General features: G+C 36.7%; 8 protein-coding genes across 11 annotated transcripts; 4 read left to right on the top strand and 4 right to left on the bottom strand.

Moving 5' to 3' along the window:
* The first annotated feature begins 2,161 nt into the window (after window positions 1-2,161).
* Window positions 2,162-19,727, top strand: LOC589494 (palmitoyltransferase ZDHHC16). 2 transcript variants are annotated; one of them, XM_030986184.1, is made up of 10 exons: window positions 2,162-2,271; window positions 3,102-3,352; window positions 4,612-4,803; window positions 6,306-6,423; window positions 7,038-7,171; window positions 8,061-8,129; window positions 8,744-8,900; window positions 14,633-14,736; window positions 15,280-15,353; window positions 16,209-19,727. In XM_030986184.1, exons 2-10 carry the CDS (start codon window positions 3,128-3,130, stop codon window positions 16,315-16,317), a joined length of 1,182 nt encoding a protein of 393 aa, XP_030842044.1. In that variant the 5' UTR covers window positions 2,162-2,271; window positions 3,102-3,127; the 3' UTR covers window positions 16,318-19,727. The 2 variants fall into 2 exon arrangements, with proteins under 2 accessions (XP_030842044.1, XP_030842045.1); XM_030986185.1 differs by lacking the exon at window positions 4,612-4,803.
* A 4,171-nt stretch (window positions 19,728-23,898) lies between these two features.
* SLBP (stem-loop binding protein) lies at window positions 23,899-31,248 on the bottom strand (the record flags this gene model as incomplete). The annotated part of the gene is given in 7 exon segments (NM_214666.1): window positions 23,899-24,954; window positions 25,402-25,554; window positions 26,250-26,369; window positions 27,015-27,212; window positions 28,679-28,795; window positions 29,267-29,407; window positions 30,888-31,248. Coding segments are annotated over 7 exon segments (1,581 nt in total). The 3' UTR covers window positions 23,899-24,356.
* A 13,808-nt stretch (window positions 31,249-45,056) lies between these two features.
* On the top strand, window positions 45,057-49,620 carry LOC115924184. The gene is made up of 5 exons (XM_030986058.1): window positions 45,057-45,066; window positions 46,910-47,146; window positions 47,459-47,644; window positions 47,939-48,285; window positions 49,363-49,620. The coding sequence occupies exons 1-5, from the start codon at window positions 45,057-45,059 to the stop codon at window positions 49,618-49,620; spliced, it is 1,038 nt and encodes a 345-aa protein (XP_030841918.1).
* Window positions 49,621-60,185: 10,565 nt separating this feature from the next.
* On the bottom strand, window positions 60,186-65,786 carry LOC763478 (ADP-ribosylation factor-like protein 3). Its single transcript, XM_030986183.1, has 5 exons — window positions 65,727-65,786; window positions 64,441-64,648; window positions 63,977-64,083; window positions 63,169-63,354; window positions 60,186-62,389 (listed from the first exon to the last, which is right to left on the bottom strand). The coding sequence occupies exons 1-5, from the start codon at window positions 65,727-65,729 to the stop codon at window positions 62,351-62,353; spliced, it is 543 nt and encodes a 180-aa protein (XP_030842043.1). The 5' UTR covers window positions 65,730-65,786; the 3' UTR covers window positions 60,186-62,350.
* Window positions 65,787-65,793: 7 nt separating this feature from the next.
* Window positions 65,794-87,791, top strand: LOC100891296 (nucleolar complex protein 3 homolog). The gene is made up of 18 exons (XM_030986057.1): window positions 65,794-65,837; window positions 66,889-67,118; window positions 67,792-67,962; window positions 68,694-68,947; window positions 69,405-69,535; window positions 70,063-70,230; window positions 71,610-71,703; window positions 73,206-73,420; window positions 74,505-74,633; window positions 74,822-74,950; window positions 75,754-75,834; window positions 76,322-76,495; window positions 76,934-77,069; window positions 77,965-78,146; window positions 78,917-79,045; window positions 80,883-80,980; window positions 82,232-82,337; window positions 85,452-87,791. Exons 1-18 carry the CDS (start codon window positions 65,823-65,825, stop codon window positions 85,782-85,784), a joined length of 2,775 nt encoding a protein of 924 aa, XP_030841917.1. The 5' UTR covers window positions 65,794-65,822; the 3' UTR covers window positions 85,785-87,791.
* A 3,803-nt stretch (window positions 87,792-91,594) lies between these two features.
* On the bottom strand, window positions 91,595-93,817 carry LOC586768 (39S ribosomal protein L43, mitochondrial). Its single transcript, XM_786535.5, has 3 exons — window positions 93,568-93,817; window positions 92,791-92,900; window positions 91,595-92,315 (listed from the first exon to the last, which is right to left on the bottom strand). Exons 1-3 carry the CDS (start codon window positions 93,696-93,698, stop codon window positions 92,002-92,004), a joined length of 555 nt encoding a protein of 184 aa, XP_791628.1. The 5' UTR covers window positions 93,699-93,817; the 3' UTR covers window positions 91,595-92,001.
* A 1,959-nt stretch (window positions 93,818-95,776) lies between these two features.
* On the bottom strand, window positions 95,777-114,453 carry LOC589417 (V-type proton ATPase subunit B). Its single transcript, XM_030986181.1, has 14 exons — window positions 114,274-114,453; window positions 107,218-107,273; window positions 106,611-106,709; window positions 105,891-105,984; window positions 105,185-105,262; window positions 104,653-104,792; window positions 103,679-103,783; window positions 103,238-103,335; window positions 102,706-102,829; window positions 101,877-102,027; window positions 101,328-101,410; window positions 100,433-100,537; window positions 99,651-99,780; window positions 95,777-98,588 (listed from the first exon to the last, which is right to left on the bottom strand). The coding sequence occupies exons 1-14, from the start codon at window positions 114,362-114,364 to the stop codon at window positions 98,452-98,454; spliced, it is 1,491 nt and encodes a 496-aa protein (XP_030842041.1). The 5' UTR covers window positions 114,365-114,453; the 3' UTR covers window positions 95,777-98,451.
* A 3,721-nt stretch (window positions 114,454-118,174) lies between these two features.
* Window positions 118,175-141,404, top strand: LOC580770 (protein regulator of cytokinesis 1). 3 transcript variants are annotated; one of them, XM_030986178.1, is made up of 14 exons: window positions 118,175-118,306; window positions 120,890-121,145; window positions 121,845-122,078; window positions 124,553-124,723; window positions 126,030-126,179; window positions 126,874-127,021; window positions 127,496-127,632; window positions 130,341-130,436; window positions 130,808-130,954; window positions 132,142-132,261; window positions 133,058-133,174; window positions 135,102-135,284; window positions 139,893-139,974; window positions 140,546-141,404. In XM_030986178.1, the coding sequence occupies exons 1-13, from the start codon at window positions 118,248-118,250 to the stop codon at window positions 139,953-139,955; spliced, it is 1,881 nt and encodes a 626-aa protein (XP_030842038.1). In that variant the 5' UTR covers window positions 118,175-118,247; the 3' UTR covers window positions 139,956-139,974; window positions 140,546-141,404. The 3 variants fall into 3 exon arrangements, with proteins under 3 accessions (XP_030842038.1, XP_030842039.1, XP_030842040.1); XM_030986179.1 differs by lacking the exon at window positions 140,546-141,404 and adding an exon at window positions 136,784-136,813; XM_030986180.1 differs by lacking the exons at window positions 135,102-135,284; window positions 139,893-139,974; window positions 140,546-141,404 and adding an exon at window positions 134,199-134,391.
* Window positions 141,405-144,179: the final 2,775 nt, after the last annotated feature.

Raw genomic sequence — 144,179 nt, 5'->3', positions numbered from 1 at the left:
TGAACTAATTCTAAATCGGCAGGTATTTGTTCGTAGTCCACGGTTTTTAACGGTTAATAAATATTTCTCTGATTGTATACTCTGCTTGAATAGATTATGTGTTCTCAATTTATTTTGTTCATTGCCATTTACACAATCACTACATAAATCCATCAAGAACTGGCGATGGTAAGAGTCTTCCATTTTGGTTTCTATTTCTTCTCCAACTACTCTATCACTATCGGTAATTTGTAATTATTTGCTTTTTATGCGCTTTGTATTTTATGAAAAGGCTCTTTATAAATGAAGTTGACAATTCTAATAACTCTTACACTGTATTTTATTATTATGGTACTATTTTGTAATATCATTTTGTGTATTACCGGTAACCATGAAAGATAAATTAAGTTCGTTTTCTGTAATCAAATTATACTGGTAAACTGGACGCTAATTATGATTTCGATTTTCATTGTGATCTTATTTGTGTATTTGTCAATATTCATACCAAAAGCACAACATATACGATAAAGTAGGAAAATATTAAAAATGGTAAAAAAATAGAGGCGAGAAAGGGACAGAGAGAGGGGGTGATAGATAGAGAGAGAGAGAGAGAGAGAGAGAGAGATGTAAAGTTGTAATGAGGGAGAAGGGGGAAGATGAAAACAGCTACAAATAGATAGATAGGTCGCTATTTTTTCCCAATGTATTATATATGTAATGTAATATACGATACTGAAAGAAGCGAAGTGGACAGAGAAGAGGAGAATGAGAGAAAAAAAGAGAAGGTGAGATAAGGAAGAAGGAAGAGGTAAGGAGAAGAGAGGGGAAAGGGAAAAGAATGAGAAAAACAAGGGAAGGTGAGATAAGAAAGAGAGAGAAAGAAGAGAGGGGATTAAGAAAGATAGAAAGTAGAGGGGAGTGACAGAAAGAGAGAGGGAAACATAGAGGTCCGATAGAGACTGAAAAGAGGGAATTAATCTTTAAAGTCAGATTTTCGTTAGCATAAACAAAAAATAGAATAGTAATTTAGAATCAATAGGAAGTAGCCCCAACAGAAAACACACATATAGCCTACATTTATAAAAAGGCATAAACTCTTGCAACAAAATAATTGCGTCAATCCTGCCTTCATTTATACACAACACGCAGAATCAAATAACGGAAACTAGCGTAGACAGAAATTGGGGCTCTGTCATGTTCGTTATTAGAAACAGACTAGCGCCATCTATCAGAAATCAGTAACAATCGCCGTGATTTTTTTTTTAAATGGTGTATAGCGCCATCTCTTTAGGTTTGTGACTAAATAGATAAAGAGTAAAATCCAGATTAAAGTTACTATGTCCCTTGTGCAGGCCAAACAAATGAAAAGGTTAAATTCCAATGGCCTTTAAAAGATAATACTAATCTAGAACTCCCTTTAAAAAAAAGGGGGCTTGAAAATGTCTTTAAGTGGGAAAATAACGACTAATAGTTGTAAAATCGACTTAAAAGCTATAGAGCCAATAAGTAGTAGTCTTGATTTTCATACCATTGTACCGCATGGTCGTACGTTTTATGCTGTGCAAATATTCAATCAGTTTAGTTTTCGCCATTACAAGAAGTGGGCTATTGATGTAGACAAATCCTTTACAGCTCATTTTATGTATGTTATTACCAAAGAAGAGGGAAAGCCAGTCAGTCACTCAATACTGACAATAGTGTCTGACAGTGAAGTCTTGAAAGTAAACGGGTTTCCTTGCATAATTTGAGTATTAGAACACTGCAAACTTTTAAATTTCACAGATAGGACATACCTGACATATTCATAATTCCAGTAAAGTTCTGCAGAATTTGAGGTTGGCTGCAAAAAGGACACTTTAAGTTAAGAATTTAGACAATCTTAATTTAATCAGATTTAAAGGTACTATGTCCCATTTGAAAAATAATACTAATTTAGAACTTCCCTAAAAAAATGGGGCTTGAAAATGTCAAGTGGGAAAATAACGACTATTAGTTGTCGAATCGACTTAAGAGCTATAGTGCTAGCTAGTAATGGCCTGATTTTCAGACCAATTAAGGTAGATCTTCATGTATATTTGTATTTAAATATAATTTTTGAGTCATTCTGGGCCACGCGCCCGGGGGCCACGTACCTGGTTAAATTATTCTTCACGCGTTCATATTTTATTTTTACCTTGAAGATACCATAATTGTTACCAAGTTTTTAAAAAAATCTGTCGTCTACATTTAGAGTTTCTAGGATCAGGAACTGCTCTGAGGCTGAAAAGGGGTCAAATCTTCGGAAAAGTATAGGTAATTAACATCGTTTTTTCATTGCATAATAATCTTAATTCTAAGGTTTTGAAATTTAGCTCTAAATTATTTCATGTGATGCTTATATTCAGTTGCTAGCCAGTTTTTCTCGATCGTCTCCAAAAGAGGATTTGAACATGTAGTCCCATGTGTTGTGTAATTTGTATGGGAAATGATGACAAATAATAGTCTTTGTGCATGTGTGAGACATAGACGCATATGCGGTTAGCTCTGATCTGTAGTGTATATATAATATTGCAAGACATGCAATGTCTCTTTTGTTAAACTGCTGAGGTGGAAATTGACCGGACATCTAGCAACAGACGGCTACGCTGACTCGAGCTGCTGCAAATCTTTGCTGATGAAAATTTATATTGCCATGGAATGGTAACTAATTCTTCTCTTGAAACCGTAACAAAATGTATCTCCAGGGTCCAGGCCACGATTTCAATTTAAAAAAAATTAAAAACTGTGGATAAATGAGGCCAAAAGTTGGATTTAAAAAAAAAATAAATAACCTCCCTTACTTTCTCAAGTCAAGAGTGATGCAATGACATGTTTGGGACGAAAATCCCATTTCTTATGAATAACATGTATTTTTATAAAGTGGTCAGGGGGATTTCGCACCATAACATTTGCGTTTTTCCACTAGGGGGGGTTTTAGCGGATCCCCCATATGCTTTTCGAATTCATCTTGTGAGAAATGAAAATTAATTTTGCCATGGCAAGATTAAATTCTTTTCAGGAATTTCTCTTTTTATTTTAAACAGTTACTAAATGTACTTCCATATCTTCATATCGTCTTGATTCTCTCTTTCTCTCCCCATCAGGAAAGCTAGGGTTAAGAACACAGCTCATGACTTCTACCTATGACTTAAGCAGTGCTGAGCCTGAGATGATGAAGGAGAACACTTCAAGAAGGATGGGTATAGGTGGCCGTCTCCGGGAGTATTGGCTAGCCTTCAAGCTAGTCTTTAGGTCACTCACCTATAACTCCTTTACGTCTAGCAGTATGGCGATTGACATTGCCATGGAGCCTGTTATCTGGACTGTGGAACACATCACTAAGTACATGGGACCTGTAAGTAGTAGTTTGGTGTTTTTTTAAATTTTATTTTCTTTGCCTCATCAGAGGATTTATTAGGTATACATGGTTTACATTCAAAGATACAATGATACAAATCAAACTTAAACAATCAGAAAAGCATCATAATTGGTATAAACAAAGAATTGAAATTAATTTTTGTTTTGCAAAGCATTTGAACCATCATTAATATAAGAATTATACTGATAGTTTTGTTTCCCCCTTTTTATTTATTTTTTTATTTTTTAAATAACATGTAACAACTCTTTTGGTAAAAACATGTGCTCTCTGGTCATAATTATATTTAGTAGTATGGTGTTGATACCTACATCATTGTAATTAGTAAATCATTACTTACATGTAGTTCTTCTCTTGTAAGAGGCAGCAGAATATTAAAATGAAACTGTTATGAACATAAAGAATTTACTATATGTCTCTTGTGGTCATGGTGACCCTCCCCCCCCCCCCCCCTCCAAAAAATAACCCTGACTGGGTGTGTCATTCACCCGTAATTTAAGGGCCATGACCCAGTGGGTTCGTTATTCACAGATCACCATCTCCCAGCAAGGTACTAACCTACACTCAATGCCATAACCTAAACCACCAGAGAAAAGAAATTCTAATCTACACTATTTCAGCTAATTTTGCTAGTCGGGTCTAAATGAGGAGGATACTTGAGAAAAGAAAAAGTGGAGGGAGGGAGTGTCACCGTGACGCAAAAGTCAGTAACCCCTCATGAGAGGGAAAATGCTGACTACAATAAATGATGATGATGATGATGATGATGCACTGCACTGTTGTATAAAATGAGACTTTGGGTTTAATATCAAAACTCAAAATCATCTCTTGAGAGAGAGGTGAGTCAAGAATACTGTACATGTAAGTTTTAACAAATCCCATCATGCAAAAAACTTTTTTATCCGTTCACATTGTTGAACAATTGAATAAAAAGTCAGGACAAATTATCTCATGCTACTTTTCAGAAATCTGACCAAGGTTGACCCAATGTTTGCCGTGGGCTTTAATTCATCAAAGGTAAAGGGTAAGGGTTTGCGTAGCAATTGGGTTTTAGATTTGGTTTAGGTTTAGAGTTAGGTATAGTGTTGGGTCCAGAGCTGAATTTAAGAATTCGGTTAGTGTCAGATATTGATGGGGAACAATTGTCACAGGAACAAGTATTACATTACAACCCAGATGAAGTGCCACTGCACTATTAATCTCCCCCACCAAATGAAACATTTTTATCATATTTGCAGATGATGGTTGGCATGGTGATACTACTTACTACCTTTGTAGTTGTGATCATGTATCTTATAGTTCTGCCCGAGTCCATGGTACGCTCATCCTATGAGCTGTGGATCCATCTCATCTTTGGCCAATGGGTGATGGTCAACATTTTATTCCATTACTACAAGAGTGTGACCACTAAACCTGGACACCCACCACCTGTAAGGATATAAACAAGTTTATTAACTCTTATCCTGCCATAATGAATACAGCCCAGTGCCACAGGGCTAATCTCCATTGTGCCAAGTTTATTTTGAGATAATCTAATAATCTCATGGTGCGATCAATACCGCGTGCAAAGCACTCAGCACAGTACAATGAGCATGAACAATAACTGCTATTACGAATGCGAGCATGCATGCATAAAGTAGCTAAGCTGTGGCTCGCTCGCGTGTACAAAGCACTATAACGGTAGCGTACATGCGGCCTTATGGCAGGATATGAGTTAACAATATTTTTTTTTCTATATGGAACTCCATTTAACAAAAATTAATAGTAATGAAAGCGAAAGTCAGCATAGATGTTATCCTGAAATGTCTATGATGTACATTCGTTAATTCTATATTTCATGTAATTTTTCTGACAAACGCCTGCATGTGTGCTGACAAGTTCTGAAGTTAAAAGAGAAAATCATACCACTCATGAGAAACATACTTTGAGAAAAATAGACAAGGCAAGATTAAAATTGAAAAAGGAAAGGAAAAGGAGTATTTTTATCACTTATGTACATTGAATGATGAAATTGACTTTGATTTTATGTGTACTTCATTAGTGAGCAAGAATTTGCTATCATTTACAAAATTACTGGATGGTTAATTCTTGCAAAACAAGGTCATGTTTTAGACAATTCTTTTATTAGGAGATAGTTAGGTATTTTGTTTTTTAATCTAAAATTAAGGAAGTTACATGTCTAGCACTGCTGTCCCCTGAATACTAAATTTTCCTTTCTCTGGCCTCCATGTATCAGGGTTGGCATATTTCCCGGTTCGGAGGCTTATTTCCCTGACGCCGGGAAATAAGCGGTATTTACCGGTATTTACCGGTAATTACCATATTTTTTCCACTCACTTGTTCATAGGGATTGTCCAATTTTGAACATAATAACAATGGTGGTGAGTATGGTTGCTCTGGTGTGTACTATTTGCGTGGGTGTGTGTGTGTGTGTGTGTTTGTTCGTGTGTTTGTCTATGTCTGTTATTATGAAATGCTAGAAAAAAATGCAGGAAAAAGATCCCAAATATACACCTAATCTAGATATGATGTTCTTCATTAAGTCAGTTGCTAATTACCATATTCATGAATACCTATTAATTAGCATATGAACAAAATGCCATGTGTTTGGGTGTGTACATGTATGCAGTGTGGATTTTATAAATCTGTTTGTGTGTTTCTACTATGAGTGTTGTGCTGCTAATTATTTCAGAACAATATTTTTCAATTGTTGAGGCTAAAAACAAGTTAAATTATTAATAAATAGAGAATTAAAATCATATTTCCTGTTTTTTTACATATTTACCGGACGCCCATCTTATTTACCGGACAATATTTACCGCCCAACCCTGTCCATGTTAGTGGTATGTATCATTGTCATGTCAATACCTGCTTTGAATAATTCGAAAGATAAGTACTTAACATTTTATTGGCCTACTTTCTTTTGTTCTAGGTTGTGTCTGAGACTGGAGCAGGGGGTATATGTAAGAAGTGTATTGGGCCGAAGCCACTGCGTACTCACCATTGCAGTGTGTGCAGAACTTGCATACTCAAAATGGACCATCACTGCCGTATCCTTTATTTCAATCGTCATGATTGCATAACACTGCGATGGACTCTTAGGTCCTTGAACAATGCATATCTCTCCTAAGTGTGAAATGGGTACATGTTAGAACGTGAATGACAGTGTAATTGGATTAGCAGTACTGTTCATAAAATGGCTGCCGGCTGCGATGCTCCCCAAAGGAGCGGAGAGTGTGCACTGACAATGGCAAAGTTGGGATTGAATCCAGTTTTGGGGGTTACAGGGGCTGAGAGCTTTGGTTAACCCCTTTTTACTGGTAAAGTGCTCATTAAAAGTAATTCATATTTAGAAGTAACAATTGTATGAAATGTTCTAGGAACAATAATTGTTGAATGGTCAATTTGTAACATTAATTTATTCAAAAGTCCAGATTTCGAGCCTAGACGCAACCAACACCTTACCTACACGATGACGATTGTGAATAGGTGAATGCCCCTCTGTGTTGTATTTACAATATATGTGTGGACAACCTACTCTCATGATATTAAGAAAGCTTTAGGGTTTCTTATATTTTCATACTTACAATCTCACAATTCATAGAGATTGTTTCTCTTTGTGTGTCCAACAAGAATGTTTCTTTGACTTTCCGATAACCACCAGCCTGGATCAACAACTGTGTGGGTCATTTCAACCATCGTTATTTTATGCTATTCTGCATCTACATGTCCATCGGTTGTATCTATGTCACTATCTCCGTCTGGCCCCAGTTCCGAGATGAGTTCTTTGATGCTAGGGTGAGTACCTTTATTCCTTGTCTAGGATGGAAGTCCATATCGAGGGGTTAGTGACACAAAGATATAACTCCATATTTTGCCATAATGAGTATTTGATATCAAAATGTTCAAAAAGGTGTGGACTTTCCAGGAAACACAAAGATTTAACTCCACTCAACACCACATTGAAGTCAATGGCTGGTGAAACATAGACTTAACTTTTTAAGGCCCAAGTGCTCAGTGACACATAAACCACTTTTTCTCGAAATGGCCAAAATGGAGTTACGTCTTTTTGTCACTGACGCCTGGATATGGTCCTAGAATACTTGTAGCCCACATAACAAATGTGAAAAGTTCCTTCACTCTATAGTTCCTACCTAAAGATGTTACCACCTTGTTCTTAGATGACTTTGCTGGGAGCGATTATCCTGTTAAGGCACTGCCGGGGACTGCCAGTGCCTTAAAAGACGTCACATTGCCTTTAAAGGATGTCACATGTAGCAGTCCACGTTCTTGTTGTGCAAATCTAAAAGTCCCTACTGCTAGGACAACTGCCCCGCGGATTACTACTCAAGAACAACTGCTTGCAAACAATTATCCTCTAGGCAAATTATGATTAAGACAGTTTGCTCCAAAGGCAGGTACCCCTAACCACTACCCTCTTAAAAGGTAATAGTCTATTAGAGCGATTATCAGGATGATTGTTATCCTTGCCTAATGTCTCAGCCTGGCCTCAATTTTAAAATGTGTTCTTTGATGATCAGGTAAATACCTTTACTTCTCAGACTTTTACTGTCTCAGATTTAGGTTTTTGAGGGGGAAAAACAGGATCTATTATTTTTAAATCAATCAACATATATGTATATAAACATATGAAAATTTGTGTTTTTTCTTTCTTTTGGTGCATTAGAAAACCTTTGAGAGCCTGTTTGGAGATTCTATATTTGCCAGGTCAATGGAGATCTACAATCAAGCCAAGGTAAGGGTCTGTATGTGCATGGTAGGCACTAATTCACATAGGATGATATCGGAATCTATTGAAGAAACTCTTTTTCTGAGAGGTTTTAAAAAAAATATACTCGTCCAATTTTGAAAAAAGGGTACTCAATTGTGTAAGAATTTAAAGTGTACTAATCACCAAAACATTATTTTTTTTTCTTGATGTAAGGGGTTCCATGTGGCTATACTGTATTCAAAATATGAGCTTCAAGTATTACTTCTACAATGTCAGTGAAGAGTAAAACGTCTTACTGAGTAGAATAAGGCTCACACAAAACCCAAGTCCAACTTGGGTTCCATGCAAGACCTACATGCAGGGTTTTATGTTATCCTTATTTTCTTCATACTCCTTATAAACCGTTTACGTATAGAATGTCAGGTAGATTTTTTTAAAGGTTGATACATAATAGCTATACACAAATTATTATGGTACACCGTCAGTTAGAGTTCATTGGTAGAAGTCGAGATATATCCATGTTTCTGACTTGTTTTCTAATATTATAGAGATTATGATTATTTGTTCATTACATACTTTTTAATCTAGATGTATTTGTATCTTCACTGCTTTCATAATTTATCAAACATTTGTTGCAGGCTGCAGATACAATCAGAAATATGAATGAGACGGAACTTGTGAAAAATGGAGCACCACTCATCCCGCCAAAGTACACTCTGTCGTTTTCAGAGAGCATGCATCATAAAGCAGTTGTTTATGAATTCTTTGTCTGCTCTGGGGTTACCATAGCATTAGGTATGAACATTATTATTTTTTTTATTCTACATCTTTCATCTATGCATTTTGAACAGTTCCTGAGCCTGGGCAAAAGATTTCTAAAATATGAAATATACTAATAGTTAATGTGGAAGCAAAGACTATTAACATAACGTCAACCAGGAATCACTGAACTTTAATGTAGGTTTTGCCTTCTGTAAGCTCAAACTTTAAGTTATTTCTATGAAGAAGTTTGAACAGTAAACTTGTGTTGTTGTTGACAGGCATTTTCTTGACATGGATATATGTTGACAGAATTTTTTATTTTTTTTGTCTGTTTTTTGGTTGTTGTTATATTAGTCCGGCAGCCAAATGCAGATTATTGGCCTAACCTTGTTTTAGGGTCTATAGTTTTTTTTTCAATGGATTTTGATTGCCTAGACCTTCTATTTCAAGAATCCGATTGCTGACACTCTGTCAGCCTTGAGCAATTTAAGATATATGACGTCATACAAAATGGCCGCCAAAGTACATGATTTTCCTTTAAAAATGAATAATAAATATATAATAAGGATTTTTTCTACAATTTTTGGCAGCCAAATGTCTGTATCTCTCTAGGACCATCACTAACAAAATGTTTTGTGATGTTGCATGGCCATAGATGACCAGCTTATTTGCATATTTTGAATTAGCGCCCTCTATAAACATATTAATTTGAATAAAATATATGTGCCAGCCAAATGCCAATTTCTTAAATCTATGTCACGTTGAAATCATATTAAATGCTTTTGGGGGGCAACAATTGCAGTTGTGCTGCATAATCTTTCATCGTGTTTGGTACAAATTTAGATAGGGTAGGTGTGGGGAATGGAAGACCCTTAAGCACATTTGCATAATTTACATAAACATGAACAATGTTACACATACAGACATTTTTGTATTCCCTTTAGTATTTTTTCTCTTTATTTTGTAACGAAATTGTGGTCATGATGTAACTGATTAATAAGATAACAATGATTAATGACGTCATCACCAAAGGTCTCTCATTACCTACATGTGTAGGTAATTAAGGGACAGTTACAAATCAAGACATTTTAAATACAATTTGAATGAAAATGGGATTGTTATAGTTAGTTCAAACATTTTTTTAAAGAGATATATGGAGCCAATGAACTTACTGAAATTTTGAAACGATTTTAAAACAATGTGGCCCAAAATATTTCTGTAGTTTTTGTGTACAGTAATAAAGGTGTTCTCAATTATGTTAAAATACTTTCAGAATAATGTTCTGGCAATATGACTTTTACATTGATCAAACTCACAGCATAGAAACAACTTCTTAAAATTGAATGCATTCAAATTAGAATGGTGACACGTACGACCAAATATGTTTCATGATAGTGCCTTTCAACATGAAATGGACAACTGGGGAGAAGTAGGCCCCCATCTTGGACCTGGTGTCCCCAATTACCTACACACATTTCTGATCAGACACCATTCATAATGTGAATTGCAACACCCATTCACAACAAACAATGGCCATAAGCTTTCTGTGATGGTTGGCACATTTCATAAACTTCGTTTTAAAACTAATTTTTAAGAGCCACCCCTAAATATCTGCATACACCACAACATTCAGTGAAAATTGTGTTTTTATATCAGAGCAAATTTTTACGATCAAAATTGCTAATATCTTGGTCAATTTTGCCAATTTTCTCGGAGAGAGAACGCATTGTAGTCTTCGAAATGAATTGGATATATGCAGAAGTGTTGTTTAAGGCCACATATGTCGCTATATCAATATTGGAGCCAACACGGACAGACAGTGATGGGTTCAAGCTTGGTGGTCTCCAATTCCCCACACCTACCCTACATATGTCAAGAAAAAAAATGGCTATGAAAGAATTCATTTTTCATCAAATCGGTGAGAAGTGGTTTTACGGCACACATTATTATTCAATTGATAGGCTTTATTTAGACCAGCATTGCTCCAACGTCAGTGAATGTGGATAAAGCAGTTGACATCTATACTAGACAGATGCATGAATTTCAAAAGATATTACCTGGTGGATTCTATGACACAATTTCCAAGAAAGTTCAAACCATGGCTGCCATGAAGAAGTCAATGTTGAGATACGAAAATCTATGAAAAGTTGATCTACTCCAGAGTAATAGGACTGCAGACAAGTTCAAGAGAGGTCAATATCAAGGACATTTTGTCATAAGAGCTTTCACCAGTCCCAACAGCACTTTTTGATGATTCTGGAAACGAGCACTCCCATGTCAAAGACGGACTTATAGAATTTGACAAACGTTGAGATGTCAGCCAGGCATGAGACACTGGAACAACCTTGTACAGTCATTGATGGTTGTGCTCTGCTGTGGATGAAAATCTGATGATTTTTGCTTGGTGTTTGACAGATCCGAGAGTATCTAGAGGTCATAACGGGTCGAGAGTCTTCCAACTGAGTCCCGCGTCACTGCTGCCCTCCAAGAAACTATCTCTTACTATTCGTCGTCGTCGTCGTTGTCATATAGATCATGGCTCACCATTGTGACCCGTTTGATGAGACCTTTTGATCGGCATCTGTCTCCTGCAATCCGGTAGAGTGTCTTTAGTATTTAGAGGGTGGCTAGTGATTTCCCGAAGGTCGTCAGTCCATCTGAGCTTGAGTCTTCCTTTGTTACGTGTTCCTTCAAAGGTACCTTGAATGATAATTTGTCAAGGTTGTCTCCTGATCTTCTGCTAACGTGACCAAACTATTGTAGCTTGTACCGTCAATCCTGGTAGCAAGTGGCGGTTGATCTCCGATGATGGACATTAATTGTGTCCATTGGTGTTGTAATCTCTTCATGATATCCCAAGTAGCTTCCTCCAACACCACATTTCAAAGGCAGATATTGCCGAGCTTCCACCCTCCTTGACAATCATTGACCCAAGAACATTATATAAACTTGTCCACTTGATCAACTTCTTCTCCATCAACCACCATGCTCTGTTGCATGTAGTTAATTTCCACCAATCATGATCTAGGTCTTTTTCCCATTGAGGTAGGGTCCAAATTATTCACTTGCATCCTTCACTCTTTTTTAAAGAGTTCTAGTAGTTCTTCTGATGTTCTTGTTATAAGTGTTGTCAGTGGCATACTGAGCAAAAACACTTAGAGGGGCAGAAAAACAATCTGCATCACCACCACTCATACATGTTACATGCAGGCCCCGCAGAACTTTTTTAAAATCGGGGTGGGGGGGGGGGGAGTGAAGTATTTACGATCAGGAAGAGAGGAGCGCAAATTGGCGTGGTGTTTAAGGGGCACAGCCCCTGGAAGCTCAAGGGTTTCAGGCATTTATTAACTGTAAGATGAACATATTTTAATACCTCATTTCACCTCGGGTCACTTTCTTTCTTTCTTTCTAGTTCTCTTCAACATACTTTATACAAAAAGTGAGGGGACTCGAGTCCCCTGAGCCCCGCTGTTCTGCGGACCCTGACATGTAGGCTTTTAAATAAGCATATTTTTTGCTTGACTGTGAATTTAGGATTTGTCATTTTCCAACATACGCTTAACAAATAATAATTTACTAAAAAGTGAGAAAAAACCGAGGAAAATCATGTCATTTCAGCAACATTTGTAAATCACTGGTATCGAATATATAGAAAAAACAGTTTGAATTTTGTTTGGGGGTTTAACTGTCCCCAACCCCCCCCCCCCCCCAACCCTTCCCCATCAATACGCCAGAGAGTGTTGTATTGTCGGCGTATCTTAGGTTGGTGATCGTTCGTCCACCAACAGAAACTTGACCATAAAATGCCTTTCTCATAATGAATACAGCATAGATGGTGATAGGATGCAGCCTTGACGGACAACTTGACCAATAGTGAACCTTTCGGTGTAGCCATTCTCTGTTCTTACTGTTGCTTCTAGGTATTGGTAGAGCGACTGGATGAGTTGAATTATGTATGCTGGAAAGCCCATCCAGCTCATAATCTTCCATAGGCGTTTATGTTGTACGCAGTCAAAAGCTTTGGAAAGATCAATAAAGCTAGGGAGAGAAGTTGTTGAAACGTGTCTCTAATGTTGCTAACTTCACTATCTTTTCATGACAACAAACTACAGTTGATCGACATCGTAATTATATGCGCGAGTCTGCAGGATGATTGGGTGCTCAGAAATAGGCAAAAGCACAAGCAGGCCTTTACCGTCAAGATGAGGTTCCTGTTGCAGTGATTCCAGGCAGTGATGTCATGGCAAGGAAAGGTCTGTCCACAACATAGTTACGATGAAGCAGGCAACATCGAAGTACAGCAAGCGATTTGAATTGATGCTAATGAGAAGATGTATGTTAGGGTCCTAGTGGATGACACAGACGTCTACGTACTACTTTTGCATCGATCATTATCTACATGACGGACTTATAAAACGCCAATGACCATGGAGACGCCCCTTCACAAATTGAACTGTTATTGATGTTCCTGCTAATGTAGACAATTAAGTTAGGAGATATCATTCCATCGATGTTGGCAGGACATGCGTTGACGGGATGCGACACTCTTGGGGCATACTTTGGCATTGGATAGGGTACAATGCTGAAAGTGATGAAGCAGAAGATTCGACTCCCTAGGACTTAGTTGGCAATGTTGATGCAGCATGGTCATATGTCATCACTCAACCTACTCAATGCTTTGCTTCATGTTATGGACAGTCAACAACCAACTGAATGTCAGAGGCTCGTATCGATCAACGTGTGGCTATCAAGGGTCCGAAGACTAGGAGCTCCAAATACCCCCAAACCTTGCCTCATTACCTCAAACTACCTCAAGCGTTTGTAGAAAATGTTATTAAAAGAGAGCTCATTTGCAAACATGCGTGTGGAAGCACGCATTACAGTCACGACCTCACTTTGCAGAATTAAGTGTTAAATGACACCCTCTTCCGCATGGAATATTTTAGGGCTCCCAACACTTTAGAGGGCTTTTAAACAAATTTCAAGATTTTGAAGCAAACTTATAAACGGATATAGTCCTGTATCGTATCGGTAGTTCGTAATTTGTAGGTTAATTTAAAAGAATCTAGTACCTTAGAATACAAATCTAGTTTCTTAACGCTGTCACTGAAAATGGGCATTTATCACCATATGCCACCTCATATCTATGGGACAGAGAGCATAAAATTCAACCATGTTTTCTTCGAGTATAAAATTACAAAATAAAAATAAATGTGCAGCACAATTTTTACTCACTGTATCCAGTGCATCTGACTCATGACATATGATAATCTCATGTTAGAAATTGGTATTTGGCCATCATTTTGAACTTTTCAAGTTAATGTGTCTATAGAGGGCGCCATTCCGAATTATGCAAATTTGCATATCATTTGTGATCATACAGCATCGCAATTTTTATTTAGTGATGATTCTAGAAAAAAATTAAGATATTTGACTGCCATTTAATGTAGTAAAATGCTGTTAAAACTTTTTATATCATTAATTTTGGTTAAAAAGGGGATTTTGGCGGCCATTTTGTATGACGTCACATATCTCAAATTGCTCAATGCTGACAGAGTGTCAGCAATCGAATTCTTCAAATTGATGGTCTAAGGAACTATAATCCGAAGAAAAAAACACTATAGACCCTAAAACAAGGTATATCGAGATGGCTGCCGGACTATATATATATATATATTTTCTCCTGTTGCTATTGGTTGCATGTAGGTGCCCTCTGTTTTTAGGAGTTACCGAATTCTAAGCAATATCTGATTTTTTTTCTTCAGGTGGACTGTCTATATGGCATGCTAGACTGGTCAGTAGAGGGGAGACTAGTATAGAGAAACACATCAATGATGAAGAGAGAAAGAGACTCAGTAAACTCAAGATAGTAAGTATTAGAGTTTTAATATGATTTTCCCAAGTGCATGGTTTGATTTATTTTCACTGAAAGTTTAAGAAGTCGGCAAATTTTACCTTCGTAATTTTCTTTATTTGTCTGTGATACGATATGGGCCTACAAATTGTATTTCTTAAAAAGTCAATACTTCTCTATATTTTATTGATTCCATTTATATATTAAAAAGATACATTAGCTACGGTACTTCTAGATCAAGTATCAAACTGTTAAATATTGTAACTACATGTGGAAAAGTCAAATAAGCTTTCCTTGTTTTAAATATACTAGTTACAAGAACAACATACAAATATTTTCTGCAAGGCTATTTATAAGATGCAAAACAAATTATTGCAGTATTTGAGTATTAAATTTAGCCATATTTCCTTGTAATAATATGTAAGTTTTAAAATAATATGTTTTAAAAGGTTTTTTGTGGTCATTTGATATGTATCTATGATCGGTATTAGTCACAAATCATGTTTAGTTGTAAAATCTAAATTTATATCATCTTTTATTTCTGTTTCTTTGTTCCAGGTCTACAAGAATCCATATGACTTTGGAGTAAGGAAAAACTGGGAAATCTTGTTAGGAATCAATGTTAGACATAGGTAAGTCCTCCTTTTAGAAACAGGTTTATTCTCAGAATACTAGAACTTGGTTCACAATTATCAAAACAGTAAAGTAAAACTGTGTTGATAAAGTATTTGTTGTATTGAATGTAAAAAACCCACATGAAAGGAAATTACATCTGGTTGGACTACCTTATAGTGTAAAAAGATGAATTTGTAAAAGCTTGAATTTATAAAAAATCAGCTTAAAACTATTTTACCTGGCATCCTATGGCTAACTGATAAGGAGTATAAGGAAGATAAAGAACAACATGACTCCTGCACACAGAATTTTGGTTCTGTGCCGACTCTATTCTATGCGAGTGCATACAGATGCATCAACAAGTCTACTCATAAGTCATTCTTATTTAGTTCATTGAGAGTGTTCCGTGCAGTATCTCTGTACAGACTAATATTTGAAGCTCAGACTTTGAATATAGTATAGCGTTGCGGAACCCTAACATAGAAAATATATAACCTGGTGATTGGTACACTTTAAGATGAGATTGCTCTCATTGTGTTATTGGCTCCTTCAGTGTATTATCTTACCATGATTTTATTTCTTCTCCTTCTTCTTCTCTCTTCTTCTTCTCTCTTCTTATTCTCTCTTCTCTTCTTCTTCTCTCTTTCTCCTTCTCCCTTTTCTCCTTTCTTCTTCTTTCTTCTTCTTCTTCTTCTTCTTCTTCATCTTCTTCTTCTCCTTCTCCTTCTCCTTCTCTTCTCTTCTCTTTCTCCTTCTCCCTCTCCTTCTCTTTCCCTTCTTCTCCTCCTCCTCCTTCTCTTCCTCCTCCTCCTTCTCTCTTTCTCCTTCTCCTCCTTCTCCTTCTCCTTATCCTTCATTTTGCATTCACGCAGGTCTTTCATCAGGCATGTACTCTTTCCTTCATCTCACTTACCAGAGAGAGATGGTGTACACTGGATCAACCAGCTGACCCCAGGTTACGTTGCAAAGAGTGTGCCTTGACCTTTGACCTTTGACCCGTGCTCTCAATCATGTACTAGAAAAATCATGTCCTTATTTATGTTGAGACCCTTTTTTTTATATGTAGGAATATAAATATAAGTATAAATATGTTTTTTCAGAAAGAATGATAATGATAATCATGTTCTTGTATAGTACCCTGCAATTAGCACCCTGTCACATTATGATACATGTATAAAGGCTCGATGCGATTCCAAAGTAATTAAGAATGTATTACCCAGATCCTATCTCTGTCAAACCATTAACAGAGCACAGTGCATCCCAAGGTATAATTCCTACCATGTAGCCATTAACTACACCTGGGTCAAGAGTGGCAGTTATAGATTAATGTCTTGCCAACAGACATGAGTGTGTGGCGACAAAATGGAGTGAGTTGAGCTCATCGATTTGTGTTGGGTGGTTTGCTGAAGCTTGTGCAATCTTTCAGCACAAACTCACTTTATGAAAGATCATGAAATTGAAAAATATAAAGTGATAGCGATGTAGGCAGGCCTAAATCTACTTTAATCTATAGGTATGATGATAACAAGTCTTTCAGGTAAGATCATCTATGGGCTTTCCACAACATGTTGTGTGGACAAGACTAGCTTTTAGAGTTTACCAATAGGACAAGGAAAGTTCTTTTGCAGTAAATAAGGTAGGCGTGGGATCAGAGAAAGACACTCTGTTCCTCGGACAGAACGTTAACTGGAGGCCCTGTGTGTAGGGGAGTCGCACCCAATGCTCGTTAATACGCTTCACTTCTTGCAAAGAGTAGAGTGTAAACTTCATGTTAAGTGTACATGCATACACAACTGGTAGTCTAACGTACATACAGATCTTTGGGGTAGGCTGCACAGCCCTATGAAGATTAGAAGCAGAAGAAAAAGAAATTCCCCTCTATCTTAAAGAGAACATCTTGTGATATGGGGTTGACAGAGAACTATGTACTATGCATAAAATCTATGATAAAATATTAGTTGTTGTTTTATTGGCGTGTATCATTAATTTATGAACTTTTTACGCTGAATTCAAATGGCATTAAACAAAACTAAATGGAAGCAAAAGAAAGAAGGACAAAAATGTCTTATAAGGGGTGAAGTCTTGTGTAGTGCCCAAGAATTTTTTAAATGTTATTATTGTGTCTGCATGTCTGGCGATTTTTGTCTCCCTCTATCTATGCCCACTTGCCCATCTTTTAGTAAAAAAGGAAATTGAAAGTAGCCCTCCCCCCCTCCCCCACCCCTCACCATGCCCTTATGGATGAATAAATGCTGCATGTGACTTATGATGAGATAAATGAAAGGAGAAATGCATGAGCTGCATCATATGTTTGGTTAATTGCATTTTTAAAAACCAAAGACAAGTTGCATGATCACACCAAATCACTACAAAGCTATTAGAATTGGTCTATTTGTGTATAGTGAATCCTCAGTACTGTCTTTCATGTGTTTTATTTTCTTTTGACTGACCAGAGATAACCAACTGGTCATATCATTATCTACATGATTGACGGCATAGAAAATCCCACAAAGATTATGCATTGTTGAAAATACTGTAATTTGAATTATGTAAGGATGCTACAATGTTATTTCAATTGACTGTATATGATTGTTTGATTGTTCAAAAGCATATATTTATCAAATTCATTTTACCAAAAAGACATGCCACATATGATAGAATGTATCACCTAGCACATCTATAGCTACACGTATCTGCCTTCAACAGATCTTGTTGTGATAAACATTATACGTATTTCAAATATTATGTGAAAAGTATGAAAATACTAGGGTAAAGAATCCATAGCATAAAATTAATAATGGTAAAGCAAAAACCAGCAGAATTCAGCAAATTAATGGCTCTGCATAATGTTGTATATCAGATGTCAGCTTTTTTGGATTTTGTATATCAATAAACTTAAAGCTAGCTTGGTAGAAATATAAAATTTCTCAGCTGTTGATCATGAATGTCACTTTAATATGCAGAGATCATAGTGGTTAGCAATAGATCATGTTTGAAATATAATCGTTAATTATATTAATTAATTCAAAATCTTAATCAGGTTATCATATTTTAATAATAAATGATATTGTGTGATCCATAAACTCTTCCTTTCATTTCTGTGGCAATAATTTTGAAGGTGGTCATATTTGATTTCTTTTGTCTTTATTGAAATTCATCTCTGATAGCATTACTATTCCACCTTGAATTTAATTTGCTAACTATATGAAACAGACATTGCTAGTGAGTTTATCATGCAAATATTCATATTTGTATTTTGTTCTTATTTACAAATCATAGTATGTCTATTACAGAACAGACCCCAAGTGTTAGTGTATTGTTTGTCTGTTGGTTTTTTTTTTTTTTTTTTAAATTTTAATATTGATGAATACATTCTTTACAAAGTATTGTAAAAAGAAAGCCCAGAAAAACACATTATTTTTCTCTTGTGTGCTGCTTTTGTATCAATCTTATGCCTATGCACTCTAAAGTACATGTTTAAAAAGGGTTGTATGGTATACTTTGATGAACAAGTTCTACTCATTGGTAAATCACAGACGTGTTTAACTATGGTTTTATAATATGGTGATGGTCTTTCTATATTAAACAGAACAATAACATATCCATATGCCATTACACGCTCGCCTATCAAAAAGAAATAGAATTCAATAAATCATGATTATAATTTGTCTCAAAATCGTAGCACATTATGATGAGAGTGCATGAGCATACCTGTATTTGGAATAGACAAAATGCATATTTCATTTCTCTTCATCACTTGTTTTTTTCTTCAGTTACCTTATATTAGTCACATGACCAGTGCACATTCCAATCGGATACCACTTTCATTTTTATACTATTTATCTATGATTTGATACTAAGTTGATGTATATAAATGATACCTATTAGCAATACATTATACAGTGAAATATGATGCTAATTTGTGTAGGTCTAAGCTCTGATCTGTCTGAAAGTGAAATGGAGAATTTCATGGATGAATATGAATTTTAAAAATGTGTCATGTATTCTGATAATGTAAACAAAGGAGGCATGTTGAATATTGATATGAAATGTAATGTATATTTGTGCGATTATCATAATGTATAAACGTATACATGTATTTACATTGTTTTTGATACTGTGTTATTCCTTTTGACAGTACTGATGTTATTTTTGTTTTTTTACACTACTATTTTAATTACTTCCTTTGATTTTTGCAGTGCATTATCATTTTTTGTTTTGATAATATCTTGTATTATTTTCATGAAACTGTTTCAAAATGGCCTGGAAAGTTATAAATGTTGTGATATTATGTGGTATGGGATAATATAAATAGGACATGAAGGCATGTGACAATGAATCATATCTCTTGATTATTAACGTGACACAAATAAACACCATAAAACAAGGAATTATTTGTACAGATAACTTTGTTCTTTTTATAGTTTTGAATTTTGAAACGCATAAAAATATTAAGAACGTACGATGTAACCAAACATGTTATACAATGAAAACTAGTACATGTATTTACAAGCATCATAATGAGCAGGTCCAAATCTTCTTTAAAAATTTAAAACCAACATGAAATATAAATATTTGAGTAAAATCTATCGTACTATATTGGTCGAGGTTTCACCATTATCATGTCCAACTCCCATATTTACACTTCTGGGGGGTGTTTCACAAAGATTCAAAGTCAAACTTAACTCTAAGTTGATCTTAAATATTATGGAGAGCCATTTGTAGCCTTACTTTGAAATATATTCAAAAGGCAAAATTCAAGTATTTTTGGCTTTTCATAAATTCCACATCAAGAACATGAAATATCTCATGATAATAGAAAATATGAATGATTTGAATCAACTTTTTTTGCCTTTTAAAATTACTTTTACAAAATATTTTCAAGGATGCTAATGGCTCTCCATAATTGTTAAGTCCAACTTAGAGATAAGTTCAACTTAGGATCTTTGTGAAACACCCCCCTGGTTTATATACATGTACAGATGTGTGTGTAATGTATGTATGCAGGAGAGACAGTGGAAGTTGGAAGTGGGAAAACGATAGTGAAAGGGCAATCAAACCTTTGTGAAAGCTGTGTGAAAGCAGAAAAGTAAGATTCCGATTAGTGAAAGTTTGAAATAAAATCAGACGAGCAATCAGACGAGCGATAAGAAAGTCATAAACATTTGAAATTGGTCACTAAATACACGTATATACGAATTTCAAATTGGTCACTAGATTGTGATGTATTCAAGAAAAGGTCATCCCTTGTTTTATACTATAATACTAATGTCTGTTTTTTTTTCTCATAACGGCCTTTGACCCTGGGGCACTACTAAAATATTGTGTACATATATATTTTAAAAATAGATCCTCCAGTGTTATATATTTTTGAGAGGAAAAAAAAAGTTATTTTGTATGATGGAGAAAGGGGGATTGTTGCCTGACCTTGCATCATAGCGACATTTTACTTTTTCAGCCAATGTTGGATTCCCTTATGTGAAGTAATAAACATTCAAAAATTAATAACTTTCTTATTGTTGGTCCTAATTGTTCTTACTGTCTAAACTTTCACAATCTGCTACCCTGATTTTTCTGCTTTTGTTTAGAGCAATTTGCTCTAAAGGCTGGATTTCCCTAAGTTTAATGAGTAGATGGAAGGATCAGAACGAGCTGGAATGGTGGGAAAAGCAGGACTAACAAAATGGGTGAACCTCGCAAGCAACCTATACTGGTATAGAAATACAATGTATGATCAAGGAGTACAGTTGATGTACATGTATTCTAAAAAAATATATAAAAAAAGCTCTCAATACTAGTACCTACTCGAGATCAGCATGTGTATTGCATTACCATGAATCAAACTATACCCATCAACATTTCCACCAACTAAATCCATCCTAGGCTAAATTAGGAATATACTGTATTTGTATGGTAATACTTTGAAGGCCTTATAATAGGAATGGTTGGTAGATGAGCTTATTCTAGTATTCAGTTTACTCCGTAAAATAAGAGACAATACATTTACAAAAGTTTATGTATCTACAAACAGTTGTGGCTTCCTCAAAAGATATTTGATGCATGTATCTACCAAATGCGACATTTGCTTACGGTACGGCAGAAAAAGCTTCTTTTTTTTTTTCTTCTTTTTTTTGCCTTGAAAAACAATAACACTGATCGATGCCATAATAATGATGAAATAATACTGCACGCGCTTTGGTCAGTTAATGGTAATACCCTTTGTAAGGAACCAGTATTATTATTAGTATTATTTTGATGACATTATTGAAACTAAGAGGGTATAAAACTACAATAGAGCTGCTGTAAAGAAGTTTACTTCAAGTCTTGCTTTTAGATCAAGTGTGGTCAATAGCCATGCATCCCCAGCCAGACCAATGCCTTCTTCTTTCTTGTAATGACATCCAAATAACATTAATATTAAACATACCAGCACGATATAAGCGTATAACTCACCTGTAAAACATTTAACCGCATAACGCAAATACAAAATAAAGGTTTCAGTGCAAGTACAATTGACTCTGAAATGTATACCACTTTTCCCAATTATTAACCAGTTGTACATCATCATATAAAAATATGCTTTAAATGAGCCCTCCCCCAAAACAAATAATTCAAAAATAAAATATGTAAATAAATTAATTAATTAAAAACCACATGTATCCTATAGAACAGAGAGAAGGAAAAAGACCAAACATGTGAAGGCTTTTGGGCCAACGATATTGGACCCATGATATAAACAGTGTCGCAACTTTCTTCTGCTTTCACACAATATGTGTTCTTGCATATTATTACCCGTCAGGCGCGGATCCAGGATTTCTTAGGGGAGGGGGCCCAACTTTTTTTTTTTTTGCTCCTGAAAATTTGAAAATCGCGCCGGCCAAAAAGTCGCTCAGTGGGGGGGGGGGGGGGGGGGGGGGGGGGGGGGGGGTACAGAGCACAATTTTTTTTTTTTTTTTGCTCCCGAAAATTTGAAAAACGCGCCGGCCAAAAATTCGCTCAGTGGGGGGGGGGAGGGGGGGGGGGGGTTAGTGAGCACATTTTTTTTTTTTTTGATCCTCAAAAAAATTTCAATTTGCACCCCTCCTTTGAGCGCCAGGGGGGCCCAACCCCCAAAAAAGGTAAAAATCACGTGATTTTACATGATTTTTTTCTCAAGGGGGGGGGGGGGGGGGCCCCCCCCTGGATCCGCCACTGATACCCGTATCAGACATCTGAGCAGTGGTTTTACAAAATCATATTACACTCGTTTGTAATCCTAAAAGGGCTAATCGGGGAATATGAGACCATATTTACCTTTCATGAAAAAGCCTATGGACTTTAAGTGTTAAAAAAGCATGAAATGTAAGACCAAAATCGTATTTTGTCATTTTCATTGCGCATCTATTATGCGTACGAGAACCTGCGCACACTCTATTGTGACGTAATAATCACACCAAATTGGGTACACTGTTTGCAGTGTATCGAAAAATTTGTTAAGCAGCTGGATGCACAGTGCTGGTTTGACAAAGTTTGTTCAGTTCTATGAGATTGTCATGTATTATTTGCTCTAGATGTCTGATTTAGATAATAATAACAATATTGACTGGCTTAACTTTCGGGAGATACCACATATATTTCCCTCACAAGACCCATATTGCCCTCGTCTTTGACTTGGGGCAATATGAGTCTAGTTTGGGAAATATTATGTGGTATCTCCCTCAAGGCCAGTCCATATTATATAAGTATTCAATCAAAAGTATTTCGCACATCTTGGGTTTCAAAAGCAATATAAAAATATAAAGATTACAAACAAAATATCACAAAACCTCATTCACTTTACCTTGATCTATCAGGTATACATGTCTGATAACCACACATAATGAACTTCCACATGCAAGAAACCAACCATTTAACTTTTTTCCTTCATTAAGTTTATAGCATTGGTAATTGATAATTAATCATTTCATGAACGTTCTGAGCATCAAGTCCAGGCATAGTACATTTTGACCTGGATGCATTGCCTCAATATTGTTACACTTATCCATCTACAGAATGCTAGTTTAGTACATGTATGTTTCTAGCTTTTAAAAAATAATGATTTAAAAGTGAGATGTTTTCTCATTGTGAACAGATAAAAATGTTTTTTCATACCATTTCTACCACAGACCAAATATACATGTAGATCTCTATTTGAGATAGGGTATTATACCACGCTTCATATTTCATACCGATATCCTCCCAAAAATAAAAAATAGATATGTCTGTCAAGGCGAAAGTATAAAATTTAGAAAGTATAGAAGTTAGAAAATCTATACATTGGTGATTCTCTGCAAATGTGTCCAGCCCCATACATCTTTTCTGCACATCTTTCCTTTAAAAAAAAAAGAACTTTATCTTGATAAGACCATTGGATAATGGTATTACTGCCATCAGTCATAGTCATACAAAGACATTTTATTCAATTATAGATGAAATATTTTGTATATGGAATTATCGATGTCATATGTTGTGCACAGGGATACATTTCACAGAATCCGCCAATGTATCATCATCATCACGACGTACAGGTGATTTCATCATTTTGTCTCTATCCTTGGACTGAACATTAATAGGGTAAAGAAAATAATCCTTTTTAATTTGTTCACTGGTTTCTTTACTCCCAAGCAAAATCGATTACTCTCGAGAGGTCCACTAGATGCACCACATGTTTGTTTGGTAATAAAATTATATATAGTCTTCAAAGTAATGTCCTCTCAATGCTGTCATGTGTTGCATTTCAACCAGATTAGTATCCATGCTTGGAAAATGGAAAACTTTAAAGTAATAGCTTGAACTCATCATTCTTTAACCCACAAACTCTTTCAGAATGATCAAGTTGACATGCTTCATTTGTATTGTTTCTGTTTGTCCATCTTGTTTTATGAAGCACCCACACGTACTTGCATAAATATTACATGTAATTTATACAAAATAGTAGATCTTCCACAAATAAGAATCCACATAGATCTCAAGACTGGAATGAGACTGACTGTTCAAGCCACTTATAAGATGAGTTCCTCATCCTTGAGGAAACACTGATCCAGATTGAACTCGTCAAAAATGTTTGGCTTGTGCAGTTGCTCCTGAGGAGAAGAGATAGACGGCTGAGGGCGCGAGCAGGTGGTGCTTCCGACAACCTGGAACATATTGTTGTTTGGCATGTTGGACGACACGCAGAGAGGGTTTGTGGTGGTGTGATTATTCGGGAAGTACGACTGCTGGGTCACTGCGACCCTCTGCAGTGCCGTTACAAGGTCATTGGTGTTGAGAGGGGGAGAGGAGGGGTAGTTGTTGGGTTCAACGGGAGTGGCAGTCGGGGTAGGAATCTTCACCATGGAGGAAGACATCTCTGGGAAGCCTGTCAAGGTGTTGTCTTCGTCACCCTCAAACTCTCGATAACTCTCACTATTTGCTGTGCTGGCTCTGGTCTCCATAGCTTCTAGCTCTGTGGTGGGTGTGCAACGTCGGCTGCTCTCGTTGCTGGCGAGATAGCAGTCACTGATTCCGGAGCTGATGGATGTATTCATCAACTCATTCTCCATCTTTACTTCACATTCTGAGGATGCTTGGGAAGAGCTGTCATCGTAAATCATAGCTTGCCTGAAAGAGAGAGCACAAGAATATATTAAATCCAGCCCTAGAATTATGAAGTCAAAATTTGGGGTTTATTTCATATGAAAAATGGCTTGAAAAGTAAGTGATCGATAGGTAATAAATATATGAAGGGTGAATTTATGATTTAAAATTTTCTTATGGGAAAATATAAATTTTAGAAGGTTTTTAGTTCGGGGCAAAAGGAAGGGGACCTTGCAAAATGCGTCACAAATAAAGTTGCCAATTTGTCTTGGATTGATCTCACCTTCAAAAATTTATAACTTTCTAAATTTAAACTGGTTTTTGCTCAAACTTCACTGACCTACCTGTTCCTCTCACTTTTTCTGCTTCTATTAAAACCAACTTAACATCAGGGTTGACTTCCCCTTTAATCATAAAGGCGTAAACAATTCTGAAATGGACTCAAGGGAAAAACAACAAAAAGTTGCTTACTTTGCCTTTGCAGTCTTGATGTTCATGAGTTCAGGGGGGTCATGCTCGTGAAGCTTGATCCTCCACAGTCGGATCTGTTTGTCCCATGAACGACGGCTAGTCACCTGAAACTTGTTGGGTGTGTAAGGGTGCTTGCCCTTCAGTCTGTTCCTTCTGCCAATGCAAGAACACAGTCAATATTATTAAATATGCATACTAGATATTTTACTACAAGAGGTTGACTGGCAGTAACCACCATAATTCAACTTTGAGGTATATTTCTTTGTTCTTTGCAAGATGAAAAAATAGGCCGACTGTAAAACCTTTTAAAAATACTAGGTATTTTTTTACTACAAGAGGTCAACTGGCAGTAACCACCATAATTCAACTTTGAGGTATATTTCTTTGTTCTTTGCAAGATTAAAAAACAGGTTGACTTTAAAACCTTTTAATATTTAATACGGTATGCTTACTAGGTTTTTGACTACAAGAGGTCGACTGGCAGTAACCACCATAATTCAACTTTGAGGTATATTTCTTTGTTCTTTGCAAGATTAAAAAACAACCTGACTTTAAAACCTTTTAATATGTGATGTCACTTGAACAATACTCCAGCATTTGTCAAAGAACTTCAATTTACAACTAAAACATATTTCTGAAAACATTATATCCCTTTAAATTAGAACTAGAAATTAAACAACCTAAAACCCAAGCTTTTTTCATGATTTTTGTTGAGATAATTCTGATTAAACATGTCAGCTTAACTCTTAAATGCACTGGTTTTATTTTAATCTTTATCCCAACATATGAACTTATTTTGATAAATTTACATCAGAAATAATGAGAATATATCAACAATTGATCTGTACCTCTTGACTTTATGGAGGTAGTTATCATAAGCTGCTGTGTTCTTGCCAAAGTCGATCTGCTTCTGTCTACGAATGAGAACATCTCGATCCTCCTCCATCGGAGTCTCTTTCTTTGAAGTTCTGAAATGGACAACAAAAAAACAGTATTTGAGAATTTAGTCAAAGTGCAATTCATACCAAACCAATTCACTTGGTATGGAGACAAAAATAGCATGTTCAGAGAAATGACGGGAGTGTATCAAATTACCTTTTAATTCACAGAACTCCTTTGATATTTAATTGAATTTTTTATATATTTGTTTTCTTCTTTTTTTTTACTTCACAGAAATGTGTACAAATTTTACTGTTATTTTACCAGAGCTCTCGAAAGGTTTCTAGTGTTCTCTCTGATGTTTCCATAGCTACTTGTAAATCGCTTCTAGCCCCATTGAATTTCTATCCACCAATTTTTTCTTTTATTATTAGAGTATACCATTCCACTATCATAAAATGGTGCAATTTCAAGGGTATCGCAGGCCAATCAGCACATTCTGGTTGGGCAAATTTAAGATCATCATAGAATGAATAAATAATTGTACACCAATTTGAGTTAATCAGCTACCTGATTTTGTGATATATTTAATCAATTTATCATATTTGTAGTTAGGCAGGGGGGGGGGGGGGATTGTATAATTCTTCAACCGCAACCTAACAAAAGAACACCCAACCGGGCTGCAGTCACCCCCGTCTACTTCACAAAAGTCCATCCAGGGTTCCAAATCTTACTTCTTGTTCTCCTGCTGTTCTTCGCTGCTGCAGGATCCAGATCCGGACCAGAGGTCCAGCTTCCTCCTGTACTGATGAAGATCCCTCTTGGCACGGGCCTCCTCCTCCTCGAACTCCTCCACCTGGACGGCCCAGTCTGTACTCGATTCAGACACCTTCCGGTATTTCTCTGGGTGTCGTGTAGGGGTGCAGTTGCTACTGTAACGAGAACAAATGAAGATGTTGGAAGAAAAAAGTTCTATGGTTAAGTACTGGATTCAGACACCTTCCGGTATTTTTCTGGGTTTCATGTAGGGGTGCAGTTGCTACTGTAAGGAGAATCAAATGAAGATGTTGGCGAAAAGATTCTATGGCTTAGTACATACTGTACTGTACATTGTTACAATTAGTAACATCAGGTTTGTGAAGTCAAATGCATTACTTAAGTTATATAAGCCTATAAAGAGACTTTGACAGACCCTGGTTTAAAACCCAGTCACTTCTTTTTGATGGTGACAAAAAAAAGGTAGTGCTGTAAGTCAGACGCTATGTTCGTGTTCGGTTCGGTTCGGCAGAGTTCAGCAATTTTTCACCCGAACTTGGTTCGGTTCGGGGTTCGGTAATATAATAGCAAGCAGCGTAATAGCCACGGCGGTTGGCACTGGGCGGGCCGGCCGGCCTGCCGGGCTCGAACAGCACGGAGGACTTCTGCACACTGCTTCCGACCAGTACGAATTTCACATTATGAAACTGCTCTAAACGTAATTATTTGTGAAGAAAAATACTACTTACATTCGTATTTCCGTCTCGAATCGTGTTTTATTTTCAATTTTAAAAGAATCATGTTTTTAATTTGTCAATAAATGATATTTTTTAAAGATTTTCCGAGATGGTTGTTGTCTAATGTTAGAGTCATGAACGCTGCCATCTTGAATAGAGACTCAAGCAGGCTCGTCAATAACTGTTTTTTATAAGTTTTTGTTTTAATAAATAAATACCATACTATAATATATATTTATTTCATTATTTATATTGTAAAATTTGTCCGATATTGTTACAATTAAAATATTATATTTTTATTGAATGGGTTTACTTTCAGCTGAACTTGTTTTGATCACGCACATGTATTCTTGTTTATGGCTTGCGATCGCGACGTAGCGTGGTCAGGATTTGGGATTTAAATGGCGCCAGTGAAGTCGGGCCCACCACTGGATAGGCATAAATCACAAAGGCGAAAAATGGGAAAAAAAGTAAGTATAAAATGAGCCATCATGACATGAAAATTAGGTACAAAATGACAAGTTTATTTGCTTGCAAAAACGTTTACATTTTTCTACCGAACATCCGAACCAGGCCTTTGTGTTCGGTTCGGTTCGGTTCGGTTTGGAAGTGCCATGTTCGGCGAACTTCCGTTCGGTTCGGCGGTTCGGCTACAGCACTAATAAAAGGTCAGTCCCGAAATGAAAATCATAATTTCTGATTTATTAGAAAAACTTTGGAGACTTTTCTTTTCTTGAATTATATAGTGGTGTTGTATTTTTCAATATGTTCCAATGTTCCACCTTATTTTAAAGTAAGGTGCATAGAGAATCTGTCGGTGATTAAACACTATCATTATAAGCAGCAGCAATAGCAGCACAGTACTACTTCTGTATATACACACATTGCTGATAAACGCTCCATACCTTTGATCATCACTGCTGAGAGAGGGATACTCCTTATTATCCAGGGTGAAGGATCCTTTCTTGATGACGTCTTTGTCCCATCCTCTGACTCTGTCACTAGACCAACGGTGAGACCTCCTGCAAATCATCCAATTACATTTATATTTTTGTACGAAAGAATCAGAATTTATTCTTTTCCATGTGCAACACTGACAAAATAGTGCTACGTACCAGAGGTGGGCGGTAAATACCGCTTCTTTTCCAGGGTCCGGGAAATAAGCCTCCGAAGCGGGAAATGTGCCAACCGCGCTATGTACACTATCACAGAATAATGGTTATAAACTGACTATTTTGCCTAAATTTAACAACAACAAGATATATAAAATATGAATGCACATAATTGTTTTCATCACAAAAGTAAGAGACGGACAGTCAAACAGAACGACTAGTAGTAATAGTAGCAGACAGGTAAGGTAGTAGGGTGGACCTAATATGACTGGTTGAGAGCAGATCTAGACCTCCAAGTACTATGTAGATGACTACATCTAAAATCACAATCTAGATTCTAGATTTAATGTGAATAAAATGTGTTAAACCCCAAATTTGTACCTGTCATTCTGATCTGATTTTTGAGATTGAGAGTACTTCACGTCCTTGTCATCATGCCAGTTCTTCCTTTCTGATCTCCGGTGGTTACCATGGCGACTATCCCTCCTATCGTGTCGCTCATTTCTAGCATCCTCAGTCGACCTGGAATGATAGACAAAGTAGAAGAGATTTAAATAAAGTCTGAACCATGTGATTTTGAAGATACCATTGCTACTGCTAATAGACTTTTATAGCGAATAAAAAACTGAATGACATTTAGGGTCTAAGGCTTTTAAAAACTAAAGTAACAACCACTCAATATTTTGACAAGATGGCTCTTAAATTTGTTGTGAATGTAAGCAGTGAGAACGGCCTGCTTTCATCCTGCTGTTAGGGGTCTAACTTTGTTAACTTTGTTAGGCATAACAAGTAACGTTAACCTGTAAGTGCTTTAGTTCTTTTAGACTATGGCAGGGCCTACCACTCTAGGACTCGGAAGCAACAGTGACACATGCTACAGTACACTAGACCGTCCCTAGTTTCTACAGGCTCCTCATTTATGGTAGATTACTTCACACAGGCGTGCGCCCGCCCGCCATCACTATCAGTATACACTTGTATTGTGCAGCGGTTTGCCATGAAACATGCGAGAAAGTGTCAGGGTCTACTAATATCAACGTTTTTCTGAAAATTACTCCCCCCAAAATAAGAAAATTGACACGAAACAGGTAAGAAAGTAAAGAAACAAAACAATTTTTGGCGCTTGTTCAGAAGTCTAGCCAAAATTTGACCCGTATCTCCGGCGTGGAGATACCCTACTAAAACATAGATCTACCCAAAATGAAGTAAATATTCATCAAATGTCCAAATAAAGGTCATGATTTAATAAAAGTCACTAGATATGTTTGTTACTTGTTTTGTGTCAATTTTCTTATCTTTTTCAGAGTATTTTTCCTAAAAACAAAGACTGAGACCTATAATTCTATGCACTTTCTCACAGGATTCATGGCAAACTGCAGCACAATAGGCCTAGATCTAGATCTAGACTCTAGTACACATGGTACAATTGCATACCGTACTGGCGATGGGGTGCGGCACGTGCGTGTGTTCATGCACAACTGTACTACTAGATTGCAGTCGCTAACTGAACACACACGCGTGCGCCCGCACCCCACCGTCGGTACTGTGCTGCAGTTTGCTTTGCATCCCGTGAGAAAGTGCATTTTTAAGTCTAGAGCCTAGAGGATCTATGTTTTTAGGAAAAATACCCTGAAAAAGATAAGAATTTTGACACGAAACAGGTAAAAAACGTATTGACTTTTAAATCATGACCTTTATTTTTATTTGGACATTGATGAATATTTACTTCATTTCTGAACTAGAATCTAGCGCCATTTTTTGTTCAAATCATGAGACTGAGTGATGAGACATAGAATGAAGTTATGAACTTGTGAGTTTTTGGCTTTTTGTGCCATTTTTTGTGGAGCCAACATAATATTAGGCTAGACCTAGTCTATTTAAAGTTAAACAAAAGAAGAATCACCCAAAAAAGATCATGAATTGCCATGCCATGGCCTATGCTATGGCTATGCCCATAGCCCATAGCAAGTCTTTTAACTTCGTGCCATCTTAGCTAACTAACCTTCTTTTATTCGAAGATGAAGCATGATGGTGGGAACGGCGTGCCCTTTCTGATGACGCCCTGTCACCGGATCCCGCGCTGTACCTTCCTCCAGACGACCCAAGCGGACGGGTGGTGGTGGACCCTTCTAGCTCTTCGTAGCGGTCTCTGACTCTGTCTCTCTCACTGACGCGATTCTTACTCTTCAAATCTTGACGATCTGAAGTGGAGATATTGTCTATATTAATGCACTCTTTCGAGTTCAAGCGCGACATTATTGCTGACTAATATGGTAGTCACCTCTATAAACAGTTTTTTAAGACGGTTTCTGTTTTAAGGTTGAAATTCGACGTCTATTGCAATTACTTGTACGGTGCACTTCAAAGCTTCATTTCCCGCGATGACCACAAACAACAAAACGAACTCGATTGAAATTTCGCGCGAAATATTGTTTCCGCCCAGCTGAAATGCTAATGAATATTCATTACCCATGCCGCAAACTAAACTCTAGAGGGCTTTAAAACCACAAGGGAACAAATCAAAGAGGAGGCATATATACGGATAGAGAAATACATTATTTTTTAAAGGATACCTTGTCTAATCAGCGACGACACAGATAAAAGAAACAGACATACCCGAGACATACACACATTATAATGTAGGCGCTAATTCAGGGGAGGGGAGGGGGGCATGGGGATGCGCGGCTACCATACTTATTGGTGGTGGAAAGTGAGGAGGAAAAAGAAACTAAAATGGAAAGGGAAAGAAAGGAAATGAGGAAAGAAACAAGGTTAGGAAAAGAAGTTAACATGAAAAGAGAGAGAGAGAGAGAAATACAAGAAAAGAAAGAAAAAGCGAGGGGTAAGAATTTTTTTGAAAAGTGGAATAAAGACGGACGATTTAATAATTTGACAATTCTTTTTTTAAACTTCTTTAACGGCCCCTTCTTTGGCACAGGAGAATACAGATGCAAGAGGAGGATGTTCTTAAAACAATAAACAAAACGTGAAAGGATCAAACATACTCATTAGCAGAAAACATCAAACAAGTGAAAGCAAGAATAACAATGCCATATCAAATGATATAAAGAACTATCTGTACTATTTAGGCGAGGCTACACTTTAAATTTAGAATTAATGGACCATTATATTATTTTATTGTGCGCTGGAGAAAAGAGAACAGAATTATCCCAATTTAGACAATAAATACAGAAAGATTCTTTAGCTGTTCCTGATTAGCGTTGAATAAAATTTTAGATCTGCTGTAATTTCCTTAACATTAAGTGCTTATATACGGACATGAATTTTAAAAAATAGGACACACCAAAACAATAATCACTCTGCACCTGAATCAATGAACACAATTTCTCGAGGTTGCTCTGATGAATAGTATTATTACCACGGTACCGGCAGTTTTATGATGACCACATTCGAGACATCTGTCAAATCAGATTCGTGTTTAAAGATCTTGTATATAGTTGAAGCCAGGGGCGTAGACAACGGGGGGGGGGGGATGAGGGGGATGGCATGTACACTGTTGCTCATAACGGTGGAATATTTTTTTTTATCCCAATTTATGGAATTATTTTAAAAATAATTTAAAAATACTAGATCTAGATAATAGTATACAGTCTCAGATTTTATTGAATAATAATTTGCCAATATGTGTTTTGCGTGACTGCTAAAGCATGTATATTATGCTACTATGTTTATCAACTAGGGGACCTATGCCCTTAAGTCATAAATGACAGTAATGAGGATAAATGCCTCACAAAAGGGCTCTGATATAGCACATCGACACGGTGTTGATCCTGGGGCCTCACAGTTACGAGGCCATTGCTTTGTCACTGAACCATGACTGTACGCAGCGGGGGCTAGGGTAGGGGGCAGTTTCCATAAATTTAAAAAAAAACAGAAAATGCAATAAATATTCAATAATTTATTGCATTCTACCCCGGTCCCCAACATAAACAAATCCTCTGGACGGCCATGCATTATGGCTCAAGGCATGGGCACACAGAAGATTTTTTTTATGTTGGGGACCGGGGTAGAATGCAATAAATTATTGACAATTTATTGCATTTTCTGTTTTATTTTTAATTTATGGAAACTGCCCCCTACCATAGCCCCCGCTGCGTACAGTCATGGTTCAGTGACAAAGCAATGGCCTCGTAACTGTGAGGCCCCAGGATCAACACCGTGTCGATGTGCTATATTAGTGCCCTTTTGTGAGGCATTAATCCTCATTACTGTCATTTATGACTTAAGGGCATAGGTCCCCTAGTTAATAAACATAGTAGCATAATATACATGCTTTAGCAGTCACGCAAAACACATATTGGCAAATTATTATTCAATAAAATCTGAGACTGTATACTATTATCTAGATCTAGTGTTTTTAAATTATTTTTAAAATAATTCCATAAATTGGGATAAAAAAAAATATTCCACCGTTATGAGCAACAGTGTACAATCATCCCCCCCCCCAGGTTTTGGGGAATGATATTTGCTTACTTAATAAGTCATAATGATGATAATAATAGTAATAATAATAATGATAACAATTATAATATTAATAATAATAATAATTATGATGATGATAATAATAATCCTCATCATTATTGTAATTGTGTTTATTGTTATTAGCCGCATTCACACGGTGAAAGCCAATTCAGACGGTAAAAAAAAGAAAATCTTACAAGTATTTTGTGGTTATCTTGTGGTTTGGAAACCACAAGATAACCACAAGATTAAACAGGCGCGGATCTACGGGGGGGGGGGGGTTTAGGGGGTTTAAACCCCCCCCCCTTGGGCGGCCCAAAAAACAAACAAAACAAAAAAGGAAAAAAAAGGGGGGAAAAAAGAAAAAAAGAAAGAAAAAAGAACGCACGCTGGAGAGAAACCCTTTCAAGTGCAAATATTGTGAGAAGATATTCAACTCATCTGGTAACTTAACCAAACACATGATAACTCTGGATATAACTGTGTATTTAACTGTTACTTGATTTAAAAAGACGTTATCATGCACTGCTTTTTATGGTCTCCATTGTGTTAATAGATGCCAGGAAAACATCACTTACGGGGTTCAAATAAACACCCCAAAAAAAATCGGCTCGCCGCTTCGCGGCTCGTGGACGATGCTCCGCATCGTCATTATTTTGGTCAACCCCCCCCCTTAGCAAAAAGCTAGATCCGCCCCTGAGTCATCCCCCCCAGGTGTACGAACCTGTCTACGCCACTGGTTGAAGCATATGATTTGTATTGACTTCATCATTCCTATTTAAATATATAAGGTCCTAAGCCCCAGTCCCATATAAAGCCGGACCAGCACGGACGAGCACGGACCACTCCGGACCATCCCGGACCATGGTCTGGGGTGATCCGGGATGGTCCGGGATGTTTTGTTCAAAAAAAGTGTGATGCTTTTAAGCTACAGTCCCATATATGTCCCGGACCGTCCCGGACCATCCCGGACCCCATCCGGGGTGATCCGGGATTCGGTCCGTGTTGACACCGTGTTGGCACCGGGGTGGTCCTGGATGGTCCTGGGTGGTCCTGGATGGTCCTGGATGGTCCTGGGCGGTCAATAACTCACTCCCGGACTGCCACGGATCAACACGGACCGCCCCGGCGCCACTACGGATGACCCCGGACCCAGCACGGTGGCTACACGGATCACCCCGGATCAAACTATTGTCCCGGACCGTCCCGGACCACCCCGGCAGTTTTTGACCGTCAAAAACATCCGGGGTCGACTCCCGGACCGCCCAGGACCATCCAGGACCATCCAGGACCATCCAGGACCACCCCGGTGCCAACACGGTGTCAACACGGACCGAATCCCGGATCACCCCGGATGGGGTCCGGGATGGTCCGGGACGGTCCGGGACGTATATGGGACTGTAGCTTAAGACTTATAATACCCAACCTAGATTTAAACGAACGGCGTTCCGGCCGATAGGAGGAAAATATGGGACGTTTGTTTGTTTTGTTTTGTTTTATAAATATTTCACGGTGAGACTGGAAGAAAAAAAAACCCTGCTTTCAGCCGCAAGGCTGTTTTTTAGCAAGTTCGTATACAAAAGAAGATAAAATAAATATTGAAAACACGAAAATTATTTACAAAGTGTAAATACAGATTTAAAAATAAACTTCAAGTAACATACACTCTAAAAACTGAAATGTTAAATCACCTTTTGAAAGGGCCCGAGTGACCACTCTTTCAAAATGGTAGAATAACACTTTGAACATGCTGGATCCAACACTATAAAGGTTGAATCTAGCAGGTGAAAAGATACAACCTGATATTCTGAAAGAGTGGTCACTCCTCTGCCCTTTTAAACTGAGATTTAACATTTTAGTTTTTAGAGTGTACACACACACAAATAGATAGAAGAGGAGATAGAAGAAGGACCCCTACCCCTGGATATCCACCCCCGGATAACCACCCCCAGTCAACTACCCCTTAGGCCCCTTAGGACAATTTCCCCCTAGGGCAACCAACCCCTGGGACAGCTACCCCCAAGGACAAGTAACCCCCCCCCCTCGGACAACTACCCCCCAGAGAACTACCCCTAGGACAACTTCCCCCTTGGCAACTACCCCCGGACAACTGCCCCCGGCAAACTACTCACAGACAACTACCCCTAGGGAAGTTGTCCGGGGGGGGGTAGTTATCCCAGAGGATAGTTGTCGTAGGGGTTAGTTGTCCGGGGGTAGTGTCCGGGGGTAGTTGTCCTAGGGGTAGTTGTCCGGGGGTAATTGTCCTAGGGGTAAGTTGTCCTGGGGGTAGTTGTCCTGGGGGTAGTTGTCCTGAGGGTAGCTGACCGGGGGAGGTTATCCAAAGGGGTGGATGTCCAGGGGGTAGGGGTCCGGAAACGGATTTTTCTATTTCCTCTATCTATTTTTATTTGTATGTTACTTAAAGTTTTTTTTAAATCTGTATTTATACTTTGTAAATAATTTGTATCTATTCCTTGTAAATAATTTGTATTTATTCTTTGTAAATATTTTTTTGGGGTGGTAATTATGTTATCATAAGGGACAAAATACGAAACTATTATGCACGTGTGAAGTAGGGTACTTACGTTTACCAGTACCATTGGTCAAAATATTGCCCAATAGAGGGTTGGGTTGACTATTGGCATAACGTTGGGCAAAGTGTTGAAAAAATATTGCCCAACCTTTTAACAGTGTATAAGCCATTGCATGACAGCATCCTAACAGTTCCGGACAAATTTTTCCCTTGAAGCCCCGGACAAAATTTTGAAAAGAACAGTTTTTTAGGGGGGGGGGAGAAAAAAAATCTGCACCCCCCCCACTCTTACATGGTACATGCAGGCCCCGCGGAACGTTTTTCAAAGCGGGGGGGGGGGGAGGGCTTAAGTATTTTCGATCAGGTAGAGCAATGCGAGCGAAGCAAGTGGAGTGTAAATTGGGGTGGGGTCCAGGGGCGTAGACCCATGAAGCTCAGGGGGTTTTAGGCATTTAAAAACGGTCATAATTATGAGCATCTATAGGGGCCCGCTTTGGGGCTCCTGGTTGATTTTCAGGGGCGTAGCCCCCGGAAGCTCAGGGGTTTCAGACATTTAATAACGGTCAGATGAGTATCCAGGGGCCCGCCTTAGGGCCCTTGGTGGGGTACAGGGGGCAAGGCCCCTGGAAGCTCAGGGAAAAACCATGCCATTTCAGCAACATTTTGTAAATCACTGGTATCGAATTAGAAATAAACCACGTTTGAATTTTATTAGGGGGGAAACTGCCACCAAGCCCACCCCCCCCCCCCGTCATTACACCAGTGCGAGGGAGCATAGTGAACGAGAGGGATGAAGGTGACGGAAGTGACTACCCCCTTACAGCTTTTTGAAGTTTTGTTGTATTAACAAATTACATTCCTTAGCAAAACAATAGTATAAAAACAAGCAATATACCTTTTTTACACTTCACTTTTCTACAATATTTAATTGTTCAGTTTAAAGTATATTATGCGAGGGAGCGTAGCACCCGAGCGAGAAGATTTTTGCACTTTTATTCGTCTAAACGCTGCACTCTAACTTGGGCCGTCCAGAGCCTTAAAGTTTGTTGCAGTCTTTAGTCAGTATTTGCTATACACTTTTGGGGGGTACTTTTCCCAATTTTGAGGGGGGACGACCCCCCCCCCCTCTAAAAAAAATGAGGGGGGACGTGTCCCCCGTCCCCCAGGGATCGCCGCCCTGTTTACGGCTGTACATCACAAAAATAGAAGAATAAAAAATCTTAATTCCATGTGGAGTGGGTGTCAAACTGCCATACGAAAATCACCAGAGTACTTTTTGTTCAAACTTTGCTTTCTATAATAAGAATACTCCGATTGTAGATCTTCTAACTTCAATATTTTTTTTAATTCAATTCAATTTTATTTCACATCTCTTTAAAAAACACATCAGAAGATATACAAACAAATCAGTATAAATTAAACAATATTAAAATAAAAACATTCATTGACATGGTACTATGAAAGAAGGATGAAGGGTGGTGGATGCGAAGGATCAACAAAGGTCATTGGCCTGTCAAGGCTGATCCCCTATATAACCACCCTTCAAGAGAAATACATTATTTAATTTTTTTTTTTTTTTAAATCAAACAATCAAACAAACATAGCTATAACATAGCATAATCACATAAAACACAACATTACTATTTCCATAAATCACATAAAAGGCAATTAGATGAAATAAAGGTACTCACTATTAAAAATATACGATTTATATTTTTTCCTGAATGCGAGATCAGTTGATATTTCTTTTAAAACATCTGGCAACCCATTCCAAAGCTGTGGGCCTTTAAAACTTACCGTGGTTCTTGCAAAGTTAAAATTATAAAAAGGTACATACATTTTGTTGGAATTTCTTGTTTTATACTTATTGATGTTGCTATTATATTCAAAGTAGTCATGAAATTGATTGGGTAATAATTGTTTAGAATAAGAAAACATAAACGATGCTAGTTGTAATTTATTTATATCAAACATATTCAATATTTTTAACTTTTAAAATAATACTGTTGAGTATGTGCTAAATAGTTTGATTTGGTAATTGCTCATATAGCACGTTTCTGTAGTAAAAACAATTTTTTGTGATGAATAAAATAAGCAACCGCCCATACAATATTAGAATACATAAGATGTGATAAATTCATACAGTTATACAAATTTGTTAAAAATCTTCAGTGGTAAAATGTGCTTCAAAATATTTAACACTCCAATGGATTTAGATATTTTTAATGCAATGTAATTTACATGTTCCTTCCAATTCATAAGTGATGTATACTTATTCAGTTCGAGTTTAAAAATGGTAATTTTTAGTATTACGAGTGTCAAAACAATTCTCACATTTAATAACTTATTTCATTATTAAAGTTAAAGTTACAGTGAAAATTAATGGGTTTCTCAAAAATACAGCCCGAATAACGACTCTTGACTATTAATATGTACCTTCACCTGTTTGGTAAGACACAATACACATTAAAGGAGCTTGCTATAGTTATCATGCCATTTGACTTCCTTGCAGAACTTACTATCTATGTTATCAACACCATAAATAATGATGGTCACCCCCCCCCCCCCCCCCAATCACCTTACACGCACATCCCCAGTGACCTTCGTTGTCATGGTTACACAGCCATCGCTCTCACCGATTCGCGTTAGATTATTGGATAGCCCTGACTATTTTGATGAAATTCATTACAACATCACTTTCACGATAAGTTCAGTTTATTTTCTGTGAAATATGACACGACTTGTGCATCCCGTATGTTCATTTTAGATGTTCAAAATGTTCAATTAAGAATGAAATCTATGGGTTGTGTATCCGTCGAGCCCCAGAAAAGGACAATGATGAGCTAGTCAGTAAGTCAGCTATATGGTTGTCGTTCCTCCCGCCATGTCAAACGTAAGCTGAGAAAGTGTCATTTTGGTCTAGATTCCAACTGTGCTGGAGGAATATTGATAATTACTTTTTGCCTAATAACTGGCGACGGACAGATAAACCATACATTTCCAGAGATGAAAATATGATATATTTTTCTCTGTTCATTAATGCGCTTTACAGAAATGGTGAGTCCTTTATTTCTATTTTATTCTGGCATGCTTAAATTCTATTATTTGCTCTTGAAAATGTTGATAAGATTATAGATTTACTATCCAATTGAATTGTTACTCGTCATTTTTTTCTTCATCTTTGGCATTTTGTGCGATAGTGACAGAGTATTCGATTCATATTGGGACTGGCCTTCATCATGGGAAACACGAGAGGCTCTAATTCCTTTTATCGGTTTTGTTATCCTTGAAGAGTTGTTCTTTTCATGCATATATATATTTTCTTTTTAATAGTCTCTGTCATCAACTATTTTTATCGCTTACATGACTTTTGTAATGATTTATATTATCTAATCAAGAGTTTGATTTATTTGAAAGTTTACGAAGATTATTTTTCTTTTAGAGGTTTTTATTTTGTTGCTGTTTTGTTTGTTTGTTTGTTGAATTACTTCATTGTATGTCTTATTGTTTGAAGAGAGTTAGTAGTGAAGAGGGAGCACAAGAGGTGATGATTGGATACTATATGTCAACAACAAAATTATTACAAATCATTTGGTACGAAGCAAAGGACCAATCTTTAGCAAAGAGAATCGATTTTCCACCACTAAAAGAACACAGTTTTACGTCCTAAAACAAGGGAAGCACACTGAGTGAGCTTTATGAATAATACTTTGCAGTTTGTATACCAAACCTTAAAACGCAGACAATTTTCATCCAATCTATTTCCTATTTACAGCCTAAATTTTTACATTATCCTTGTAATAAAATACATACTTTCACCAGCGAGCATTTCCTATATTATCATTAGAAGGAGATTGGGAGAATCGGCACTGTCATTTTATCAGAAAGGAGACCATGTTCATAAATAACCCTTTGAGAGCGAGCCCGCGCACAGCGATTGTTTCCCCTGTGACGGAGCGATTTCGGTTACATCGCCAGTAATAAAAAAAATTGGCGGTGCTTTATACTTTCATTGCTCATTGATCTTTCATTGATTTTCAGTAAATGTAAAAATGAAAGATCGGACTTTTTCCTTTCTAAAAATGTAAGTTTTGTTTATCATTACGAAAAAAAAGTCTGTTATTTTTAAGGGGAATTGCCGTCTTATTTTGCTGAAGCTTCACGTCTTTCCTTTCTTAATACACTCACAATACAAATTGCGTAAGCACCGCCGCACGCGCAGATCGGTCGATTCCTCCATTCATTTCCCCATTGTCAATGATTGTCGTCTGCTAAAGCTCGGCCGATTATCAACCGAGCCATAAATAATAGGCCTATAAGCCTTCGTTTTACATGGGTTTTAGAATAACTATATTCTGACCAACATTATGCCATGATCTACACTAAAATGTCCCCTTTTTTTAATGTGCAAATCAAATATAGGACTATTTGGGAAATGAATTTGAAATGAACATTGTTTAATTCTCGAAAACGAAAATAATATTTACATTGAATGCTTTCGACTTCGTTTCTCATAATTTGAAATATTCATTTTGTTTTAGTTTTTGCCTCCCGCTTAATTTTGTTTATTTTTTCTCTATCTATACATCTCTTAGAACCCTATTATGATATGATGTTGCTAGATCAATTATTGAATTTTTGTACGCATATTTGATTTTTTTTTTTTTTTGTAATGGAAAGAGCTAAATCGATGACAGAGATTACAACAAAATCATAATTCATCACAATCATCTCTCTCTCTATCTCTCTCTCTATTTATTTATCTATCTTTCTCTGACTGTCTATGTCTGTCTGTCTCCCTCCTCCCCTCCCTCTCTGAATACGTCAGGAATTTCGTGAAATTGGAATTGTGCTTCAGTGTGTTTTATTTCCGCATCGCGTTGTTGTTGCGTTTTTTTGTTGTTGAAATTGGGTGTGGCTAATAAGGAGTTAATAGCCATAGTCTTGGTAGTCTTTTATTTATTCGAAAATAAATGATATTGAAAATATAGTAAGTCATTATATGTTATGAAACAATAAAGAAAGAAGTGCAAACAACGTGATAATTCAATTTATTTGTCTTCGTATCCATCTGTGTTCTCGTTCAACATATCATGTCAATAAAACGTTGATAATCCTCGTTTCATGATTAGTTCTGCAGATGGCATGTAAATATAAACCGGTACATGAAATGATGATGATGATGCTTACAATATTGTAATAAAATAGTAATGATAATAAAAAATATTTTCTTCATCTTGCACTCGCTTTTCTTCATTACCAGAAAACTTTTTTTTTTATGTTGCCTTGCATTTTGTTTCTTCAACAATGGTAGTATCTTTGACAAGGAAAAGTCTCATATTCGCGGCTATACCGCCTGAGTTGCTCAAGAGAAGAGTGATATTCCGTGGGGAGAGAGAGGAAGAATAAGGGGTCGTTTTTCAGAACATAACATTTGAACATTTCAAATGCCCCCTCAAACCAAGACCGGCTTTAGGTTGATCAAGATATTTTACTCAAACATGTGTGCTACTATGCTAATTAACTAGGGGACCTATGTCCTTAAATCATAACTGACAGTAACTAGGATTAATGCCTTAAAAAAGGCCACTAATATAGCTGATCGACACGGTTTTTATTCCTCTGTAGGGCCATGCATTATGGTTCAAGGCATGCCCACATAGAGGGTTTTTTTTATGTTAGGGGTCGGGGCAAAATGCAATAAATTATTGATGGTCTATATAAAAAAAACTCTCAAATAATTATATTTGTATGTGTGAGAGTATTTGATAGGAAAACTTCATTCACATGCATAGTACATTAATAATTTGTTTTACAAAACAGGTGAAAATAACAATTATGACAAATCACGTGTGAAGGGTACATGGAAACTACACCTATTAAAAGAAAAGTTTGAAAACTCAAAATCGATTATTTGTCTCTTTTCATGGCATAATCATCGTTATATTGAGTATCATTAAAAATTTGATTTTTGATTGATTGATTGATTTTTTTCTTTTTCTCCTTTTTTCCTTTTTTAAAATGATACCCATTTTTAATGAATTTTCACTCAAGGAATGTGCAGTAGATAAAAATAAGGGGCAAGTTCAAAAGTTATAAGTTGCAAAAAGCACTTCACTTTTTTCGAACGTGTATTCAAAATTGCCATATTGCCCGGGCCTTGTTAATCTAGGCATGATGCTTCAGAAAGTTGATGACCAAATAGTAGCCAATCTTGTGCATGAATTCATAAATTCAGATTCGTTAGAATTTGGCATTGATGGATGACCAGTTGGGAACGATAGCCCCACTGTCAATTCCAAGAATCACACTCCCTTAATATGTCAACGAGAGAAGAATACTCCGCATAACAATATTAGTGATTACCAGTTCATTTGGCAACTTTTGAACCTGCTCCTTTTTCTGATGTACTGCTCATTCCATGGCAGCAAAATCCATTAATATGGTATCATTTTTAAAGAGGAATAAACACATTTTATAATGATAATAATCAAAGCAATGATTATGCCATTATAAGAGAGCTATATACTTGATCCAACTTGAGTTTCCAAGCTTGTTTTGGGAAGGTTCAATCATTGACTGAGTGTATAAAACGCTAATTTTTACAGTAGAAGTAGTGGGACAATTATTGGTAGGTGATATCACCCCCCCCCCCCCACCACACACACACACACACACACACACACACACACACACACTTTTTTTTTTTAACAATTTTGTTTTATTTCTCCAAATGTGTAATACAAACCATGACATACAATTGAATAAAATAAACGTGTTCAATATTGATGCTTTTACATAAACATAATTAAACACAAACTTATTTGCAGTATAATATAACTTAGCAAAAAAGTAAACGTATAAGTACCTGAACATAATATGTCAATTGTAAATGTTATTCACTTATATATTACAACAAAAAAAAACTTAAACAAATCTGGAGGTAATTTTACTGAAACAATCCTGCTCCCTCCCTGCCCCCTCCCTGCCCCCTCCATCACACAAACATACTCACCCTCTATCACACAAACATACTCACCCACCCACACACATACTCACCCACCCACACACATACTCACTCACTCACCCCCCCCCCCCACACACTACTCACTCAGTGGATGTCTGCCAACATTCCCAACTCAAGAAAAATATACTAAATAAGTTATCCAGGCCGCAAAATAGATTTACGCTTTTAACAGGCTCACGGTGGAGAAGAAAACAAATCTTGATTAATCTTAAGCTGCTCCCACTTTAAGAAATGTGATCCCAGCTTTCCCATTTTAATTGCTATTTTCTTTTCCTCATCCCTATACTTAAAAATGCTTTTTTTTCATCTTTTCTAAAGTTAGTACTCGCCCCCCCCCCCGATCTTGACATAAATGTAACATACTTCACCATGAAAATGATAGTATTACACATTTTTATTCTATATGAACTACCTACCAACCCAACAAATATATCTTGCCATTCTAAATCTTTAATTTCATCTAACTCAAAAAGTTGTATTAAAGCCTGCCATATCCTTTGAACGCTCCCACAAGATAAAAATAAATGTTTGTATGTTTCTATTTCCTGCTTACAAAACAAACATAAATTATCACCAACAAAACCAAATGTATGAAGATGCTCATTAGTGTATATGGCTCCATGTAATAATTTAAATTGAAATTCACGTTGTTTTCTAATGAGTATAGTAATTCTTGGTCTAACAAATATTTCTTTTAATTGTTTATCTATAAAATCATAATCATTTTGCCCATCCCTTACCTGCAAATCATACGTTTGTTGCAGTGCTTTGATAAAATAATCATAGATTGTTCTTGAACCCACATCCACAAACTGTATTTTTTTTACTAGAAATATGGAAATAAGTATTAAAGCTTATCAAATCAACCTCGAGGAATTCTATTAACCCTGAATCATCCTTCCATAACCTGGGTATCGCATCATAAATATCAATAATCATAAGCAAATTATTACCTTTCATACCGAGGTTAATAAAATATTTAACAGACTTAACATGACCTTTCTCAACCAAGTGATTCAGTTGAACAATCCCTCTTTCAAACAAGTATCTATCAAATATACTTTTTCCATTTATACATATATTCTGATTATTAAAAATAATTGGATTAATATAACCCTCCAAATATCTTAAATTACTTGTCTCTTGCCATGCTTGCAACATTTCCATATAGTATGGTGGAATATCTAAAACGAGTTTAATCTTTTTAAAATCATAATCACATACAAAAATAAATCTACCACCCACAAACTGTAAGCAATGATCAAAAAACAATTTCCATCCCAAACTTTTCTCTCTATATAAAAGACGTTTTATCCACATTATGCGCTGTATTTTAACGGACATTTCAAAATTAATCATTCTTAATCCTCCATAGTCATAATCCTGATACATTATTGCCCGTTTAATTCTATCTTTCCCCCTCCATATAAATTCAAATGAAATTTTTGCAACTTCTTTGTATACCCAATGAGGGACAATAACGAGAGATGAAATATAATTTAATTTTGAAAGCGCATAAGTTTTTAGCAAATGTATTTTACCCATAATAGTTAAATCTCTTTGTTTCCACCATACAAGCAATTTTTTTTAATTTTACGTAGAATTTCTTTATAATTCAAATCATCTTTTAATCTTCGATCTAATGAATAACTAACCCCTAAAATATGTATTTCCTTAACCAAATTTCCAAATAAAGGCCCATCAGGTTTGTTCTCATCCTCACCCATCCACATAAAATGTGTCTTTGTTTTATTCACACACACACACACAACGCACACCCACACACACCCGCCCTCAAACAAAACTGGTCAAGTGATATTCATTAGATTCAACGGAATAATATTTACTTGAGTAAGCTTTGATTGATGAGACCCGCATGAGCCCACTGGACTTTGTCCTTCAAGTAAGCACGAACGGCGCGGGAAGGAGTAGTTATTTTTGTTTTCTTGGCTTCTTGTTATTAGATTCAAATATTCCAGGAGATATTGGATAATACTTAATGTTTTATGTGCATGATATATTACTGTAAGATTAAGTTGCCTCAGAAGAAATAATCAGCTTTACCGTAATCGTATTCGTGTATCTCTCCATAAACTATAAAACTAGGAATACTATTACTTCAATTCTAAATGACCATCCGTAAGTATAACCCGCCACAGAACAAAGCACAACAAAATTAATTGCCCGGTCCATTAAGATGAATTGGACTTGGTTATACTTAATCTCATTTTCATTGTGCACAAATACGATCCCAAGTAATTAGTTTTCAAATATTCAATATTACAGAGAGCTGCGTGTCACGAGTATTCAAATGGCATTAACATTCTATCAATCATACTTGACTGGAAAACAATTGCTTGAATTCTAAATAACCTATTTTTGCTATGGTTACCCGCAAAACGAACCAGAATGATGAATCACGTTGTCATTATTAGACCACCCCTAAGAATATAGTACGCTAAAAAGTAATTAGCTTTCAAAATAATTTTCAATATACAGAGAGCTGAAACGTGTCGCGAGGGTTCGCGTGGCATTTACCATCTATCATGCTCGACTGGAAAAGTGATTATGGTGATACTATTGATTACAGGTGAGTTTATGCCTGCGAGTATGACGATACAGTCTGAGCTTAGAGACCTTTCTTCTTTTCTTTTCTTTTTATCCTAGAGGGAAATTTAGTGGGACATATAATATGCTGGAAACAATATTTGGAGCTGGAAATAAAGAGCTAAGTTTGTAAAGATATGGGGAAAAAACGGTGCAAATCCTGTCTTCATATTTAGTTCATCTTATTTTAAATTGAATGTTTTGTAGTATAAAGTCTTTGCCTGATGTAATTTATATGTACAAACGCACACACATACACACACACTCACACACAATTTCTCTGAAACATATTTTAACATTTGGCAAACACCAGGATGATAAAAACAATTGTTCACATATTACATGACTTGTGTATCAAGCATCATGCATTTATTTTTGTCAAAAATCTACTTCGGTAGGATCAAAAGTATTGGAAAGGCTCATTAATTTTGTTGTTGCTTAATTGGGCCTATATGGAGTACGAACCATGTTTTTCACTACATAGTTACTTTCTTTTCCAAAACCGACTCATTTTCCTATTATATTTTCTTTGATCTGGTTGTTTTATTCGTTCCTCCTCCTCTCTCTGTCTCTCTCTGTCTCTTTCTCATTTTTCTTCCTGTTCCCTAATTATTTTCTCATTTTCTCTAAAACATCCCCACTCCATCTACACACACTCACACCCACCCACACCTTCTAACAATCCACCCTCCCTCCATGTCTCTCTTCATCCCTCACGTTGTTACTCTGTCACCATCCCTATACTAACACACACGCTCGCGCACGCACTCACGCACATACACAAACACACACACACACACACCGATTGTCAAACTCCGTCCCTCCCTCCATGTCACTCTTAAACTATGCGTTGTCACTCCGTCACCTGCCTCATACTACACACACACACGCTCGCGCACACGCACGCACGCACCACAACACACACACACACCCACTGATTCGCTTACTCTATCCCTCCCTACGTGACTCTCTTCACCCCCATGTTGTTACTCCATCACCATCCCCATACTATACGCGCACGCTCACGCACACGCACACTCACACACACGCACACCCACACACCCATCCACGGATTTTTAAACTCCATCCAATCGTCCGTGTCTCTCTGACTTCATCTCTCACGATTTTACTCTGTCACCGTCCACATACTACACACACTCACACCCACCCACCCACACCTTGTCACACTCCATCCATGTCTCTCTTCATCTTTCTTGTCGTTTATAATTTCCTCTGCTATGCAAACATACACACCCATCATTCTCTTTATCTCTCTCTATCTATCTATCTATCTCTCGTTCTTTCTCTTTCTCTCTCTCTCTCTCTCTCTCTCTCAATTGTACTTGCCGTCTCTTCTTCTCTGACAAAGCAACAGGACAAGCTTCGTCTCAGCCATGTCCTGAAAGCAAAGAGCAGAGCTGCTGCAGCGATGGTTATGGTCTTAACTACACTCTACCATTGTTTGGCCAATGCCTTACGACTAGGCAAGAAGATGGGTCCATGGTGCAGACGATCCCAAAGCTCATCCCAGCATTTTCTCTCGGTGATACCCAATGCAGGAGGAAGAACAAACATGGTATCCCTCCAGGGACAAGAGTTTGTCGCGTTCCAGGTATTATATTTATATGGAAGCGACACAATCCCATTAAACTGCTAAAACCGCTGCATGACGTTTCAGAAGGTCAAATTTAGTAATAAACATCTTAAGGCTCAAATAATTGAATATTGTTGACCCTACATCGTGTACCAATATTCGAGAAACTGCTTAGGCCTACTAATCGACTGCACATTTCTTGTATTCGAAAAATTCTTTGCTACAACATTATAATAACACGAGGACTGCGATAGAATTTAGCCATATGTTTCTTGAAATCGTTTTCTCCGATTCCTTTTGAAATAATTCTCTATGAAATGTTTTGTGTAGATTGCATGAAAGAACCCTGTTCCAGTGGTTGGTGTGAGGAGACTATGACTGGCTTCCACTGTCACGTCTTGGAGAGTAATGTAACACCACGTAACACCACGACTTTGTCATCGGACATTACCACTTCTACCGGACCCTCATCTTCACCAGAGTCGGACAGTTCAACCACGACCTTAGAGCCTGTCGGTGAGAACAATACTCCTTTACTCATGATTGTGTTTCATGTGTCAGCAAATGTGTGCATGTGCGTGTGCAAGAGTGCGCGTGTGTTTTGGTCTAACCCATTTTATAATTCGACAACCCTGGACAAAAAAGTGTTCTTCAGATTTGATCTAGTTTTCCTAAATAGGCCCTAACAGAATGATGTACACCTATCGTCGCAAAATTATATTCACAACCCGCATAATATTATTTTTATGAGTTTCAAACTGGTGTAATCATCAAATCACAATCTGATTTATTTTTATATCACCGCTACAGCAAGATGTCCAGATGACTGGGTGGAAGGACGTATCAGCAACAAATGCTACCTTCTCGATCCTGAGGGATCCTGGGTCTCATGGTATCAAGCAAGAAACATTTGTGCAGACATCAATGTAACAAACCCGAAGGGTCGCGTCATCCACGCACAGCTTCTTGTCTTGGAGAGCAACGACGAGATGTTAGAATTGAGGCAGAACTTAATAGATTCCTTTGAGCTTTGGTATGATCGGTTGAGGAATTCAGACCGAGTATGGCTCAATTGCAACGATATGGAGAAGGAAGGGACATATTACTGTGATACGAACGGCGAAAGCATCCCAATGCAATACTTTAGTAAGTGTTCTGTATTCCTGTTGTCCTTGTAATTTAATGTGCGACCAGCAAGAAGCGCCATTGTATTTTTCAAGATTATTGATACCCTACCAGCAATTTACAATTATTTTTTATTTGTAATGTTTGTATTGAAAATATTTGTCAAATATCAACTTCTATTTCTATTCTCTTTTACGGGAATAGTATTACTAATGCTTGAGCAAGTTTTGTTCACCGAAATTATCTCTTCGTTGTATCGACCGTGAATGCTCAAAATACGGTATAGGTACGTGCATGCCTTACATTTCAGGGATATTGCTGTTATGTGATTATGATCGACACTTGGTGTCATTCGTACTGATAACAGCCACAGACCCTCGTTATGCAAGAATGCCTGCGACACGTATTAAACTGCCCTCATTTTAATTGTGTGTGGATACGCCATACGCAATATTTATAATCACTATTATCACTCCCTCTCTTCATCCTCTATTATATATGTTCCCCTGTTCCACTTCTCCCACATTCCCATTTTGTATTACATAATTGAAGGAACTTTGGGATACATATTTTGAACGTTAAAGACAGGTCTCAAAATCTCCCCAAACAGATTTTAGGGCCTAGGGACAGAACTATTGACCCAAAATGCCCTTTTCTCTTGTGAGCAGTGGCGTACGCAGGTTTTTTTCAAGGGGGGGGGGGGGTAAACATTTTGAAAATCGGGCCAAAAATTTCGCAACGACTCAGCCCGCCGCTGACCTTTTTTAGGTCAGCCATTGGCATAATTTTTTTTATATCTTTTTTTTTAATTAAAAAAAAAAAAAAAAATCACAAAAGGGGGGGGGGGGTTGCTAATAAATACACACTCAATACACACATGCAAAAAAAAAAAGGAGTAAACCCCCCCCCCCCCCCCCCCCCCCCTGCGCGTACACACCTGCTTGTGAGGCATAATGTATCGATAGCAATAACAAAAAATGTTTTAAAAAATCGATGATTGAGAGCCCTTTGAAAGCAAAATGTCCTTGTTTTGCAGATTTCCACTCACCTTTTTTAATTTACAGAGATCTATTTTTCTTATCCAATATTAATGTTTCCTCTCATTTAAGACTGGAATGCCGGGCAACCAAGCGATGATGGCACTGGTGACAATCCAAAGGACTGTGTTTCGACGTGGAACTATTGGCCGTTTCGGTGGACTTTACAGGATTACTCCTGTGAAAGCTATTCCAAAACTGTTTGTGAAATTACCAGATTCGGGGAAAATTCCACTAAGTCAACCCAGTCAGCGGCTGAATCTTCAAAAAGTACTTTTCCTTCAGTTGCTACCTCTCCCCCTCAATCCTCGACGCCCCAAGAAGGTATAAGATTCACCTTTTTCTATACAGTGCGTCCCAGAAAAAAACGAAATCGAGAATTATCGATGTTTAATCATAACTTAAATCATAATTATAATGAATAATTGACACATACTTGTAAAGCTTAGATCCTCCTTTTATATTTGATGCAATTCATATGATGCGTAGCTTACGCATGAGTGATTAAAAACAATTTGAAGAGAGGGTACCAAAAAGTCATTTGGCAGGCGGTTTCTGAATTTCATGGAAAAAAAACATATTTCTAGAAAGTTCATATGACACCTCAATCAGGAAAAATGAGCCAGGAACAACAGTTCTGTTTGTTTAAAGTAATGCTTGCATTTCCATAATTTTATTAAACGAATTCGCTTTCACTGGCTGCCTGCCGTAGCAACAAACAGAGTTGACAAAAGGCTTAACTCCGTTTCGTTTACGACAGTTTAATGTTTAGAGACAGCTATGTACTGTTCATTATGTTCATTTATGCTGGAAAATATCTGTATAGACACAGCCACCGATTTATTATGTGCGTTTTTTTAGAGATCATGAAATATCATTGATCTTCATGGATGAAGAAAAAAAAATTGGTGTTGGATACTCTTTCTTCTGCTCCGTTAGTATTGAAAAAGTAGCATGTTTTATTTCATTAATTAATTCTGTTCTTTTTGTTGCTCTTGCTGGTGTTGTTGTCGTTGTTGTTTATTTTTTTCATTACAATTAAACCTTTTCAGCAAGTTGTCCAGATCAGTGGGTGGAAGGAGCAAACAAGTGCTATTACTATACTGGCGGCATTTACTGGTACTATGGACAGTCAGGGAAGACATGGAGTGGGGCAAGAAACGTTTGTGCAGACATCAATGTAACAAACCCAAATGGTCGTGTCATCCACGCACAGCTTCTTGTTTTGGAGAGCAACGACGAGATGCTAGAATTGAGGCAGATTTTGATAGATTTATATGAGAATTGGTATTGGTTGTGGTCGTGGTATAGTAACCGGCTCCGGATATGGCTTAACTGCAACGACATCGAGGAGGAAGGGACATTTTACTGTGATACGAACGGCGAAAGTATCCCTATGCAATATACAAGTGAGTATTTCACGTTCATTTTTGTAAACATCAGCAACCATCCCTTCTAAACCCCCCCCCCCCCCAACCCCTAATGTCCATTTCACAACATTTACTCTTCCCTTTAACCTCTCTTAACCTTGCTGTCGCTTTCTTAACCTTAATTTGCATCACGTTAATCTTCTAATGAAACATTTTAACCACATATCCCTACGTCTCCATTGTCATTATTTTGGAGGGACTTTTTTGTTGTTTTTTATGTTTCTTTGTGGAATGGGAAGAGAGCCGTATCGAGGGGAAAACTACGCCCCGGGTAAACACTGAAATTATGGTTCTGTTTAATAATATCTCAAATAAATATATGAAAATAAGTCATATTACTTGATACAAGTCATGTATCCTTTTAATTTAAGAACAAAATTGAACAAAACCTATATCAGCATGCAAGAAAAACAAAAACGACCGATTGTTCGCAATTTCTTTCGCAGTTTTGCTTTGCTTCGTTTTGTTTGTTTTGTTTTGTCTTGGGTTATTTACGTTCAAAAATAATGTTTTATACGAGATTGTGTCCTGGATGACATTCGGGGAGTGTCACTCTCAAGCACAAGTGCTATCCACCCGTGTCCATCAACCTCTGAAATGGACCCTAATGGCGCATCGTACCTTTTCAGAAATTACCTTAATGGCGTTTGTATTCCACATTTTCCGAAATGGACCCTAATGGCGTATGTAAGAAAACATCGAAACCTCAGTGTAAACCTGAAAAGGAACCCATTTTTTAAGAAAACGTCGAAACCTGTGAACCTGAAAACAAAGGATGTTCATCCACATTACACAAAACATACTAATGATTTATGTATTCAATTGTAAAAATACCATACTTCACGTAGATCAGTAATATATTCTGGAGTGATTAATTGAAATGCAATATCTACCGATATGAAAATGTGCCCATCTCTTGCCTCATTAAAACGAAAATATAAACGTCATCTAATGAAGGAATTTCAATCTTAATTATGTTTAACTAATCTGGACACACTTGTTTGTGTACTACCCACTTTTTCTTTTCTCTTTACTTTGTATAATTATCTGCGGACATTGGAGCCCAGCTTCTGAAAGGCCAATAGGCTCTGCTGACTCCTTCATATTCTTTTTATTGTTTTTATATTTTCTTACAAGTATAATGTATTGTTGAATGCATTTTTACGAGAATTGGAAATAAAATGAATGAATGAAAAGGTATCCTGTTTTGTGTGCGATCAGCGCTTGCAAAAGGAAAACATCGACGACGCCGTATATAGCTGAAAAAGACACCTTTTCGACGTGTTTTCTGGACGCGGGTGGGTAGCCAATCATGTTGGGAGTGACCCCCTCCCCCCCCCCCCCCCGATGACATGTGCCGCTGAAAAGAAGACAGACTTTTGATTAGGACAAAACAAGATGTAAAACCGTAATTGGTCTACTTCAACGAATTACTATTAAATATGTTCCAATATAATGTCTTTACAAAATCAGTATTCACCGTATATTATTTTGTTCAGTCTATCTTCTTTTTGTTAAGTAATAACTAAAGTTGATGTTCGTTCTCTCTCTCCCTCCCTCTCTCTCTCTCTCTCTCTCTCTCTCTCTCTCTCTCTCTCTCTCTCTCTCTCTCTCTCTCTCTCTCTCTCTCTCTCTCTCCCTCTCTCTCTCTCTCTCTCTCTCTCTCTCTCTCTCTATCTCTCTCTCTCTCTCACCCTCTGTCCATCTCCCTCTCTCTCGTTGTAGACTGGGCTGACGACAAGCCGGATGATAACGTTACTGATAACTCTCCAGAGGACTGTGTCTCGACCGTTGGCTATTGGCCTTTTGTCTTGACTTTCGATGACGTCAGCTGCGATGATGGAATCGGCATCGCTGCTGTAATTTGTGAAATTAACAAATTCTAACATAAGGATGGTCATAACATTTAACCCGTCGACTACTGAGTTCTGCCATTCCGTTTAGGCTTGAATACAGGAGCCTCCATATACAATAGTATAAATAATATAAGCATTCTACTAAAAAGGCAGTCCTTCTTAATATTATCCTATTATTATCAAACTTCTGAAACATTAACCTCTCGCATAATAAAGTTTCATTAAAAGTTTTCAACTAATAAGGCAGTCCTTGTCACGATCAAACTTCTGAAGCATAAACCAGTCACATAACAATGTTTCAGTAATAAGGCAGTCCTTGTCATTATCTCCAGATTTACCAGATTTAATCAGATTTCATACTATACTGATAGGACTACTCTGTAAGTAATCATAATTTTGATATTTTGTATCGTTACATTTCGTGTGATATTCATCCGTATAGAAATATGATTCTAAAAGAAATGTTAATTAGGTAAAAAAAGAGATTAGTTATTAATTTGAAAGTGTATGAATATGACAATTAGAAAAATGGTGAGAACATATAGCTTGTTAAAATTTTAGCTGAATAATTACAACATGTATTTTGTTAACGATTATTTGATATTAGTTGTTTACTTTTTAAAAAAAAATTAATCATTAATTTATACGAAGATTGCTAAAAGTATTGATCTCTTGTATTCTTGTATGTTTATACTATTTGCAAACTGAATTGTATGAATCTTTAGACTATTTATTTAGCATGTTTCTATTTACAATAAATCAGAAATGAAATTGAAATTGAAGAAAATTGAAATTATCTTACTATCAAACTTCTGAAGCATTGAAACCACTCATATAATGAGGTTTCATTCAAATTGTTCTACTAACAAGGCAATCCTTGTATACTTTCAAAATTCAATTATATAGTAGCGTATACTAGTTTAAATATATACATGTGTCAATATATAGGTGTGGTAAACATCTGCAATTGTCTTTTGAGAATTAAAGACCATCAATACTACTGGGCCAAAAGGGATTAGACCACACAGCGAGGTCACTGACAGGTGGCTATCTCATTAACTCAGCTCTCAACTAACATGAGAAAAAGAGGATCATGGGGGACCAACAGGCACCGATTAGGGAAGTTTTCCATATAGAGGGAGCAAGTAGCTACAAGTAGGACAGTGGGGCTTTAAGGCTTGAGACATTGTTTGGAGGTGTCATGTTTATTGGTTCATTCACTTGACTCCAAGAGTCCAAGAGTTGGGGGGGGGGGGGGTTGAATCCTAGCCCGCACTACTGTCCTTTGGCAAGACATTTAATCCATGTGTGCACTCTCCACCCAGGTGCATGTAAACGTATACCTGGCAATTGTTGGGGTAATAATAATTGCAGGGCCCTCTGGAAGATATTATTAAAGTGGCTACCCTGGTTTAATATGACCCATATATTGTTATTATTATTATTACCATCATTATTACTGTTATCCTCATTATCATAAATATTATCATAACTATTATTATAATTATAATTATTATTGTTATTACTGCAATTATTATCTTTATTATCATCATCATCATTATCTATCAAAAAGAATTGAAAAAAAGTTGAATAGGCTCTATCTTGGGATAGTCACAAATTTTAATCTGCAGAATGATGCGAGGCCACCACAAATTAATTAACATAGTAGACCCATGAAATGTTTTTAGTATAGCATTTCTGTTGTAGCCTTCATGGAAGAATAACTTTCTGTACAACCTATGCCAATGCAATAAGCTAATACACTGTGCGGTGTATAAACAAGTAAAGGAGAGGCTGATGTCTTTATACTGTGTTACGATGCACGTTAGCCAAGTATAAAATGTGATTAATTTGCACCTTCTATAACTTAAGGCAACATGTCGGCTTTTGTGTTATTATGTTTGGATCAATTAGTTTGTTGCCGTGATGATATAATGGATGTTAGAATGTGTATGAAAATATTTGTTCTTGACATCAGTAACACGACCTTGAATAGTACAGGGAGGCGTTTCACAAAGCCTTTTTTCAATGACAAATGACAACAATTGTCAAATCTGCTGATAACCAATCAGAAGCAAGGATTTCAGTAGCTTATAACAAAAACTGTCATTTGTCACTGATGACAAGTTTTGTGAAACGCTCCCTTGGTGTCCCATTCTTACCCCCCCCCCAAAAAAACTATCCTTCTAGATGAATATGGATATTTATTGCAATTAGAATACACCATAACAATGTCTCCCGTCTCTAAACCCTCTCTCTTTCCCTCAAATACATACTACAATTATTATACCTCTAAATTTAAAGAGGAGTTGCTAGACCATTTTAAAAAAGAGGGAGGACCACATTTACCGTTAAGTTTGCTGTCAGTTGTCCAACAAGCAAAATGCAACAATCAAACAAACATAGTATAGTCTTAACAAAAAGGATGGGAAATGTTCATCTTTAAAAAAAAAACGGTCACAACAATCTCCCTTTTGGTGAGTCTTAACAAATCTAGCTGAATATTTTCCTTCTTTCAAACCAATTTACTATCAAATTTAGATAATCTCGTAGATAATCATCTCATTTTCTCCCATCTCCATCCACATTAGTTAAACACACAAATCACAGGGACACGACTAATTAATTTTACATCAAATCTGAGTGCTTTAATATAATTCAACGTGCATGGCAAGGTGTATAGTACAGGCACAATGGAAGAACCAAAGTTTTACAGGTGCAGCTGATTCAAGTGCAAGATAAATGTGCTCATAAAAATCTATATAAATAAATATACATCATTATAATATCATAACATATCCAATGCATGGTCTTGTATGATATCTTGTGACATTGGGGCAGTTGACCTCCAACAAAAGGAATACAGGCCGTGATCCTTTTCTTTCAGAGCAGGGTAAGACACATTGAAGCTGTTGAGAAGCATAAAAGTAGTCAGAACCTTTAACAATTATCACAGCATAACAGTTGGCTGGTTAAAAGGCTACATGAAACTATTATCTCCTGGCCTCGTAACATGAAGATAAGTTCACAAGTGATTATTATTTAACAAATGAACATTATATACAATCAATTGATTGTACAACCGATTATTCAATCATACAATCAATTCCTAAGCTAAATGTCTTACAGAGTCTGGAAAAATTTAGAACAATTTCCTTCAGGGCAAGATGTAATAGGTCATCATTTTAAAAATGACCTCATGGAGGTCAATAGTCAAAGTGGTCGATAGTCATATAAATATAAACAACTGATGTATACATTTCTGTAACCTTCAATAAACTAAGAATGAGAGTTATATGCGATCTATCACTAATGTGCTCCTGATTAGTAACTCATTGGGCCCATTCTCTGCATGAAAGGCTTCCAATATCCAACATTGACATCTTTACAATTATTCATCACCTCAACATAAATCATATCAAGGTCTGGTTACATGTACCTGAATAGTGTGAGGTGGACATAACAATGCTAAAAATTGGTACTGTTATTATATTTTTTTTAAAACTCTTTTAAACCAAAAGCAGTAATAAAGTTAGGCTGCCTGTTTGCTTGAGTTCTTAAATACAAGAGGTCACTTTAACTGTACACCTTTCCTCAATATACTAATGATGTCTCGCAGATACCTGTAATACATTCACTCAGAACAGTAACTCATAAATTGATCACTAAGTCAACTAATACAACATTTGTCCTTAAGTATTCTGTGAATTTAACAAACACACATCAACACACTTCGATTGATGCTGTGTATGCAATACTATACTGATACTATTAGTAACACCGATACAAATATAATAATGTTTTTCTTTTTCAATTATAAAGTCACATAGAAACACAGCACACTTTAAGACCACTGAAAACAGAAAAAACATGAGTGTGCAGAAAATAAGTCATGTTCCCACAACTTACTCTTGTCATTGATAAGGTCAAATTTACCTTTATACAAAATTGCTTTAGAAAAGAAAAACCTGTGTTAAAACATGAAAAGTCATCATGTAAATCACCTAACTGTTAATGTATAAAGTTAACCTCAACAAAACTTACCCTGCATTCTATGGGCAATGGCTAATGAACAATAAATAAGAATAAAATTACATCAAATCCTATGCATAGTACCCAAGTCCGACTCGGGATCCTTGCAAGCCCTAGCTATTCTATGCTGGGGCATACACCATTTTGTTTTAAATTGTAAACTTATTAAAACTTGCAATAGAATTCATAGTCATAGCTCATATTGTTAATATTGTATAGCCGCATGAAATCCCTAACATACAGAACAAAATATTTTTGGTGATTGGTACACCCTTTAACACTAGGAGAAAGAGTGACCAAATGTTTATGTTGTCTGTAACACATTGCTTTTCATCCAATGGCGGGGGCAGAGGAAATTTTCCTTTACAGAGTATGTACATATATAACTCAACCTGGCTTACACTAAACATAAGCCAGTAATATATAATTGAATCTAGAAGCTTTCTTTCAACCACTGAAGTCACAATCCAGCCTCTCTCTACATCTCTAAGGCACTGAATAACTAGAAATAAACATTGTATATTACAGAGGCATTGTATATTACAGAGGCATTGTCTAAGGCTTTGACAGTGGCAAGCAATGATTCACATGACATTCAAATGTGTGTAAAGTATAATGAGATTGCATCCCATATGATCTAGGCACCAGTACTAGGACAATGCTGGAAGTATTATATTCATAAATTGCTGCTATAGCACCTTACATGTATAACCCTATTTAGCACATCAATATATTGCTTGTAAATATTTCTTAATTAGCACGACAATGCTGCATTGTTCCTACATGTAGCTCACATATGTATCGGCTTTGAAAAAACACAATAGTAAAGACTCTGGAGAAATCTACTCAAGGGCAATTTCAAAAATCTGTTGTCAATGAAAAATCACGTTCTGACTACCAGGTACATAAAACGCTTTTGTAATGTTCGCACATTTCATGAAGCGATGGATAAGGCTAACGACCTTCCCTTAGGTTGATTTTTCGAAAGTCTTCGCTATTGTGTTGAAAGCATGTACATGTACATACATGAGACAGCATTTTTTTCTTCATTCAGTTCAAGTCAACCAATTAAAACTATGTGTGCATAGCTCGAAGCACAGTTGGAATTTTAAAGTCCTGGGAATTACAAAATAATGATATTAAAGCCCATTAGAAGTCATACTACCTGCATGTTACACTAAAAGCACATCTGTATTGTTGATGGAATGAATGCTGTTCATTAAAAATGCATACAATTTCTATCAGTATATTCACTACAACAGGTAATGTATATTAGCACAATGAAATCATTTTTTACCATATTGTTCTGCAACATGGCTTCAAATAAAACAGTAAACATTTGTATCATCGTCATATCATCTATTAATAACTTCCATTCGCTAGAGGTTACCTTTGTGCAAGCATAAAATGTGTGGTGGTGCTTGTAAAAACAACTGATTTGTCTTAGAAAAGGTCAAGTACAGGTAAGATGGATATTCGGTGACAAACATTCTTTCAAACTTAGGTTTCATATGAAAGAACTTCCCATTTTAAACAGCATTAGTTACTTGGCCTCAAAGACATCCTAAATTTCATATCAAACATAAATAAAATCTGTGATTAATAAAAAGAATTTGGTCTAAATTTTTGCCCATGTTGCACAGTGGGCCAGGGAGGAACCAAAGTGCGCCAAAACTCATGTTTGGGGATTTCTTTTTTATAAATCCAGAGGAAATGTTTGGATTTCCAGGGATTTTCGCTTAAATTTTATTACCAACATTTTCTCTGATGTCTAAGCTTTAAGTTGATACCAGATTTGGCTGCCCGATTCTGCCCGTTATTATGTTAGAGCCGTTTTCCTTGCAACATTGCCCTGAAAAATGTGTTTATTTTGGTCCGCGGTGTCAGAACAAGTGTTACGCGCCCCCTCGCGCCGTGATTTATGACCATGAATCCTTCATGATTCAGCCGCGGACCCCAAAAACCCACATTTTTCGGGGCAATGTGGCAAGGAAAATCGGCTCTAACATAACAACGGGCAAGATCGGGCAGCCAAATTTGGTATTAACTTAAAGCTTAGACATCAGAGGACATGGTGGTAATAAAATTTAAGCGGTACACCGCGGAGATCTAAACATTTCTTCTGGATTTATAAAAAACATGGATAATTAGTCCATTTTTCAGTGAATTACCATATAATATATCATGAAGATTGTGTTTCTATTAATTTTAACCCATTCATACAACGAAATGAACTATCAGGAATATGTGAGAGCAATTTCATATCAATAACTTAAAAACTTCTTGTTGAATTGAAAGATTTTTAAAAAAGTCACTTTTGCACTAAAACTGTGAATATGTAGGATTTTGCTGTTTAAAGTAGTAAATTTATACCCTTATTGTGCATACCGGAATTAAATATTTCACTGAGGTACTCCTCTATGTATTACCTTTCAACTGGGCAAGAAACAAAATTAAAACTAGATGGAATTCGACTGCGCGCAGTCGAAAATGATGCCTCCGTCATAGAGCAATTTTACCAACCAAAACAGAAGAAATTTTTCAAATTCAAGTTCATTTGTAATCCATTAACAGGTTCTCAAAATATCGTGATTACAAGCTATTTTTGCATACATAATGAGCCATGACCTTTGACCTCATGACGCAAGAATCTACTCAGTTCATTGGCTCTGCAAGATACATACATGATCTAAGTTTGGCAGGAATCCGGCCATCAATCTGTTCTAATGATAATGCGATCACAAGCCATTTTTGCATACATAATGAGCCGCGTGACCTTTGACCTCATGACCCCAAAATCTAATCAGTTCATCGGCTCTGCAAGTAACATACATGACCAAAGTTTGGCAGGAATCCATCAATCTGTTCTTGAGATAACGTGATCACGAGCTGTTTTTGCATATATAATGAGCCCTGTGACCTTTGACCTTTGACCTCGTGACCCCAAACTCTAATCAGTTCATTGGCTCTGCAAGATAAATACATGACCAAAGTTTGGCAGGAATCCATCAATCTGTTCTTCAGATAACGCGATCACGAGCCGTTTATGCATACATAATGAGCCCTGTGACCTTTGACCTTTGACCTCGTGACCCCAAAATCTAATCAGTTCATCGGCTCTGCAAGATAAATACATGACTAAAGTTTGGCAGGAATCCATCAATCGGTTCTTCAGATAACGCGATCACGAGCTGTTTTTGCATACATAATGAGCCCTGTGACCTTTGACCTTTGACCTTGTGACCCCAAAATCTAATCAGTTCATCGGCTCTGCAAGATACATACATGACCAAAGTTTGGCAGGAATCCATGAATCGGTTCTTCAGATAACGCGATCACGAGAACGGGACGTACGGACGTACGTACGGACGGACGGACGTACGGACGGACGGACGGACGTACGGACGGACGGACAACCCGAAAACATAATGCCTCCGGCTACTTCGTAACGGAGGCATAAAAATAAATCACCCAAATTTAGTTTTGGCGCACTTTGGTTCCTCCCTGGCCCACTGTGCGTTGGTCTGAATTTATGAATACTTTGAAGACATTCACAGCAGTGTCAATGATTTGGGGGGGGGGGGGGGGGTTGTCTTCTAAAGGATGGTAAAACTGAAGTGCTATAAAGTGGATATTGGGCTCAGCCGACATTTTGAATGAGACTATTTGACCGGTGCAAGATTAAAACCACTGTCTTTTTTCACTGAATATATGGACACAATGTAATTAAAACATAATTGTGCACAGCCCTGATGATAATAATAATGAACAAAATAAGAATGTATTCATTAAATTTCATTCCAGTGTTTCTTCATTACCAGAAATCACCATCATCTAAGTAAAAAAAAAAAAAAAAAAAACCTTTGGTGGGGACTATAATTAAAAAGAAGTCTAAAAGTGGATATGAATCTATCAGACTAATAACAATTTATCCTTTTCTATTATACTTAAAAAATAATGGCAGTATCATTAAAATTATTAAAAAACCTCATAGAAATACAGGATGCATCTGCTATTCAGAGAGCTTACCAAGGCAATAAATTCAAGGTTTTCATTAAATCTCTCAAAACAGGATTAATTAGTCACTTGAAAAGGTCAGATTAATATAGAAAATACATACATGTATAACAATGGCATTGTTAGGCAAGGCATAACATAATATTGACGAGACAAAAATCCAACTTAGCTTCCCATGCTAGGGTGATTCTGTATAATACACCCGTCCAGTAATTAACCTAATCATATTATTAGCTCATTAATTCAAAAAAGTACAGTTAGTCATTGTTTGTTCTGATATCATTACTCAATGACGAAAACAAGAACTTTTCATCAAGAAGTTACAGTCAGCTGGTAAGAATTATTATTCTCTAAGTTCATGTCCTGTACACACACTAGTAATCATCCAGTATATCACGATAAAAGATTATAAATATATTTGATCATTTCTTTTAAAATTTGATAGCCCCATTGGAGTACCAATTTAAATGTCCAATCATCAAAGTAAAATGATATGCGTCAAATTTCATCAATGTACTTCTAATTTCATGGAATGCTTTCAACAATTCATATCTTGGATTTCTATGCAGTCTGTCAATCTTACAAATACAGACAATGATAATAGGCAGCAAAAGCTAGGCAGGTACTGTACCTCTTCTTTTGGTAATCTCATGGACGGTTACTTGCTACATCAATAAATGTGGCAATTCAGTACATTTCAGAATTAGGCAATGTTTCCAATAAAATATTTCTCTGAGAATTTCATCACATATCAAAAATTTACATCAATAACATTTTTTTTCTGTAACAGAAAAGGCTTATTAGCTAAAAATTTGATCAGCACTTTGAATACTATGTACATTCAAACTCTTAAATATATATATATTATGACAGCTTTGAAATATCTACAAAATAACAATATACATAACTGATATTCAAAGGAGGCCTTTTTTGGCATAATTTCAACAACATAAAATGCATGTTATAGCCATTCTCAGCCCACTGAGAAATGGGGAAATCAGTGTATTCTTCATGATTACATAAACCCCGATTTTTTTTAAAGAAACTGATAGTTTAAATACATCCCCCATAAAGCATGCATTTTGGGTCTCATACATATAAAGCTACTTATAACACCAAACATCATTTCCACAATTGACTCCAGATTTCTTTACTTTCTTTATTAGAGTTTTACTTTAATGGTTGTGAATAAATAATAAATACACAAGTATGTTCATAAAAATACTTCAGACAACATTCTCTAAAGTGGAAAAGTTGAAGGTTAACCAAAAAACAATCCAGTTTGTATGGAAGGTTACAAATTTATATTTAAGAATAACTAGATTGAAACGGTAATAATTCATTGATTTATAATCTTTGTTTATGCAAAAGAAAAAACACACAATATTTCAGCTGCTCAATAAAGACAATTGTTCATGGACCAGTTGATCATATTACTGGAAGGCTGTCAGTTTTCTGAGTGAAATAGCACTTCATTACTCAGCACACATCAATAACATTTAAAAATTAATAATTTAAAGGAAAATTGTGATAAAAGTATGGTATACTTTTTCTATCACATGTTCATGTACATGTAGCTTCAATTTCATACAATTTTTCATGCAGCCATATATATATATATGTCCTTTATTTATACATAGCTGATTTGAGCACCTCTGTAAAATACTCTGAAAATACCTGAATGCTTCACTGATGTTATCTTGAGTAGTCATGATCATCCTGTGATCACTTCTTGACTACTTTCACCAGCCAGTCCATTCCTTTCTGTACATCGTTCCCGATCCGGAAGAGGAGAAGGAGAGGAGTAAAAGAGAGGTAGAGAAATGAAAAGAGAGTGGTCATGGTAGTATGGTGTTCAGACATTCAGAGAAAGTAGAGAAAGTAGAATAAGCAGAGTAAATTATGAATATGAGACAAATACTAAATATAAAGATATGAAAAACAGTCAAAAGGGACTGTTTAGATTCTTCCCTGTTTGGGGAGGGGGGCATATTATCATCTCCTTGTGTGCTACACTACCTGACAATGTTTTTCACTACCAAATTATTTCAAGTTTATGTCATTATTTAAGAAACAAGTTTCCTAAAGCATGATCATGGATCTTGATGTGCATGCTTTAACACAGAGATAACACCCCTCTGGCTCAGAGCAGATATGATTTGTCTTTTGTCTTTAAACAACTGAAATGGAGCTAATGAGATGACTTCAGATTTATATTGACCAGTTTGACAAATTAAAAGAGAAGGCTGGGTTCTGTCTGGCAAAGATGAAAGAGAATGTGCATGTTAAAGGCCAGCTGTACTAGTGAAAAGGAGGGATTATACCACACTGCAAGGTCACCGGACAGGTGGTTATCTCATCAACTCAGCTCTCAAATAGCATAAGAAAAAGAGGATCATGGGGGACCAATGGTCACTGATTAGGCATTGTTTGTTATATAGAGGGTGCAAGTAGCTACAAGTAGTGCAGTGTGGCTTTAAAGCAAAAATGCAGGGATCTACTGTGATGTATGTGAATAGGCCTTTACGACCCCCTACACCCACCTCAATGCCCTCCTTGGTGATGGCCGAGCATGCTTGGATCTGCCACACCCTATCCCTGATAGTGTGTAGGTTGAGCCCCTCTGCGATCTCATCAGGAGGGGCCGCGCCCACCAGGTCCTGTTTGTTTGCCAACACCAGCAGCGGCACTCCGCCCAGCTTCTCCTCTTCCAGAAGGTGGGCCAGCTCCTTGAGGATGAAGAATGATTTAGGAACATCATCGTCATCATCGTCAGCTCATCATCCCCACCACCACCACCACCACCACCACCACCACCATCATCATCATCATCATCGTTGTCGTCGTCGTCGTCGCCGTCGTCGTCGTCGTCGTCGTCGTCATCATCATCATCATCATCATCATCATCATCATCATCATCAACATCATCATTATTATCATCATGCATCATGCATTTTCGCTCTTACGTGGGGTTACTGACTTTTGTGCCATGATGACACTTCTTCCCTCCACTTCTTGGGTTGAGCATCCTCCTCATTTAGATTAACCTTACTGCTTTCTTACTTCACCTTATCTTTTCCATGAAATCTTTGTGACATGAATGAGATTTTCTGTATACAGGCCTATCCATGGGATTGGGATTCACCCTTCTTTTATTTTCTAGATGGAATTATTGCAAAACCAGCACATGAATACAACATCTTCTGGCTTCCTACAATCTATACTGTACAACGACTGCCCTGGCACAGTACAACTGATACTTGGATAACCAAAATCAAGAGAGAAATGTTCAGAACTTAAACTGCAAAGGCATGTAATCACAAGAAAGACAAAGAAGATAGGCCTCCTTACCTCGCCCGTTTCTTCCAATCTTTTAGTATCTGAACTATCGATCACATATAGCAAGACATCAGTGTTATCAAAGTAGTTCTCCCAATACTGGCGGAGCCGTCTTTGACCTGAAAAAATCCGAAATACTCAAATTAACAGCACTTGTCTGGGAATACGACAGGAGGGATATCTGTCCCTACTTCATGTACAGATCAAATAATAGGATTAAAGCAAAATTTCTTTTAAAACATAACTCCATACTATTTTCCTTTACAAGGGGTCTAGATCTACAATGCTTGGTAACCATTGCCCCCCCCCTCCTCCTCCTCCTCCTTTGCCCTCCATTTGTATTTATTTCTAGATTTGGGGGATTAAGAGTTAAGACTTGAGGTCCATGTGCACACAGGACCCCTGTATAGTGCTGAGTCCTTCTACAAAGAACTTAGGCAAAAGAAAGGAAAAATCAAAGATCAATATTTACTAACCTCCAATATCCCACAAATTAAGTTCCACCCCATTTGCCTTCATTTTCTTGATGTTGAAGCCCAGAGTGGCGTTGACGTCAGTGATCTCTTCCTGGCAGAGGCTCATGGCGATGGTCGTCTTGCCAGCATTATCCAGACCAAGAAGGAGGACACGTATGCTCTGCTTGCGGGATGCCTTCCTCAGTCGTCTGAAGAATCCTAGCAGGCCCTGAAACATGGATAACAGACAAACGGATAAATAATTTTGTATTTTGCAATTATGACATTCCTGATATGACCCAGCAAACAAGATACAGATGTAAAAAAAAAAATGACTACGGTGCAAGACCCGGAAGCTGGGACATCCCCCCCCCCCCCCCCCCCCCCCCCCCCCTCCTTGAAGTTAGACCTGGAAGCTTGGCAGCTGGAGACGGCTTTATTCCAGAAGCTTTGGTATTCAAGGTATAAGAAAAGGTGATAGAAAGAAGAAACAAAGTATAACTAAAGAAAGATATAGATCTAGAAAGAGAAAATAGAATAATAGAAACAATAAAGAAAGATGGACGGAAGAGAAGATAAAAGGTGGAAAAACAAAGAATAACATAAGAAAATGATAGGCCTAGATCTAGTTGTAATACTCATAGAATGAAAACAAAGAATAACATGACGAAAGATAGAAAGAAAGTTTGGCCTAGACCTACTAAAACACACAAAAAAAATCAACTTAATCTTCATCAATTGTTCAAATAATTGTTATGATATAAATTAAAGGCGTTCTTTTTCTTACTCTGTCATGTCAATTTTCTTATCTTTTTTGCGTATTTTTCTTAAAAACAAAGACATTTAGGGTCTATAATCACAGGTTTCAGGGCAAACCGCTGCACAAGAAGTTCAAGTACAATACAACTGCATACCGTCCGTACCAATTGCCATCACATTAGGGGGTCTATAAAGGAAGAAGAAAAATAAGATCGAGAAGATTGGAATTGGGTGGGGTGGCCTGGCCTGGCTGCAGGCTGTCGCTGTCGCCGCGCCGAGTCATAGAATTAGAAGGAATCGCCGCGCCGGTATCTGTACTTAGCAAGAGCCCTATCTGTCCCGGGAGAGACAGGCAGCGTCCGATCGGTTTGCAGTGCACTCAGCAAGTTGACGCGATAGCGTCCATGGAAACAGAAGTTTAGAAATGAATTAGACCCTATTATAAAATTAGTTTAAAATCAATTCATGCCAAATATGTGACACAAAGCTACTATAGATATGATAGAATGTTAAAATATCTAATATCACAGTACTGATCAATGCCATACCATTTTTCTTAAAACTTAATTGCCGTGCATCCTCCTTCTCCGCCTAGCTCGCGTCGAGTCTTATACGGTAAATCGTCAACAGAGGACGTTTTCAAAATGGCGAGACCCATGGTAAGAATTTTTGCACGTGTTCAAAAATTGTACCTGTGTGCATTCTTATAGTGAATGAACAGTTTTTGTTTGAAATTTGAGAGTGGCGGTAATTATGGAAAACAACAGTAGATGATTAAATAGAACGGGATAATTTTGGCATGAGAATGTGCAATAGAAACAGAGTCGAATGCGAACTCAATTATAACTCCAGATCATGGGGTGAGATGCAGGCAACTCCTCCAGTCCAGGGAGCTCCGACGCCGAAGCATCTTCTTCTTCTTCTTAGTTGATCCCTCCACTGTTTTGGAGATTCCTGGAGTCCAAATAAAGTAAATGTGTATAATCCGACCGGTTAGGAGCTTTGGAGAATCTTAGAACGAGACTCTCATCGGGGTCGGAGCTCCCTGGAGTTAACTCCAGACCTGAAGAGGATTCAAACAGCGGGTTGCACATTTTTTCGAAATGTTAAGAAGTAGTAATTATATGATTTTGATAATTTTAAGAAGTCTTCAATGGGAAAAGGGTGATTCCTTGGCCTTGGGCTTGGCCAAACCGTAACCAAATTGTCATAGTAGTAGTAGGCCTAATGCCTTGTTATGTCGTCGATTCAACATGGCAAAGAGAGAGTATGCATGCACAGCCGCTACCGTGCATGCGTACTTTCTCTTCGCCATGTTGAATCGGCGATATCTACAAGTACAACATGGGATGAATTAGAATAGGACAAGGAATCACCTTTTTTGTTTTTCCCATTGAAGTCCCATTCTGAATGGATGCCCAGAGCTAGAGCAGAGGAGTAAAAAAACATTGTTTTGTAGGCTAATTCAAAATTGTAATAAGAGTCTACAATATCTACATTTTTTTTAATGTGACCTAACCTGCTGTTTGAATCATTTTCCTATGGCTATGCAGGCTCTGGAGCTCCAACGCCTTCTGCGGCGGAACTCCCTGGAGTTAAAACGAATCCAGCTTTCCAAACTTCAACAACCTGATCAATCATTTCAATGTGGTTTTCTTGACTTCATTTTAGAGTTAATTTCTTATTTTTTATATCATGATTTTCTTTCAGAAAAAGTCTAATGCTGGTAAGGGAAAGAAGCTAAGTGGCATCAAGCGAGCCAACATAGGAACCAATAAACGTCTAAAGGAACGCCGTACCCAGATCAGATCCTCACAGGAATCTCGCACTCATAAACCAGGAGGATTCGCAAAGAATGAAAAACCCAAGAATGGAAAACCCAAGAAGGCCATGTTTGCCTTCGCCGCTGCACAAAAGGCAGGATATTTCACAAATAAAAGGTGAGTGCTTTAATATTGAGAAAGTATAAATAAGATCTGCAAATTTGGATAGAATTTCTGAATGCATGGATTTAATTCCAAGTCTAAACTGCTAAGCCTACTATAAGCATTATCACTGTCATGGTCATTTTCTTTCAATTTTAAAAGTTTACACACACTCTGTCATACTCATAGTGACTTGTACTAAGTCGTATTTGTACATGATGTATATTTAATTGGAAGTTTCTCTTTCTGTTTACTCTTGCACCTAAAACATTTGGGCTTAGGAAACAAGAAAAGTCACATTGCAAAAAAGGTTTTGAATAAGACATAGATTTTGATAGATGATGTTGTCCCTTATAGTTATATTTCAATTGAATTTGTTTTTACAACATTTTTCCTAATTTTCTGAAACAAATGTCTTTGATTTTGGATGTGACTTTTTATGAGAATATCATGATAAGCAACGCTTATAATCAGGTTCATGGTTAAAATGAGATAAAGCCATGTAATGTTCTTGGAAAGTAATGTTTTTCATTTTCTCTAATCATATTGTATTTGTAATATTGTTTATATATTTCAAATGTGACATTTTTTTTTGGTGGGGGGGGGGGGGGGGTGGAGAAGGGAGATTACACTTACAAGATTTGTTCATTACCCCTCTCAAAATTTTTCCTGTCATCTTATTATGTAGAATCAACTATCAGTCTAAACCATCGGAGATTGAGGAGGAGAAAGAGAAAAGAAGGAGTGATGGAGAAGACGAAGATGAAGATTTGGTAGGGGAAGATATGGAAGAGGAAGACATGGAATACATTAAATCTGTTGGAGGAAAATCTTCCTTCCTTTCAAATCTTGAAGACAGGTAAGCTTCCAAACATATTACTTCTTGAAAATGAAAGTCCATTATGGGCATTCAAGTTTTCTATTTTTCGAAAAGAGCAAGTATTTACAATATCTTACATTAAATTAGAATATAATGACAAAAAGCAACTTTGATTTCAATTTTTTTTTCCACCAGTAAATGCTTGTTTTTAGGAATGTTCCACATTTCTTTTCAATTTTTTAATTTTGTTTATTTGATAGATATGATTCCTGATAAATATCCACCTACATGTAGCTGTTTCTTGGGCCATATTTCCAAGTGTTGTTCAACACTAGTCTACTTTTCATGTGCATACAAAATCCAAGTACCTCACCTTGAGCATATTTAGAAAATTAGCTCATCCCTGTCTTAAATTTAATAGGAATTAAATCAATTAATCTCCCCATTGTAGACTCTGTGTTGTTGCTGGACTAAAACTTTTCTCTCTTTTTTTTAAATTCGATTTGGGTTCATAAATTCTTAAGTTTGAATATGCTGTAAAAAAATGTTTTGATGACGATGAACAATGAAATAAATGACTATAGCTGAAAATGTTAAATTTGTGATACATGTTTGTAATTAACTTGGTGGCACCATAAAGATAAATCTAGATTTTGCAACTGTCCTGCAAATCATATCTTGTTCTTGTTTTAATCATAGCCTGTTCCAATATTTTGCCAGTGATTTTAGGTTTTCTTTCACCATGTGTTTTATTATTCCTTGTATCTCAGCGTGCCAGATCCCTCGAAGTCTCGCAAGGGAAAGAGACAGGAGAAAGACAACAAGGTTGCGTCGTACGAGGAGCAGCCTCGGATGGTGAAGAATCAAGGTCAGACAGCTGCGAACATGAAGCCCCTTCTGCCCATCAAACATCCAGGAGGTCTGGAGTATAGATGGCTGGAGAAAGAGAACAAGGATGATGAAGAAGAGGAAGAGGAGGTGGATGAGGGAGGGGAAGGAGAGGAGGAGATTGAGATGGAGCAGGGTGAGAGATAAAAAGCTTTAAATGGTACAGAATGAGATTGCATGAATAACTAAATATTTCCCTTGTGCAGCCCAGGTTTGTTGATTTTATTCCAGAAGCTTTTTTGAAAGGGAATTCATATACTTTTCTTTTTTTTAATCTTGTGAAAAATGTTTATAATGTCTGTGAAAATTTGAAGGCAAAATATTTATTATTTTCAAGTTACACAAATACAAAATTATGCATTAGAGAAGGCTTTTCTTTAAAAGTCTTCACATTAAGGAAATGATATTCCATAAAAGGCAACCAAAGGTCTTTTCTCCGTCTTCATGCATCCTTAAATGTAAACTGCAAATAAAAAAAATATAAGATAGGACACAATTAATAGCATTCATAATTTAGCATTTCATTTGTGTTGCCTCTTATAAGAGGAACTGATTAAAATTTGAATTTTGTGATGTCAACCGATACTTTTTAGAGGAAGAAAAGACCAAGCTACCTGCCAAGAGCACCATTCAGCTCTTCGCAGAGCGGCAGGAGATGCTCAACCAGAAGAGGCAGCGTATTGCAACCTTGTCCAGCTCGATCGTGGAAGACCCTGAGAAAAATGTAAGTTTGCATGGCTGTGAGGTTTCGAGTGAATCTATGGTATGCTTGGAGGTTATAATCAGGCTACTCAGAGTGAGCTCTGTCATGAACAGACTTTACAGGTTTCTTTTCAAGAGAACTTAAGTCTCTCAACTGATTGAGACTTCACTAAAAGCCAAAGACACCTCATAGAACATGCTTGGGGTGATATTCACTTGCAACTGTAGTTTCTACCTGTGGGGAAAAAAAACTGTCCTTGGCAGTATTTTTAAAAGCAGCCTTGATAAAAACTAAACTTTATACTAACAGAACAATTGACAGCGTGTATTTGTGAGCTTGATCTAAATTTGTAAAACTTGAGGACATGTTGTTATTAAATAAAAGCATTGTCTAGTCTTCTGCAAAGTTAATTGTAAAAAGTGAATAGATACACATTTTTTTTTACCTGTGAATGGCTCACTTATCTTATTCTCTTAAGCTTAGTACATGAAAGGCCTGGTACCTTTGGGCAATGGTTTTACCAATGTATATCTTCATTTTTCTTTTAGGTAAACAAACTGAAGGATCTGCGGATCGTTCTGGAGGAGAGAGAGCCAAGCATCATGGTGACTACCAGGAAGCTGGCTATGGTGTCCCTCGGTGAGGTGTTCAAAGACATCGCTCCTGGATACAGGATCAGAGAATGGGGAGAAAAGGCCAAATCATCTCAACCTAAGGTATTATTCTCAATCACTCAGTCATGCTTTAGTCCTGATTTAGTCCTGCACATGCATGTGTGTATGTACATATCCAGAGCTTATTGATGGATTTGATAGTGAACATTTTAATGAATACGATGAATAATGGTGATGCTGATGTAGATGATGATATTGATGGTAATAATGATAATGGTGACGATGCTCATGATGGTGGTGACGATGGTGGTGATGATGGTGGTGATGGTGGTGGTGATGGTGGTGGTGATGGTGGTGGTGATGGTGGTGGTGATGGTGGTGATGATGATAATGATGATGATGATGATGATGAAGATGATGACGATGATGATGATGATGAGGTTAGTGATGATGATGATGAGGTGGTGATGATGCTCATGATAGTGATGATGATGGTGGTGATGATGTTCATGATAGTGATGATGATGATGATGATGATGGTGGTGGTGGTGGTGGTGGTGGTGGTGGTGGTGGTGGTGGTGGTGGTGATGATGATGATGATAATGATGTTGATGATGATAATGATGTTGATGATGTTGATGATGATGATGATGATGCTCATGATAGTGATGATGATGATGGTGGTGGTGGTGGTGATGATGATGATGATGATGATGATGATGATGCTCATGTTAGTGATGATGATGGTGATGGTAGTGGTGACAATGATGATGATAATGATGTTGATGATGATGGTGATGATGATGATGATAATGGTAATGACGGTAGTGATGATGATGTTAGTATTGATGGTAAAGATGCTTATTATAATGATGATAATGGTGGGGGAGGTGATGCTTATAATGATAATGACAGTCTACGACCTTCAGAAGGCAGTTATGAAACAACCAGACTGATTAGCCAAACTCTTTGGCGATATTATGAAAGTGCTTATTGTCAAAACAAAGTCTATCCAGAATGTTACACAGACTGAATCATGTTTTTGTTTAAAGTTTAATATTGATAAGAATATTAATGCTAGTTATAAATATCTTTGTTTCATAGCATTTTTCGAAGTACAAGTAACTAACCAAAGCGCTTAGCACTATACCATACTTTTAGGCCTAAAAAAAGAAAGATGTTGTATTGCCCTTTAGGTGCCAAAACATGGGACAGTCGGTCAGAGTTTTTTTTTTTCCTCTCCTTCTTTGGGCTGATATTTCTCAGTTTTTAATGCTCTAATATTTTTTCTCAAAAAAACGGTAACCAAAAAAAACTATTTTAAAAAGCAGACCGTAGATTTCAAGATTTTGGATTGGTCGCAAAGGGCAATACAACATCTTTTTTGTTTAGGCCTTATCCATGCACCTGAATTTAATTACAATAACTTCTTGTTGTAGAGATATATTATTAAACACACCTGACATACTTCTGTTTTACAGCTAAGTAAGGAAGCACAGGGGAAGAGAGAGTTTGAAGAAGGTTTGGTCACAAACTACAGGCTGTATCTGGAGTTCCTTGAAAAGACTATCAACGGTAATATTTTTGATGTTGAAATAGTTAACTTCTATTTTGTACATTGGAACTACACACTGTCGTGTCCTCATCTGATATCTGATTTTATTTCTCTGTTTAGTCTTTCTGTGTTGTTGTGCCCGTGAACCATTATTGAATAGAAAAGTTTATCGATTGCACTTAATTTTACAGTTACAGCTTAATAGCACCCCCTGTCAACAGACTTTCTAATTCATGTATTGTAGCATCTCTCTGGAGGGAACTACCTCGTATATCAATTGATATTTGCTTTGTCAGGCAAACATATGCATGGTCTTTGCCAGTGATTCATTTGGTATTCAAACCAAAAGGTGGGAGTAAGTTGAATCTCCCTGTCAAGGTGAAAGATATGCCAATTCTTATTTTTAATCTCTTAAGGTCTCCCTAACCATTTTCCAATACTGCTGCAAAACCAGTTTACTCAATTGTACCTGGGGTGGTATTCTGAACATTTTTGTAATTTTTCTGTTATCTTTTGTTGTATCTTCCAGAGATAACACAGCACTAATATTGTTGTAAGTTGGTATTCTGAACATCATTTTATCCCTGTGTTATCTCTTGAAGGACTGCTTCTATCTTATCTTTGACCACTGTTGACACGCCCATTTGTATGGACCCTACAAATCAAAATCTCTTTAATATAAGCATGATATATCTGAAGATGCGCCTGGCCCATTCTAATATTGGGCGTAATTAGTTATTTGAGCGCTTATTACGCGCGTCATCATAATGCGCTGTGGCATTTTGATCATGAAGACAAATCACGCTTTCACTATATTGGTTAAGATGTGAACATTAAAATCGTCATATCCTAGCATGTAATTTCTTAGAAAGTTCTCATCTGTGATACTTCCGGTCAACACACAACCTTCTTCTAACTCGTCTATTGGCACGAAGTTGGTTCTGGGCAAGAAATATTGCCGCCATTATATCACCACAAAAGATACAACAACCCCCTACCTGTTGTAAATATTGTTGTAAATACCATGCAAGATAAGATAAGATAAAAGATACAACAATTTTCAGAATACCAATTATCTTGTCATATTATCTGTCGTGCGCATATGCAAATAAGGATTAAGCGCCATTTTATTACTAATAAGCACAATTGCAAGCGCACCAAAGTTTGAACGCAGGCGCGAGAGAAAAGATACAACAAAAGTTACAACAATGTTCAGAATACCAACTTTATCTTATCTCCAAAGATACAACAATATTAGAGATAACACAGGGTTCAGAATACCGCCCCAGGTGTAAACAATTTTTTTTCCCTAGGCGTGTTGCATAAAACTTAGCATTGATGGTAACTTTGCTATTAATTCTAACTTCCACGGAAATCTTTATTTAATTGGCTGTTGAATGAAGTTGCCATGGTAGTTTACATTGATGGCATAGTTACCATCAGTGGTAAGTCTTATGCAACAGGGCCCTAAACCTAATACTCTGTCCACTCACAGTTTAGTACAAATGCTCTACATTGATAGATGTCCACAAGACGAAGGCTGAGCTGAAGAAAGCCAAGGAGAAGGAGGCTCATAGGAACAAGCCCAGACTGCTTCTCCCGGACCAAGCTAAGATCAGTCTGGCTGAGACGGCTACCAGATGTCTGTGTTCTCTGCTCAATGCTCTACCTCACTTCAACTTCAGGACCAACATCATCTCTGTTGTGTCTCACAAGATGGCTAGTAAGCATGACAAGGTATGCAGGGGGATAAAACTTGGGGGCTTGGGGCGAAGTAGCCCCCGAAATGCCAAAAAGAGCCACCCAAAAGACATAAAAGAGTAACATTTTCATTGAGTTGAATGCAAAACAGATTAAAGAGTGTTATTTTTATGCAAGCAAGCTTGTAAAGTAGCCCCCCAAAAAATTTAAATATTTTTTTCCCTGAAGGTATGTGATGTAGCTGCAGGAGAGGATGATCAGCTGGAGATAGTGGTCGTGCTGGCAGTTGATAAAAAGTTTATGAAAGATCATTCTCCCTATTGTCTCTTCATATCTTCTTTTGCATAACAATTCTCATGTCACTTTGCAGCCAAGAAGTATTCTATAAACTCTTCTCCCAAGGCTTAAGTGATGATATCATTTGCTTGGAATGTTTATATAGCTTCCCACATGTTGCCTGGTACATTTGCAGTGCCAAGATATTAATGCATATTGTTTACTGCTATGTGTTTGACAAAGTGTAAAATTCATCTCTCCCATATTTGCGGCTGCTTTAAAGCAGTGTCATGAAATATGAATTTTCTTTACAAAGTTAAGCTATATGTATGTACTTGATGTTGATTTCTTACTAAGTCTAAATGCCAGTCAAAAGCTATTGAACATCTCATTAATGCCTAGGTCACATTTACGGCCGCGGGGTCTAAAATATCTACGGCCAATAGCAATTTAAGACCCCCGCAGCATTCCCACAGTCACATATGTTAGGGTAGCTGCATGGTGTATTTTAAATTTGTGGCAACAGAAAACCTGCGGCTGCCGCAATACCACCGTACACCTGGTTGAAATGGAACCACCCTACGGGATGGCTACGGTGTGTCTAAACCCAGAAATTAAAAAAAGTTATAACTCCACGTTATAATCCCTCAGCGACCCATACCGTCTGTAAAGATAGGGATACACCCTAGAATGACCCTGAGGCCACATCTGCCGCAGGTATCTCTCGATTTCGGGGGCCTATGGCCGCCGTATCCTAGCCGTAGAGCAAATTTGACCTAGGCACTATCAAGTTCTACAAATATTCATTTTAAACCCAACACTTTGTTTCTTGTTTTTGCTGCAGATTGCTAGCACGTGTTGCCAGAGCATGAAACAGCTGTTTAGAAGAGACGCAACCGGAGATGCCTCCCTAGAAGCCGTTCGTTTCATTAGTCGTATCGCCAGAAACAATGGATACCAAGTTTCCCCTGAGGTATGAACCAGATCTAATCTTTTCATTTGCCAAAGGCTCATTTACCTGTATGCATTACACACACATTGTGTGTGTCCATTGACCAAACGTAACAAAAGATTGAAAATCAATGAAGTTCACTTAATCTTGGTGAATATTTCATTTTGTTTTCAATCTGAAATTGAATTTGTTATTCTATTTGTCGCCAGGTCCTGAACACTTTCTTATCTCTGAGGATCAAAGAGGTCAAGACAGGTCATACAGCGGAAGAGAACAGGAAGAAGATGCTACAGGAAAGGAAAGAGAGGTTCACACGCTATTCACGCAATCAGAAACGGGTAAGTGGAATACTTCAGAATCAGAGTTCTTGGTGTGGATGAAGATGGAAGATGTAACAACATTGAAAGAGATAATCCAGTGAGATCAAGTAGAGAAATAACAACATTGAAAAAGATAATCCAGTGAGATCAAGTAGAGATGTTACAACAATGAAAGAGAAAATCCAATGGGATCAATCATCAAGTAGAGAAATAACAACATTGAAAAAGATAATCCAGTGAGATCAAGTAGAGATGTTACAACAATGAAAGAGAAAATCCAATGGGATCAATCATCAAGTAGAGAAATAACAACATTGAAAGAGATCATCCAGTTAGATCAAGTAGAGAAATAACAACAATGAAAGAGATAATCCAGTGAGATCAAGTAGAGAAATATTGATGAAATTAGAAAATTTGAGCGAATTTTGAATTCTACAAATGCCCATACCTTCAACAATGTTCTACAGGAGAATGCTGTTGAGTTTTTGTGGAGTAAAAAAATATTAATTTCTAGGTTACATTTACGGTTAATCCTCTATGTGTGGATTTTTGTTCATTTCTGGTGATTGAATCATCCCACATCAAGATCAACCTACTATTTGGGTTCTGATTACTGGAATTAACATAGAATTGAAAAATTGTTGTTATAGTTTTGTTTCATATTTGTACAGGTAAGACTCAGTGACTTAACTGTTCGACAAATAGTCCCATGTTCATTTTTTCATCCAAATTAGAGTATGAAATACTTTGAATAGAGTTAACTACCTTCTACAGTACCATGAGATCCAACATTGTCTATTTTGTACAATTATTCTCTGTAGTATCATAAGAAGTTGGAGATTCTTGAGAAGGAGCTGCAGGCGACTGAGGCATCTGAGAGCAAGAACAAGAAACTCAAATTGGTAAGCTTTGTCGAAAGAGAAATATCTCCAAACCTATGTGATTTGTTTTGTCATGCCCTTCTAATCTCTCAATTGCAAGAGTAAATTACTAAGCGTTAGTCCAATCTGAAATTAAGTGAAATAAAAATTAATCAGAATGTTTAATGCCACTATAAAAGTAACAATCCAAAGTTGTCACATTTTAGCATCCTGTTATCATTTTTCTTTGGGAAAGATGTCCTGGCAGTGTTTTTTAAATTTCTACCACATTTTTAAATTAAGTTTACAGGTAATCATCCCCCCTTACATTTTGAATGTTGATTCCCAAACATATACTTACATTTCTCATGTTAACATTAGAAATGAACATTAGTTTATTAAAAATGGCATTCCCATGTTGTACGATAAGAAGAGATCTGATTAAGAATATATTGAATTTGCAATAGTTTAAAAAAATTATGAATATTCTTTCAACCAACCATTACTCTTTCTTCACTACTTTCATCAGCACACCGAGATCGTCCAGCTAGTCTTTGCCACCTACTTTCGTATCCTGAAGAGAGCAAGCCATTCTATAATGCTGCCCTCAGTGCTGGAAGGTCTTGCAAAGTTTGCACATCTCATCAACGTGGAGTTCTTTGATGACCTTATTCAAGTTCTGCATAGTCTTGTGGCGAAAGGGGTAAGATGAAACTCTGTCATTTGTCGTCTTTCTCCTTCATCTGAGAAAGATATCCTCTGTTGTGTATACTAGAATAAGATTCCCCCATCCTTATTATCTAAGCCATGAAGCAATCGATTACTGTAAATCTTGCACATAGTTTCAAAATTATGTTTAAAAAAAGATTTTCTTCTTCTTTGTGACAGGAATATGCATTTATTTTAAATTCAAAATAGAATTCATAATTTATAGCTGTTACATTTGTTCACTTTTTAAATCAAATAAACTTTACTAGTTTCATAGTGTTTTATCTATTTTTTTTTCGTTTTCTTCCTTCCATTTTTGTATAGATTAAGCTTGCAATCTCTAACATTAAAAACTCTGTTTCTGTAGCAATGCTACTTAATGATTTTCCATGTTATTTACATTTTTTTTTTTTAATTAATTCAATTCTACCAGGATCTGAAGTACAGAGAGTCTCTCCACTGTACACTGACAGCATTCCATATCCTCTCAGGCCAGGGAGATGTCCTCAACATTGATCCAAGCCACTTCTATTCTCATCTCTACGTCACACTACCTCTAGTCCATGCCGGTATGTATTCAAGCCCCGCTGCACTACTTATAGCTACTTGCGCCCTCTATATAGCAAACAATGCCTAATCAGTGACCATTGGTCCCCCATGATCCCCTTTTTCTTATGTTAATTGAGAGGAACCTTTTCAACAAAGCATTAGCAAGGTCAGTTTAAAGCCCCACTGCACTACTTATAGGTACTTGCGCCCTCTGTATAGCAAACAATGCCTAATCGGTGACCATTGGTCCCCCATGATTCTCTTCTTCTTATGTTAATTGAGAGCTGATTTGATGAGATAATCACCTGTCGTGTGACCTTACAGGGTGGTCTAATTCCTCCTGTACACTAGTACAGATGGGCTTGAAAGATTTCTTTTCAGAGGGTCTTATGAAAGCAATCGCACAAGCGGTTTTGGCAAGGTTTCTACCGGTAATTTCTTGCCTGACGAAGAAGAGCTTAATTTTGCATTATCAGTTCAAGAGGCAGATTATTTATCCAAATAGTCTGTTAAAGGTGTCTGACACAAAGGTTTTTGGTCTCGGCATCAATATTGTTTGAGGAAGAGGTGGACTAGAGAGAGAAAAAAGCATGATGAAAAGGTGTTTTAGAAGATAGAAGATAAAAAGTAACACAGTTCTGGAGGAGCATTGTTGGGTTTGGAAAAAAAGTAGGGAAGAAAATTCAAGGAACAAATGACACCCTTTACTTCACACTTTACTTACAGACAGGAGAAGTCATTTTTCAAACCAAACACATTTTGAGGCTATAACTATAATAGAGAAGCACAATTTGGAACAAATGCCCATTATTTTTGTTGTGGTTGATGAAGTTCTTTTCTGTAAATAAACTTCATCAATTTAAATCAGTACAATTCCCACAAGTTTCCATCTCTTGTTCACTCTGTCTCCCGCAGGTATGAGTAGTTACGATGCTAAACTGGTCAGTGATTGCCTGGAAGTGATGATCAGCAGAAGACGCAAGCAGATCTCTGTCCATAGAGTAATGGGCTTCCTCAAGAGAATGGCTACCCTATCAACCCTTGCACTCCCCAATGCAGCACTGGCTTATATGGGTGCCCTCAAGACATTCATGAAGGTAGGTGCCACATTCTTTCTAATAATATTCGGTTTAATGTTATTATTATTGTTATTATTATTAATATTATTATTTGTTGATGTGATTTGTTTTGATTTTCCTAAGTATGAAAAAAAATTATTTAAAAAAAATTATTAAAAAAAACAACAAAAAAACGGGAAAACGAAACGGTCCAATTGAAAATGGGTAGAGCCATGGACGGTCGGATACCGGATGGTAAAACGTTTGACTTCACCACTAATTCGGTTCTTGTATAGCGCATATCACACTATCGAGCCTCTATTCGCTTCCAAAGAGCTTTGTAAATTATTACCCTAGCTTTAGCTCCGGCAGCCTAATGGTAGTGATGGTGGCAATTGAAACAGTTTGCAGTGGTGGTGATAACTGTCATAGGAGGAGTAACAGTTGTTGTAACTGTAGGATAAAGAGTAATAGTAGCTGACCAATGACTCAAGCAACTATGGAATTTCTTAATGTTGCCCTGGCATACATGAGTGCTCTGAAGACATTCATTAAAGCAGGTTGAACATTCCTTCTACAGGTATTAATTGAGATGGTATTGATTAGAGTACCGTTAGCAGTTGTGATGGTGTTGAGAAGTGTCATAGAAGTACGGTAGTCATTGTAGTGGTAGATACTGAGGTACTTCTTTATGCTGCACAGCCATATATGAGTACTCTAAACAGCTTTTGTTAATATTTCGTTAAATAAAGTCTCGCTTTGTTCCCCTCTTATCAAAATTATCTTTTTTCATATTTGCTGTATTTTAGTGGTACACCAAAACAGATGTCCTTCTGGACAATGAGAGTACAGGAAGCGGGATATTCATGCCTGAAATTGTAGATCCTGAACATAGCCACGCTCAGAACACAGCCTTATGGGAGCTTACACTCATGCAGGTGAGTTTCAACTTAAATTTGTTTAGTTTATTGTATATATTTGACATGAAGATTAATATAGACATTGTGGAATTTTAATTTTTCTTTAACAAAAAATAGTGTGCTTGACAATGCTATGCTTGATTTCATGTCACGTTTGATAGAGGTTTAGCAAGAGATAAGCAGTAGAATGACTTTAAACATGTACTGGATCAATTTGTACATACCCGAAAAACTAGGAAAGGACATGCATGTACACACAGTTATATGAAAGGTAAAATCAAGGACTGTCAAATCGAATGGTAATGTTGATTAGTTTAAAGGGAAAGTCCACCCTGAAATTAAGTTAGTTTTAATAGGAGTAGAAAAATGAGAGAAACAAGTCAGTGAAAGTTTGAGCAAATTCCGATTAAAAATAAGGAAGTTAGGATTTTTGAAGTTGTGATCAATCAAACACAAATTGGCAACTCTATGACGTCTCATGCGAGCTCAACTTCCATTTGCTCAGTACTAAAAAAATCTAAAATTTTAATTTTCCCTCAAGAAAAATTTCAACCATACATGCACCCTAAATATAATAATTGCAAATATGTTTCTATACTCCCCCTGCAAGGAACAAATATATATTCCGTCATCAATAACGAAGAAAACATGATTTTATGGAATATTATGCACAAAGCAAATGAAGGAGAGCTCGTATAATAAGTCACAGAGTTGCCAATTTGTATTTGATTGATCACAACTTCAATAATTCATAACTTTCTTATTTTCATTCAGAATTTGCTCAAACTTTCACTCACCTGATTTTCTTATTATTCTGCCTCTATCGAAACAAAATTATTTTTGGGGTGGACTTTCCCTTTAAAGAAAAAGGAACCATGATTCGCTTTCCAACATTTTCTTTCTCTCCCTCCCTCTCTCTATCTCTCCCACTCTCTCTCCCCTCTCTCTCCTCCCCCCTCTCTCTCTCTCTCTCTCTCTCTTTCTCTCTGTATCTATCTCTTTCTAGTCCACTTCTTCTATTTTTCTCAGTATGTAACATGATTCACAAAGATTATTCCAGATGCAAGCCCGAGTGACATATCTGCTTGCCCCCATGTCATTTGCACTTGTGATGATGTAATATTATTGTAGTATTATGCTAATATGTATGTAATCCTATTAAAGGGACTTGGTAACATTGTTCAGATAAGAGAAAATGGTGCTAAGGTAGTGACTTCAATGCTAGATGTACAATTAAAGATAATCTGAAAGTTTTGGTGAAAACGGACCATTATTAATAATACAAATTAGGAAAAACTGATCTGATCGATTTCTGAATTCTCCCAACTATATTATTATAATTTAATTTAATTTTAGGTGAATGTAAATCCTCACAAAGCAATGAATTGGCTTTATCATACCATTCCAGACATTTAAGTGTTGAAAGATATTTAAAAGCCTGTTTTATGTGTTATTTTCATGAGAAAAAAACAGTTTGGAGAATTTGCTGTTAGAGGGTGTTGCACAGTGACGCCTTCAAAGAAAACCATAAACATTTTTGTGGTTTGAGAATTTTTTTCAGGATTTTTCGCATGTTAGAGGAGTAGTACGGTAGAAGGAATATAATAATTAACATTTCATACAAAAATTACACAATTTTTCCATCAACCTTCAACAATGTTACTGGGTCAATTTAAGTAATATTTGTTTGCCTTTGTCTTCTACAGGATCACTATCACCCTACCGTGAAGCACTATGCTAAGTATGTATCCCTTGGCTGCCCATTGAAGTGAGAAGGTGTATACGATCGTAGTATCATGCTAATATGTGTGTAACCCGATCAAGTTTAATAATCATTTGTCTTTGGCTTCTACAGGATCACTATCACCCTACCGTGAAGCACTATGCTAAGTATGTCGCCCTTGGATGCCCACTGAAGGGAGAAGGTGTACCTGCTGTTCAACTCCTCAGAATGTAAGTCAATAAGCCATTTCGTAAATACTATCTGCGCGTGGGCAGATAAAGTTAATTTTTGTTAAAATTGTAAAACCCACTGAGATGAATATGTGCTCATGTTATGCAATCATTATTTATGTATGCACCTACGGTACATTCCATTATACAAGAGGGCTTTTTATGAAGCACATACATGACTTTGGCATTGATTGGGACTTCTCCATGAGTAAAAGATCTGTGGATATTTGGGGTTATTTGACCCATGTGCTTACTACAAAATGGTCTATTAATTCACATAGGCTTCATTAAGGAATTACTAAAGGAACAAAGCTCTTGAAATAGATAACAGGCTGTGCTTGACTGCCAGAAATGAGATGTAATGTCAGCCGTTTAATGGAAACTTCCACTTTGTTCCTTTAGCTTCAACTTTAATTTTCTGATTACAGCTTCCTGTTCATTTTTGCGATTTACTCTGATGATTGCAATTTGTACCAATCATCTCTTCAGAGATATGGCTTGTCTCCTAAGCATTATTTTGTTTTCATGCTAATTCGGCCACTTTACTAGATGTTCTTAGCTTCATTGCTGGGCCAGCTTGAGGATATCTTGTAATATCTGTTTACCAACTTCATGCTTCTTATGAAGGAAATCTAACTAAAATTTCTTCTAAAATACAATTCATAATTTAGAGAGTATAATTTATCCCTTGTATGTTTATACAAATTGTTGAATGAGCCTTATTTATCATTCATTTTAAAAGACCAATAACATGCAAATTTATATTGTTATATCTGCTGATGTCTATCTATCCATCAACAAATCATCAACGCCTGACAAAGGTGGTGACGGAAGCAATATATCACACACTATTTTTAACAATTTCCTCCCAATTTTTCTGGAACCTGCATCCTTGCCACCTTGGAAATATTCCTTAATCACCTTGTTTCTCTTATGACATCACAGTCACCATGCATTATATCATCACATCATCAAAGGTTTTGCTACAATATTACCTTACATACATTCCAAATACGATAATCATTGCTATGTCAGGCATGTTCTGTATTGCATAGAGAGAAAGGTTATGAGGTGGTCATTTGTGAAAACCTTTATTGCATCTGTGAGCTACTGGGAAGGACTTAATAATGCCTTGAGCATCTCTAGAGATGGATATGTTGCCCTTTAGAAATATTGTTATTATTGGTTATAGTGAGATGCATTACAATATTCAAAACCAATTTGAATTCTTATTTTTATGTCTGCCTGCAGGGATCCAAAGGATATATTGAAGACATACAGCTCAGATGCCATGAAGTTCAATCCTCCTTTACCTCCGAAGCATCCAGTCATTAGCAAAAAGGCTCTCAAAACATTGGTAGGTTTTTTTTGTAATGATACCTTGGGGGTGTTTCACAAAGATCCCAAGTCGACCTTAACTCTAAGTTGGACTTGAAGATTATGGAGAGCCATTTGTAGCTTTAAAATAAAATATATTCAAAAGCAAAAATTCAAGTATTTTAGACTTTTTATAAATTCCACATCAAGAACATGAAATCTCCTTGATGATAGAAAATATGATTGATTTAAATCAACATTTTATGCCTTAAAATATTACTTTTGCAAAATATTTTCATAGATGCTAACGGCTTTACAGAATTGTTAAGTCCAACTTAAAGATAAGTTCGACTAATAGGATCTTTGTGAAACGCCCCCCTTGTCATGTAATGATTGGGAATAATATCATGGCAAGGCTGAATGATAGAAAGCACGTTTGTTGATATCAGTTACATATTCTCAGAAGTCAACATCAGGGCCCGTGACAGATTTGCTCACACCCACTCAAATGCCATGATTTCAGTAGCTTATAACAGTTATTCTAACTCTTTATTGCTAACAAGTTTTATGAAACAGGGCCCTGTACTTGGTGTTGGATGAAATACAGATCTGTGATCATGAGATGATATCCAAATTGTTTCCAAGGTTTTTTGACAATGAAGATGCAGGGTGCTACAAGAATTTTTTTCACCACTTGCCCTGTCGGGCAAGTGGGTTTTCAATTTACTTGCCCAAACAATATTTCCACTTGCCCAAAACTTTTTGTTTACTAGCACAATCGAGAAAAAACAGCTGATCAACGCACGTGTGTGTCTGTGCAAGCCGCTGTCATTTGGAAACGTAGGCTAATTTTCAGCTGTTAATAATTTGGGTCAACTCTTCCATCAAGAAACGTCATGTAAATAATGGGTAATCAACTATTTTAAATAAAGTACGGACATTTTTATTTCATCATTCACTGCTATAAATATCATGCCAAAATTTGTAAATTCTTACTAAATAATAATATTGAAGATATTTTACGATAAATCTCGGATAAGTATGCGAAAACTAGACTAAACAACGTCGCTAAAACCATGAAAACAAAACAACAACGGCTTATATTCTGGGGGTCTCGATACTATTATCAAAATGACTCGCTCGGTCGGATCTTGAGACCGCAGTAATAAATTGAAAACGAGACAAAAACATTCATCTGATTTATATGAGCAGCGAGTTTTAAATAATATGTTCACAATCATTAACAGTCATTATGAATAAATATCAAACATTTGACTTTTTGTACTTACTAGAAAATCCCTGTTGTTTATTCCATTCCGATTCGCACGTGTTCATTTCCCTAGAATAATGACGTCATATTTGGCGTGATTCAACCAATCGGCAATCAGAGAATAGCAAAGGCCTGTCGGTGCGGCCTGCAGAGCTAGAGAGAGAGAGCGCGAATAAGCTCGCAGCTGGTACGATCGCGCTAGCTGTCTCTAGCTAGCTCACGGCCGGCCGTGCGTGGAGGCGGAGCGGCATTCATGGCTTGAAGTGTCACTGTTGCATGCGCGCTGAGCTAGCTGAGCTGGCTAGCTGTCTGTGAAGTTTTTTCGAAATCGGAACGATCGCTTTTTATGCCTCCGTTACGAAGTAGCCGGAGGCATTATGTTTTCGGGTTGTCCGTCCGTCCGTACGTCCGTACGTACGTACGTACGTACGTACGTCTGTACGTACGTACGTCCCGTTCTCGTGATCGCGTTATCTGAAGAACTGGTTGATGGATTCCTGCCAAACTTTGGTCATGTATGTATCTTGTAGAGCCGATGAACTGATTAGATTTTGGGGTTACGAGGTCAAAGGTCAAAGGTCACAGGGCTCATTATGTATGCAAAACGAGCTCGTGATCGCGTTATCTGAAGAACTGGTTGATGGATTCCTGCCAAACTTTGGTCATGTATGTATCTTGTAGAGCCGATGAACTGATTAGATTTTGGGGTCACGAGGTCAAAGGTCAAAGGTCACAGGGCTCATTATGTATGCAAAACGAGCTCGTGATCGCATTATCTGAAGAACCGATTGATGGATTGCTGCCAAACTTAGGTCATGTATGTTACTTGCAAAGCCAAAAAACTGATTAGATTTTGAGGTCACGAGGTCAAAGGTCAAAGGCCACAGGGCTCATTATGTATGCAAAACGAGCTTGTGATCGCGTTATCTGAAGAACCGATTGATGGATTGCTGCCAAACTTAGGTCATGTATGTTACTTGCAGAGCCGATGAACTGATTAGATGTAGGGGTCACAAGGTCAAAGTTCAAAGATCACAGGGCACATTATGTATGCAAAAACAGCTCGTGATCGCGTTATCTCAAGAACCGATTGATGGATTCCTGCCAACTTAGGTCATGTATGTTTCTTGCAGAGCCAATGAACTGAGTAGATTCTTGGTTCATAAGGTCAAAGGTCATGGGCTCATTATGTATGCAAAAATAGCTTGTAATCACAATATTCTGAAAACCTGTTAATGGATTACAATTGAACTTGAATTTGAAAAATTTCTTCTGTTTTGGTTTGTAAAATTGCTCTATGACGGAGGCATCATTTTCGACTGCGCGCAGTCGAAGTTCCATCTAGTTTGCTTCTGGATTTTGACGACGGGTAAGAAGTTGACGGGTGAATGGTAGAGTTCTTGGACACTAGGAAATTACTGTAAAAGTATCACTTGCCCGAATCGGGCAAGTGATAATTTGATTAACTTGCCCGACGGCTCAATTTGGTTGCCCCGGGACGTCGGGCAAGCGGGTTTGTCGCGCCCTGAGATGTCTTGTAAAACTACATGTTTATACCATCAATGCTGATGATTGCATATGCAATTGCTTTTTTACATTATCACACGTTGTTCAAGTTCATTATTGATTGATAAGTTGAATGGCTTCTTGTATATAATTTCAGTGATTGCATATATATTTCAAGATCAACTATTCGCCCAGTGGCATAATGGTGGGTGAAGAAATGTGAAGACTGAAATTAACATTTTGAAATTCCATTCATTATATAACTGCTCAAAATAATCTTGCCACTTTAAATCTACTGTGTATGTTTGTCAAAAAAACACGATTTTGTTGATTCTGTGTATGTCACAATGCATGATTTTGATGATTATTTCGAAACAGAGGTATCACCGTTCCAAAGCTTCTAAATCCTTCATCCAAGAAGACTTCCAAGCCCTTGCTGATCGCTGCGATGATGACGATGCCACCCGGGATGCTCTGGGTGCCGTGGATTTCAGCTCCACTTTCAGCTCAACTTCCAGCTCCACTTTCACACAGGAGATGGATTCTGAAGATTCTGAAGATAGTGAAAGTGATGTTACTCAAAGGACAAAGAGGACTCTGGAGGTAGCAAGCGAGGAGAATGTTAAAGATGTTGTGAATAAAGAACAGAAGGAGGGAGAGCAAATAAATGGAACAAGGACTAAGAAAATGAAAAGAATGAAGAAACGTTGATCTAAAAAACTTGAATGTGAATTGTAGTATGAAAAGAGATTGTTACAGACAAAGATAACACTGATAGCAAGTACAGATAACATTCAAGATGCTGCAAGCAATGAAAAGAAAGAGAGAGAGAGAGAGAGAGAGAGAGAGAAAAGAGACAGACAGACAAAGAGAGAGAGGGAGAGGGAGAGAGAGATAGCAAATGAATAGAACAAGGACTAAGAAAATGAAGAAGACAAAGTATCCTTGACTTCAAGGAACCCTAGAGTGAACCATAGTGAAAGTATGAAGCGGAAAAGCCTATCTTATCAACTGGCCTGGGTCATGTCATGTAAATGATCAGAGAGAGGGCTTCTGAATGGTTGCTTAACATCATTATTGTGGGCTATCTGGTAGAGTGGTTCATCTTCAAATCTATTATCATGCAGGATTGGGTCTGAGTACTGTGAAACCATTTTAACCATATAAAGGCATTTTGATGCCGAAATGGGTTGTTGGAATGAGAAGTTTATTAGAGGAATTTTCTGGAAATGCTTGGTAGAGGTGTACATTAATTCATGTTCTTGACTTTCGATCAAGAGGTTGAGGGTTATATAACCCTAGCCTTCTTTGGTAGCACAATAATGTAGATTTGCCATCACTTATCACTACTAGTACTTCTATCATTTTTACAATTCATAGCTTATAGTACAGTGGCACCGGATTATAACAAACTCCTGAGAACTAAGGAATTTACTTTGTTATATCAAAACCTTGTATTATCAGGGCAAAGTAAAACCAATTGAAGAAGTGGGACTGGCAAAATTACCATTTTATAACACAAGATCGTCACAGCAGCGTTTTTATAACAAAGGCCACTGTATTATCAGTAAGATATTTTTGGTTTCCAATTCACATAATATTATCGCCAAGAAGTTTTGATTTGTCATGTTGACTTGAGAAATGTTGTCTTGCGCCACCTTAATTATGGGTATAAATGTCCTTGTAAAATATCTGCAGAGAGAGAAATTTCTTATGAGTTTCCCACTGGAAGAGGAAGAAGTTTGGAGAAAACTTATCATTAAAATGTGCATAATTGTAATTACAACCAGGTATTGATTCATTGTTTGAGACAGAAAATAGACCAGATTTGTACACCTTTTATTTCTTTTACAGCAGCATATTCGTGTACAACAAAATTATGAATTCTGATTATTGATTCTGCCAACTACCAGACTGACCATCCTATCTCAGCTGTCGCACTATCAAGATCGTAAGCTGGCCAACTCTCTTATTTAATGCATATCCCACAAATGGAACTGCCACCAGTATACATGGAAATCTGTACTCGGTAGGCAGTCCAGGATTTAGTTGCAGCCATTCAGATGAAACCATCACCAATACCATTTTGGAATGACTGATGATGTCTTTTCCTGGCCTCTGAATTATGAAACTTGTTATCAATAACAAGTTACAATAAGTGTTATAAGCTACTGAAATCGTGGCACTTGATTGGCTGAGAGCAAATTTGTCATAGAAATTTAGCATTTGTTATTGATACCAAGTTTTATGAAACGGGGGCCCTGGATCTGAGCTTAAACCTTGCTCTGCTCCTCCAAGCTGCAGACATGCAACAGAAAAAGTTCAACTACTTGTTCCAAAATTCATGTGAAGGATTTTGAAATTTAGGTCATGTTCTAAACTATAATCCATTGTTTTAAACCTCCACCTTGGATGTACTAAAATAAGCGCAAGTGTATATATTGCTATTCCTTAGACATGTCATGAAGGCACACATGTACAAAACCTATAGAGGTTCAAATCATGGCTTATTAAAGTAAAACCAGCCTTCCATGAAGTGGAGAAGTATCATTATACCAGTACAGGTATTTTCAATCATTTATCATCAAGTTTATTTGCATTGGTCGAGTCATGTCCATGTATATCGTCTGAAAATTACAATTATGTACAGTTTTTCTTTCATATATTTGCCTAATAAAAGTCTTTATTCTAAACCTCTAAAAGAAGGTAATAAGTTTACATGTATGTGTATTTGTGTGTGTCTTGTTGTCGAGTGTTGTTCTGTGTCTTGCATGTGGGACTGCACATTTTTCCTTTCTGTTGCTTATCTTTATATTTGTTTTCCTCTTCACCATTCTTTTTCTTTCTATTCCTTGTACTTTATTCTTCCTCTGTTCTATTTCTCTGCCTTTCTCTCCTGGTTCCTTTTGGTCCTTTCTTTGCTTTGCTCCTGTATCTTCGTCCCTTTCTTCACCTTTATTTCTCTTTTGCTCTGTTCTTCTTTCTTGCCACCCAAACAGTATTATTATTTTAAAGGAAATAGGGTAATACTGTAAATTTTTTGTTTTTCTTTTGTGTATTGACATTGCTTCATGTCACATGAAGCAATGTCGATACACATTTAGAAAACATCAACAAATTAGTAATATGTTTATACAGTACACGCCGAAAATCTCCGCAACACGATTACACGATTTATTTTTAGGATTACACGGTTTACACGATTCACCTGAATCGTGTAACTGTGTAATCGTGTAAATTTACACGATTGAAGAATGTCGCTCTGAATCGTGTAATCGTGTAAATAGTTAAGTGCATTGGTCGGATGATTCGACCAGATGTAACAATCGTGTAACTGTGTAATCGTGTAAATTTACACGATTGAAGAATGTCGCTCTGAATCGTGTAATCGTGTAAATAGTTATTAGGGTTATAAGGGCATTGGTAGAACGATGCGACAAGCTGCAACAATCGTTAAATCTTATCCTGCTTACACCAATTGCTTTATACACAACTTACCTTCAGTGTACATCAGTTAATTACTGTACTTTATATTCGTGTATAAACCTCGGCACTTTCCACTAACATGTATCGTATACTAATCCGTGAGACAAGGTAGGAAAACGTCAGAAACAGGAAGACATGATAGATGAAATAGCAAAGGAAAAAAGATAGCTAGGAGGAGAAGGGAACATATAAAAGGAAAATGAGGGTTGAAAGGCACGATAAAGATAAACAGAAAAAAAGAGAGAAAAAAGGGAAAACTAAAAAGTTGACCGGAAGAAAAGAAAGAGTGAAATAGAGTGATAAAAAAAAAGAAGGGCGAAACCTAGTAAAATTAACAGAAATGAGAAGGCTATGAAACGGAGAGGAAAAGAGACAAATTAATAAGGTAAGAGGGGAACATAATGAGGGAAAGAGAGGCGAGAAAGATATGGGGGAATGGAAGTGAGAGAGAGAGAGATAAAAAAAGCTTTAGTTGAAAGAAAAGGGGCACCGATCAGATTTTAATAGGGGTATTTATCGGAGTTGATGGGGGTATTTATCAAAAGTGAAGAGGGGCACTTCTCGTACTTAAAGAGGGATACTTACTAGAGATTAAAAGGACACTAAAGAGAATGGAAAATGGACACTTATTGTAAAGGAAAATAGGAACTCGCCGAAGGAAAAGGGGTGTGTGTCAAAAGAAAAGGAGCACTTATCAGAGTTGAAAAGGGGAAGGGGCACTTTTACAAATTAATAGGGACACTTGTCAAAGTAAAATAGGTACTTTTCCTACATACAAAGGGGCACTTTGGGGGAACTTGAAATAGTGGGGGGACACTGTGCCGCTAGCTAAACGTAACTCAAAGACAGTTGGCCATTCACTTATTCTATTCATTCTCTGCTTGCAACTGTTCCCTACACTCTGTAGCCAGTGGCTTACATACTTATGTACATGTACATGTAATACCTATTGTTCAGGGGGATCCTATGTTCAAGGGGAACCCCCTGAACAATAGGTATTATGTAAGGATCTCTGCCTGTAGCTAGGGCAACGGCCTTTGTCCCCGGCGAGGGTCAATGGCAGGCCACATTCAGAGTAAGCTTCTTTTATATGTGACAGGAAGTGTGCCCTTAAGCCTTGACCGTAGCTCTTTATACATATAGCTGAATAATGCAATGTTGTAAAAGGTAATTTACGAAAATGAGGAACGCTAAAAAAGCAATAAGTGATCAAAGTCTAAGGCCCGAATTCACAAAGGAGGTTTGTCGACAAACCTTGGTTTTCGTGCGTCATATGACGCGTTTTTACAAACCAGGTTTGTAAAATGGATAATGATTGAATTAAAAAAAAAGTATAACGATATTCATAGTAACGAATGAGCTGGTGAACCGTAATTCTAATTGGTACAGCCTTGTAATGTAAGAGTATCACAACATACTTAATTATGTTAGCCCTCCTTTACATTTTGTAATTATTTTTACTTATTTACAACTTAGGAATAACGAAATTCCCGCCTTCCTTCGTCGTTCATCGCTTTTTTATTTTTTCTCACCGAGGATTAAATCCGAGAGTGCTTTTCGGGAAGTGGACTGATTTTTTTAACTTTCAAACATTCTATAATAAAACTAGAGACAAGACACTGCAATTAAAAATATATACAAGAGAAAGAAAGCGTAATCTTCGCTATCCCCTCGTATCGTCCACGTTGTCCTCGTTCAACCAAGAAGTAACTTCTTGCTTTTACTGAACTAGACGTCCTTAACCTGCTCACCATCACCACTGAAAATAAATTGTAGCACAATTCCAGCGAGCAATCGAATCGTGTAAATTTTGAATCGTGTAATCGTGTTGCGGAGATTTTCGGCGGGCAGATTACACGATTACACGATTCGACCTAAATTGAGGAATCGTGTAATTTTACACGATTACACGTTTACACGATTCAAATTTCGCTTCATTGGCAAAAAACGAATCGTGTAAAAATAAATGGTTACACGATTCCCGCGAGCAGTCGAATCGTGTAAATTTTGAATCGTGTAAATCGTGTTGCGGAGATTTTCGGCGTGTACTGTATACAATCTCGTAGGTTAGTCTGAGCATTGTAGCGTTAAATATCATCATCAATTTGGTTCCACTATGAATTGCCATATCACAAGGATTATATATATAGATTGGGGGGGGGGGGGGGGGTCATTAGGTCAAATGTCAAGATCATCAATGTAAATTTGTAAGTACAATGCACCATTATTTAAACCCACCCGTGCTGGTGAGCAAGAAGACTAAAGCTCGTACTTACTATTGCTCCAAGGTCTTTGTATACATGTAATTTTCTACCCCTCCCATCCCCCCTCCCCCCCACCACCACCCCCCCCCCCCTCTCTCTCTCTCTCTCTCTCTCTCTTTCTTAGCATGTGTGGAGGACATAAAATCATTGGAGAAATACACACAAAATTGAGATGGTTATGGATCAAAGAGTACGAGAGGAAACTTGATGCTCTCAATAAGGTCAACTTATCTCATAATTAATTCTGTGATTGAGCAACGAGAACTTAGAGAACACTGAAAATTGGAGACTGCAGCATACATGAACAAGTCCATAGGCATTGGGCAACGGTCTCAGATTTTTTGCTTGGTGCAGTAAACCACTGAACAGCATACCTATGTGAATAAACCTTTAGAGAGAAAACACAGAAGAGATTGACACCATCATAACAAATGCTGTCAATACAAGAAAATAAAACAAAATGCACCATATACCATAAATGTATCATTGTGTATAGAATTATCTCGACTTGAAACATCCTTTTGGAAAGTTCCAACGAAAAAGATCACTTTTAGTGTGTTACAAGAAAAACTTTTCTTCATAGGCCTATTTTTTTATATCTAACTCTAGTGCAAAATGGTAAACTTGAAACTGTTCTCTTTTTTCACACGGTTGTTCAACTATCTCAACTATTTTGGATCAAATCTGTGTCGTAGACTGCTAGGTGGTATCTTTAAATGACTCGTAACTGGACATATTAACCACAAAAAAATTAAGAATAACTTGAGAAACTTGAAAGTTATCATTCATTCACACTTTATTGAAATTAACTTTGATAAAGTACATTGTACATTTATATATCGGTACTTTTTATGAAGTGAATGTTCATATACAATAATGTCCTTTCTGAGGTTTCACATGTCTCCACTTTTCAACTAAAGATGTTCATGCAAGGGTAAATAGTCGTTTGTGAAGTAGGCAACTTGGCAATCACTACATAACACTGAGCCAAGGGTATTACGCTCCTGTGCATACGTCCATGTGCTGCCCTCTATATACCCACACATGAGCAACTTCAACCACAAGAGAATCATGATCATCACAATCACATACAAAAATGTCCAATGACTTGGGGTTTTTTCCCCAATGGAAGATCTCTCGAGCACAAAGCTTTAATGTCCAGAATAGTCTTCAAGTTTTCATGATCCAGACTCCTTCTGCTTGATCACTTCCTTCAAGTGATCTTCCATCTCCTCTCTGCCCAGGACATCCCATCTCCTTGTCTTGGGATGAGCGAAGGTGGGTTCCTTGGTCGGAAACTCTGCGATGTTGAGGTTTGTAGGTTTGTTTGCGAACGGATGCCAGGCTCCCTGAATACTGGGGAAGTCTGTATGGTAGGGCCTGCGGATTCGCACCAGGTCGTTCCCTGACTGGGTGCGGAGAAGGTCGACTTGTGTGGAGACCTCTTCCCTGTCGAGCGTGCTCAGTTGAACGGATCGCTTGGTGCCATTCACTGCCAAGAAACAGGGAAGAGATGATTTAAAGGAGATGATGTTACAAGATCTTACCGAAAATGAAACGGATTGTTCTTTACATCTGGCAATCTTTGAAACATGATATAACAAAAATAATTTCATAAATATGATTTTAAAAAGTAGGTACAACAAATTTTACACAACTGTATTTGCATATCAGGGATTTAATATATGCAGACCAATCTTTTTGAACGTATTAAATTGTTGAGTGATATGAATAAATGAGACTACATTTAACTTTAAAACAAAATTTTGAGTCTACCATGCATTTTGTATATTTTCATAATTTTGTGCCTCAAGATGACTTCATCAAGAATCAATTATTTCTCTTTCTTGTTTAAACAATAACCTGGGTCTTTACATCAAAAGTTTAGACCAGTTTAAAGTTAAAAACTGACTTTAAAGTTTAAGCATCATGTTATACACATGAATTACTGCAAAATTAGCACTCACAGAATTCAGCGACTATCCTTGGACTAGAAAACTTGTTATGTGGAGTGACGTAGAGTACCACCTGAGGATTCTTCCGTGCAAAGTCAATGATATCCTCTTCTATGTAGTCCCTAAAAAATGGAATGAAACATATTGGTAAACAAACAGCCAATAGAATAGGTAATCAAAAAACCTAAAAATGTAAATTTACATACCGTATTGAACAAGCAATCTAGGCCGTAAGCGAGTAAATAAATTACAAAAGATTTTTGTTTGTAAAATGGTAACAAAAGCAATTTGATAGTACATGAATATCATATCCCCCTCTCCCCTCTCCCATCCAAAATTAAAATGTGAACAAAATGTCCCCATCTGGCACTCGGCCATGGTCCACCAGATCGTGCTCCCATCTCACATTTTTACCTTCATTTGACTTTGAGTTGTTGTTCTGTTTGACTTGACCTAGATAAATCTAGATCTACATGGCAACAATATCCCCTTTTTATGTTTTCATAAAATATTTTGAATAATATTATACATCTTTGTATTTGTTTTAAACCAAAATGTCGAAAACATCTTGAATCTGAATAACGTAGTGCCTTGATCAAGACTAATATTACAGACTCCATATTCACAATATCATTGCCCCACATACTTAAATTCATGTAAGCTGCAATGAATCGATAACTGCAAATTTCTTCATAAATGCAACTTGAAGTCTTTGTTCATCTTAAATACTTAATCATTCCTTAACATATGATATATCGAGTTATCTACTTTAGAGTCAAGATTACTTACCGAACACCTCTGCTCGTTCCATGGACTTTACTAAACTGGAAAGTCAGTCGTTGCAACTGGCACACATATCGTCCAACTCCGTTTTGTAACACAGACTTCAGAAAAGCAGATGGAAATTGTCGATTTGCCATTTTTATTTTGCTCTAGGAGTTTTGAAATTAATTTTGAGATTTCTATATCATTACAGGTCTACTTATGTGCTGCCGTAGTGTGAATCTTGCGAACCAATAACACTATTTTCACTTTTCTTCATGGATTAGATATTTACGAAGCGTGCTGAACGTTCTAGCCTCAGCTCAAAGAATAACGTTTTTGTATCGCAGATCTCAGAAACAGTACGCCTACTAATAATTTTAGTATAGCGCCTGGCCTGGGAAGGAAAACTCATATCACCATGCTATGGATAAAAATCTAATTGTGTTTTCTTCAAGGTAGGCTTGTAGGGTTGTAATAGATTGGAATGCCTTACATATTATGATAATATAATCATTAGTGTTATCATCATTAATTCATTATACAACTTTACAAGAAGAAATTGGTCTGCATATAGCTAAACCCCCTCCCCCCCCCCCCCCCCCCCCCCTTGCTCTCTCTCTCTCTCTCTCTCTCTCTCTCTCTCTCTCTCTCTCTCTCTCTCTCTCTCTCTCTCCCCCTCCACAATCGATAATTCATCATGAGATTTTTTTTTGTTGTATATTCTCTTGGGTCATTACCCTGTTATCATTGTCAATGTCATTGCTATAAATTGTCGATATCCAATGTTTATTCATGTGTTCCAAGGTAATTGAAAATACAAATATTCTATCGATTCACAGAGTGAAGATGAAAAAGATAAAGAAGGTTTGTTTTTCTGTGTTTTCTTGTCTCTGTCGTTTCCCTATACTGATTATCAATATTTAACTGTTCTTCATTTTTATGAAACGTGAACATAAAAATCCACTATTGATTCACATGTCGAAAATAAAAAAGGAAGAAAGATAGCTTTTTAGTTTTTTCTTGTCCCTGTCATTTCCATACTGACTATTAATATTTAATTGTTCCTTTCCCCAAGGATAAATAATATGATGAATAACATTTTTTGTTAAAGACTAACAAAATAATAGATAATAAAAATTATTGAAATTAAGGGTTACTGATCTTTAAAGGTACTATGTCCCATTTGCAGGTCAAAAAAATGAAAAGGTTAAATTCCAACGGCATTTGAAAGATAATACTAATTTAGAACTTCCCTAAAAAAGGTGTGGCTTGAAAATGTCTTCAAGTGAGAAAATAACCACTATTAGTTGTCCAATCGACTTAGGAGCTATAGAGCCAAGAAGTAATAGTCTTGATTTTCAGACCATTGTACCGAATGGTCATACGTTTTATGCTGCGCAAAGATTCAATCAGTTTAATTTTGGCCATCACAAGAAGTGGGTTATTGATGTACACAAATGCTCATGTACCCTTTACAGCTCATTTTATGTATGTTATTACCAAAGAAGAAAAAAATGCCAGTCAGTCACTCAATAGTGTCTGACAGTTAAGTCTAGCAAGTAAACTGGTTTACTTGCATAATTTGAATATTAGGACACTGCTAACGTTTAAATTTCACAGATAGGATCTAGATGACATATTCATATTTCCTGCAAAGTTCTACATAATTTGAGGTTGGCTGCAAAAGGGGCATAGTACCTTTAAAATGGGAAAATACAATTGATTAGTATTTGGTAAACGTACAGTTTGTGTTCCTCACTCGACCCAAGCTCTATTATCGTGTACATGTATTTTTTTCCTACTCTGTATTTATGTAATTTATATATTGTAAATGACTTTTGTATTGTTTTTTTTTTATTTCACTGAAAACTTGAATGGTGTGTGTGTATTGTGTGTTATTGGGTTTTTACAGACGTGTATCAATCAGATATGATTATTTACGTCTGGGGACCGACTTTTAACGTCACCATCCGAAAGACGTGACTCAGTTTCGAACCTGCGTCCTCGGCTGAATCAGTTTGTAACTTCCACTGTTAGCTGGATTACAGGCGCACGCCACAACGCCTAGTGTACATATTTTTTTTAATTGAGTGAAACAAATAAATTTGAATTACATGTATTTAATATTGCACAGTACAGGCCCTGCATTTATGAAAATACAATTTACTTCTGTCTCATTTTTTTCTCCTATTAGATTTATGGCAATCATTAAACAAACTCCTCACACCATCACTTGGGTAAATATACATGGTATATATCATTTATTGCAGTACTGACATTCAACATCCAATATGATATACATCCAACGATAAACATTCTGCTCAAGTTTCCAAATCATATGTATGTATATAAAGTACCAAAGAGTGATGTCACACTGGCCCAGGTGTCACGTTTGCTGGTTCCAAACAATTCTGTGCTAAACACAATGGTGTGGTGATCACACCAGCCCCAACACTGAATTTTCCCTGCTCCAGTCCGTTGCTTGAATGATTTCAAGGTGAACCTCATGCACCAGGCTATCGTTTAGAACCAGTCACCTTGATGGCGAGCGAATGTGACATTAGCACTGTGGTACTCTATTGATTATAAATGAATTTATATGTTGGTGATTTGGTAATAAATTTACCTCCAACTTAAACATTCTGTAATCTCACATTGGGATTATATCAATATAGCATTCATTTTGATAAATTTCTATGAACCATATCATTTTTAACATCTATATGTACATACTTTTATAAGACTAACATACAATACTTTTGAACATGTATCTCTTGGAAATACACGTTTGTATGATAAGATACATATGAAGAGTAATTACAATGTATTAGAGCTACATTCACAAGACTTCCATCAAAATATTCTTCATCACTGAGCATCAGCATCTATTTAATATAACCATTAATTAATCTAAACTATTTTATCTAGAGTTATAACAAGCTGGCGGACAAAAAAAATTGCAATATTTTCACATTTTAATAAAAGGCAGATGAAATATGAATCTTGATTGCCAGTGTGCAGAGAAATTCAAATGGCTGTGCTTTTGATTGTACCGTTTACTTCAGAACAATACCATGTGCTTTTTGAAAGCATGCTTACAAACATGTATTTCAAAGGCATGCACAATACATATTTTCACATTCTAACACTTTTCAATATTTGTTTGCGAATGCAAGAATTTTGTTAAGTTGTTTACTTTCAATATCAATCATAAAATTCTTTTCAAGAATGTGTTGTTTGGTGGAAATGCAGTATTGCCATGTACTGTAATTCAATTTTTAAAGACCCTTCTATACATCCTCACTATCCATTAGAAAGAGCATGGGCTCAGTCACAAATCAAAATATGACATGAATTGCATAAATGTCTTTCTTTGTACAATTTTGCATTTTCTAAATTCATTAGGGAGAATGTCATGGACGTAGACATTACCTTACTTACTGGTTCACCCGTCTTCAAAAGTTAAGGGGAAAATATGGTACTTAAATTCATTGCATGAGTGCAATAGTAATCATGCAATAAAAGAGTAGAGACTAAAAAAATAACCCCTTTGCTCAAAGCACCACTTTTTGATAAACCCAAGTACTTCTGATTAATTACCAAACATGCAGAGAAAAGATTGCCATTAGAATTAAGCCTACATTACATGCACATGCATGCATAGTAGAAGAGAGGGTTGTACATAGCTTCTAGCTAAAAAAGGAAATAAAAGTCTAAAGCAAACTTCTGCTAACGACATGTACGTATTTTTAATTGGCGTTGTTTTACTGATTGTCCTTGGAATGTTTGGTATGTGGAATTTAATCACAGACAACATGAAACATTCAATGTTATCAACAACAAAAAGACAAGTTAACTTTCTAATAATATATTGAATATCTAATGTGTTTACTAAAGAAGGGAACGCCTCCTTTATATTCTAGTTTGAAAGATCATATTCTTACACAATGCTAGTAAAATACTTTACGGCAATAATATAATTTATTTTTGTATGTACCTCCATTTCTGTCAAAGTTTTTAACTCTTCCCTGTGTGATTCCAGCAGATCTATAACCCTATACTAACCAATACAAATATTTCAACATATAACATATATCTTTAATATCTATGATGCATATGATGCCCAGCGTGAACACAAGTATGAATTAAATTGTCTCGGTAGCACAAAGTTGCACAAAATAAATACTGTAATCACAAATAATTGTTCACTGTGGATTCCTTTCTAGAGTATCAACATTCAAATAAGACAATTCTTACAATACATTTACAGGGAGACTATGTCCAATGTTACATGCATAACGGGAAAGGCAGGATTTAATAATGAGTTGGTTTATGTTCTTATCAAGGGAACTGCTAGTTAAGAATATGCTGAAATACATAAAGACCGATTCAATGTTTCAACATTGTTTTCATTTCTTTTGTTCATTAACATCATACTACTTCCATACACACATTACAACACTTCAACAGATTCCTCAATTTACTTAATTTGACTGTCATGATGTTATGAAATTACTTCTTATCCACTATTCATTGTATGTTTCTAGGGCTGATGTACTTCTAATTTCATTTAAAACCAGAACTCTCTTCTCAAAACCAGAAATCTCTTCACAATTTGTGTAACAACGTTTAATATAGGGGCAACTGGAATATTCTGGGGGGGGGGGGGGGGGGGGACATATGAAAATGTCCTATCATCTATACATGTAAAAGCTGAATTACAACATAAGAAATGAGATGGTGTGGATAAAAGAAGGAAGAAAGGATATTAAACTACCAAGAAACATGATTACAAATCCCATTAATAACAACACATATTTATTGCCCGAAAAGAAAAAGAAAATGAAATACTTTAATATAGCGGTTTAACTAACGAAGAAACAAGAGAGCGATGATAAAGGTTATAGGTTAACGTCTTGAGTCTCGAGGATAGTACTCTGCTAGGACGTTCTGAGGAATCCTCTTCAACATCTCCTTGGGGAAGATACGTAGGAGCTGCCAGCCGATGTCCAGAGACTCAAACACGGAACGGTTCTCGTAATTACCTGTGGGGTAAAATGGGGTAAAATGGGAGTAGAAATATTCAAGTGATAGTGCTTGTGATAGAGTGACAAAGAAATAAACACATGCACTCAAAATTCAGAATACAGCCTCATTATGTGAATTGTGTAGGCTAATAAAACAAACATTAACTTCTAAGTATTTTGCCCAATTTCGCAATCCTCGACTCTATATGAGAGGGAGAAAATTCTCAGAAAAAGTATTTTATCAGTGCTTTTTTTTCTTAAATAAGCAAGACCTGAAACAAAACCAAAAAAAAATGTTAAAATAAAGAGATTCTCAAACACTGATAAACTATTGCAAGTTCTTCATATTGGAGGGCTTGTTCATTCTCAACAATAAAGGAGTATTGAATAAATTTCCTTCTGTTATCATCCCAACCGAATATCCCGCAAAAAATAAAGTAATCACCAAATTGCTTTAGATTTGTTAACAAAAAGCTTAGATGTCTGCAGACCTGCCAACCTCTGGAGTTCAAAATCTGTATTCTTTAATCTCAAAAGTTGTATTTTACTGACAAAAGTTGTATTCTTTAAAATAAACACGGACTGTTACTAGGATCAATGCCTCTTGCAGTTCATTGAACACTTCCTGTATGTAGGAACAAATTGCCGATGTAAGATGCTTGTCAGATACTTTACAGGACAGAATGTGCATTTTGCCATTGAAAATGGAACAAACACACAAAAATCGTATGTTATTGAGGAAAATCGTACTGTCGTATTTGCTTCTAAAAATAATACGAAATACAACTAAATCGTACTGGTTCGCAGGTCTGTGTCTGTCAAGACCTTCTATCGTCTATTTTTCCTCGAGGCAAGACAAGGATCCATTTTTATTTAGTTATTTATTTATTATTTATTCAGCACTTTCAAGAAATACAACAATGAAACAATAAAATCAAGGTGATTACAAAATTAGAATGAAAAAAATTATACAAATACAAATTTGTCTAGCAATATTCTGAGTGCAAAAGATCGGGAAGAGGAGAGCAAACTTAATCGCCGTAACCGTTAAGGTCCCTCCGCCGAATCCATGAAACTTACCCTGAGTGATGAAGTTCTTCTCAAATTTGCCCAGGAACTCCAGGTAGAGGAGATCATCAGGAGAGAGAGCTTCCTCTCCCACCACAGCCTTCATGGCCTGGACGTCTTTACCGATAGCATAGTTGGCATACTGGTGGGGAAGGGAGACAGAGGGTGTTGGAATTTTACAGCAACTTTACTGTGACATACTGTTATAACGGTCATGACTAACAAATATCATGGCGGCTCAGTTACATAATATAGTATATCCATGCAGTAGCTGTGCCATATAAATGCACATATTAGTATAGCTACTGCTACTAATACATATCACATCCTTTTCTCTTACATTGCTAATATCAATGAGGTCTTTTTCTTCCACCGAATCAATCCATACAAAGTCTACTTTATCTGCATATCCAGAATAAAGACTATTTCTTCTAGTTTAAATATCGATTCCAAATCTTGTGTACTGCTGCAAAGATGTTACCTGACTCAATTTTATATAAAAGTATCATAAATCAGTCTTAGTTCTTCATTTTCAATGCTTTTTTTCATGCATCAAAAATGTTTCATGGAATAGACATCACCAATGTTCACACTGTTTACACTTTCATTCTAGTCTGACCATAACAGTTTACACCCTATTGTTAAGTATGTACTGAACCACAGAAAATGTCATGTTTGATCTCATTAAAGGTTCGTTCAGATATGACGCAGTCTCTGATTTCTCTGCTTTCATCCAATTGAACTAACTACAAGGGTTTGATTTGCCATTTAATAAGCAACTATGTCCAACTCACCAGTTGGTTTGATACATCTGCATGATCTTTCCTTGTCATATCTTCTCCAATAGCAGACTTCATAAGACGAGATAGTGAGGGCAGCACATTAATGGGTGGATAAATCTTGAAAGGAAAAGAGAGTAATCCACTTGTATATCAAAGGATAATACTATTTAATATTTGTGATCACTGAATTAGTTAATTTGTTTATTAATCTACCTTTCTGTACAAAAGATATTCCTGAAAGTTTAAAGGGAAATAATGTTGTTTAATTCATTAGAATACACAAGAGAGATTATTACAAATTTGAGAGGGAGACAGAGAGAGAGAGAAGTTGTTGATGGAGTATATTACCCGTCTATAAAAAGGATCAATCCTTTACTGATTAGAAATCTGGCTAAAGTGGTGTTGAGGCAGCAGACAGCAAGAAACTGTGTGAATAATCACTTGGCTTGTGAAAGTCCACAGGAGTGGACAAAAGCTTGCCTACTAAATGTTAAGGTTAGTAGAAGCTTAAATTGCATGTTATGATTACCCTAACCCATACCTGCCAACATTTGAAAATAAGAATTAGGAATTTTTAGCACGGTATGCCGGCAATACGCGGTAAATCTGTACTGAAAAGCGAATACAAATTCGCTGCTTGATCATGCAGCCATTCAACACAAACAATATATGAACTCTCAAATCCTGGCACATGTTAAAACAAGCTTAATTTCGCTTTAGCACCTTTAAAAAAAAATATTTAAAAAATCGTTTAAAAAAAAACAAATGAAATTTTGAAAAAACTGAATATTCCGGATTTTCAGGTCCTAGAAATCTAGAAAACAGAATATTCCGGATTATTTGTAAGGGTTGGCAGGTATGAACATGTTATGAATACCTTGACCAATGAAAGTTTTCTGTATCATACCTGTCTACTGTCTAGCTGTCTGTCAACATAGATCTGTCCCTCTGTGATGTATCCTGTCAGATCAGGAATTGGATGGGTGATATCTGAAAAGGAATAGAAAAGTTTTTGTTTTTTTAATGCATCCTCGGTTTATTTCATTATCAACAGAAACATATTAAGTGAACAATTAAATCATTCATATCTTTAAAAAACTTTTGTAATTTTTTGAAAGATGTGCAAATTTGTCTCAATTTATTTTCCTTCAGAATGTGGTATATTAAAATTTACTTCTAAAAATATTCAATATTCAACAAAAGCCCTAATTCATCCTTATTTCTCTAAATTCATTCCTCTATCTCATCCATTCCTTCGCTAGTTTCAATCTCTTTTTTTTCTCTCTATATATCTCTCTCTCTCTCTGATCAATCAAACTTTCTCTTTCTCTTTCTCCTTGTCTTTCTTTCTATTTTCTTTCTATGTTTGATCACCATCTTTCCTTATTACTTTCCCTCTGTAAAGCATCATTGGATACTAAACTGGATATGATGAAGATCATGAGACAGTATTTACCATCGTTAGGCATAGTCAGGATGGGGATCTGAGTGATGGATCCATTGCGACCTTCGACACGACCTGCCCTCTCGTAGATGGTTGCCAAATCAGTGTACATGTAACCGGGGAAACCACGACGACCAGGAACTTCTTCACGAGCAGCGGACACCTAGAGTCAAATCAATGAAGAGTACTATATATTCACCAAAGTCTTAGTTTTAATGTTCATTGTATATTTACGGCAGCATCTGTCTTGATATAAGTAAGCTTTATTTAACTGATCGAGCTTCATGAAAACGGTCATTTAGAATTCAGAAATTATTGCAAGTTTAAGAAACACATAACTTTTGTCATTACAGAAGAAGACAAAACCATAGATTTCTTCTGGTTACCTCAGTTTAGTTGAGCAAGACTAAGACAATAGTAAGTGCTCCATAAAAATTTAAAAAATTAAAAAGGGTCAAGCTCATGCCATCACTGAAGATAAAACACTACATACCTTAGCCCTCGCTAACACGAAAAGCAAACAGTTGAAATGTCTTGAAGAAATAGTGAAAATACAACCAGTACTACAACAAATTACAGGTGGGTAAATTATCATCGCAAAAGCTTTTATATGAACTACCGTTTGTCATTTTCAACACATTTAATCTTATTTGAAATAATGCTCAAATACATACTATTTATATTGTTTGAAGTTTTCTAGTAAATACAAAATACGAATACAGAGTTTTTAATGTGACACTGGAATAATCATTGCAATGTGTTTATACATGTTTGGCATTCAAATTGTATCCTAGGTAATTTGCTTGATTCACTAATTTAATAAGTAAAGAACAATGCTTACTTCTCTCAAGGCTTCTGCATAGGAGCTCATGTCAGTCAGGATAACAAGGACGTGCTTCTCACACTGGTAGGCCAAGAACTCTGCCGCAGTCAGTGCAAGACGGGGTGTGATGATACGCTCGATCCTACAAGGAAATACATCAAACTTGGTCAGCAATCAATTACACAAATTATAGCAATTCTTCAGATACAGCATCAGTAATGGACATCTAGCCTGATATATGTTTCCTCTGCATTATACTCTCTTGAAAAGTCTAGCTGAATACATATGCACAATTCAAACAAATATGGGGCATGCTATTTGAATTTAATGAATCCTTCATATGCTGTATATAAAAATATGTTTATTGGAAACATCCAAAGTGAGGAGGGTAAAATAGGCTTCAAATTGTAAGATATTCATATTCAACCCATATTTAAAATGGGATGTTTGAGCTACATGTATCTACCTACACACGTGTGTTAAAAAAATTAAAATAAAGTAGCGATTAGTAACTTTAAGTTTTAGTCAGAAAAAGTTAGAGAAAACTCACGTGGGATCATTGGCCAAGTTCAAGAAAAGACACACATTGTCCATAGAACCATTCTCTTCAAAGTCTTGCTTGAAGAACCTAGCAGCTTCCATGTTCACCTATACAAAAATTGAAGGAAATCATTAATACATACATCTTCTATGTTTTTCGTTCTTTTCTGGTTTATGTCTGCAATGAGTATTGACAGGAACAACATGTGAAGATTAAGAATGACCCCACTATACTCCAAAATAGCTCCCTCTCATAGAGATTCTATGTGGGAGGAACTATTTGGAGCAACATGATTTAACCTATGACCCCGCTTGTGTGCACGTAGATGCACCTGTCGAAACTATCTCTTCCAATACGCTACGGCCTGTATCAAGCTCTACACTGCATTGGTTACATGATGATATTATAAAGAGTCAAAGAATCAAAATAACAGAGAAGTAATCTACTTACACCCATAGCAGCAAAGATGATAGCAAAGTTATCTTCATGTCCATCTAAGACACCCTTGTCTGGGAGTTTGACCAGACCAGCTTGACGACAGATCTGGGCAGCAATCTGGTTTGAGAGAGCAATGTGAAAGCACAAAGGGTGAAGACATTGGACGAAAGTAGTATGGCAATAATAACAATATAGCCTCATTCAGATATGCCGGGGCAAAACCTGGGTGATTCTTTTATGATGAGGTAAAGTGTAATACGTAATACGGCGAGTTATTACTCATATCTGAACAAGCCTTAATACTGAATTCTTGTATAATGCTCATGTTTGTCCTGTGCTCAATGATCCTTGGGCTCCAGTATTACAGTTGAAAGATTTACTATGTTAGAAGCTACAGTGTCAAAGAATGCAAAAATAAAATCTTCAAAATATACTGGTTCCAAGTTGGTCAAGAGTAAGCTTCGCACCATTGGCAAGACAAGAAAAACCTTTGTGAAATTTCATAACAGTTATAATGATTGAAATATTTACAACTTACAGGTAAATGGCAATTGCCATTGTTATACCTTTTATACAGAAGTACATGTTCCCTCACAATAAATGAGAAAACAAAATTACAAAATGAAACTTCTTCTCCTCAATCAAAACTTAACAAATCTTTGATGTGCCTTTCATTTACTCAGTTATGCTCACAAACTGACAACTATTTAAAGTGTTATGAAAAACAAAAATAGACAATTTATATGCAAACTATAACCTTTTTAAATTCCATTTAAAGCTTATCTGTACTAGTTTGGCATGGATGGATTAGACCTCCCTGCATGGTCACTGACAGGTGGTTATCTCATCAAATCAGCTCTCGATTAACATAAGAAAAAGGGGATCATGGGGGACCAACAGGCACCGATTAGGCATTGTTTGCTATATAGAGGGCACAAGTGGCTACAAGTAGTGCAGTGGGGCTTTAAATGTCATTTAAAACGTACTTCATTATGAGGGAGACCAGCAGCAGAGAAGATGGGGATCTTCTGTCCTCTAGCGATGCTGTTCATCACATCAATAGCTGAGATACCGGTCTGAATCATCTCCTCAGGGTAGATACGAGACTGTGGGTTGATGGGTTGACCTGCATACAATATACACCAAGAACAAACATATTGACCAATCTCCAAAACCAGAGACAGGGTGCCAAATAAAACAGTGGGGCCTTATTATAAAAATTGTTGTAACAAACTTTTGTTATAACAAGGTAACAATTCTCCATATTCTCATCATTATTTATTTAAATCAGCATTTTAAATCTTAGGTGCTTCTCTTGATTTTTTCGTGTTTTTGTTCTATTTATTACATCACTTCACCAAACACCTTCAACTTTACATTACAAAAAAAAAAAAAATACCAAAAAATGTAAAAAACAAAATAAAAACATGCATAGCCAGGATTAACTTAATTTGAGGGAACAGATGGGTATTGGGTAAGTTCTCAGGGCCCAGTAGTTTTAAAAGCAATTTTTCTTACCTTGGATATCCAAGAAGTCTTCTGCTAGGACAGCTGGCCCTTTGTCAATGGCTTTACCTGAACCATTAAATACTCTTCCTGTTGGACAAGACAAAGAGAGGAAATATGGGAGTAGTATTACCCTTAAGTAGAGAAGGCAAAAATAATTTCTATCACTCCTACTTTAAATGCGAGGCTGTGACGCGCTCTCACATGCAAAAGACAAAAAAAGTCTTGCACTCAGACAAAGATTAAACATGCCCCCAGGTCAAGAATATTCCTACAGTTGTAGCTCTAATATTCATAATATCCCTCACTGACCACCAGCATTTAATTTAAGTATATGTAGAAGTGATTACAATTGGAAATACAACTTTTATCAATAGTGATGGCAATAGAACATTACTTCTTCAAGAGTCTTTTAATTTGTATCTTTTTAGTAAAGTCAGCCATCTATAACAGTATTGAAATATGGTAAGTACATTAAAATTTTGAATGTTGTTTCCCATAAGCACATTTTGAGTAATTTTAGACAAGTCTTGTACTCTTGTCACATAATCTTTCGGTAAATGATGTGTGTATACTATTCATAAATCATTGTTCATTATAGAAGACATAACTTTTCAATAAATCATTTTTTAACCCTTAAACAAATAGGATAGAAAGTTATCAGTATTAAGATACATCTTGAAGCTTCTTAATCCCAATCAAAGAACAAGATATTTACCTAACATGTCTTCTGAGACAGGCATTCTCAAGATATCTCCAGTGAATTCACATGTTGTATTCTTAGCATCAATACCTGATGTACCCTCGAATACCTGGTGGAACAATCACATAAACAAAAACATGTAAATGATAATAATGATGATGATGGTGATGGTGATGATGGCTTCTTGTCTCTGATCATGATGGGCGCTCGTGGAACTTGCTCTACACTGTCACAAATTTATTTTTCTTGGTCAGCGTTTCAAAATCAGATATTTTTTGTTGGTCTTTGTTGGCATTAGTATTATTCTTGAGAGGATGTCGTAGCTAAAAACAGGAATGTCTTGAGGAATGATATGAACATTAACATAGACTCTACGCTCCTGATAAATAGTGGAAGGTCATTCACAGTTTAGCTTAACCAACAATATCAACAGAGGAATACATGTACATGTACAATGCTTTTACCCTTTATCTCAATATCTGAAATATACTAGAAAATCCAACAATTAAGTGCAACAATGTGCAAAAACAACAATGATAGAAGAAGAATAATGCCTCAATCTCTCAAATACATGAGGAAATCAAATATTGAAATCATAACACACAGAATCAACTTCAACAAGCTTAATGTTTCTCTTTAGCCTATGACTCATTTATTAAATGATGTAGCTTCTCTATAAACTTACAGCAAGATGATGGTGAAATATTAACCCTTGACCTTTCATGAACCACTTACCTGTACTACTGCTGTTGTTCCGCTGACCTCCAGCACCTGACCACTCCTTTTTGACCCATCGTTGAGGGTCAGTGTGACGATCTCAGCAAACTTGGGGAACTGCAACAAAAGAACGGAAATGTTTCGATCATTTATATCGGAATCATTAAGTTTCACCCTTAAACAATAAAAACAACCATTGATAACAAGACTGAATTGGAATCCTGGAAATAAAAGGTGGAAATAACATCCTCTTTGTTCTTTACATGCAATCTTGTTGTTTGGACAAATAAATATGTTCTAAAAACATTCAGCCATCATGAAAAAAGATATTTTCATTAAATCCTTACACACTGTATATCGATTAGACAACATCATAAAATTTGACTATTATAAGAATTAACTAGCATCTTTTCAATCTTTCTCTTACAAATGTCACTATTGTACTAAATACCCCTTCAGAAGAAGAGTTACATTAGACCAATATCCTGATAATTCAATTCAATTCAATTCAATTCGATTCAATTCATATTTATTTCATTTCCGACAGAAAGATAAACAAAGGTATTACATTTTTTCATACAAAATTTATTTTTCTTGGTAACTATACAAATAATGATATACATACCTTCACATTGTCCAGGATAACCAGAGGTCCATTGACTCCGCATACTGTCCTGTATGCTAATATGATATAGATAGAAAGGGAGATAGAAAGAGAGAGAAAACAAACAATTACAGAACATGATATCAAATTTCACACTCTACTGTAGGTTGTATTGTGAACATGTCTGCTTTTATGCACATAAGGCAAAGAAATGGATTAAGTCTCTGATACAAGTCCTTCACTTGTGTACAATTTGTTTTCAGCAGTGTCTTAAAGGTATTAATACTCAAGAGGAAAATTTATAGATTTTGAAGACCATTTCTCTCAGAAGTTACAAGTCTCGAGAGGAAGTACAAAATTATTGAAATATCACTCATATAGACAAAAGTTAACCTAACACCAATAAAAGCAACAAAATAGTAATAATTCAGAAGTAAAAAAATAAAAATGAAAAAGAAGAAGAACTTAAAAAAAATAAGAATTAAAAGAGAGAGAAGAAGAAAAAGAAAAAATAGAAGAAGAAGGAGAAGATTAGGAAGAACAAAAACAAAACAAAAATCATCAGAATTACATACTAGTCTAAAAATATACCAGAATTTTTTTCTACAAAATAAAGTGCAAATGCCTTGCATAGTGCACTAGTTGCACTGTTAATCAATAAATAACATACATAGGAAATCAGGAATAACCCTACATGTATTTCAAATTTTCAATTCCATAATGACTATTGTAATTAGATTTGTGCTGTTTATTAATCAACATGGATAATGTATGACTGAGAATGAGATTGAGAGTCAATTCTAGAGTAGAGGCAGGAAGCGTAGGATGTTACTGCATGCTTCTGATCTGACTACCCCAATCTCACTTCCTTTCATCAGATGTTCACTCAACTACCTGCACTTTTAACAAGTATCCTTGTATCATGTAATACAAATTGAAATGTGCTGCAGAAATTCATTGATGGGTACTTGTTTTTATGTATTCTTTGAATTTTACAGGGCAAATGCAACCTCATTAAATATCAGATTTATTTAGTGTAACAAAATAATATTCAGCCTCCCTATACCTTAGATATTTTTTCAACTACCTACATGTATTTTCAATGTTTCATCAAATGATCATCTGAAGTGTAACATCAGCTGGAAAATAAGTGTCATGCTTTTCAAACTTATATTTTGAACAAGATTTTGTTTAACATGAATTAAGATACCAAATTGAATACAAAAGAAGAAGAAGAAACATTCTTATATCTACCGTTTGAAATTCCTCCAATACTTTTCTTATTTTCTATTTAATACAATATAAATTACATGTACATGTGCTATATAAAATGTTCTCTTTGTCACAAACACAAGTATCAAATTATACAGTCACAAATTTGACAGGTATTGAAACTTGGAAGCTTGTAAAAAAAAAACTGCTCAATATACATTGCCTACTTCGAACAATTCTATCATACCCATTTTCTTCCTCCACCCCCCCCCCCCAAGGAATTTACATGTTTTGTTATTTTCTTTAGTAGGCCTAATGTTTAATCTTTTTGGTAATTTAAGTAATTTTTATTTGGTAAGTTATCTTAGTAATATTTGATCTTCTTGGTAATTTAAGTAATGTTAATTTGTTAAGTTATGTTAGAAATATGTTGTTTTCTTGGTAATTTAAGTAATGTCAATTCCATTAGTAATATTGATTTGTGTACAGCGCTTTGAAACTTTTATTTCACAAGCGCCATATAATTTTTTGTATTATTATCATTACTATTTGTACTACATGACTAAGGTATGATGAAAGCTGATCAGAACTATGACAGCACATCAGTATTCTAAGAGTTAATTTAAAGGGGAAGTTCCCCTGATATCATACAATCTATAAAGTTATGAAGAAAACCTTTAAAATAAATGTAAGTTATCTTATGGGGTGAGTGGCTCCTATATACTTCATTTTTATTGGGAATTAGCCAAAGTATCCCTTATTTTCACTGTCAACAAAAAAATGGATTATTATATAATCAAAGTTTTCAGGGTTACACCATGTATCTCTCTCAAAGAATTCTTGAAAAAATGATTTAACCCTGTAACTTTACCTACAATGCAGTAGCTCCGCCATGAGAAGTATTGCCGATACGTCACTCAAAAAAAAAATGAATACTCTTCAAAAGAAACTCTGCATATCTGACGTCGTGATCATGCATTATTATTATCAGCACAACTTGCCAAGAATCAAGATGTAGATCTATCAATTTTATTTTTGTTTAAGCGACAGAGAGAGAAAACTCTAGAAATCTATTTTAAGTAATAAGCAATAGATTTAGCTAAAAGGTACAGTTGTACGGAGCCCCGGAAGTGACATGGAGAAATTTTTTTTTTCTCGTTTTCCTGAGATAAATTCTCGTTTTCCTGAGATAATTCCCGTTTTCCTGAGATAAATTCTCGTTTTCCTGAGATAAATTCTCGTTTTCCTGAGATAATATTTCGTTTTCCTGAGATAAATTCTCGTTTTCCTGAGATAATTTTTCGTTTTCCTGAGATAATTCCCGTTTTCCTGAGATAAATTCTCGTTTTCCTGAGATAAATTCTCGTTTTCCTGAGATAATTTTTCGTTTTCCTGAGATAAATTCTCGTCACTACGGTTTTCCTGAGATAATATTTCGTTTTCCTGAGATAATTCCCGTTTTCCTGAGATAAATTCTCGTTTTCCTGAGATAATTTTTCGTTTTCCTGAGATAAATTCTCGTTTTCCTGAGATAATATTTCGTTTTCCTGAGATAATTCCCGTTTTCCTGAGATAAATTCTCGTTTTCCTGAGATAATATTTCGTTTTCCTGAGATAAATTCTTGTTTTCCTGAGATAATTTTTCGTTTTCCTGAGATAATTCCCGTTTTCCTGAGATAAATTCTCGTTTTCCTGAGATAAATTCTCGTTTTCCTGAGATAATATTTCGTTTTCCTGAGATAAATTCTCGTTTTCCTGAGATAAATTCTCGTTTTCCTGAGATAATTTTTCGTTTTCCTGAGATAATTCCCGTTTTCCTGAGATAAATTCTTGTTTTCCTGAGATAAATTCTCGTTTTCCTGAGATAATTTTTTCGTTTTCCTGAGATAAATTCTCGTTTTCCTGAGATAAATTCTCGTTTTCCTGAGATAATATTTCGTTTTCCTGAGATAAATTCTCGTTTTCCTGAGATAAATTCTCGTTTTCCTGAGATAATTTTTCGTTTTCCTGAGATAATTCCCGACCAATACATGTTGCATAACTTTCGAAACCCCAGACATCGTTTGTTATAATGATCACAGATTTCCCGATTTTCTTGATCGATTTTAATTTGTTTAAAACTTGAACATTTCATAGCTTTCTTATTTCATATCCGATTTTCCTCAAACTTTTATTAATCACTTTGTCTTATTTGTCTCCTTTTATTAAAATATAGATATTCTTAGGTTGGCCTTCCCCTTTAAGGCCATTTTGGAATTGATAATTATCTTCATAAATATATCGAATTTCGACAATTGAATGTTGAGACCTACAAGGTGATGTGAATAACTGAATACCAGGCGCGGATCCAGGGGGGGGGCCGAGCGGGCCTTGGCCCCCCCCCCCCCCCCCCCCGCAAAAAAAAAAAAAAGAGAGAGAAGAAAGGAAAAGAAGGGAAAGAGAAAGAAGAGAGAAAGGGAAAGAAAGAAGAGGAAGAAGAAAAGAAAAGGGGGAAGAAGGAGATTGGGGAAGGCGAAAGGGCCTTGCCTCCCAGGCTGTTGACCCCCCCAATCAAAAAAATAAGAAAGAAGGAAGGAAAGGGAAAGAAAAAAGGAAAAGAGGAGATACTGGCGTACTGATAGGGGGGGGGGCTTGGGGGAAATCAAATTCAAACGTGGTTTATTTCTAATTCCACAACGGTGGATTACAAATAATGCTGAAATGACATAATTTCCGAGATTTTTCCTCACTTTTTAGTTGATTCCTACTTGTCAGGGCCCGAGGTACGGCGGGGATCGGGAGCCCCGAGCCCCCCCCCCCCCCCTACTTTTTTGAAAAAGTATATTAAAGAGAAATAAAATAGAATGAGAGCAAGAAAGAAAGAATAGTTAACTGCCAGTGTTGAAAAATAATGAGGCATCAAAATATGCTCATCTGACCGTGATTAATGCCTAAAACCCCTAAGCTTCCAGGGGCTCTGCCCCAGGGATTTCACCTAGGGCCCTACGGCGGGCCCTTAGATGCTCATCTGACGGTAATTTAACGCCTAAAACCCCTGATATTTTGGGGCTCCGCCCCCTGGACCCCACGCCAAATAGTGACGTGCCAGTCTCACAAAATAATAAGGTATACAAAAAAATGCTCATCTGACCTTAATTAAACGCCTAAAACCCCTGAGCTTCCGGGGCCGGCTCCGCCGCCTCGACCCCCCCCCCCCCCCCCAGGGGCCCTAAGACGGCCCCTGATTCAGACAAGGATTAAGAGTATAGAGAACGATACAACGCATCGTCTTTTTTCTCTAATAATATATTGAAACGTCAAAGCTTCGCGCAGGAGGGGAGGGGGGGGGGACTGAATTCAGACAAGGATTAAGAATCGAGAACGGTACAACGAATCGTCTTCTTTCTCTCATAATCTTATGAAACGTAAAAGCTTCCGCGCGGGAGGGGGGAACCTGAATTCAGACGAGGATTCAGAGGCGAGAACGGTAATACGAATCTTTAATGATTTAATGAAAGGTAAAAGCTTCCGCGCTTCGCGCGGGATGGAGGGGGAACTAAATTCCGATGAGGATTAAGAATCGAGAACGGTACAACGAATCGTCTTCTTTCTCTCATAATCTTATGAAACGTCAAAGCTTCCGCGCTTCGCGCGGGAGGGGGGAACCTGAATTCAGACGAGCATTCAGAGGCGAGAACGGTAATACGAATCTTTAATGAAACGTAAAAGCGTCCGCGCTTCGCGGGAGGAGGGGGTTGGGGGAGAATCTAAATTCAGACGAGGATTAAGAGTCGAGAACTCGACAACGAATCGTCTTCTTTCTCTAATAATTTAATAAATCGTAAAAGCTTCCGCGCTTCGCACGGGAGGGGGGAACCTAAATTCAGACGAGGATAAAGAGTCGAGAACTCGACAACGAATCGTCTTTTTTCTCTAATAATTTAATGAAACGTCAAAGCTTCCCGCGTTTCGCGGAGGAGGGAGGGGGAAAATCGCCCCTCCCTGCACCGACCCCCCCCCCCCCCCCCCCGCATTACGTCACTGTTGGTCACCATTACGTACCAATATTTGGCTCGCAAAATTTCACATTTGGGCCCCCCCCCTAAGAAATCCTGGATCCGCGCCTGCTGAATACCCCCCTAAAACTGGATTTAGGCCCTAGGCTGACGGCCGTCGGCCTCGTGGGCTGTCCCCTATTGTAATCGGGCAGTCTGTTAATAAAGTGTTCTTGAATCAAGATAGATTTATCATCCAAATTGGTATTGTACCTAAATTTGTACGAGTAAGACTAGTGTCTTTTATTTGTTAATTGCGCTCTTCGCTCGCTCGCAATTTACAGTAAATATATATGACATCGTACTCAGGGGGGGGGGGGGGCATTCAGATGCCAAAACGTTATAAAATTAGAAGAAAATTGTATTTTTTCAATTCATTTTAACTGTTCATTTTACAACGGAAATTATCTCAGGAAAACGAAATATTATCTCAGGAAAACGAGAATTTATCTCAGGAAAACGAAATATTATCTCAGGAAAACGAGAATTTATCTCAGGAAAACGTAATATTATCTCAGGAAAACGAGAATTTATCTCAGGAAAACGAAATATTATCTCAGGAAAACGAGAATTTATCTCAGGAAAACGGGAATTATCTCAGGAAAACGAAATATTATCTCAGGAAAACGAGAATTTATCTCAGGAAAACGAAAAATTATCTCAGGAAAACGAGAATTTATCTCAGGAAAACGGGAATTGTCTCAGGAAAACGGGAATTATCTCAGGAAAACGAGAATTTATCTCAGGAAAACGGGAATTATCTCAGGAAAACGAAATATTATCTCAGGAAAACGAGAATTTATCTCAGGAAAACGAAAAATTATCTCAGGAAAACGAGAATTTATCTCAGGAAAACGGGAATTATCTCAGGAAAACGAAATATTATCTCAGGAAAACCGTAGTGACGAGAATTTATCTCAGGAAAACGAAAAATTATCTCAGGAAAACGAGAATTTATCTCAGGAAAACGAGAATTTATCTCAGGAAAACGAGAATTTATCTCAGGAAAACGGGAATTATCTCAGGAAAACGAAAAATTATCTCAGGAAAACGAGAATTTATCTCAGGAAACCGAAAAATTATCTCAGGAAAACGAGAATTTATCTCAGGAAAACGAAAAATTATCTCAGGAAAACGAGAATTTATCTCAGGAAAACGAGAAAAAAAAATTTCTCCATGTCACTTCCGGGGCTCCGTACAGTTGAGACAAAAATCTGAAAATAATTTTTCTGAACTTTAGTTAATTCTTAGAGTTAGATCGACATGGTACACACATGCCTGGGTACACACAGTTAACAATTAAATTTCATAGGTTTTTCAGTATGTAAAACAAACCGACTTGTCCTAATTTATGTTTTTCAAAATATGACATATTAAAATTAAAGCTTACAATCTAAAAGTGTTCCACAAAGACTATAAATTCAACCAGTCCACCTTCCATTGCACTCTTGAGTTACAAAAGACACAAAGTCAAAGCAAAGGACATCAAATTTACAAAAGGAATTTTTTGAAATGACTGTATTTACTTAAATGACTAACCACACAAAGAATGATGAAATAATAATCAAGATGATTAAACTAATGAGCAATGTAAAAGAGAAATTGTAGTAAGTCTACCCTTGGCATTGGCAATTTGTGTGATGGATGCCGGGTCTATTGCCCACATGCACAAGATCATGCACTGAGCTAGCTGAGCCGAGCCGAGTGAGCTCTCCTCCGTATTATTGCCCCGCCTACACTTCGCGTGTACAAAGTACTAGCACTTCGATGACTATCAGCTGCTCACCAGGATTACTTGCAAATTCACACACAACTCAGTATATTTACTTACTTAATCTGGGTTGTGTGATATAATTCCTGGTCACAGCCAACGTATGTTCTTTAGCCGCTTCCATCTTTCCTCTCTGCATTCCATGAGCCATCTTAGCTCCCGAAAGAATACCAAATTTTCGTCGATTTTCCGAAGAGAAATTGTCCTTGTTTCGCTGGGTTCACCTTGTCGATTTGCTAGCTCACGTGATTTTCAATGCTGCCATCTACGTCAGCATTATGACGATTCGAGTATCAAAACACGTTAATCAACGGAGCGATATTCTTCTATATCAAAGAAAAAATATTAATAATAATAAAATAAAAGTAAAAAATGCCTTAAGATGTGAACTTTTAATTCTTCAGAATGATTCTTTCCACTGCATCTATCGGAGACTAATATAAAAGTGTATATTGCATGATTTGCCTTAAAAAAATCCACCCGACACTAAAAAGCACCCCCTTGGCTACGCCACAACATGGGCTCAAGACGGCTACGGATATATAGGGATGTTAGTCATCGGGGCCTATTTCCAATTTAATCTTTAAAGATCAAGAAATTTGGCTCCCCCACGATAAACAAAAAAATGTCATCACAATTCAATTATTGTCCCCAGCTGAGCTCCCGGCCGTGATCATGTTTTCAAGTTCAATTTTGATAGACATAAATTTCCAATAAAAATGTACAAATTAAGTATATTCTTTTGATACAAACATACATGTGCATTCATAAATTAAAAAAATTATTAGAGGAAACACTTCTAAATGATAAGCCTGAGACAAGGGTGCCATCAAACTTTAAATATATATAATAATTTCAATTAAAAAAACAGCAAAATAAAATAAATAAAAATAAAAAGTCCTTAAAGGCCCACTGCACTACTTGTAGCTACTTGCGCCCTCTATATAACAAACAATGCCTAATCGGTGACCATTGGTCCCCCATAATCCTCTTTTTCTTATGTTAACTGAGAGCAGAGTTGATGAGATAACCACCTGTCCAGTGACCTTACAGGGCAGTCTAATCCCTCCTGTAAACTACGGCAGATAAGCTTTAATTGTAAAATTGCCCCTTCTCTTTGTGCACAGTTTAGTAGCAAAGATTGTTTAGTTTGTAAGTAGATCTAGATCTGTTTCATATAGGCTACCTTTATCGAATTGCATCTTTAACATTGCCGAACGTCTAGAGGAGAATGCACGGAGGCATCTTATTGCATGCGAACCCCCCACCCCCCTCCGCCCAGATTGCAGTTATTAAATGGGGGAAATGTTGTACGCAGGGTACATCAGTTGAAAGATGGACAAACCTATAGCTCTTTCATCTCAGCAGAGTCATTTCTTCTATAGCGTAGAAGAGGTACTAATGTCCTTTTGCAGATCTACATTTGCCGCTCACGACCCAGGTGAGCCTACCAGGCGGACACCTGGTGTACTGATGGAATTCAAATGTGGTTTATTTCTAATTCGATATCAGTGATTTACAAGTGTTGCTGAAAATAATGACATGCTTTTCCAGGTTTTTTCCTCACTTTTGCCCATTATGCCCAAGGCGGAACTCCCGAAGGGATGGAGGTGGGGTGGGCAATGTGCTCCAACTTTTCAATTACTCCCAAAAGCCCGCTTTTTACATAGGATAAGTTCCCCTTTTCTTTTGTAATAACTGTGATTTTCCTTTCTTTGCATCTCTGGTGAGTACGTCTTTTCCGGTGCGAGAAATTCCTCTTTTCACTTCTAATAATGTTGCCCTTTTTTTTTTTAAACTTTGACTCGTGCTCCTTTTCCTTCTTAATAAGTGTACTTTTTCCTACCTAATAAGAACCCCCTTCCCTTTCTCTCTTTACCTCTGATAGGTACCCCTTTTATTTCGATACGTGCTTTTCCTTTATAAGTACCATATTTCCTTCGGACAAGTGTCCCTTTCCTTTTTTTTTATTTTATATATGAGCCTCTCCTCTTTTTTTAAATTGCCCTTTTGAAATCTGATAAATGACCCCTATGAAAGTCTGATAGGTGCCCTTTCCCTCCAACAGATTTATCTTTTTCATCTCTGTTTAGTGTCCTATTTCAGGTGCAAGAAGTGCCATTTTCACCTCTGATAATTACCCTTTTTACTTTGACACGAGCACCTTTTCTTTCCTTTAATTGTCCATTTCCCTTTAGATAAGTGCCTTCTTTTCCTTTCTCCATAACATGCACCCCCAATTCAGGGCGACTTAGAGCACATTTTCTTAAATTTCCCTAGAGCTCGCTGGCTACGCTCGCTCGCATTTATAGATATTACAATTATGTCACCCATAAAAGAACTTTTCAGTCTTTCTTCATTAGTCACCAGGATTTGTTTTTTGTCTTTTTTTTAAGATGTAATTTTTCGAATTGCACGAGACCTCACAAATCTTAAAATTTTGTCTCGCTCGCTCGAAAATTAATATACAGACCATCACACCTAACTTGTACCTCGTAGAGAAAGAAACACATACTGATGTCATTTCTGGTACTGTAATCACAATCATGTAGGGGTATACCAATGCCTACAAGTGTTTTTTGTTTTGTTTTAATGTTTCCCTTTGTAGGTACCACTTTATTGTTGTCCCCCCCCCCTCGTACTTTGGAAGACCTTCCGCCGCCCCTGCTACTTGGTGGTGATGCGAATTTTGTTCCGACCCCCTCCCCCCCCCCCCCCCCCCCCCAGTACAAGCCAAGTACATCTATTTTCACAATGCGTCGATCCTCACACTAACTGTGCCCCCGGCAACACTTTTAGACCCCCTCAAAAGATAGACTCTGAAATGTGATGTCCCCCTTTTGCTAGTCAAAGTCAGGAGGAGACCAGAGGCCTACACATCGCAAAATATGCTATCCTTAATTCATTCAGACGGTTGAGAGTTAATTTCGAAAGCAATTTCTGACATTTGTGTTCGGACAGTTTTTTCCCCGAGTCAATAACAAGTTTACACCTAGAAAATTGTTAATTATTTTAAAAATCATCTATGAACAGTCAATAATTATATATCTTATGAAAGAGTGTTTTATCCCAAATCATTTGGTACATTTTTTTTTGTGGTATGTGTTCACGCTTGGATGAACAGGAGGCATTGTTTGCGAGAGTGCAAGAATCGACCTGCGCCAAGTAAAGCTGCTTTTGTGATGTCTGAATAAAACAATTGGGATTTGGGTATTAATTCGGTCTTTGCAGATCCAAATAACATCCCTAACAAAATTAATCATGCCACACATATCTATCGAATATCAAATATCAACCAGCATTTATGCGCGTGTGTGTGGGTGCGTGTGACAGTGACTTTGCCCTTTGCAAAATGCATATACAATGTATTTCATTTGATACATTCATTTCATTTAATTCTCTCACTCCGCAAATCCCGACATAATACATACTGTAGGCATCATGCACTTTGGAGCAAGTCGATTTTTGCACTCTTGCAAACAATGCCTCCTGTTCATTCAAGCGTGAACACATACCACACAAAAATGGTACCAAGTGATTTGGGATAAAACATTCTTTCATCAGATGTATAATAATTTACTGTTCATAGATGATTTTTAAAATACTTAGCAATTTTCTAGGTGTAAACTTTTTTTGACTCACACGGTATATCAGGACAGAAACGAAAGAATACTAATCTTGTGCATATTATCTTTCTAGAAAGAACCAACACGCTGGATGATGATAATTATAGGCCTTATTCTTTTTTTATAGATATTTGTTAAATATTTAACAAACAAAAAAAATTAAAGTAGCTGGCCTATACAACGTGTGTCCACTGTTCACGTTGGGAAAAAAATGTTTGTGCACTAATTATTATACATCTTTTTATCAGAAAATATGTTCAACATTGTTTCTGGTCTAGCGCCATCTATAGGGGGTTCCAATATACCCGGGTTTTCATTTGACCAATCGACGGGCTTCTCGCTTGCGAGCTTTTCAAAAATCGTGCACGTCGTATTTGCAACAGTGGAAGAACGTAAACAGCTGACTTGATGAACTTAGACAGAGGATTAAATACTGAAATATATGCCAAAATGGAAGCGAAACGGAGGTATGATCATTTATTGATTACTGTTCATGTAATATGTTAACTCTGTATTCAATATAATTACGGTAAATGGTTCTTGTACCGTAATATTTCAAGTTTTGGGGCGTGTAAAAAAAGCGGATGTGAATCAATGAACTGATGAATGAGTCTTTTGTGCACTAGATTTTTGCAGGTAATGAATGCCAGTGCAGCGTGTAGTGTGATCGTGAATGGCATGACCAAACCTAGGAATGAAGTCGGTATTTTGGCGATAAATATTTATTTTTTGTAGATAGACAAAACTATGTCATGCCAAAATTATATTGAGAAATAGGCAATCCTATACTTTAGTGTGTTTTATTATTTTGGGTTTCTAACTTCAGTTTAACCCTAAACCTAACCCTAACCCTAACCCTAACCCTACCCTAACCCTAACCCTAACCCTACCCTAACCCTAACCCTACCCTAACCCTAACCCTAACCCTAACCCTAACCCTATGATATGCACGAAGAGCTGTTATTAACTGAAGTTAGAAACCCAAAATAATAAAACACACTAAAGTATAGGATTGCCGAGAAATATCTAACTTTACCAAGCAAAGCCTCTATAAAACCTACTGTCCCCTCTTATACCAGTAGGGGTGCTGGTCCAAGAATGAGGATCGTCCTCATAAACAAGGATATCCTCATAAACGAGGACAAAATGCGTCCTCAAAAATAAGGATCGTCTGCATTTTCGAGGACATTTTTTTTCATCGGTGCTCTGGGGGTTTCATGTTAAATAACGGCTCACTGGCGATGCCAAAAATAGATTCCCCGGGGGAAAATAACCCTAGTTCACCGTCTACTTTTATGGGTTGTCCGTCTTCCCAAGGATTTATTGCTCATAATGTGAAGGTCTCTGTACAAAGTCAATGTAAAATGCATCAAGAAAATCATTGCAGAATCCGTTTTTTGCATCGCCAATGCGCCGATCAAAAATATGAAACGTCTGCGAAAATGCAGACGGTCCTTATTTTTGAGGACGCATCTGTCCGTGTTAAAGAAGACGATCCTTATTCTCGGACCAGCGCCCCTATACTAGACCTAGTCTATAATTGGATGCTGTTTTTCACTTCTGACAAAGTCGAAAAGAAACTCAAATGAAACTGAATGCATGCACTGCACTGGCCACTGCATTCATGACATGCCTATTATGAGTGCGCACTGCGCAGAGATGGAAATTTGGAAACCTTTGAGTTTTGTAATTAATGTCAAAATGACACGGTCAATCACCTTTTCTTGTGAAAATTGCATCATTCTTGCTATAGACCCCCTTCTAAATTAATTTCTAAATGCTGTTTTTCACTTCCAAGTTCTGACAAAGTAAAAAAATAATGAATGAAATGATGATCGATCTGCACTATGACTGAGTGCGCAGTCATGGAAAGTTGAAAACCTCTGATTTTTGCAGTGTAAAAATGAGTATGGCCACCTTTTCTTGTGAAAATTACATCATTCTTGCTATAAATATAATTTCAATATTAATAATAAATTTTTTGTCACACTTACTTTTTACTCAAAAATAGAATATTATAATTCTTCAAAACTGACATTTGACAACCTTCCCGAAGTTCCTGTATGTATCCAGGTTTTCTCGTATGATATAGTGGCGGTCGGCGGAACAACTGTCATAATGACAGAGAGGCTGATACTGAAGCTCTATTTGGGATTTAAAAGCATTGCCTTTAGCAGACAGTTATTTCTGTCGTCTCTTGTAGGATTCAAGGAATATAAAAGTAAATCTTTGTCAATATCAATCAAGTCAAATATATAAATTAGGTGCGCATGCATGCCACGGCCTAAGCCTATACATTTTTTAAATATGTTTTTAAGAACAATGTACACTCATTGTACAGGATGATTGTCTGTAAATAAAATCAGATACTTTCGTTGGCAGATATTCCATGAAACAACATCTCTAGTGCTAGTGGTGTAGATTTCCATTCCCTTGGCCTTGCAATGTCAGAATCTGTGTTTTTTAAATTATGCTGAATTATGAACCGTAAATTTGGTAATTTTTGATCATTTTACTACATGTTTTAATAATCTGCTGATCTTTTTTATTGTAAAATCTTAACGTTCAATTTCAGTTCATAAGACCTATATTGTGTTACCCAATTCACAAGGTAATTTTTGGTTCCTGTTTCTTTTTGTGGTTACAAAAGACCTACCGTTTCAAACGAAGGTAGATCAACCAAATTTCAAAATCTTAATCTGTTTTTAGTGTTTTAGATATTGACAGTGCATGCATTTTAGTCTGATGCAAATGCATTGTAATTTGTAGGCCAGACTATGTGACAGTACAGATACCACCATTCAGTAAAGTCTAAAAACAAGATTGTGAAAGTTTAAATGCTCAAATTAGTCTAGTTAATGGCAACTGACGCAAGTAACACAACATTGAATAATTTGGTATGCACATCACTAACAAATTTATATGTTCTCTGCTGCTTAATTTAATTTGTGTTTTCCTTCTTGTTTTTTTTTTCTTCTTCTCACCTTCTCTTTGTCTCTTCTTCTTCTAATTTTTCTTCTGTTCTTTTTCTCCTTTTTTTTTCACCTCAGGGAAAGCATGAAGATGGAGATAGGTCAGTGTCTAGAACACGCCTTGGATCAACTGAGGGACATCTGGAATGAGATCGGGATCTGCGAGGATCAGCGAGGGGAACGCCAGAATGTTGTCCTGCACCACATACGCAACCTGCTGTCTGAGATGGTGACAGAGGAGGAGTCCCTCAGGCAAAGGCTCATGAAGAGTGTGGCATCGTCAACGGAGAAGGTTACAACGCTGTGTATAGAACTGGCTCTCCAGCAATACGAGGTAAGATTATCGTCCATGGATGGAAATAAATAGTGGTTATCACACATTTGGTCTATGTTCTGTTTTTATCAAAGAAGGTATAAAGTTTGGTTTGCATTTGGATTTTACTTTTAGTTTAGTTAATATGTTTCATAATAAGTTTCACACATCCATTGTTGCAGTTGTCCGCTATTTACCACCTAGGCTAAAGTACAGCAGGCAACATAAACATTCAAGCTTTGTTTTGTGGATGGTAGGCTGCGTAGGCATAACATTCATGCAAAATTCATGTACTTATCATTTTTATTTATTGTGAATTGTCCAGTACCTTGTAAAAGACCAAAGGAGGAGGAATTTGAGAAACTTTGCAATTGTCTAGGTTGCCCAACTGGCATCCCCAATGTATGACAAAGTAAATGGTACTTTCTCTTTCCCTCCGCATTTAAACAGTATACCCAGTATGCAATACAAGAATGACAGTGTTATCACCCAAGTTAATAAAATACCTGGGCCCCGTCATACGAATAGTTATGATTGATCCAAATCAATCATTAGTCCTACGATCAATCACAAGTTTGCAGTCTCCTATCTCTCATGTACATAGATAAGTTGTGATTGATATCACCTCTTTGTAAGACGGGGCCCTGAACTTCTGTTGCCACATATTTTTGTAATGACCCCTTTCTTATCTTCCTTTTTTTTCTCTCCTTCGTCGGTCAGCCTGATAGTGGGATCTCAATCCTGCAGCTGGAGAAGGCATTAAGACTCCAGGTGGAGCAGCTAGGCAAGGAGAAGTCGGATAGACTGGGTGCCTTGGAGGGCCTGCAGAAGGTCGAACAGACCCTGTGCGACATCTTATGTACCACACCGTACTACATCCCCTCAGGGACTGTACCCTCGCAGGAACAGCTTGGCATCCTCAGAGAACATATTGATACACTCACAGCAGAAAAGGCAAGTCATGTAGCTTTTCAAGACACCTAGATAGGTAGGAGTAGGCATTGCAAGAAAGTTGCGATTATTGCAACTCAACTTTCTTGCAACGCCCCAATAGTCTCCTAAATTTCCTAGGATTTAGTTAGGATTAAAGTTTTAACAATTAAATTAAATTAACTAAATCTAGCTTTTATTCTCCCCTCCCCCCCCCACCCCCCCCCCCCCCCCCCCGCTCTCTCTCTCTCTCTCTCTCTCTCTCTCTCTTTTACTAATGGGATGTTGCAAGAAATTTAAGTTGCGATCAATTGCAAATTTACAATTAATCGCAAGACTTACGATTGATTTTGGGGATTTGCAGTTGATTGCAACTTTCTTGGAACGCCCCAGATTGATAGGAGTAGGAAACTTAGTGAAGACCCATATCAAAAACACTACTACATCCTTTCACAGACATTACTTCACGGGAGCAGCCAATCCTCAAGAGTGATTAGTGCTGTAACATCACGGATATCTCCAATTCCGTTTAACCGCCTGTCAAAACCGGACGGTTTTCGGTTAAACGATTTATTTTAATTTTTTTTTTTTTTTTTTTTTTTTTTTTTTTTTTTTTGGGCCGTGTGAAAAAGCAGGAAGGTGATTTAACTGAAGGCGCCGATTTGTGCTTGTGAACTAGTATAGTATTAATGACTGCTTTGAGAGAAATAGTTGTTTTATTACGCTCAAGGGAAGGTTAGAATTGTGCTATTGTTAGAATAGCCCAATTGTAACCTTCCCGAGAGCGTAATAAAACAACTATTTCTCGAATATTAAAGCAGTCATTAATACTTTTATATGCCGAAAAAAATAGACTAAAAAATGAAAAATGAAAAATATTTATCATTTTGTCGAAGACGGGATTCGAACCCTTGCGTGCAACAAGTGGTGTACCGAAAACCAACGCTTAGACCACTCGGCTATGGCCCGCCGTTAACATGCTTGGCAGTTTTCTCCAATATATACATTAAAATGGATTGAAACCGGCTTCGCGTGTGATGAATGCTTCGCAAAAGCTCCATATACGGACTCTTCTTTTACTTTTGCAATGCATATTGGCACGAACTTAGATCAAGATCTATCGGCAGATGTTGTTTTTTGTTTTTGGAAGTTTATTTTCGTCTTCATGTCAACAATGCAAGATAAAATTGTCGGTAAGATCGATCGAGATTCAATTGTATTGAAATTACCGACCAATCCTTCGCACACATACGGCATCCTCCATCGCTCAAACCATTTTTTAACATGTAAACCTATGGGGTAACCATGGAGGCTGACCAACTTTTTTTAATAACCATGGTTATTAAAAATATTGAAATGTTTTATGCATGGTTACCGAGAATTTTACAGGAACAGTTGAAGTTTATGAATGCAATTCGACCAATCAGATGGCTGGATTTCTTAAGTGAGGTATATAATCACAAATAATAGTAACAATGTCGTTTTAGAATAATGTGTAAGATCATTAAAGTAAATTAAAAACAGTAGAGGACCTAGGATAGAACCTTGTGGTACACCATGTGTTAAACTTGGATGAATATATATTGAGATCTATTACAAAGATTACTTTCAAACCAAGATGACAGACAAATTGGAGTGTTGTTCTAGTTTCCAAGTGGTAAGTCATCACACCGATTACTGAGCTGGGAGACATTGCCAGGCATAGTGCCAGGTGGAGGGGCATAAATCGAAACTTTAAAAAAAAAAAAAAAAAAAAAAAAAAAAAATATTAAAAAAAAAAAAAAAATATTTAAAAAAAAAAAAAACAACGGAAAAACGAAACCGTCCAATTGAAAACGGAATCCGCCATGGGCGGTCGGATACCGGACGGTTAAACGTTTGACTACAGCACTAAGAGTGATCATTGAAAGCAAGAGAGGTAATGTGTCTTGTCAAGACAGTCACAACCTCCCAAATCATTGGGGAGGGGGAAATTTGATTTAATTTAAATTTAATAATAAAAATATTAATAATTTTGTTTACCCATGAAACATTTAATAACATCAATGCTGTTCTTCCAGAAGACCCTGCAATTATTATTACCCCAGTGAACGATTAGTACCCATTTACACCTGGACGGACAGTGGCAAATGTGGAATAATGTCTTTTAAAAAAGACGTTAATACCGGGCTAGCATTTGAACCCTCATCCCTTGGAATGAGACTCAAGTGAATGAACTACCAAACCACAACATCTTAACTTTGACATTACTTGAGTATTGAACAATCATTAGATAGATACAGTCAAACCTGTCTACAGCGACCACCCAAGGGAAACACAAAAAGTGACCTTTGTAGACAGGTTCCTTTAGTACATGTTTCAATGAGACAACAAATGTGGCCTTTATAGACAGGTGGTCACTAAAGCAGGTTTGACTGTAGTTTCCTTGAGGAGAAGAAAAAACAGTGATAAAATCAGTACTTTCTACTTCCACTTCATCCCTCTCTCTCAATATTCAGGACCAGAGGCATAAAACTTTCACCAGCACCAAGAAAGAAATCCTCTCCTACATGGAGTACCTGGAACAAGGACCAGAGACGTCGTTTGAAAGGGAAGTCATCTGTGAGGAAGAAGAAGCGTTTGTCCTCTCCAAGGAGAACATCCAAGCTCTGAAAGATCTTCATCAGGAGGTAAGACTCACTCGCCAGTATCTTACGTAGCTCTATACTTGAAAGTTAAGTAATTACATGAGAATAGGAGTGGTTTAGCTCTGGGGAACAATACATAAAATAAGTAAATATCAGGCAGCATTTCAATTACACCAAGCCCATGAAACTAAGGCTGTGCATAACCGTGTACCGTAATTAACAGTGAATAAACCGCCCTCGTGTATTAACCGCACCCCTCTTTTTCGCACTTTAAACAAAAACAAAAACTTTTTTTTTTTTTTTTTTTTTTTTTGCCAACTCTGTCGGCAGCAAGCCAGGTCCGTGTTAAAAAACCCATGCGGGAAGGCCTGTCATTTAACTGCGAGGTGCAGCTGAATGTGTAAGATCATTAATGTAAATTAAAAAACAGTTCAAGACCTAGGATAGAACCTTGTGGTACGCCGTGTAATAGAAGACAAATTGGAGGAATTATTATAAACTACATCTATCAGAAAGTTTACTTTCAAACCAAGATGACAGACAAATTTGAGTGTTGTTCTAGTTTCTGATTGATGAGTCAACACACCGATTACTGAGCTGGGAGACATTGCCAGGCATAGCGCCAGGTGGAGGGGCATAAATCGGAACTTTAAAAACTTTAAAAACTTCTTTTTTTTTTTTTTTTGGTGTACCGTGTATAAGACGCACCCCAGACTTTGATATTTTTTTCAGCGGGAAAAAAGTGCGGTTAATACACCGTTAATTACGGTAATGAGGTACTCGAGTACATTCCAAGGCTTACTGGCAATTACTCAGAATTTTTTTTTTGCCACCACCATACATACTACGGTAGAAGTATCCCAGGTCCGTCTTTGAAAACTCCTGCAATTTTACTATGAATTGCAGTTGAAGGCGCTGATTTAATAATAATGGTTAACAATGCTGTTTTTAAAACCAAAGATGACAGACTACTTTTCCTCTGAGTCCAAACAGAAATCCGGACATTTGGTCCCAGTTTTTGAGTAGTGAGTTGACAGTGATTGAGCTGTGAAACATTTTTACCCACGGTACCATGCTGGCGCTCTCCCGCCGGGCACGGGTAAGCGTCAGCCTGGACAGTGCCAGGTGACGCGCAAAAACATTAAAAAATATAAATGGCGGCCGACTATTCGAGTACGAGAAATCATACTCGAGTAGTTGTCAACAGTGCGAGTACTCGTTGCAACCTTACATGAAATCACCAAGGAAACATTGAGGAAGTCAGCGAGACCGACATGGCTGTCAATGCAAGGCAGTAATTACACTGCAGACTTACATTATATTTACATTGTTTGTCTCATTCCCACAGCTTGAATTCAAAGATACAGAGAACAAACACGCAGCGGAGGAGTTGCGAGACAGAGTGACTGCTCTGTGGAACAGACTCTCCATCCCAAAGGAGGAGAGAGAGGAGACTTCAGCAAAACTCCAAGGACACAAACCAAGCAATCTTACTACGGTAAGAACATTTAACCAAAGCTGCAAGTTTATAGCTATAATTATCAGTTATTGAAGTACCGTTTAACATCTTTAAGTGCAGATGAAGAGAAATTTATATGATTTACTTATGCAAAATATATCTAGAGATGCTTCCAAAAGATAGTTGAAAGTTTCAAGCACACTGTTTGAATTTGATAGAAAAGTAATTTGCCTGTTGAGTTGCTGTCATTGTTTTTTCTTTCTTCATGTATTGTTATTATGTTGATTCACATTGACAATGAGGCCTAAAGGCCACATTATCCACAAATATTTTTTCTCAAAGTGTGTTTGTTTTCTGTGAAATCTTTATATTTGTTTCTGTTTTGGATTGATCCTTCACTAATGAGTACCATTGAGCAGTAACTATGAGTGGGGATTTTCTTATTACAGTCAAACCTCTATAGCCACCGCCCAAGGGAAAAACAAAAAGTGGTCTTTGTAGACGGGTTCCTTTACTTTAGTACATGTTACAATGAGAAACCATTTTCAAGGGAAACAAAAAATGTGGTCTTTGTAGACAAATGGTCACTAAAGCAGTTTTGATTGTAGCTACTAGTTTAGTTGTTTCAGGTGATTGTGTGACCTGTGAAATATGAGAATATGATAGGAGACCAATGACAATTCCAACACCTGTGAAAACAATCCATCCATTCTGTTATTGTTGTTCTGTCCAGTTACAAGAAGAAGTCGCCAAGCTAGAGATCCTGAAGAGACAAAACCTGAGGAAGGTAGTGGACGCCATCAGAGAGGAACTAGAGGGCTGGTGGAATAAATGCTTCTACAGCCGGTCACAACGCAACCAGTTTGAGGCATTCTATGAAGGTAAATTACATACATGTGCACTAAGGGAAAAATCTAGGTCTCCACTTATTTGCACAGGATACTTGAACTTTAATGGTCTTTTGCCAAGCTGTAATTTTTAATGCCAATTTTGTTTTAGAAGCATGGCATATTTTGTGTTAAGCTACCTACCGTGAAGTATACAAAAATCATAAAGTTGCAGAAAACAAGAACATGCATAACTCATTTCTTGCATGTCTCTCCTTTGTTATAATTATAATAACTATTTCTTATATGGGCGCTTTTTAGGAAGGCCCTATCAAAGCACTTTACAGATATATATATTATTGTCATGAATAATAGAATGCAATATTGAGAGGCTTGATGCCAAAAGATATAATAACCAACAATTTTAAATGTGTTTGGGCATGTCCAACCTTGTAAGCGTATATAATATAAGAAAAAAAGTGACCTCAATGTTGTTATGCCTTACTCAACTCTTTGTCCTCTGTGCAGATGAAATCACTGAAGATCTGTTGACACTGCACGACGAGGAGCTGGTCAGGGTCAAGGGTCATTACGAGACCAACCAAGAGATGCTGGATGCAGTCCGGAAGAGAGAGGACATGTGGAAAAAGATGCTGGAGTTTGAGGTAGAGAGAGACAGAGAAAACTGTCTCGATCATCATGGCACCCATTTACATCAAACTCCAGTCATTTTTGCCCATGCATGCTTAGACACTAGTATCATCAAGCCTGAAGGCTACATTGATATCATTTATCCAGACCTAACTCACTGGCTTTTTGGGGGACGGGTCGTGAGGCACATAATTTTACATGAGCAGTTGCCCTGTGGTTATGGGGCAAACTACCGTTTACTTTGGACAAACAATTTGAACAGGCTTTTCTTGTCTGAGACTGAAATTAATTAATGCAACAAGATCAGAGGTTGACATGTATTAATATTCTGTTACACCTTGACCTCAAATTACATGAAAGGTAACAACATTTTGCGTGAATATTACACCCAACATTTCTTCAACGTGACTACCCCACAAATGTAGATCTGGATAAATTGATTCATAAAAGCACAGACTTGACACCAATGAGTGCAAGGAAAGCATTACACTAGGAACACACATTTTAATGTTGTGCTGGATGTGTGATATAAGTTCTAAAAGACTTGTATCACTTACCGTTGTTCCCATTTTCTGTAGTGCTTTTCTTGCATTCTTGTGGTACTAATTATCATACCATTGACCATGCATTGTGTTATCATGTGATCTGTCCATCCACCCATAGCATACCGAGAGAGATAGTTGTGACACCCGTACGCGATCAGAGGTCAATTCATGGAGCTCCTAATTTGGAGCTCCACGAATTGATGTTTGATCATGTAGGTGTGAGCACGACACAACTATCTCTTTCGATATGCTATGCATCCACCCATTCTCACATTAATTTTCATGTATGTGTTGGCACCATTTCATGGTAAATATTTCATCAATGTTATTAGTTGCTCAAATGATAATACTTCTAATCTCTAAGAGAATTTAGGTGCTCATTGTCACTTTGTGTTATGTCCATTAGACTAATTTAAAGACATCTTGGATCAGCTGTTAGTCATCACCTTGCATGATGTCAGAAGAATTTTCCCTTTTTGTTCTCTTTCTTCTTTAAAGACTACACCTTACACTAAATACAAGTTTAAAATTTGCAACCTTGCTTGTTTTTTTAAATAAATTATCATCATTAATTTAATTGCTTGGAATTACGCTCGACCCACCCCCCCCCCCCCCCCCCCCCCCGCCCCCCTCCTCTCCCCATGATTGAAATATCTTGTGAGTAGTTATCTACAACAGATAATGATGCATGGTCAATGTGTTGATATACTTTAGTAGTTCTAGGCTGTAGACTCTTTGCATGTTTAGTATAGGTGAAATCTGTTTCCTTCTAGTATATGATCTAGAGGCTGTGTGGTGTTCACTGCTAAGTAATGTATGACAGCAGTGCTCATCATACAACTCAGCCACTTCTAGAAAAAAACAGATTTTTGTAGGAAAACATATTATGCATGTATCAGGCTTGTATGGTTTCTTTTTAAATGAGGATATTTTATAAGGGTGTGTAAAAAGGATAACCTTAATGCTTGCTATGCATTTTACAAACATAGTATTGAACAAAATCTTTTCTTTGATTTCATAATCAGATATTGCACGTTTGCACTTTTCATTTTATTCATTTTATATCATTTCTTTTTATTGCACTACCTTTACTAAAAGAAAAATCCTCTCGTTGCTTTTGTTCTAAACTTTTCTATGTCTCTTTCTTCTAATCTGCTGTCATATATCTTAAACAATTGATAATGTAATGCTCATTCGTATTGCTCTACTATAGATTGTGGCTAGGGTTCTAAACTTGGAAATGTTAAGGTTTTATGATTATACTTTGTAAAAAAAATCTTACTATGCTAAAAGGTTGACTATGTTATAGTAATAGAATGTAAATCTTTTGTCTGCAAGAGAACTTATTCTGTATCTGAAGTAGATATTGATAATTTGAATTCCTACTCATGAATATTTTAGTTATGTAGTTGGTTATGTTTATTGAAATGTGTACATGCAAAGAGTCTGCTCTTCCTCTCTTCTTCCTCTGTGTTCTACATGATATCAGTTGTTGTAACACAGGTAAGGTCAAAGAAAACCAACTGTTTTATCATGTACATGATATAGTTTTTAATTTCTTTTAGAAATGTATGATGAAATATATGATCATTTGAATATATGCTATGAAAAATTTCTTGGTAAGTTTTATAGTTAAGGATATATTGAACACATGTCACTTTCGTACTCAATTCTTTTTTCTATATACAAAAATCTTGCTCATCATTCTCTAATTCACAAAGATGCACAATGCTACTTCAATGTCGGCTGTTCTGTAGCTTCGAGGGATAAACAGTTTCCTCTAGTTTACTTGGTTTACTGATCATGTTCGAGGCTCAGCAATATTATGTTTGCCTCTTTGACATATACATTTACCTTCACAAATTGGCATGCTTATTCTGTTTAAAAAAAAATTTATTACACATGTTTCACTTTTCATTTCTGCATATTATATCACCAATGCGACAAAAAAATTAAAGGTGCTAGATGGCAATACATAAACTAGGTTTTATATTTTCATATATATATATATATATATATATATCGCATTTGTCCTAAAAATCAGTTCATGTAGCCAAGATATGCAATCAATTGAAAACTCAATAAATAAGCTGTTACCCTACTAGTATATGGAAAGATGTTTTGTGGGAATATGATAAGGTTTCAAGTATCATTGCTTTTTCATTTTCTCTTTGAAGAGGAAAGCTATCGATCCAAACCGTTTCAACAACCGTGGTGGAAACCTTTTGGAGGAAGAAAGAATCCGTCGTAAACTCAACAAGGATCTTCCAAAGGTAAAACAGGATTTTTTAACATATAATCTGTATTTTGTATGATTATGTCACAATTTGTCATTTTAAAAACATTAGTTACTAAGAAAGCTATATTGGAAAGTTGTGGAGACACAATGTCAGTGTTATTAAATATTGAATGGCTTTGAGCATACTTCAACTGTTGTTGGGACTCTGAATATTGTACCTACCTGATTGGAATTAGAGTTCAAATTTGTGTGTTTATAGTATTTGCCACTTACACAAATATACAGTCAAACTGAAATGCACAAGGGCCATGTTGCAGTTTGAATTTACAGGTACAATGAATTTCATATATTCTTTTGGAGAACAGTACAAAATGTCAATGTTGTTGATGTTTGTTTTCTGCGTAGATTGAGCAGAAACTCTCGGACAGAATTGAGGAATATGAGCGACAGACTGGGACAGAGTTTCTAGTGGACGGCTGCAGGTTCATGGATTACGTTGCTGCTCAGTGGGCTGCACATGAGAACGAGAAGAAAGTCATCAAGGAAGAAAGGGTATGATATGTGATTATTTTGCGAACGAGTATTTGTTTGTGCCTCGTCTATTATTGCTGTGTTTATCTTTCTAAATGTACTATGGAATTTTATTTTAACTGTTCTGTATAATTAACGTTATGCTTTTTTATGTAAATATGTTCATAATCATTCAGGGCCCCATGGAAGACCACTACTTATTGGTGAATGGGCTACCCTGACAAAAGATTAGAAGAAAAAAAAATGAATATCAACATTTGACAGGCTTTGGCCCTTACTGACACCTCCCATCCCCCTGCCTCCACCCCTGAAACTGGTTGACAATATGATCGACTTGAACAATACCAGACCGTTTTAGCTGCATATTTTCTTTTCTTGAAAACTTGTCTTCATTGTCTTTAATGCTTAATAATGTGGTGCATATGTTTTTTCTTGACTATTTTTATTGTATACATTTCATAACCTTAACAATGCTGAAATTTCTGATTAGATCGTTCTATATATCTTTAAATTTGAAGGACCAGAAGATTCAATACTTCTTTTCTGTCAGTTTCTCTTTCTTTAACATGTAAAGATGAAAATCAATTTTGCGAGTTTACTGTGCATTTCCATATTATTTGTCCTTGAACATGAAGAACGCTGATTTTCTTCAACTTGCGTTGACTTGTAGAGGTGTGTCAGCAATACCCATGGCTGTGTTGGTACTTTCCAGCCTTTCCTATTCATACTACTTTTTAAATCTCAATGAAAATGGAAAATTAAAGGTAAAGACCAGTTATGGTCATGCGATTGCATTGTGAAAGAAACGTTGTGGAATCGAACAGAAAAGGTTGATCATCTAGCATCTAGCATCTGCAAGGTTCTGGAATCATCAAAATGATAAGAAATTTGGCCCATTCTTTGTAAAGTTACAAGCACTATACACAAAAAGATGTATATGGGACTACCCTATATCTCTCACAGACCATGAGAGAAACAAATTTACCAAATATATGAATTAGTAGGCGGTTTCCCGGCAAATTTTTTATCATCATGTATTAGTCAAAACATATTCTTTCACATGATTGGTAATGAGAGCTTCCATTTCATTTTTTGAAATTGGGGCGTTTCCAATACTGGTCTTTACCTTTAACATTAATTGATGTGGTGATAGATTGATTGGTTGATAACGATTGACCTATTGATTAACTCTTACGTTATATTTTCAGCTGAATGCTCGTAAACGTATAACTGAAGAAGAGATGCTACACGGTAGCAAGCCAAGCACCCCTACCAAGAGGAGATTTGTTGGTCTCACTCCAACCAAGACACCAAAGAGATTAAGAGGGGTAAGATTAGATGGCACCCATTGGTGTAATCAGATATATTATTATGCACTCTATAAACCATGTCACCCAAGAGACTAATGGGGCGTTGCAAGAAAGTTGCGATCGATTGCAAGTTGCCAACTTTGCAACCGATATTTGCAATAGATTGCAACTCAAATTTCTTGCAATGCCCACTAGTCTCCAAAATTTCCTAGGATTTTGTTAGGATTACATTTTTAACAATTTAAATTAAGTTGACTAGATCTAGCTTTTATTCTCCCCCCCCCCCCCTCCCTCTCTCTCTCTCTCTCTCTCTACTAATGGGGCGTTGCAAGAAATTTGAGATACGATCAATTGCAAATATGCAATTAATTGCAAAACTTAATTGCAATGCCCCATAAGATGTATTTCAGGACTTTGGTTGTTTTATGATGGAAGTATATCTTTTTCCAGAGACAAGGAAGGTTTTATTTGGGTCAAGTATTAATCACTGGTTTCACGAACAAACGAGCAATGCTTAAGTCTAGATGCAATTACATGTATGTTGGCTCCACAACTAGTGACATATCGCTTGATTTAAAAAAACACAGTCATTCCTTTACAGATGCTTACAGCACTAGTTAGCCATAGCTATAGGATGCCATTTTCTTTATCTGATGATAGTGTGTGTATTATTTTGAGAGGCGGTGTGAAATTTCGCCAATCTCCTCTGTTCAATGTATTATCATACTATTCCATAGACAGACAAACTACGTATTTCCAGGGTTATATACTGCTTCAAAACATGACGTTATCATTATTGTTATTATCTTGACAGGCCAATGGAAGTGTAGCAGCATCCCCCAGACTTTACATGTCCTCCGCTCATTCTAGCATTATGCCATCACCTAGAGCAAGCAGGACAAAGCCACCCACCGGAGCTTCTACTGCAAGGGTAAGCAGCTCGGTTCAATGTCGTTCCCCCCCCCCCCCCCCCCCCCCCCTCCCCCATGGTTCAGACCCATCTTATTTAAATGTTTTATCTATTATCTCCTCTGTGCAAGATAGAAAACAAATCTAGTGGTCATGTGGGCTGCATGAAATATTATTTTGTTTATCATTGGAAACAAAGATCATTTCAGTCCCATCCTACCCCCCCCCCTCTATTTCTCTTTCTCTCTCTCCCCCTCACTCTTTGTCTCAGCCCCGTCTCTCTTTCTCTCTCCCCCTCCTTCACTCACGTCTCTGTCTCCTGTCTTTCTCTCTCCTCGCTCTCTGTCTCCCCCCACTCTCACCTCACTCAGTCACTCTTTAAATCATACCATAGCTTTTACTCAGTTGTATTGAACATTGCATGCTCTTCATATGCCACTCTGCTTTGTTTGCTTCTCTGTTTCCTGACTATATTTGATTCTATTCATCTGCTTATTTCTTTTAGATGTTGCTGTTTATCTTATATTACCCTCTTTTATCATCCTTTAGTGCTTCCTAGCATCATAACATTTTCCACCCCTGTCACCACCCCTTACTGGCAAAGGCAGCAAAGTAATTTCATCAGTTTTATGTTATGCACTTACATTTTCACTCTCATTCTCATTTTCACATTTTCTTTGCACAATATATATGTTCTTTGCACTGATTTTATTTTACTTTTTCTGTTATTTCCTCTGTATCTTTTGTCCCTCTTCTCTACCTTCCTGTGTGTTTTCTTTCTCTCTGTCCATGTCTCTGTTGCGGTCTCCCCCTCCCTCCGCACCTCTCTCCTCTCTCTCTTTCTCTCTTCCTCTCTCTTGTCTCTCTCTCTCTCTCTCTCTCTCTCTCTCTCTCTCTCTCTCTCTCTCTCTCTCTCTCTCTCTCTCTCTCTCCCTCTCTCTCTCTCTCCTCTCTCTTTCTCTCCGTCCCTACCTCTCCCACACCCTCTGCTTCTTGCTCCTTTGTACTATTCACATTTCTCTGCCTCTGCTCATGTATGTGTGTAGCCTTCCCCTGTCTGTGGTAAGCCACCTTTTCGTATTCCTTTCCCTTCACCCTCAACGTCAAGATACAACAGTAGACTCCCTGTGAGTATATACTCTCATACTGTACTCAAAATGGACACATTTTGTGTTATATGTCATATAAGTACAACATTTCTAGCTTACTGCACCATCATAATATTGTCCATGCCTTAGTAAGCTAAAAGTCAGAAATACAAATATTGTCTGTTTTTAAACTATTTAATTGTGTACCGGTATACTTACTTTAGAAATGGTTAAATACTCTTGAATAGCCTGAATGTGTTTAATTAGCATATTTGATTTACTTCAAATAATCAATGTTGATTATTGAAATTTAAAAGTTTATGTACATATTCAACTTTTAATTGTTTTCTTTTTAACATAACCTGTTTACTTTCTCACATCTCATTCATTCTGTCCTCATTTTATCATGTAAACTTTCTCCTCAGCAAATAAGCCTACTGTATATTAAACATCATTTCCCTCCTCTATTTTATGTCATGCTAAATGTATTGTATGTCATTTCTATATCCAATAATACTCACATCCACTCATGCAACCCATGCTCCTTATGAACTTGATGTTGTGCTCTTAGTTATTATCGTAAATCCCTTTTAAAAATGTTATCCCCCATCCTTTCCTACTTCTTGAATAAGATTTCCATTTCCAATAATTATATAGATCTGGGCCCCGTCTTACAAAGAGTTGATATCAATCGTAACTTATTTGCGATCGATATCAACTCTTTGTTAGACGAGGCCCTGCTATTTGACAACATATCCCTTGTTCACTTGTAAGAAAACCTCTAACATTAAATATTTGTAATTCCTGTATTGTATCATCCAAACTTATAATCCCCTTCATGGCTTTTCCCCCTCCCCTCAGACTCCAAAGAGGTTGAGGAACACCCCCGCCCGGAACGCCCAGCGCAAGGTGCTAGGTGACAAGAACGGTACTGGGTCCTCTTCTGCCTTCAGTACGAGCACGGTATCCGGGGGTCATACCCAATCTAATAACATGAGCACCTTATCCGTCACCTCATCCTGTGGGACATATACAGACTTTGCAGTATGTATTATTAATCAGTAGCATGTACATCATGGAACCATTAACTCATGCATTGTATGATACAGTCAAACCTGCTTTAGTGACCACCTGTCTACAAAGACCACATTTTTTGTTTCTCATTAAAACATGTACTAAAGGAACCTGTCTACATAGACCACTTTTTGGTGTTTCCTTTGGGCGGTTGCTATAGATGGGTTTGACTGTATATACCAGGGCAAGTCCAAGGTATTTGGTCATTTACTGTCCCATAAGTTACCAAAAAGTAAATTCAAAATTATATTTGCAAGGGCCATTTTCCTATTTTATTTTTTTTCCGATTCAGGCTCTAGCTGGGCTGTCACTGTGATCGAATCGGTTACAAGTACATGTGATAAAAAACAATTTGATGGATGACAGTAGTGTGTATTGGCCAAAATACTTTTGACTTGCCCATCAGTAGTATTTATAAGGGCTTATTATACTCATGCGTTGTGTTCATTATGACTGAGGGGTTTCCCAGACTGTGGTAAGCAGTATATATCAATTGCCTCTAGATTGGCTAACTCATGCATTGTATTACCAGGGGTTATGCTGTATGTCGCAATCACATTTAGAAGAGCTCACACATGCATTATATAATCATGACATAGGACTATGCAGTCTGTATTACTTATATATATACTACATTGGCTCACACATATATTTCACAAGTAGCTTGGAGTGTATTTACTCACTCTCATATCACTTCAACTGTATTGTATCCTTTTACGTACACACATAATACCAAGTCCACGTACACATGGAAACACTTTTGACTCTAGTTATTTTTTTTTTTTTAGAAAGTACATTAACTGTATGCAAATATTAAGGTTGAAAAAAGATCTGGTGCATTTGCAGTATGTGCCTTTCCTATCTCAAACAAAGTTATGCTCATGTGTGACTTTACATGTCTATATAGCCCTGAGGTGACATGTCAGCTTTTGGCATTAGCTCAAACTTTCCATCCAGAATATTCTGACGTGAAATAATGATTTTTTTGCCAGTTTGGAAGTAATGTGTTATTGTAGAGCTTTTCAATCCCATGATTTGAAACTACACAATGTATGAAAATATAGACAGCTGTACTGTGATGTTTACATTATCTACATAATTCATGTAGATAAATGCTTTATTCCACCTTCAGCAATTTTCTCTCCAATTTATCTATCTTTTACACATAGTATAAGCTGTGTTAGTCTGATTGATTTGGCACACACATGCTGAAAACAATTTTTTTTTAAAGATATACAAATTAGTCCAAATTGCACTTCTCACGTTGGAAAGAAAAACAAATTCAGGATTTTCTAAAGTTAAGCTCTTACTGGTATTTACAATTATTGATATCAATCTTTAATGCGATAAAGGCCGCCTCCCCAAACCAAAAAGTACAAAGGGGGAATGTCCTTTCAGGTCTGTTACGAGGAAAGACCTGAAGGGGAGTATTCTATCACAAGTCTGTTCTCTTCTCTATTCTCTTTCAGACCAGAGGCCCATTGAGAATTTGAGGCATGGTCAGTAGATTAGAATTATACTTTATACTAGCCATCTTTCCGATCAGCATCCATGGCAATCTTTATTCTGCTCCATATTAGTAGCCATTAACAACCTTTTCAGAGCAAATACAATCCCAAGTTCCAAAGAGAATATATCCACAAGTGAACCTTAGCATGAAAACTACCGTAATATGATTTGATGACTTTCATATTTTGGACAACATTTGGCATAGTTTTACGTGTTACTTGCCATGAAATTGTTGGAATTTGGATTGTGTTTGAACTGAGGTAGGCTGTATTTCTACTTTCAAAATGAAATATTTTCTGTCAGCTGTCACTCTGCATTTATTCAATTTCAAAAGCAAAACTGGCATTGCAAATTATCTTGATGGGCATGATGGAAGCAACTTATTCATTGTAATCTAAATCATTATTACATATACCTTCTCTGAAAGGATGGATGTTGAAATTCCTTCTTCTTCTCCTCCTCCTCCTCCTCCTCCTCCTCCTCCTCCTCCTCCTCCTCCTCCTCCTCCTCCTCCTCCTTCTTCTTCTTCTTCTTCCTCTACTTCTTTTTTTTATCTCCTTCACTCCCCTTTCTTCTTCCTTTCTACCTTTTCATCTGTTTTTTTTACTTTTTCCACTTTTTTTCCTTCTTCTACCCCATACCCTTTACCATATATTGCCTCATCCTGGGAGCACGAATCTCATTCCCACATCAATATCAAATGTATACAATAAAATCCCTTACTCTAACCAACATAACCAGAATATTGTAATTGCCCAGATTTGATTGAACACTGCCTATTCCATCGTCCAATACTAATAAGCATCATACCAAACATATCTTCATCAATAAAATGAACACTGCATATTCCATTGTCCAATACTAAGCAAATCTTGTAAATCTGGAAGCTTTTGCATGGTAGCAAACAATTTTGAGGGCAAACAAACTTTTATGAATCTGAAAAATTCAGTCTTTTGTGAGGTGGGATTCAATTAATTTGTCCTGTTACAGTAGTACCACAAGGGGTCCAAGTTGATACACTTTATATATTGCCTGTTCTTCAATTTTCATTGGAATCTATTCTAAACTTAGCTTTGAGCTACAGGAGTAACAAGTAACAACTTAAAAATTTGTTTCATTTTGTATAGTTTTCAAGCACTCATTTATGGTAAAAAAAGTAAGTAAAAAGACATTAAATTATGCTGTGTTGTGATTACTTTCAATGTAATGTTTGGAGGAGGAATAACAAAAAACATTCACAACATTGCATGTTTTGGAGGCTTCTAGCACAACCTTGTAATAGCATTGCGAAATATCTTTGTGTCACATGCGAAATTTCATCATAATTTTTTTCCTGGCCCTAAATATAGTTCAGACTGGTGTCATTGTTATGAAGGGGATAATGGCATTCAAACCAGTTGCATAAGCAGCAAATGTAGAAATGTTGAAACATCTGCAAGATTCTGCATGTGAATGGTTATATTTCTGTAGTTCTAATATTGATTCTTTTGTTCTACACACACATATACTTTATGTACATGTATTAACTGATCTCCCTCCACCTTTCCTTCTGAGCTGTGAGCTACATAGAAATAACCAGTAAAAACTTCAAAAGTTGTGTCATTTTGTATAGTTTACAAGCCAGCATCAGTAAAAAAAAAAAATACACTGGGGCTCGGGGCGAATTTGCCCCCGAAATGCCCAAAAGAGCCCCTGTAGATTTGCATAGAGTTCAATGCAAAACAAATTTTAGAGTGTTATTTTTATGCAGGCAAGCTTGAAAAGTAGCCCCAGAAAAATAAATATTATTTTTTTCCCTGGCCAGCATGTACCTTTACTCACTCCTAACCTTTAGGGTAAAAAGATATTAAAACATGTGTGTTGTGATTATTTTCAAGCTAATATTTGGAGGAGAGGGAAAAACACAAAACAGAACATTCTCAACATTGCATGTTTTGCAGGCTTCTGACACACCCTTGTAACAGCATTGCGCAATAGCTTGTGGGTCACGAGTGATAATTTGATCACGACTTCTTCCTGTTCTTAAATATAGTTCAGACTGATGTGATTGTTATGAAGTGGTTGAGGGCATGTAAATCAGTTGCACGAGCAGCAAATGTAAAATAGTTATAATAATAATATCTGCATTAGAATGATTACTTTTGTAGAAATATTGAATTCCTATTAATTATATTCTTATATCTTGATGGAGTAAGATTTGATCCCAATAGAGTACTTCTTGGTCTTGTGTCAAGTACTTGTCAATGAAGAACTGCAATCTTCAAGTATAGCTTCTGAGACATAAATGCTGCAATCTTTCATTCAATATTCAAGCTTTGCAATAAAAATTCATTGCTTAAATTTGGTGAGGATTTGAAGTAGGGATCTATGAATCAAACTTTTGTTTAAGTTTTGAGTGTATTTTGTCGGTACCTTAACTGATTTCAGGTATTTGGTGTCTGTGAAAAAATGTTTAAGACTATTCCAAACATCTTTTAATATTATTCTACCAAGCCTATCTGTTGTTTCTTGGTCAAGTAACCATTTCAAGACTGGCAAACTTTTTTCCTATTTTTGTTGTGGTTATACACCTTGTTTCAACACTTGTACAGGAGGTTTTGTTTAATATATACAAGTATAGGGATATCCAATATACAGAAGTAAAACAAAAACTTTCATGAAATGTTAGAGGAAAATCCAACCTTAATAGCAAACGACTCTAGAGGAAAGCAGAACAGTCAGAGAAGTAGACAGGTGAAAGTTTGATTAAACTTCCAACAACAACAAAAGTATTGGCGGACAACTTTCCCACACAAAATGACTAAAATTTCATTTTTCAAAAATGAATAACCCAGGAGAGTCTTTTCTCTACAGAGGACCTATAATGATATGCTACCCATAATATATATATTTTTGATAGAGCTCCAAAGGAGAAGGTACTTGGAAGAAAAACATAAATTCATGATATTTTATCAGTGACTATCACAATCCACTGACCAAACTGCCAATTTGAGATTCGTATAGACTACCCATTTAAATAAAAATCTAATTGCAAATTCCTTTTCTGTGTTTTTCTTCTTTCCATTGCAGAAGGAGCTTGAACTGCAGAGTAGAAAGTACTGCCGTAGCAGCACCGTTGCTTCACCCACATAGGACCCCTAGATGGGTGGACTTAGATCAGGCCTTCTCAACTGGCGGCGCGCGCGCCACTCATGGCGCTTGCGGTCAGTCAGAGTGGCGCGCGGCTGTTCCAAAAAATTATTGAAAATTAAAAATTAAAAATTAAAGAAAGAACAACATTAACAAATTAGATTTTAAAATAAAACAAGCCAGAAAAATCAAAAAGTCGCAGTCGAAGTTGAGCCCAAAATGTAAGCAAGCCATTTTGATTGTTTGATTTTCACTTCATTTTGACATTTCCGTGTTTATTGCACCAAAATAACTACATATAAATTAACTTCTAGTGTAGATTTTAGCTAGGAATTGTACTAATTATTTCACATCAATATGATATTATGATTGATGTTTTATGGAACAAAAAGGTGTTAGAAATGCCACATATGGGCCTAAAAAAAGCCCTAAAATCCACTAGCTTCCGGGGGCTTTGCCCCCTGAACCCCACCCGGTATCGACTCGGTCGCTACGCTCCCTCGTAACACAGTCACCAAACATACAGGTTGGCACTTCAACCTCAATTCATTTTTGTTTTGGCGCTTCTAATAAACTAGTTGAGAAGGCCTGACTTAGATGATGACCTGTAGGACTACACTGCACATCATGACATGTAAAGGGATATTCATGTTGTCTTTTAATCACAGACAGTAAGAATGTGCTGTCAAAAGAGCTTTCTTCTTCTTTTCTTTTCTCTCTCTCTCTCTCTCTCTCTCTCTCTAGTTTTTCTTCCTGATTTTAAATGATGTTTTGACCGCTTCACTTATTTTTAGGGCTCCATTAGAATTTCTTTTTTTTAATACTGATTTGCTATCAGTGCTGATGCTAAAATATGTGATAAAATAAAACGTAAAGGAAAACTTCTTGGAGAAATGTCAACTGTGAATTGAAGAGAAGCATTTAAATAGTAGTGAAAAGATATTATAATTTCTAGTGTTACATCTGTACCATAAATAAGTCATTAATCCAATTGATAAAGTATCAAACAATACCTTTATTACCTTATGTTTAAGGAAAAGGTTCATTATGCTAGATTGTATTCAGTTAGTCAGCTTTTAAGTAAGTTTTTGAAAAAAGTACTGTTATCGCGAAGAATATGTACCAAATTATTGAGTAATACATGTAGTAAAGATATGCACATATTTATTTCTCATTTATATACAATGCTAACTTTACAATGTATGCAATAATTGATATAGATAGAGATACAATTAATTTGTCTTTGCTCATCTTTATTTGTAAATATTTCCTAACTTTGTAAATAGCTTTTATTTGGGAGATTGACTGAGTTTGGGTGTAAGGAGGAAATTATTTACTTGCCTGCATGAAAACTGACTTCTTGCAATACTGTAGTCATGCATGTGCATATAGAGAGCCGTGATAAAAGAAATAGTCTAGCCTGTCTTTAAAGATAAGCTTGAGTTCTGGTAATGATAGAAAATACATTTTCACAGAATCCACCAAAACTTAAACTGGATGTTCAAGATTACAAATAAATGACATGTGCCTAATGATTTTGGTAAAAAATGTATAGGGGCTGATTAACGAGCATGGAAAGATAAGGAAATCAAGGTAAAATACCGGTAGGCCTAACACTATGTGCTTAACACAGGTCACTATATGCAAATGAGAGTGGGTTTTTTTATTGAAGATGAATACCAGCAAGTTTTTGCGAGTTTGTTTTTATTTTACTGGTTCAAACAAACTATCCACTGCAGGATAAACAATCCAGAATTAACTATAGCCATGTTCTCTCGACATGCAATTCACATACCAGCTAACTTTAAAGTCCATCTTTATATAAAGGCCACCTGAATACAGTCATACATGCCAACTGTTCAGATTAAAGAGGAACATTCCTCTTTTTGGGAGAAGATAATTATCATTTTAATGCAGGTGTTCCTCTTCCTGTACAGATTTGTCTGTAGTATTGAGTAGGAGAGTTAGGATTGTTCCTCTTTTTTTTGAAAATAGCATAATTTGTACAGATTTCTGATTTTCAAATGTTGGCATGTATGTACAGTGGCCACTTATTTCTATTTGCTCTTTAGCGACCTTTATAGCCCGAGTTGACTGTCATGTGATTGTGAAATGACCTTAGTATGACCTTATTAAACATGCAGATCTAATTTTATAGAGTACCGAAGTGTGACGTCATACTGGCCAAGTTGTCAAGGTTTCTGGTTCCAAACAATTTTGTGCTAAATAATGGTGTGGTTATCAGTCACCACCACCAAACACTGAAATTACCCTGCTCCAGTCCATTGCTTTATTGATTTTGAAGTCCTCATGGCCAGGCACTGTTGTTTGGAAACAGTAACCTGGACGATGAGGGAATATGATGTTAGAACTTTGGTACTTTATGGTTTAAATAAACTGACCTTTACACTAGTACTACAGATAAGTTTTTTAAAAAATTCAATAGGTAAAACATGTATATATTTTAAAAGATGCAAATTCATTTCCAGCTTCTGTTTAAGAGAAAGTTGACCTCTGATTTAACAGCAGCATTGTGATATGTTTACCATACTTTTATTGTGCATCTAAGCTATAGAATCAAATCAGTCTAGATTTATTCTTTCCGAATTTGTAAGCTATGGTTTTGCAGTGTGTGCATATACTGGCAGGATTCTATTACCATTATACATCCTGTATTTTATTGTCCTGCATACACACTCAATTGCTTGTACGTCAGGTTTCTGTGTATACGTGTACATCGTGAAAGCTTTGTCCACAAAGTTGTATGAATTACAAACGTTTGATAACAGCTATATATGGTAATGCATGCTCTATAATTGCCCTTCTTTCCTTGTCTAAATAGAGTCCAAAGTCCAGCCTTTATAGTTTATACATGTACAATTGTACATGTGTGCATAACCTACATGATATATCACATGCATTAATTCATTGTCATCACTTCCCTGTATATTTGATATAAAGCAGATCAAGGCCCCCGTTTCATCAAACTTGTTATCAATAACAAAGGGTAAATTTCTATGACGAATTTGCTCCCAGCCAATCAAATGCCATGATTTCAGTAGCTTATAACAGTTATTCTAACTTGTTATTGATAACAAGTTTTTATTTCTTCAAAAGGGGCCCTGGACCCACTGCTATCTAACATGCAGTTCTCAAAAAGAAAAAGGAAATTAGGAATGGGATTTATCTTTCCTAAATGCATTTGGTTTTACCTTTCATAAACACATTTGGAAACTTCTACTCAACAATTTTGAAAATTTTAAGTGTTTTGTCAAAACATTACCTTATTTGTAACTACATGTACATGTAATTTGAGTAGCAACCAAGTTCCGGATATACGTTTTGAATAACAGGAAGACAGCTCTTGGAAGTCACATGTTTCTATGTGATTCACGGAAGCATGACGTTTATCCGTACCCACAAGTGTATATTCACCCCCCCCCCCCCTCCCCCCTCATCCAGTTATATTTGGCTGATGATCTGCATAACGGTACATAGTTCTGAAAACTTAAAACACACCCAGTCATGTAAGTATACAGAACATGGCTGTATAATTGAGATAAAACTGATATGTCAAATTGTCAACTATGTTTTTAAAAGATTTTTTTCAGAAGTTTGAGTTCTGGTAACAAATAAAGACACATGTAAAGTTAACCTAAGCCTTCCTAGGTATTGAAGTGAAAATGAATTGAAATTTTGTCATTTGTAATTTCTGCATATGAGTGATGATAGTTAATTAGGAAACATCCTCTTTTTTGCGTTCAATGTTCAGGCCCATTAAAAACTTTATAAACAGATTGGGAAATCGTCATCCTGCACCTTTTTAAATATGTAATTCCATATTCTTTATCTTACTAAATATATACTACATATGTACTGTGAACATCCTTTACTCCAATCTAGGCCCATGTAAATATATCATAATTACATAATGCAAGCTATCAATAAACATTAACTGTTAGGAATACAACCTTTTTATTATTCTATTCTACTAGCTTGTTCAATAACATTGTAAATATTTTTTATCTCCCAAGTCATGTACATAAATGTATCTAGAACATGTATCTTTATTCTCTGGCACATATTGGAAATTGCTGTATCGATTTTGTGTACAAACTCAATTATGAATATAAAGAGCTTTCCTGCAAAAAGAAACTCCTGTGTCTCACATTGGTTTAATTGTTTATGTCGGACTGTTCACTACATATCTGTGCATGTCTTGTGTTG

Source organism: Strongylocentrotus purpuratus, unplaced genomic scaffold (assembly GCF_000002235.5).
Source record: "Strongylocentrotus purpuratus isolate Spur 01 unplaced genomic scaffold, Spur_5.0 spur5_scaffold_15, whole genome shotgun sequence".
In the NCBI taxonomy this organism is placed as follows: Eukaryota; Metazoa; Echinodermata; class Echinoidea; order Camarodonta; family Strongylocentrotidae; genus Strongylocentrotus; species Strongylocentrotus purpuratus.
The sequence above is the reverse complement of the archived record's forward strand: the minus strand, read 5'-3'. Positions and strand labels throughout refer to the sequence as shown.

Excerpts from the sequence above, each read along its gene's own strand:
- LOC589494 (XM_030986184.1), top strand. The coding sequence starts at position 3,128 with ATGACTTCTACCTATGACTTAAGCAGTGCTGAGCCTGAGATGATGAAG. Across the intron at positions 4,804-6,305 it reads AACCTGGACACCCACCACCT|GTTGTGTCTGAGACTGGAGC; the intron begins GTAAGGATATAA and ends CTTTTGTTCTAG. Across the intron at positions 14,737-15,279 it reads GACTCAGTAAACTCAAGATA|GTCTACAAGAATCCATATGA; the intron begins GTAAGTATTAGA and ends TCTTTGTTCCAG.
- LOC115924184 (XM_030986058.1), top strand. Across the intron at positions 47,147-47,458 it reads AAGAGTTTGTCGCGTTCCAG|ATTGCATGAAAGAACCCTGT; the intron begins GTATTATATTTA and ends TGTTTTGTGTAG. Across the intron at positions 47,645-47,938 it reads CACGACCTTAGAGCCTGTCG|CAAGATGTCCAGATGACTGG; the intron begins GTGAGAACAATA and ends TCACCGCTACAG.
- LOC763478 (XM_030986183.1), bottom strand. Across the intron at positions 63,355-63,976 it reads GATTGGAAGAAACGGGCGAG|GAGCTGGCCCACCTTCTGGA; the intron begins GTAAGGAGGCCT and ends TTCATCCTCAAG. Across the intron at positions 62,390-63,168 it reads TCACCAAGGAGGGCATTGAG|AAAGGAATGGACTGGCTGGT; the intron begins GTGGGTGTAGGG and ends AACGATGTACAG.
- LOC100891296 (XM_030986057.1), top strand. Across the intron at positions 79,046-80,882 it reads GGGAGCTTACACTCATGCAG|GATCACTATCACCCTACCGT; the intron begins GTGAGTTTCAAC and ends TGGCTTCTACAG. Across the intron at positions 82,338-85,451 it reads AAAAGGCTCTCAAAACATTG|AGGTATCACCGTTCCAAAGC; the intron begins GTAGGTTTTTTT and ends ATTTCGAAACAG.
- LOC586768 (XM_786535.5), bottom strand. The coding sequence starts at position 93,698 with ATGGCAAATCGACAATTTCCATCTGCTTTTCTGAAGTCTGTGTTACAA. Across the intron at positions 92,901-93,567 it reads GGAACGAGCAGAGGTGTTCG|GGACTACATAGAAGAGGATA; the intron begins GTAAGTAATCTT and ends TCCATTTTTTAG. Across the intron at positions 92,316-92,790 it reads AAGGATAGTCGCTGAATTCT|TGAATGGCACCAAGCGATCC; the intron begins GTGAGTGCTAAT and ends GTTTCTTGGCAG.
- LOC589417 (XM_030986181.1), bottom strand. The coding sequence starts at position 114,364 with ATGGCTCATGGAATGCAGAGAGGAAAGATGGAAGCGGCTAAAGAACAT. Across the intron at positions 102,830-103,237 it reads AACTTGGCCAATGATCCCAC|GATCGAGCGTATCATCACAC; the intron begins GTGAGTTTTCTC and ends ATTTCCTTGTAG. Across the intron at positions 102,028-102,705 it reads ATGCAGAAGCCTTGAGAGAA|GTGTCCGCTGCTCGTGAAGA; the intron begins GTAAGCATTGTT and ends ATTTGACTCTAG.
- LOC580770 (XM_030986178.1), top strand. The coding sequence starts at position 118,248 with ATGAACTTAGACAGAGGATTAAATACTGAAATATATGCCAAAATGGAA. Across the intron at positions 124,724-126,029 it reads TGAAAGATCTTCATCAGGAG|CTTGAATTCAAAGATACAGA; the intron begins GTAAGACTCACT and ends TCATTCCCACAG. Across the intron at positions 127,022-127,495 it reads GTTTGAGGCATTCTATGAAG|ATGAAATCACTGAAGATCTG; the intron begins GTAAATTACATA and ends TCCTCTGTGCAG.